General features: G+C 43.7%; 2 protein-coding genes across 3 annotated transcripts; both read left to right on the top strand.

The window, feature by feature from the left end:
* Positions 1–72,242: 72,242 nt before the first annotated feature.
* On the top strand, positions 72,243–87,943 carry LOC139543634 (keratin, type I cytoskeletal 18). Its single transcript, XM_071349919.1, has 11 exons — positions 72,243–72,314; positions 74,300–74,573; positions 74,793–74,918; positions 75,421–75,503; positions 76,004–76,160; positions 77,427–77,594; positions 77,872–77,997; positions 78,488–78,610; positions 78,708–78,802; positions 79,614–79,639; positions 87,338–87,943. The coding sequence occupies exons 2-11, from the start codon at positions 74,307–74,309 to the stop codon at positions 87,457–87,459; spliced, it is 1,293 nt and encodes a 430-aa protein (XP_071206020.1). The 5' UTR covers positions 72,243–72,314; positions 74,300–74,306; the 3' UTR covers positions 87,460–87,943.
* A 27,070-nt stretch (positions 87,944–115,013) lies between these two features.
* rc3h2 (ring finger and CCCH-type domains 2) lies at positions 115,014–138,371 on the top strand. 2 transcript variants are annotated; one of them, XM_071349916.1, is made up of 19 exons: positions 115,014–115,426; positions 122,903–123,225; positions 123,413–123,530; positions 124,915–125,148; positions 125,588–125,763; positions 127,460–127,660; positions 127,987–128,119; positions 128,477–128,595; positions 128,786–128,898; positions 129,213–129,476; positions 129,783–130,003; positions 130,320–130,726; positions 131,197–131,334; positions 131,891–132,049; positions 132,320–132,536; positions 133,164–133,248; positions 133,822–134,020; positions 134,393–134,517; positions 134,866–138,371. In XM_071349916.1, exons 2-19 carry the CDS (start codon positions 122,995–122,997, stop codon positions 135,002–135,004), a joined length of 3,279 nt encoding a protein of 1,092 aa, XP_071206017.1. In that variant the 5' UTR covers positions 115,014–115,426; positions 122,903–122,994; the 3' UTR covers positions 135,005–138,371. The 2 variants fall into 2 exon arrangements, with proteins under 2 accessions (XP_071206017.1, XP_071206018.1); XM_071349917.1 differs by lacking the exon at positions 115,014–115,426 and adding an exon at positions 120,435–120,803.
* The last annotated feature ends 2,928 nt before the right edge of the window (positions 138,372–141,299 follow it).

Genomic DNA, 141,299 nt, shown 5'->3' with positions numbered 1-141,299 from the left:
CATTTGTTCATGAACAAACATGCGTTTTATAAACTGTTTTATATTTACTGTAAACAAATGTAGCTTAGTTTGTATTTCAGTTTGTGTCCTTGAATAGCACTGTGCTGGTGATTTATATTTTTAAGTGTTTAACACCTTTCTTCATCAGGATCAGTAGAATGTGTTTTTAAAATCTGTGCATCTGTCTAAAGTGGGTGATGACATGATCTGTCTAAAGGTCTGCTATTTCTCCCCAGGGTGTTGTCTCACTGCTTAGCACTCCATGAGTTGTGGTACTGCATCCAAAATCAAATCAAGGTTTATTTATATAGCACATTTCAGACATGAATGCAACACAATGCGCATCACAAGAAAAAACGATAAAAAGAAATACATTAATATTGACTACACAAACATGAGGATAAAAACAAAGAATGACAAAAGCTGACAGACTAAAAAAGTCCCTATACAGTGCACTACTTTTGACCAGAGCCCTATGGCGTCTTCTGTACAATGGGTGGTTTTGTTAAGAGCATCGATGCTCGGTCTGAACATTACGGATTTGGAAGCGTAATCTTTCATATCAGCGAGAAATACTGTAAAAAAACATTCAATTGATGCACACATTGTTTGGGTTAGCGTTCCCACACGGCCATATCTCCACGTTGTGGCGCTTGTTTACAGAAGACAGACGGACCACCGAGGGACCACGTGCTAATTTTCTCGGAATATTTGTGTGTAACGGAAGAAGGCTGCCAGAAACGTGTTGTTACTGTAAAATGCTTTTGGCTACAACGGTGATAAAGCCGGTTAAAACAATGTCCAGCAAGTGTATATTTTGCATCTGAAATTAATTTGACGGGATATGAAAGTAGAGTGCTTTGATTCAAGAACCGTATCGCAATTGAATATCGATGTACGTTTAGATGGAGTATTTGGTTGTTTTGGCTGACAGAGCCAGTCTACCTCTGAAAATTAACAAAAGGTCCTTGGACCTTAAGGAATAACGGTAATGTTAGGCTCCTTAAGAGTACATCTTGGGCTAGGTGACCTGCACCCTGAGCCAATCACATGCAACCAGAGAAGATCAACGATGCCTACACTCTGTAATTTCTCTGTCTGCCCCTCGACCACAAAAATCACAGAGTAAGGCTAAAATAGCTGCATATTGGCGCTTCCTTACTCAACTCAATTTAACAAAACAACAATACAATAGGAAAGCGACCACGTATGCTTTACTAGATCAAGCATTTTTTTTAAAAATGAAATACAATTGTTTGTTTACTGATATGATATTGTTGTGACATTAAATAACACATTTACATGCAAATCTCCTAGATATTGGTGGGGCCCCACCTGCCGTACATGATGTATCGCCACTGACACACTAACCGCTAGAATACCTGCTGCCCGCATGCATGTGTGGTCCTGGTAACCTCTTACTACACCCCAGGGTATTGTTCATAAACTTTCAGGAGGATTTGTATTTGTCCATGTGATGAATTGAGTAATATTAGTTAATGAGTGGATTGGCTGTCTGGCAATTCTGGCAAATGCCAGATGGGCCGGACCATCTTTTAATGGGGTGGGCTAGCCTAATTTTTAAAATTCACAGCTCAAAAAAATAAAGGGAACACTAAAATAACACATCCTAGATCTGAATGAATGAAATATTCTTATTAAATACTTTTTTCTTTACATAGTTGAATGTGCTGACAACAAAATCACACAAAATTATCAATGGAAATCAAATTTATCAACCCACGGAGGTCTGGATTTGGAGTCACACTCAAAATTAAAGTGGAAAACCACACTACAGGCTGATCCAACTTTGATGTAATGTCCTTAAAACAAGTCAAAATGAGGATCAGTAGTGTGTGTGGCCTCCACGTGCCTGTATGACCTCCCTACAACGCCTGGGCATGCTCCTGGTGAGGTGGCAGATGGTCTCCTGAGGGATCTCCTCCCAGACCTGGCCTAAAGCATCCGCCAACTCCTGGACAGTCTGTGGTGCAACGTGGCGTTGGTGGATGGAGCGAGACATGATGTCCCAGATGTGCTCAATTGGATTCAGGTCTGGGGAACGGGCGGGCCAGTCCATAGCATCAATGCCTTCCTCTTGCAGGAACTGCTGACACACTCCAGCCACATGAGGTCTAGCATTGTCTTGCATTAGGAGGAACCCAGGGCCAACCGCACCAGCATATGGTCTCACAAGGGGTCTGAGGATCTCATCTCGGTACCTAATGGCAGTCAGGCTACCTCTGGCGAGCACATGGAGGGCTGTGCGGCCCCCCAAAGAAATGGCACCCCACACCATGACTGACCCACCGCCAAACCGGTTATGCTGGAGGATGTTGCAGGCAGCAGAACGTTCTCCACGGCGTCTCCAGACTCTGTCACGTCTGTCACATGTGCTCATGTGCTCAGTGTGAACCTGCTTTCATCTGTGAAGAGCACAGGGCGCCAGTGGCAAATTTGCCAATCTTGGTGTTCCCTGGCAAATGCCAAACGTCCTGCACGGTGTTGGGCTGTAAGCACAACCCCCACCTGTGGACGTCGGGCCCTCATACCACCCTCATGGAGTCTGTTTCTGACCATTTGAGCAGACACATGCACATTTGTGGCCTGCTGGAGGTCATTTTGCAGGGCTCTGGCAGTGCTCCTCCTTGCACAAAGGCGGAGGTAGCGGTCCTGCTGCTGGGTTGTTGCCCTCTTACGGCCTCCTCCACGTCTCCTGATGTACTGGCCTGTCTCCTGGTAGCGCCTCCATGCTCTGGACACTACGCTGACAGACACACCTTCTTGCCACAGCTCGCATTGATGTGCCATCCTGGATGAGCTGCACTACCTGAGCCACTTGTGTGGGTTGTAGACTCCGTCTCATGCTACCACTAGAGTGAAAGCACCGCCAGCATTCAAAAGTGACCAAAACATCAGCCAGGAAGCATAGGAACTGAGAAGTGGTCTGTGGTCACCACCTGCAGAACCACTCCTTTATTGGGGGTGTCTTGCTAATTGCCTATAATTTCCACCTGTTGTCTATTCCATTTACACAACAGCATGTGAAATTTATCGTCAATCAGTGTTGCTTCCTAAGTGGACAGTTTGATTTCACAGAAGTGTGATTGACTTGGAGTTACATTGTGTTGTTTAAGTGTTCCCTTTATTTTTTTGAGCAGTGTATATATTAAAACATTTATGAACATGGCCGGTAGCTCATGGTCCTGCTTTTTTGATACCTTTTGGGGGGGCCCCAGACCGAGTTTTAGAAACCCTGTACTTGACATTTATACAGTGCTTTTTACTAAGCACAAGTCATCATGTATTAGAATAAAGTTCAATTTGGGGACTGTCTATGTATTTTAATTGTTTTATCAATGTTTATTTTCTAGTGAATCTGTCACTTCAGCCCAGCGAGTGGGTTTATCAGCTGCAGTAACAAGTGACTCGTGTCGGATTGGATTACATAGCCACCGCCACTGAAGGCTGGAAAGTCCCGCCTATCTCCCGCTTAATTCATTCACTGAAAGGCCCATCACTTCTTGGCAGAAAGATACTGTCAAACAAAGCACAACGCTGGAAACCTATCAGCATCCACATAAACTAGACCCGCCTTCGTTCTTTCACAAACGTAGAAGGTTGTATATTGAATTCAATAGAAGAAAACGGGGGAGAGTGAGACTTCCAGTTCCTTAATGTAGCCAAAACATTAAGGAACTGGCAGTCCCTCTTTTTCCTTTAATTAAATTACACTGAACACAAAACTACCTCCATACTTCCATTCATTTGTATGGGTTACCTTTAGACGAGTCCCGCAAAACGAAGAACATCGTGTTTGTGAGAGTCTCCACTTTCTATTATACTGAACAAAAATCTAAATGCAACAATTTCAAAGATTTTATATAAGGAAATCAGTCAATTGAAATAAATTCATTAGGCCCTATGGATTTCACATTACAGGGAATACAGATATGCCTCTGTTGGTCACAGGTACCTTAAAAAAAAAGTAGGCGTGGATCAGAAAACCAATCAGTAACTGGTGTGACCACCATTTGCCTCATGCAGCGCGTCCTACCCAAAGAGTTGTTCTGGCTGTTGATTGTGGCTTGTGGAATTTTGTCCTACTCTTCAATGGCTGTGTGAAGTTGCTGTATGTTCGCGGGAACAGGAACACGCTGTCGTAAATGTTGATCCAGAGTATCCCAAACATGCTCAATGGGTGACATGTCTGGTGAGTATGCAGTCCATGGAAGAACTGGGACATTTTCATCTTCCAGGAATTGTGTACAGATCCTTGCGACATGGGCCTGTGCATTATCATGCTGAAACATGAGGCTGCGGATAAATAACACAACAATGGGCCTCAGGATCTCATCATGGTATCAAATTGTGCATTCAAATCCGACAAGCGTCAGAACCGGTGTAGTAAGATTCAATCTTAATCCTGTATTGACGCTTTGCTTGTTTGATGGTTCGTCTGAGGGCATAGCGGGATTTCTTATAAGTGTCCGGATTAGTGTCCCGCTGTTGCCTGTAATCCATGGTTTCTGGTTGGAATATGTATGTACGGTCACTGTGGGGATGACGTTGTCAATGCACTTATTGATGAAGCTGATGACTGAGGTGGTATACTCCTCAATGCCATTGGATGAATCCTGGATGATATTCCAGTCTGTGCTAGCAAAACAGTCCTGTAGCATAGCATCCTCATCATCTGACCACTTCTGTATTGAGCGAGTCACTGCTGCTACCTGCTTTAGTTTTTGCTTGTAAGCAGGAATCAGGAGGATAGAATTATGGTCAGATTTGACAAAATCCCAGCACAAGGTGCACCTGTGTAATAATCATGCTGTTTTATCAGCTGCTTGATATGCCATGCCTGTCAGGTGGATGGATTATCTTGAAAAATGAAAAATGCCACTAACAGGGATGTAAACAAATTTGTGCACCAAATCTAAGAGCAATACGATTTTTGTGCAGATGGAAAATGTCTGGGATATTTTATTTCAGCTCATGAAACATGGGACCAACACTTTACATATTGCGTTTAGATTTTTATTCAGTGAATATGTAGCCTAATATTTAAACACTTACATGTAGCTAAATTGGTAGGGGGGCAACACTTGACATGTACTAATTCAAAATAATTAGGTAGGCTTTTATAAGGTAATATATAGTTCATTCGGAAAGTATTTGGACCCCTTGACCTTTTCCACATTTTGTTATGTTACAGCCTTATTCTAAAATTGATTAAATTGTTTAGTTTTTTCCTCATCAATCTACACACAATACCCTATAATTACAAAGCGAAAAAGGTTTTTATAAATTTTTGCAAATGTATAAAAAAACAACTGACATTTACATAAGTGTTCAGAACCTTTACTCAGTACTTTGTTAAAGCACCTTTGGCAGCGATTACAGCCTTGAGTCTTCTTGTGTATGACGCTACAAGCTTGACACACCTGTATTTGGGGAGTTTCTCCTATTCTTCTCTGCAGATCCTCTCAAGCTCTGTCAGGTTGGATGGGGAGTGTTGCTGCACAGCTATTTTCAGGTCTCCAGAGATGTTTGATCGGGTTCAAGTCCGGGCTCTGGCTGGGCCATTCAAGGACATTCAGAGACTCCTGCATTGTCTTGGCTGTGTGCTTAGGGTCGTAGTCTTGTTGGAAGGTGAACCTTCGCCCCAGTCTGAGGTCCTCAGCGCTCTGTAACATGTTTTCATCAAGGTCCTCTCTGTACTTTGCTCCGTCAATCTTTCTCTCGATCCTGACTGGTCTCCCAGTCCCTGCCGCTGAAAAACATCCCCACAGCATGATGCTGCCACCACCATGCTTCACTTTAAAGATGGTGCCAGGTTTCGTCCAGACGTGACACTTGGCATTCAGGCCAAATAGTTGGTTTCATCAGACCAGAGAATCTTGTTTCTCATGGTCTGAGAGTCCTTTAGATGCCTTTTGGCAAACTCCAAGCAGACTGTCATGTGCCTTTTACTGAGGAGTGGCTTCCGTCTGGCCACTGCCATAAAGGCCTGATTGGTGGAGTGCTGCAAAGGTGATTGTCCTTCTGGAAGGTTCTCCCACCTCTACAGACTAACTCTGGAGCTCCTGAACCAATGCTCCCCCAATTGCTCAGTTTGGCCGAGCGGGCAGAGGCCACTCTGTTGCTGGGAACCTTCAATGCTGCATACATTTTTTGGTACCCTTCCCCAGATCTGTGCCTCGACACAGTCCTGTCTCAGAGCTCTACGGACAATTCCTTCAACCTCATGGCTTGGTTTTTGCTCTGACATGCGCTGTCAACTGTGGGACCTTATATACTGTAGACAGGTGTGTGCCTTTCCAAATCATGTCCAATCAATTTAATTTACCAGAGGTGGACTCCAATCAAGTTGTAGAAACATCTCAAGGATGATCAATGGAAACAGGATGCACCTGAGCTCAATTTCGAGTCTCATAGCAAAGGGTCTGAACACTTATGTAAATAAGGTATGTTTTTTATTTTTAATACATTTGCAAAAATGTCTAAACTGTTTTTGCTTTGTCATTATGGGGTATTGTGTGTAGATTGATGAGAACATAATAATTGAATCAATTTTAGAATAAGGCTGTAATGTAACAAAATGTGGAAAAAGTCAAGGGGTCTGAATACTTTCTGAATATACTTTATAAGCCAATGGTCATCTATAAGGCATTTATTCAGTGATTTTCTTTTTTGTCTTATAATAAATCATTTATAAGACATTTATAAATTGTTTCCATTTATTAATCATTAATTCCACATTATTGAACTATTTACTAATCATTAGTAAAGTTTTTTTGAAGTCCCTAATCTCAAGTGAGTGCTATTATTCTTTATAATTACTTTATAAGTGTTTTAAGTGACCAGTGTAATTTCTCACAAAAATATGGGCATGCTGTTGGTAGACATTCCTCCAGTACCTGGTAAAATAACAAACATACTACACAAGATGTTTAAGGAATTTTAAGTGAATATTTAGCTTACTAACATTTACAAATATGGGAGTAATGATTAATAAATGGTGAGCAACTGTAAATACCATCTAAATGGTTTATTATGGACCCTTTAAAATACAGTGTTACCCTAGGATGTTGCTGGACCCAGCACAGGCAGTGTGAAATGCCAGGGCTGGATTTTTATCCCAGTCTGCCCCTGTATTAGGTTTTGAATTACAGTACTGACAGAATAATTGGATGTTGGGTCCAAAACACAGAGGATAGAAAAATGGTTGTCTGTTGTTTGACACCTATTTGATTCAGTGTCAGTGGGGGTATACCTAGCTATTGAAAGATGAATGGTGTATGGATGGATACGGTGTATATGCGTGCATGTGTTACTCACATGACCACATGCATGTATGTGTGTGCTCGCGCACGCATGAACTGTGTGAGTGTGTGCGCAGTGTGTGTGTTTGAAGCGGGGGTTGGTTTGTGAGCCCAGCTGAGAGGTGCTGCAGATCCTCCAGGGCTGGCCCTGGCCTGTGTTTGTGTTGGCCCCAGGCCTTAATTACTCCTCCTGAGATACCGCTCATACAGCCCTGGGTTTTGAGTCCCAAAATGGCACCCCTTAAAAGTAGTGCACTGTGGAGGGAATAGGGTGCCATTGGGACACAGCCCTGGCCTCAGGGCTATTTATTGCTTCGCCGCACTGTTCCACCGTGGCGTGCGAGCTCCAAATTATTTTATTTCTCTTTCCTCTCCACGCTGGAGAGATGGAAAGAGCCCCACTGTCCTTAACGGCATTGTTTGTTGACTCTCCAGCCCATGATTCATCAAGAGCTAGAATCCCAAAAAGGTTGGGCCAAGAGAGAGTGCCTCTACATGTCCATATTCCACTTACTCTCTCCCTCCCTCTCCACGACTTCTATTATTTTACCTAACCGATATCGATGTAAGCAACAGACCTTTTGATCCTACGATGCCCCTACTTTATTTTCATGTCTACAAGTTAAAGCAAAGTCGTTTTTTTTTGCTGTCGTCTATCCTTATTAAAGGTCCAATGCAGCAGTTTTTATCTCAATATCAAATCATTTCTGGGTAACAATGATGTACCTTACTGTGATTGTTTTCAATTAAAATTGTAAAAAAATAAACAAAAATAGCTTCTTAGCAAAAAGCCATTTATCAAGCAATAATTTAGCTAAAACTGTTTGGGAGTGGTCGGAGTAGGGATGGGAAAACAGAACATTAGCTGTTATTGGCAGAGAGGTTTGAAACTTCGTTTCATATTGGTCTATTAACTCATTTCACCAGGCAGGCCAAAACTCCATCCCACCAAAACAGGCTGAAATGTCATGTCTTTTAAATCAGCTCTTATGCTAAAAGGGCATTATCAGTTTAACAATTTCACAGTATCATAGTGTGTAAATATATATAAAACACCGTTTTTGACTGCATTGAGCCTTTAACGTGTTCCCACGCACACATTTAGAATCAAAGCTCAGTGACAGAACTTTAGTTGGCAGTGCTACATGTTTGCTATATGATCCTTTTAGCCCAGTTGCCTCATACCCAATTTCCATGCATTTTTGTCCGATGTCATTTTAATGCAGTTCTGCGTGCGGTTTCCAAGAGGTATATGGAGGCATTCTTCTGCAGTACGTTAATCTAAACAGATTTACTTAAAAGGGACGCGTTACAACTGCAGCGCAGCCCGGCTCCTCCGGTGGTTCCTATCTGACTGCTGGCTCAGCCTGCTAGGGTTTCCTACGCATGTCAAGGTGGGTTAGTCTTTCCCTGCGTCTCTGCTGGCTGGGGCCTTGGTGGGCTATCAGTCACACTGTCGGACCCAGGCCACCTCCCTCCCAGCCTCCCTAACCCTGGCCGCCCTCACTGGGTGTCCACGTCACTTTCCCCTCTTTTCTTCCATCTCCCCTCTCCCCTTTTATCCTTCTCTCCCATCTTTGGTGGCACCCCGGAGGGTCTTTCTCTCCACTGCCACATTTGATCCTCTTCCCTTTGACCTGCAGCTAAACAAATAGACCGTTGATTTTCTCTTAATACTGCTCATTTTGCCCCCCTTGCCAGGGTAGACCTGAAGTGTCCGGATACATGTATCCCGAATCTGCCTGTTTTAGGATTCTTTGCCCTCAGCTCCCCCTCAGCGATCAAGCCACAAGTTCAACAAGTTGAGATGGAGGTATTTTTTCTGGAAACCACAGCAGGATAGTGTGGGATGCTAGAAATCCTGTTTACTGATGTGGCCCATGGGTTGGCAGCTGCTGTCGCCTGTTGGTAGAATTAACACACATCATCAGGCTGATATAGAAAAAAGTCCAGCACTGCTGTCACACACACACACACACACACACACACACACACACACACACACACACACACACACACACACACACACACACACACACACACACACACACACACACACACACACACACACACACACACACACACACACACACACACTGCATCCACGTTTGGCAGGGATGCGAGAGGATTTCGCGCCTCAGAAACACTGTCTGGAGTGGAAATGCATTCACACACCATCAGGTGCAATCTGCCACATTCTCTCCACTATGACATCACTTGTTATCCAGGAAGTTTGTAGAATAGAATGCAGACTGGTTGCAGATTATTTTGATGGCTGGAGTGTGTAGATGATTTTACAGCATGGACTTGTATTAGCCTCTGGGGAATTGCGCAGGTGTCATTTCAAATTCCAATATGGCATCCAAGGAACATAATGTGCAGGATTATCGCCATGTTATATCAGTCCGCCTACTACTCCACAGAAACACCTCACTGCTCTTTTATCAGTGCTGGAATCAACAGTGAAATCCCAACCAAGAAGTAGCACCACACAATTGAGAAGGTTACATGTTAAACGAATAGTTCACATGTCATTTTGTAATTGGGGTGAATTATCCCTTTTAAGATTTGTCAAATGTACTATCAAGCATCTTTCTATGGAGAAGGATACCTTTACATGTTCTGTTCTGCCTTCTGTTGTGAATATTGAATATCATACATTTCTATGCTCTTTCATATACTTTTCACCATTGCTTGAGTTTTCACACCACACCAGTCTGAACTCCACTGTGTAGCCTATGTCTGTGAAATATTACAGAGAGAGATCTTGTTGACAACAGTCACACCGTGTCACGGTGTTTCCTCTGTCAAGCTAGTATTTGCTGTGTTGTTGTTGTTCCGGTACTCAGTGAGAGAGAGACGGGCAAGGGCACTCGTCCACAGCCATCTGCAGCTCCAGCCTGCCCAACACACAGGCTGCATCCCAAATGGCACCCTATTCCCTATGCTACAAAAAGCAGTGCACTAAAATAGGGAATAGGGTGCCATTTGGAGTAGTGCACTAAAATAGGGAGCCATTTGGGGTGTATCCACAGACAAATAATCACAGCACTTCCACGTTTGCCTTGCCTGTTATTGTCCCGCCGTAGAGCCTGTACACAACCCAATTACCACGCCATTGCTTAATTGTGAACTGCCAGGCAGTTTGTGAGTCAAAACTAAAATAACTTTTTGCAAAGAAAAATAAACGGGATGGCGATTTTTCCTGCAAGGAAACCTTTAGTTTACTATATGACATGTTTCTTAATAGTGCTAAAGTGTTCTGTATTCTTTAAATAAACAAGGGTGAGTTTTGCATACTGGGGCATGAAAGAATGCAGGGTTTCGCTGCCCCTCACACACATGTCAGCAATTTGGCTGCCTTGTGTATTTTGGATGTAAAAAATAAACGCAGCATTTCAAAGTAAACGAAAGAAGGAAAGTCTTATCCGCCTGGCAGCTGTGCTCGGCACCAAATTGCTTTCAGCTGATGCACTGCAGCTCAAACTTGCTTGGGTAATGTCAAGTGATGCATTGCAATACTGAGAAAACAACACAGACAAAAAATAAATAAGGAGGCAAGAAACGGTGGAAAGTTCCTATGCTTATCCAGCCGAACCTCCTTACCCTATGCCCCACCCACCCACCCCTCCCCCCCACACACACACCCCAAACCCCCCCCACTCCACCTTCACTCTAGTCTTCCTCAGGTCTTCCTCAGGTCGCTAAAGAGGAGGATTATAGTACATAAAGATACAAATCCATCACCAGGTCGTCATTGTAAATACCAATTTCTTCTTAACCGACTCGCCTGGCTAAAGAAAAGTTCCTAAAAAAAACGTTGGTGAGCAATGATAAGATTTGGAACCCAACTCTTGCAAAAATCTACTTCTCATCAATCTTCTCATCCCAGCTTTTGCAGGGCTGAAAACATACAGAACAAATCTTAACACCTTAACTTTCTCTGTTATTCTCCGTAATTACCATTCAAGACCCCTGAATGTGAATGTATTACGTGACTTTTATACATGGCTACATAAGGGATGTGTGTATGACATCATGTTTTTTATCAATCTTGTAGGCGTATGTATTTGATTTCTCGACTGATATAATCATGCCTTTCTCTACTTTAACCGCAGTTAGTTCTCGTGCTACAAATCCCTGTCTAAGTGCACCTCAATGGGCTAAGATCCTTACTTTCAATGATATGAGTAGTTATTTAACTGCTTTTAAGTGCACCTTTCAGTGGCGGTGTGGAGTGTAGTTGATTTTTAATCACTCGAACAGCTTCAAGTCGGATAGTGTGTGCCATTTTTATAATGATTTGTATAAACTTGTATTAACTGTAGCCTTACTGTATAGCCTTATGAATAGTGTGTAAATAGTATTTTTGTTGTGTCTTGGTGTTTGTCCTATATACAGTATAACTCTTATTTTATTTTAAAATGTATTGTAATATATTATGTTGTTCTTGTCTATAACTGTTCTGTACTTCGTCATGTATTTGCTGCATGTGCAATAGCTCATGGGGATCCTAATAATTTTTTACGGTACTGTTTCCACTGGTGACTACTTGGCTGGTACTAAATTGTGCATACTAGTGCTTGTTTTAAGAAATCTCAAAGACACACAAGGGATTCATAAAGTATTGCTGTGTTCTTACAATCTCAATGTGTAATTTCTAAGAAAACATTTGATAATTTCTGTACCGTAACATCAAGTGCTACGCTGATATAAAAACAATTGGGGGGAGGGGGATACGTTTTACCCCTTTTTCTTCCCAATTTCGTGATATCCAATTGGTAGTTACAGTCTTGTCTCATTGCTGCAACTCCCGTACGGACTCGGGAGAGGCAAAGGTCGGGAGCCATGCGTCCTCCGAAACCCGCCAAGCCGCACTGCTTCTTGTCACACTGCTCGCTTAACCTGTAAGCCAGAGGAAACACGGTACACCTGGTGACCGTGTCAGTGTGCATGCGCCCAGCCCGCCACAGGAGTCGATAGAGCGCGATGGGACAAGGACATCCCAGCTGGCCAAACCCTCCCCTAACCCGGACGACGCTGGGCCAATTGTGCGCCGCCTCATGGGACTCAAAGGTCGCGGCCGGCTGCGACACCGCCAGGTATCGAACCCGGATCCGTAGTGCCTTAGACCGCTGTCCCACTCGGGAGGCCTGATATACATGTTTTGATTATGCCATTTTCAGTGAACAATAGTCTGTGGGAAGGCTTTCCATTTGGAAGTGTCTGCAGTGTGTCTTTCAAACTTACGGTCATAGTTCTGTCCAGCAAAACCCCCCGTCTGCTCTCTCCCAGTCACCAACACCCTGGCTAGGATGAACGAGCCACAGCAGAATCTAATGACATAAGATGCGTCTGTTACTTGAACTCTGTGAAGCATTTATTTGGGCTGCAATCTGAAGCTGGTAACTGATGGACTGTCATTTCTCTTTGCTTATTTGAGCTGCTCTTGCCATAATATGGACTTGGTCTTTTACCAAATAGGTCTATCTTCTGTATACCACCCCTACCTTGTCACAGCACAACTGATTGGCTCAAATGCATTAAGAAGGAAAGAAATTCCACAAATTAACTTTTAATAAGGCACACTTGTTAATTGAAATGTATTCCAGGTGACTACCTCATGAAGCTGGTTGAGAGAATGCCAAGAGTGTGCAAAGCTGTCAAGGCAAAGGGTGGCTACTTTGAAGAATCTCATATAACATATATTTTGATTTGTTTAACACTTCTTTGGTTACGACATGATGTCTTCACTATTATTCTACAATGCAAAACTGCTCCAGCTCCTTCAAGTTGGATGGGTTCCGCTGGTGTACAGCAATCTTTAAGTCATACCACAGATTCTCAATTGGATTGAGGTCTGGCCTTTGACTAGGCCATTCCAAGACATTTGAATGTTTCCCCTTAAACCACTCAAGTGTTGCTTTAGCAGTATGCTTAGGGTCATTGTCCTGCTGGAATGTGAACCTCCGTCCTATTCTCAAATCTCTGGAAGACTGAAACAGGTTTCCCTCAAGAATTTTCCTGTGTTTAGCACCTTCCATCATTCCTTCAATTCTGACCAGTTTCCCAGCCCCTGCCGATGAAAAACATCCCCACAGCATGATGCTGCCACCACCATGGTGGCAGCATCATGGTGATGGCATGGATCGTGTTCTCGGGGTGATGAGAGGTGTTGGGTTTGCGCCAGACATAGCGTTTTCCTTGATAGCCAAAAAGCTACATTTTAGTCTCCTCTGACCAGAGTACCTTCTTTCATATATTTGGGGAGTCTCCCACATGCCTTTTGGCGAACATCAAATTTGTTTGCTTATTTTTTTCTTTAAGCAATGGCTTTTTTCTGGACACTCTTCCGTAAAGCCCAGCTCTCTGGAAAGTACGGCTTAAAGTAGCCCTATGGACAGATACTCCAATCTCCCCTGTGGAGCTTTGCTGCTCCTTCAGGCTTATCTTTGGTCTCTTTGTTGCCTCTCTGATTAATGCCGTCCTTGTCTGGTCTGTGAGTTTTGGTGGGCGGCCCTCTCTTGGCAGGTTTGTTGTGGTGCCATATTCTCTAAATTTTTTAATAATGGATTTAATGGTGCTCCGTGGGATGTTCAAAGTTTTGGATATTTTTCTATAGCCCAACCCTGATCTGTACTTCTCCACAACTTTGTCCCTGACCTGTTTGGAGAGCTCCTTGGTCTTCATGGTGCCACTTGCTTGGTGATGCCCCTTGCTTAGTGGTGTTGCAGACTCTGGGGCCTTTCAGAACAGGTGTATATTTACTGAGATCATGTGATAGATCATGTGACATTTAGATTGCACACAGGTGGACTTTATTTAACTAATTATGTGACTTCTGAAGGTAATTGGTTGCACCAGATCTTATTTAGGGGCTTCATAGCAAAGGGGGTAAATATATGTGCACGCACAACTTTTCAGTTTTAATTGTTTTTGCATTTTTTGAGTCATTTTTTCCATTTCACTTCACCAATTTGGACTATTTTGTGTATGTCCATTGCATGAAATCCAAAGAAAGATCAATTTAAATTACAAGTTGTAATGCAACAAAATAGGTAAACGCCAAAGGAGATTAAAACTTTCTCAAGGCACTGTATGTGTATCTTCCATGTTTTTTGACATTATACAATGCATTCTGAGTGTCACGTAAATGTGTGTTAGACCAAAGATGTTATAATGAGGTGAAGGAATGGTTCATCTCTCGAGTAAACTTCCGGAGGTGAATGATCGTAGATGACACACACCTTCAACATGCATACTGCAAACAGACCAAACTAATCTTGTCTAATCGTATCTTTGGTTGACGTGAAAAAACAAACATGGCGAACGCGCACAAACTACCCATCGTTGGATTACTTTTATTTACTGAATTATTTAGATCAATGTTGAGTTCACCTGTGATGTGATGAATTATAAATAGTAATTGCTATTAGCTAATTCATATTGTGGTTTCTGTCAGCAGAGAGTTATCTAAATATGACCGCTTGTGTTACTTCAATCTTTCCTCAGTTAGCACTAGGACTAATGTAGCCTACATTTTCCAGGCTACATTTTCCATTGATTGTGTATGCTGTCGGTACTTCTGTGAATGTCTAAACATTGCATCCAAAAATAGACTGGTCACATCCAGGACATACAACTTTGTAAGGACTGTTTTTGTGCAAAATGGTTTTGTGAAAAAACAGTGTGGCTAGCTCAAATGCTGACCGTTACGTCAATCGAAACTGGACGTTGTAAATAAGCGTTCTATTCACACCGGTTTGAATGTACGCTGCAGGGACTACTGTAGAATGATCACTCCCGTTTGTTGGTCCATGTGAAAAGGTTAAAGTACATTTCCTGTAATTCTACACATTTTCCCATGACTTGGCTGGCTAGATTAAGTTAGGCGTCCCGTTAACGGGACAGTTGTAAATCATGCAGCGCTGTGTGTCACGATCGCAGATTTTAGAGAAACAACAAATGTCGGTATATATAAGTGTCTATATCGGCTGAAAGCTTAAATTCTTGTTAATATAACTGCACTGTTTAATTTACAGTAGCTATTACTGCAAAAACATGCCATGCTATTGTGTGAGGAGAGCTCCTAAGAACAAAACACTTTTTTCACCGCAATAGGTTTGATAAATTCACCTCTGAAGGTGAAATGTGTACTTACATTCTGAAATCTTGCTCTGATTTATCATCCAAACGGTCCCAGAGATAACATGAAGTGTCGTTTTGTTAGATAATATCCTTTCTCATATCCTAAAAAGGTCCATATAGCATGCAAGATCGATTTTGTATTTCCACTTGTTCAATTTGCAAAGAAAGGAATCTGTGAAAATCTAACCCTAAACGTTGTTTCAACCAGCGTTCGTATTTATTCCACAGAGATCCTAGAATGTAACCAGACTTCACTATATCATTAGGAGTGTATTATATCCTATAGGACACCATATTTGGTCAGAGAGCGACACCTTCATGGCGTGCCGATGACGCGCCGGTCTTCACTTGACTGACTGTAACTTTGTCAAATAGGCACCAATCGGGGTCAAACAAAGCTACCTAGATAGCCAATGAGCTGGGCTTTATGGGAGTATGTGGAAACCCCGTATCTATCGCAAAGTTTTGTCCGATTGACAGGTTCTCTTTTTTTGGTATGGGGCCGCTTAGCGGCCTGGTGCCCTAAGCAACCGCCTATGTCGCTTACGCCTGGAACCGGCCTTGGCTATATGTCTAAAGAAAGCTGTAACATTGCACTTCAATACGTATGGGATGAAGATTTAACATATTTTGGCGAATTAATTACGATTTGTGAGGAAGAAAAAGGCTACAGACAGATCATGCTTTCCATCTGATCCTGGAACCTCCGCTGCATACAGGTAGGCTGTATGATTCTGCTTGCTCTGGCATCAAGAGAAGTGACCATGTTATATATCCCTAGTTGATACTGACTTCTAACATGAATGACTTTCAGCTCAAAATGCAGGTGAATTTCTTTTTCCTTCTGTGTCGTGCAAATTCAAAATGCATCACCGTTATGGCTGTAATGACAGGCTTCATTTGCACAGCGATTGTGTGGGTGTGTTCGGCCGTGTTCAGCCTCAACACCCCTGTTCACATCGATGGGGCTGAAGTGGAGCGGGTCAAGAGCATCGGTGTCCACATCACTAAGGATCTATCATGGTCCAAACACACCAACACAAGTCATGAAGAGGGCACGGCAACGCCTACCCCATAATGACAAAGCAAAAACAGGTTTTTAGAAATGTTTGCTAATTTATAATTTAATAAAAACTGAAGTATCACATTTACATACAGTAAGTATTCAGACCCTTTACTCAGTACTTTGTTAAAGCACCTTTGGCTGCGATTACAGTCTCGAGTCTTCTTGGGTATGACGCTACAAGCTTGGCACACCTGTATTTTTGTAGGTTCTCCCATTCTTCTCTGCAGATCCTCTCAAGCTCTGTCAGGTTGGATGGGGAGCGTTGCTGCACAGCTATTTTCAGGTCTCTCCAGAGATGTTTGATCGCGTTCAAGTCCGGGCTCTGGCTGGGCCACTCAAGGACATTCAGAGACTTGTCTTGAAGCCACTCCTGCGTTGTCTTGCCTGTGTGCTTAGGGATGTTGTCCTGTTCGTAGGTGAACCTTCGCCCCAGTCTGAGGTCCTGAGTGCTCTGTAACAAGTTTTCAAGGATCTCTCTGTATTTTGCTCCGTTCATCTTTCCCTCAATCCTGACTAGTCTCCCAGTCCCTGCCACTGAAAAACATCCCCACAGCATGCTGCTGCCACCACCACCACCATGCATCACCGTAGGGATGTTGCCAGGTTTCCTCCAGACGTGACACTTGGTTTTTGCATGCACTGTCAACTGTGGGACCTTATATAGACAGGTGTGTGCCTTTCTAAATCAGGTCCAATCAATTGAATTTATGACAGGTGGACTCCAATCAAGTTGTAGAAACATCTCAAGGATGATCAATGGAAACAGGATGCACCTGAGCTCAATTTCGAGTCTCATAGCAAAGGGTCTGAATACTTATATAAGTAAGGTTGTAAAGGCAGTCATTGTTGTTCTCCCCCTTAGACGAGGAGGAGCATGGATAGGACCAAGATGCGGATTGAGGGAAATAAGCCATCTTTTAATGAAAACAGCAAACAAGACACTACAAAACTACAAAACAACAAACGTGACTAACCTTCAACCGTCCATGTGTGGACACAGGAACAAACACCCACAAAACCCCAGTGAAACCCTGGCTGCCTTAGTATGACTCTCAATTAGAGACAAACGATACACACCTGTCTCTAATTGAGAATCATACCAGGCCGAACACAAAAACCAACCTAGAAATACAAAACATAGACTGCCCACCCAAAACACACGCCCTGACCATAAACACATACAAAAACAACATAAAACAGGTCAGGACCGTTACAAAGGTATTTCAGTTTTTTTTTTTTTATACATTTGCAAACATAACTTGTTTTCGCTTTGTCATTATGGGGTATTGTGTGTAGATTGATGAGAAACGTTTTTATTTATTTAAATACATTTTCTTGCTCTCTGCATTGTTGGAAACATTTCACTGTTAGTCCACACCTGTTCTTTATGAAGCATGTGCCGAATAATATTTGATTTGATTTGATAAATGTTTGCACAGTAGCCTGTGCAAACATAATATTTTATATGCATAAAACGCATCATCAAAACGCATCATCCAAATGCAACGTTTGCCTATGCTTACACAGATTGACTTGAACAAATGTTTGTATATTTTAAGCCCTCAAACCCCAAATTAGGCCTACCTAATTTCAAAATATGCCATCACCGTCAATCGTGAATGATAATTCTTCTCGTTTTACGGGTGAAACGTCCGAGCCGCATCTGAGTGTCAACCATAACCATTTGATCTCACTCAGTTTCATGGGAATATGCATTTAGATCTTCTTGAGGGATGTGAGTAAATACTCTGAGCGGATTTCAGAGCAGATTATATTAACTACAGATTAGCCTTCCTGTACTGTTTCCATCCGAGCTATGGTGCGCTGTTATGTTTTGGCCACACCATGAGAAAGAAAATGTGACCATTCAACATAATCATCCTTAAGGGATATGAATACTTTCTATACGTATCCTTTAACATTTTAGTTGAAAAGTGGTGGAAACGTGTGCCAATTTACCGTTTTTCGCAAATGTTTTCATGCTTAGTACCAATAGATTACATTTAAACACTCTAAAAAAGTATATGGGTGTTCCCTGAAGTCCTCTGATTGCAATGATATAACATGATATTATGTGTTGCCTAAATTTTGTCCAATAGGAATGTATTATGTCCAGCAGAGAGACAGGTAACCCATTATGATGATACCTTTCAGTGTTTACACAAAGTGAGCCAACTACTACATAAAGATGTCTAGCTATAATGCCATTGCAGATTTAATAACCTATTATACTCTGAAAGAAACGTTTTCCTAAATGACCACCAACCAACTACATTCTATTTGGACATGATTCACATATCTTCATAAATAATTCATAAATAAATCAAATAATAAATAACATTCTTCATAAATAATAAATAACATTCTAAGTACAGGGAAGTAAGTACAGGGAATGTTTATTGTCACATTTCTTGAGATTGAAAAATACAGAATGTCTTATTTTATATCATTGTAATTGGTAGACTTTAAGGAACAACCATTTGACAGTGTTCAAATGTAAAATACTGAAAATGTTCACCACTTTACAAAACAAATATTTAAAGGATACATATGCACAGTATACAAAACATTAAGAACACCTGCTCTTTCCCTGACAGACTGACCAGCAGAATCCAGGTGAAAGCTATGATCCCTTATTGACGTCACTTGTTAAATAAACTTCATTCAGTGATGAACATGAAGGGGAGAAGGCAGGGTTTAAGGCTCAAAACAATTGAGGCATGGATTGTGTATGTGTACCATTCAGAGGGTGAATGGGAAAGACAAAAGATTCAAGTGCCTTTGAATGGAGTATGGTAGTAGGTGCTAAGCACACCCACTGCTGGGTTTTTCACGCTCAACAGTTTCCTGTGTATATCAAGAATGGTCCACCACCCAAAGTACATCCAGCCAACTTGACACAACTGTAGGAAGCATTGGAGTCAACATGGGCCAGCATCCCTGTGGACCGCTTTCGTCACCTTGTAGAGTCCATGCCCCGACAAAAGGAGGGGGGGGGGGGGGGTGCAATGCAATATCTGGAAGGTATTCCTAATGTTTGGTGTACTCTGTGTATATGGCATATTTGGGCAATTGTATTGTGTGCTCCAGACCCCCACAAACATTTGAAGCCGTCATTGGGCCAATTATTTATGGAGATATGGCCATTGCAAATCCTGTCCAATATGGCCCTATGAAGCTAGTTGGTGGTCATTTTGGAAAACTGAGTATAATCTGGGGTGTAGGGCTGCTGGAGCTTACTTAATGAATGATTAACATATCCCACATTTTATTGTTTCAGCCTGAATTCAAGATGGATTAAATTGATGTTTCTCTCTCACCCATCTACACACAATACCCCAGAATGACAAAGCGAAAACATGTTAAGACATTTTTGCAAAATTCTTGAAAATGAAATACAGAATGATCTCATTTACATAAGTATTCACACCCCTTTGCTACGACACTCCAAATTGAGCTCAGGTGCATCCAATTTATTTTGATCATCCTTTAGATGTCGCTACAACTTGATTTGAGTCCACCTGTGGCCAATTCAATTGTTTAGACATGATTGAAAAAGAAACACACCTGTCTATATAAGGTCCCACAGTTGACAGTGGATATCAGAGCAGAAACTATACCATGAAGTCCAAGAAACTGTTCGTAGAGATAGAATTGTGATGAGGCATATCTGGGGAAGGGTATAAAACCATATCTAGAGTGTTGAAGTTTTTCAAGAGCACAGTGGTCTCCATCATGGGAAATTGAAAAAATATGGAACTGACTCTGCCTAGAGCTGGCTGTCTGACCAAACTGAGCAACCGGGCAAGAAGCACCTTGGTCAGGGAAGTGACCAAGAAGCCAATGAGCACTACAGAGTTCCTTGGCTGAGGGGAGAACCTGCGAGAAGGACAACAGTCTCTTCAGTATTTCACCAATCTGGGCTTTATAGGAGAGTGGCCAGATGGAAGCCACTCCTGAGAAAAAGGCACATGACAGCACACCTGGAGTTTGCAAAAAGGCACGTGAAGATCTCCGAGCATAAGGCAGAAGATTCGGTGGTCTGATGAGACACAAAAATAACTCTTTGGCCTGAATGCCAAGCGCTATGTCTGGAGAAAACCAGGCCCAGCTCGGGTCTACCGAGTGGCGCAACGGTGTAACGTACTGAATCGCAGTGCTAGCTGTGTCACTACAGATTCTGGTTCGATTATAGGCTGTGTCGCAGCCGGCTGTGACCAGGAGACCCATGAGGCGGCACACAATTGGCCCAGCGTCATCCGGGTTAGGGGAGGGTTTGGCTGGCCCGGGATGTCCTTGTCCCATTGCGCTCTAGCAACTCCTGTGTCGGGCCAAGTGCATGCACGCTGACACGGTCGCCAGGTGTACGGTGTTTCCTCCGACACATTGGTGCGGTTGGCTTCCGGGTTAAGCGAGCATTGTGTCAAGAAGCAGTGTGGCAGGGAGGACGCATGGCTCTCGACCTTCGCCTCTCCCGAGTCTGTACGGGAGTTGCAGCGATGGGACAAGAGTGTAACTATCAATTAGATATCACAAAATTGGGGAGGAAAAAGGGGTAAAAAAAAAAAGAATGACATTTTAAAAATCAACCAGGCACAGCTCATCACCCACCATCCCTACCGTGAAGCATGGTGGTGGCAGCCTCATGCTATGGGGATGCTTTTCAGAGGCAGAGACTGGTAAGGATAGAGGGAACAATGAATGAAGCCAAATACAGGCAAATCCTTGATGAGAACCTGCTTCGGAGTGCAAATGATCTTAGACTGGGGGCCAAGATTTACGTTTCAACAGGACAATGAATCCCCAAATCCCCAAATCCAGATGTGCAAAGCTGACATATCTATGTAATCGCCTCCAAAGCTGCTTCTACAAAGTATTGACTCAGGGTGTGAGTCCTTATGTAAATGAGATATTTCTGTATTTCATTTACAATAGATATGCTAAAATGTCTAAAAACATGTTTTCACTTTGTCATTATGGAGTAATGTGTGTAGATGGGAGAGATTTTGTTTCTTTATTTTCTTTATCCATTTTGAATTCAGGCTGTAACACAACAAAATGTGGAATAAGTCAAGGGATGGTTTCTGAAGGCACTATGTGGCCTCTTTGGGCCATTGTTTGTGTTTTCTAGACCCTCTCAAACATTTAAAGTCATCATCGGGCTGTCTGCAGCAATTATTTATGGAGATTTGCCCATATGAATCGTGTCCAATACGGCCCCATGCAGCTGGTTGGCAGCTGTACAAAAACCCTCGGAGTGGAGCAGCATACTACTCAGATTAACTTGATCAACCAAGTTGATTTCACCTGTTGACTCTCTCAATGTCACACACTAAATATCAGGACTGCCCTGATAAGCTCATTCACACCTTTTAGTTTGTATTTCAATCCTGTCAAGCCATTTCTCGGTTTCTTTCCAGCTGTGTGCGTCCCAGTTAAGAGTACTCTTGTTTCCCATATTTTAGTTAAGTCATAACATTGAGATGTCATGTAATTTCCTTATTTTCCTTATTTCAGATATATTGGTTTAATAGATGAATCCTTAACACCTTTACCTTCTATGTAATGCAACCTGCTTATAATGTCTCTTTTGCAGAACCACACAACAATACAACTTTACCATATCCAACCACAAGTCCTCAATAAATAGGTGAACTTTGGCACTGTCTGTCGTCTTCTTGCTCTCTGACCCGAGGAGAGCACCCCTGGTTACATCTATCCAACCAGTTACCTATATTGGGTTTCTTTGCCTATTTTTCAGCAGCTATATTGGAAATTACTGCCAGGGGGGTAATGGACAAAATCTGCAATGGCACCTCCCGAGTGGCGCAGCAGTCTAAGGCATTGCATCTCTGTGCAAGAGGCGACACTACAGTCCCTGGTTCGAATCCAGGCTGAATCACATCCGGCCGTGATTGGGAGTCCCATAGGGCGGCGCACAATTGGCCCAGCATCGTCCGGGTTTGGCCGGGGTAGGCCGTCATTGTAAATAATAATTTGTTCTTAACTGGCTTGCCTAGTTAAAGGTTAAATAAAAAATAAATAAAGAAGATAACATTACAAAGTAATTTTTATATTGTCTGGAATGATTTTATCTTATTTTCTTCTAACAGGAAATCCGGATGGCCGGATTTCGGGGGAAATCCATTTAATAAAAATGGCCGCCCTGGTTGACTGACAGGCTTCCCAGACTGCCTCCAATCTTTAAAATCTTCCTTAAGGTATGTAGTATTAGTGACAGTGTTGTGTTTGAGATCACCTAAAGCGAGACCGATTCAAGACGGGAGCAAATCAAGTCCGAGTCAAGACCAAGACCGGAGGGGGGTCGAGACCGAGTCAAGACCGAGACCATGAGATGGACAATGGGTCCGAGACTGAGTCAAGCCCGAGAAAAGAAATACGCGAGTCGAGTTCAAGACCGTGATTGTAATTTTGTCAAATCACCACCATAATAAGAGTTAAAAATGTCCAGTATTTCAGTGTTCATGTTTCAGAACAACATATGGATTCTATAGACATTCAGAATGGTGAAAGAAATTCATGCTGAGGGCAATTAGAGCCACTACAAATGACAAATTATTACTAACCCAAACACAGTGGGGAACAATGAGGGCCTTCTATGCCTTCAGAGAAGGGCTAAGGATTTATAAAATAATAATAACAACAATAATAATATTATTCTTTTCAATGATATTCTGATTTAATCTCTTCAGTTTTTGTTGGAAAGGAAAGGGTTGAAAAGCGAAGAAAAGATCCAATCAGGATTTTACTTCGCTTGTCTCTGGGGAGCTCAATCTAGCTAGCTAAGTCATCCATTGGCTAGGCCATCAGAAGCTAGATAGAAGGCATCTGTCATTCAACTGTATTAGGGCAATGTTTTGGAGTGCCAGTGGAATCAACCAATCACATTTTGACTTGGGAGTAATGGGAGTCACACCCATTACAAGTCAAAATGTGATTGGTTGATTCCACTGTCACTCAATTTTTGTCTTAATACATTTGGGACGGTTTTTACAAAAAACGTATTGAAACTTCTGCCTTCTCAAAGGCCAACAGGTCATTGTGTAATAGCGAGAAGTCGTTTTCCCAGCTATCTTTTGTCATAAGCTAGTTTGCAGCGGCTGCAGCAGGTGTTATCGAAGAGGATGTTGTTGCTAATTTGTTAGCTTCTCCCTTTTCAAGAATAACTTTCAACAAGAAGTAACCTTTTCCTGCAGTGGGCTAAATCATGGTCACAGTGATTCTTGGTAGTTAAAAAAAAAATCTACTTTGAAACAAAAGTATACAACTTACACAAAAGGTTATGTGCTTAAAAAAAAGATACCTGTACTATGTCAGATGTATTCCATTTTTAGTTTGCATCCCAATATTACACTTTATATACATCACAGAAAACTGAAATATAACAAAACTGTTTGACATAGAAACACTGGATTTGGACCAAACTTTTTCATTACCTGGTTTGCATACCCGCTGTTGCCTTAGTTAGCATTTACTGGTAGATATCATACCTTGAAACGTCTTACCTACCTACCGGCTACCGATTCAATTTTTCTGTAAGCTGCTCCATGCCAAAACCAGTTGGGAGCTGATTGCTCTTGCTGCCTGCAGATGATATTCCGCTGAAACTAGGCTGTGTGCGATGACATGTGAATATATTTCATGTTCTTTGCGATTGTGTAGGCTACTTTGTGCATGATTTCATGATTGTACTACATCATTGAGAAGTCGTATACCTCCACTACACTACTTTGATACGCAACAGTGGGGATTAAGAAGTGAGTATATGCAATGCCCACTGAAAGAAAAGTGGGTATATGGCGGAGACCTGCAAATACCCTCCACTACACCACTGGCCCTTTGTGTTTTACAAAAAGTGCACTCTCCTACATGAGTGCTCTGGTATTACCGTTGCTGTCCTTTCAGCATCACAAACCTGTCACACACTGAAGGCCTACAGGTTCACCACTGTACTAACTAGAGGTCGACCGATTAATCGGAATGGACGATTAATTAGGGCCGATTTCAAGTTTTCATAACAATCGGTAATCGGCATTTTTGGACACCGATCATGGACGATTACATTGCACTCTACGAGGAGACTGCGTGGTAGGCTGACTACCTGTTATGCGAGTGCAGCAAGGAGCCTAGGTAAGGTGCTAGCTAGCATTAAACGTACCTTATAAAAAACAATCAATCTTAACATAATCATTAGTTAAACTAGTAATATCATCAACCATGTGTAGTTATCTAGCTTGTCCTGCGTTGCATATAATCGATGCGGTGCCTGTCAATTTATCATTGAATCATAGCCTACTTCGCCAAACGGGTGATTTAACAAGCGCATTCGCGAAAAAAGCACTGTCGTTGCACCAATGTGTACCTAAACATCTACGCCTTTCTGAAAATCAATACACAAGTATATATTTTTAAACCTGCATATTTAGTTAATATTGCCTGCTAACATGAATTTCTTTTAACTAGGGAAATTGTGTCACTTCTCTTGCGTTCATTGCACGCAGAGTCAGGGTATATGCAACAGTTTGGGCCGCCTGGCTCGTTGCGAACTAATTTGTCAGAAGTTTACGTAATTATGACATAACATTGAAGGTTGTGCAATGTAACAGGAATATTTAGACTTATGGATGCCACCCGTTGGATAAAATACGTAACGGTTCCATATTTCACTGAAAGAATAAACGTTTTGTTTTCGCAATGATAGTTTCTGGATTTGACCATATTAATGACCTAAGGCTCGTATTTCTGTGTGTTATTAAATTATAATTAAGTCTATGATTTGATAGAGCAGTCTGACTGAGCGGTGGTAGGCAGCAGCAGGCTCGTAAGCATTCATTCAAACAGCACTTTCGTGCGTTTGCCAGCAGCTCTTCACTGTGCTTCAAGCATTGAGCTGTTTATGACTTCAAGCCTATCAACTCCTGAGATTAGGCTGGTGTAACCGATGTGAAATGGCTAGCTAGTTAGCGGGGTGCGCGCTAATAGCATTTCAAACATCACTCGCTCTGAGACTTGGAGTAGTTGTTCCCCTTGCTCTGCAAGGGCCACGGCTTGTGTGGAACGATGGGTAACGATGCTTTGAGGGTGGCTGTTGTCGATGGTTCGAGCACAGGTAGGGGCGAGGAGAGGGACGGAAGCTATACTGTTACACTGGCAATACTAAAGTGCCTATAAGACCATCCAATAGTCAAAGGTATATGAAATGCAAATGGTATAGAGAGAAATAGTCCTATAATTCCTATAATAACTACAACCTAAAACTTCTTACCTGGGAATATTGAAGACTCATGTTAAAAGGAACCACCAGCTTTCATATGTTCTCAGGTTCTGAGCAAGGAACTTAAATGTTAGCTTTTTTACATGGCATATATTGCACTTTTACTTTCTTCTCCAACACTTTGTTTTTGCATTATTTAAACCAAATTGAACATGTTTCATTATTTATTTGAGGCTAAATTGATTTGATTGATGTATTATATTAAGTTAAAATAAAAGTGTTCATTCAGTATTGTTGTAATTGTCATTATTACAAATAAATACATTTTAAATAATCGGCCGATTAATCGGTATCGACTTTTTTTGGTCCTCGAAATATCGGTATCGGTATCGGCGATGAAAAATCATAATCGGTCGACCTCTAGTACTAACAAGTCTATAATAGATATAAAGGCTATTAATGTTTGATAGATATTAAGATATTAATGTTTCAAGAAAGGAGTTTATATACAGTTGAAGTCGGAAGTTTACATACACCTTAGCCAAATACATTTAAACTCTGTTTTTCACAATTCCTGACATTTAATCCTAGTAAAAATTCCCTGTCTTAGGTCAGTTAGGATCACCACTTTATTTTAAGAATGTGAAATGTCAGAATAAATAGTAGAGAGAATGATTTATTTCAGCTTTTATTTCTTCCATCACATTGCCAGTGGGTCAGAATTTTACATACACTCAATTAGTATTTGGTAGCATTGCCTTTAAATTGTTTACTTGGGTCAAACGTTTCGGGTAGTCTTCCACAATAAGTTGGGTGAATTTTGGCCTATTCCTCCTGACAGAGCTGGAGTAACTGAGTCAGGTTTGTAGTTCTCCTTGCTCGCACATGCTTTTTCAGTTCTGCCCACAAATTTTCTATGGGATTGAGGTCAGGGCTTTGTGATGGCCACTCCAATACCTTGACTTTGTTGTCCTTAAGCCATTTTGCCACAACTTTGAAAGCATGCTTGGCGTCATTGTCCATTTGGAAGACCCATTTGCGATGTCTTGAGATGTTGCTTCAATATATCCACATCATTTCCCTTCCTCATGATGCCATCTATTTTGTGAAGTGCACCAGTCCCTCCTGCAGCAAAGCACCCCCACAACATGATGCTGCCACCCCGTGCTTCACGGTTGGGATGGTGTTCTTCGGCTTGCAAGCTTCCCCCTTTTTCCTCCAAACATAACGATGGTCATTATGGCCAATAATTTTTGTTACGTCAGACCAGAGGATATTTCTCCAAAAAGTACGATCTTTGTCCCCATGTGCAGTTGCAAACCGTAGTCTGGCTTTTTTTCTGGCAGTTTTGGAGCAGTGGCTTCTTCCTTGCTGAGCGGCCTTTCAGGCTATGTAGGACTTGTTTTATTGTGGATATAGATACTTTTGTTCCTGTTTCCTCCAGCATCTTCACAATGTCCTTTGCTTTTGTTCTGGGATTGATTTGCACTTTTCGCACCTAAGTGCGTTCATCTCTTGGAGACAGAACGCGTCTTTTTCCTGAGCGGTATGACGGCTGCGTGGTCCCATGGTGTTTATATTTGCGTACTATTGTTTGTACAGATGAATGTGGTACCTTCAGGCGTTTGGAAATCACTCCCAAGGATGATCCAGACGTGTGGAGGTCTACAATTTTTTTTCTGAGGTCTTGGCTGATTTCTTTTGATTTTCCCATGATGTCAAGCAAAGAGGCACTGAGTTTGAAGATAGGCCTTGTAATACATCCACAGGTACACCTCCAATTGACTCAAATAATGTCGATTAGCCTATCAGAAGCTTCTAAAGCGATGACATAATTTTCTGGAATAAACAACCAAGCTGTTTAAAGGCACAGTCAACTTAGTGTATGTAAACTTCTGACCCACTGGAATTGTGATACAGTGAATTATAAAGGAAATAATCTGTCTGTAAACAATTGTTTGAAAAAAATACTTGTGTCATGCACAAAGTAGATGTCCTAACCGACTTGCGATTATCCATAATCATGGGTGAATCCACATTAATGTAGAAGTGTTCAGAAACATATTCTATTCTTTACAATAAAAGTGATTCCAAAATGATACAATACATTATTTACATTTTTAATTTCTATTGGACACAGCATAATCGGAAACAAAATCAAAACAAACTGAAAATGCATCCAAAAAGTGTGTACGGTCACGAGCTTGATGTAGTCATTACGTGCTAGAAATATGGGACCAAATACTAAACTTTTGACTAAATTAAATACACTGTAAGTGAATTTGTCCAAATACGAATGACACCTTCAAATGGGGGGACTAGATACATAAAGTGCTTTCAATTCTAAACGGTAAAACGTGTATGAAAATACCCTCAAATAAAAGAAAACATTCTGTACTGTCGCCTCAAATAAAACATTTGATCTCAAATCCAAAATGCTGGAGTAGAGAGACAAATAAAGGTGCTATCCTAGAATTTCTCAGATTTTCTTCGGTGTGGAAGCTCGGTGAAATGCAACCGCACTAGGCTGCATTCAAAACAAATCTCCCCCTCCTCCACATCCCATTTCCCCATAATGTGACAGAGACTCGGGCTTGTGCCATGTACTTTCAATTTTGGTCCACCAGCTTCAAACGGCAGTAAAAGTTATATTTTTTGTTATTGTAAATATATTTCACAGTGATTTAGATGGTACAATGATTCCCTACACTATTCAGTGCTTGTTTTCTCACATAAACTGAAAACAGTGCAGAATTTGAGCAACCAGGAAATTACAAAATTATTTATATATTGGCCACTTGAGCTGATTTCCACTAGATAACACAGCCACGAAGTCAAAACAGCTTTCCCATTTTGACAACAGATGCCGCTCCAGTGAGAGAAATCAGTAATACTGTGAAATAAGTAATACTGTTAAACACTATCATTTCCACTATTACTACAGATAGATTATGGACATTTTGTGAAATTACAATGCACTTTTAAGTTTTAGCTTCACTGTCCAAATAAATACGTAGGGGAGTGTACATGCAAAAAAGACAAACATATTGCACCTATTATACTCAAAGCTCATCACTAAGCTAAGGACCCTGGGACTAAACTCCTCCCTCTTCAACTGGATCCTGGACTTCCTGACGGGCCGCCCCCAGATGGTAAGGGTAGGTAACAACACCTCTGCCACGCTGATCCTCAACACGGGGGCCCCTCAGGGGTGCGTGCTCAGTCCCCTCCTGCACTCCCTGTTCACTCATGACTGCACGGCCAGGCACGACTCCAACACCATCATTAAGTTTGCCGATGACACAACATTGGTAGGCTTGATCACCGACAACTATGAGACAGCCTATAGGGAGGAGTTCAGAGAGCTGACTTTGTGGTGCAAGGACAACAACCTCTCCCTTAATGTGATCAAAACAAAGGAGATGATTGTGTACTAGAGGAAAAGGAGGACCGAGCACGCCTCCATTCTCATCGATGTGGCTGTAGTGGAGCAGGTTGAGGGGTTCAAGTTCCTTGGCGTCCACATCACCAACAAACAAACATGGTCCAAGCACACCAAGGCAGTCGTGAAAACTGTTGTCCTGATTGAAGAAGCAATAAAACGGGCCTTCTTTAGACTAGTTGAGTATCTGGAGCATCAGCATTTGTGGGTTCGATTACAGGCTCAAAATGGCCAGAAACAAAGAACTTTCTTCTGAAACTCGTCAGTCTGTTCTTTTTCTGAGAAATGAAGGCTATTCCATGCGAGAAATTGCTAAGAAACTGAAGATCTCGTACAATGCTCCCCTCACAGAACAGCGCAAACCGTCTCTAACCAGAATAGAAAGAGGAGTGGGAGGCCCTGGTGCACAACTGAACAAGAGGACAAGTACATTAGAGTGTCTAGTTTGAGAAACAGATGCCTCACAAGTCCTCAACCGGCAACTTCATTAAATAGTACCCGCAAAACACCAGTCTCAACGTCAACAGTGAAGAGGCGACTCTGGGATGCTGGCCTTCTAGGCAGAGTTCCTCTGTCTGTTTTCATCTGTGTTCTTTTGCCCATCTTTTCTTTTTATTGGCCAGTCTGAGATATAGCTTTTTCTTTGCAACTCTGCCTGGAAGGCCAGCTCCCGGAGTCGCCTCTTCACTGTCACACATTTAACTGTCACAGGCTGCCAGTTAAATTGCAAAAGGGTTTTCTAATGCCCAATTAGCCTTTTAAAATGATAAACTTGGATTAGCTAACACAACGTGCCATTGGAACACAGGAGTGATGGTTTCTGAAAATGGGCCTCTGTACGCCTATGTAGATATTTCATAAAAAATCTGCCATTTCCAGCTACAATAGTCATTTACAACATTAACAATGTCTACACTGTATTTATGATCAATTTGATGTTATTTTAATGGACAAAAAACAAGGACATTTCTAAGTGACCCCAAACTTTTGAACGGTAGTGTATATATTACCTCGGTTACCTCGACACTGGTGCCCCGATTATGTACTCGCTATTGTTATTATACTGCTGCTCTTTAATTATATGTTACTTTTATCTCTTACTTACTTTGTTGGTATTTTCTTAAAACTCCATTGTTGGTTAAGGACTTCGTTGTGAGGTCTACCTGTTGTATTCGGCGCATGTGACAAATAAGATTTGATTTGATTTTGTTGATAAGAATTACTCTAAAATGCTGAAGCGGAAATATGTCAGGGCCTCTTATGTGATGGTAGCCTGGTTCCAGGTCATATGACAATGACCATAGGAGTTGGCGAGACAGCACAAACAGATCTGGAACCAGGCTAATGTGATGGTGCTCTGTGTGTGTGTGAGTAACCAGGTGACCTGCGGTTCTATCCAGTGGCGTGGAACCCCTCCATTTGCGGACAGGGGAACACAACAGGTTCACTACCCTCTGTCACTCTGTTATTTTCTCTCCCAGCGTTGCTAGTGTGTTTACATTTTCCTTCAAAGAGAATCTGGAAGCGTTTCGCAGGCTCAGTTCGCTGGGAACTATCAGAACGATTCCTTTTTAAACTATTTTGATATTAACTCTGTGGAGAATTGGCCTGTGCCTGAGAATGCTGCTCCTTTGGGCCTGGGGGTTGGCCGAGCTGCTAGAAGAAAAAACAGACAGAGAAACAGGACGAGAGGACAGGATATTGGGATGGGCCCAGTGCTCCAGTCCACAGGCCTGCAGCTACAGGCCTGGGCTATGTCATGTGACCTGAAGATCAGGGCACCGCAGGACACTTTTACCCTTTTCACACTACTGAGCCGAGTTGGGCCAAGCTGAGCTGAAGCCTACTACACTTACCAGGGAATCATTGAATTATCCCCTTTACCCCAGTGTGCCGACCCAAACCATAATGTGCTGGCTGGGTTAGATTTCCTTTCACGTTGTTGTCCTTTTCAGTGCAGTTTCAGCAACTAACATATGGTGGATGTGTAACCAGGCCAGTGCAGTTCAGCTTGGCTCTGCTTGGTTTTGCAGAGTTCAGTAGTGTGAATTTGTATTTAATTTCTTTAAATAATTATCTATATTTTTTGGGGAACTCAGTTGGGGTCTGAACTTACTGTTAAGAGTTAGAATAATACAATACATTAGGTGCAATTTCTACATTTGGTTGTGCATCGGCAGTCACTCAATTAGCCCATGTCAGCAATTTTTTTTTAAGAATTGGTAAATTAGTCCAGTGGGCAGCTATCTAAATTTGTAGTAAGCATGGTCGAAATACCGACCGAGGTGGGGCCCATTGATCATCAGTTATCATATTAAAAACTGCAAACATTTGCCTCCACCTTATGGCAAAATGTGTAGACTTGCAGGAAATTATACAGAACAAAAATATATAAAAATGTCAATGAAGGAAATCAGTCTATTGAAATACATTTATTAGACACTAATCTATGGATTTCACATGACTGGGCAGGGGTGTGGCTAAGCCTGGGAGGGCTTAGACCCACCCACTTGGGAGCCAGGCCCACCTGCTGGGGAGCCAGGCCCAGCCAATCAGAATGAGTTTTTCCCCACAAAAGGGCTTTATTATAGACAGAAATACTCCTCAGTTTCATCAGCTGTCCGGGTGGCTGGTCTCAGACGATCCCGCAGGTGGAGGTCCTGGGCTGGCGTGGTTACACGTGGTCTGGGGTTGTGAGGCCGGTTGGACGTACTGCCAAATTCTCTAAAACGACGTTGGATGTGGCTTATGGTAGATAAATTAACATTAAATTCTCTGGCCACAGCTCTGGTGGACATATGTGGCATTGTGTTATGTGACAAAACTGCATATTTTAGAATGGCCTTTTATTTTCCCACAAGGTGCACCTGTGTAATGATCATGCTGTTTAATCAGCTTCTTGATATGCCACACCTGTCAGGTGGATGGATTATTTTCGCAAAGGAGAAATGTTCACTAACAGGGATGTAAACAAATTTCTGCACAAAATATGAGAGAAATAAGCTTTTTGTGTGAAATCAAAGATCTGGGATCTTTTATTTCAGGAAGAAATAGAGACCCGCACATTGTCAAAAAAACTGCAGCTTGAATGCAAAATAAAGATGTTTATTGAAACATCATGGTGCCCAAAGTATATATCATAGTGCAAGAAAGTGCATAAATAAAAACATAACACAAACGTTTCGGCCTTTCATCTTTTATTTCAGCTCATGAAACATGGGACCAACACTTGACATGTTGCGTTTATATTTTTGTTCAGTATAGTTTTAAAATGTCAAAATCTCACCCCAAAATGTGAAGAATTGCAGGAAATTAACTTTAAAACATTTTACCCCTCTCTTCACTGTCACGAGGGAGGCCACAAAAAAAAATGTTGCTCACAAGGTGGGCCAAAATATTTTGCTGTGTAACCAGTAGTTAGAAAAAAATCTCCCAGATAACAATTGTTTTCATGATAAGGCTTCACTGTACAATTGTTTCCAAGTGCCATAGAGCAGGGTTCCCCAACTGATGGCCGGTGGCCAAATTTGGCCTGCAGTTGATTTTATTTGGCCCCTCAAGTTTTCTGAGTACAATTAACTAATATATACAGTGGGGAGAACAAGTATTTGATACACTGCCGATTTTGCAGGTTTTCCTACTTACAAAGCATGTAGAGGTCTGTCATTTTTATCATAGGTACACTTCAACTGTGAGAGACGGAATCTAAAACAAAAATCCAGAAAATCACATTGTATGATTTTTAAGTAATTAATTAGCATTTTATTGCATGACATAAGTATTTGATACATCAGAAAAGCAGAACTTAATATTTAGTACAGAAACCTTTGTTTGCAATTACAGAGATCATACGTTTCCTGTAGTTCTTGACCAGGTTTGCACACACTGCAGCAGGGATTTTGGCCCACTCCTCCATACAGACCTTCTCCAGATCCTTCAGGTTTCGGGGCTGTCGCTGGGCAATACGGACTTTCAGCTCCCTCCAAAGACTTTCTATTGGGTTCAGGTCTGGAGACTGGCTAGGCCACTCCGGGACCTTGAGATGCTTCTTACGGAGCCACTCCTTAGTTGCCCTGGCTGTGTGTTGCGGGTCGTTGTCATGCTGGAAGACCCAGCCACGACCCATCTTCAATGCTCTTACTGAGGGAAGGAGGTTGTTGGCCAAGATCTCGCGATACATGGCCCCATCCATCCTCCCCTCAATACGGTGCAGTCGTCCTGTCCCCTTTGCAGAAAAGCATCCCCAAAGAATGATGTTTCCACCTCCATGCTTCACGATTGGGATGGTGTTCTTGGGGCTGTACTCATCCTTCTTCTTCCTCCAAACACGGCGAGTGGAGTTTAGACCAAAAAGCTCTATTTTTGTCTCATCAGACCACATGACCTTCTCCCATTCCTCCTCTGGATCATCCAGATGGTCATTGGCAAACTTCAGACGGGCCTGGACATGCGCTGGCTTGAGCAGGGGGACCTTGCGTGCGCTGCAGTATTTTAATCCATGACGGCGTAATGTGTTACTAATGGTTTTCTTTGAGACTGTGGTCCCAGCTCTCTTCAGGTCATTGACCAGGTCCTGCCGTGTAGTTCTGGGCTGATCCCTCACCTTCCTCATGATCATTGATGCCCCACGAGGTGAGATCTTGCATGGAGCCCCAGACCGAGGGTGATTGACCGTCATCTTGAACTTCTTCCATTTTCTAATAATTGCGCCAACAGTTGTTGCCTTCTCACCAAGCTGCTTGCCTATTGTCCTGTAGCCCATCCCAGCCTTGTGCAGGTCTACAATTTTATCCCTGATGTCCTTACACAGCTTTCTGGTCTTGGCCATTGTGGAGAGGTTGGAGTCTGTTTGATTGAGTGTGTGGACAGGTGTCTTTTATACAGGTAACGAGTTCAAACAGGTGCAGTTAATACAGGTAATGCGTGGAGAACAGGAGGGCTTCTTAAAGAAAAACTAACAGGTCTGTGAGAGCCGGAATTCTTACTGGTTGGTAGGTGATCAAATACTTATGTCATGCAATAAAATGCAAATTAATTACTTAAAAATCATACAATGTGATTTTCTGGATTTTTGTTTTAGATTCCGCCTCTCACAGTTGAAGTGTACCTATGATAAAAATTACAGACCTCTACATGCTTTGTAAGTAGGAAAACCTGCAAAATCGGCAGTGTATCAAATACTTGTTCTCCCCACTGTATATATGAGGTAGTCACCTGGAATGCATTTCAATTAACAGGTGTGCCTTGTTCAAAGTTAATTTGTGGAATTTCTTCCCTTTAAGGTGTTTTTAAAAAATCAGTTGTGTTGTGACAAGGTCGAGGTGGTATACAGAAGATAGCCCTATTTGGTAAAAGACCAAGTCCATGTTACGGCAAGAACAGCTCAAATAAGCAAAGAGAAACGACAGTCAATTACTTTAAAGACATGAAGGTCAGTCAATCCGGAACATTTCAAGAACTTTGAAAGTTGCTTCAAGTGCAGTCGCAAAAACCATCAAGCGCTATGATGAAACTGGCTCTCATGAGGACCGCCACAGGAAAGGAAGACCTGGAGTTACCTCTGCTGCAGAGGATAAGTTCATTAGAGTTACCAGCCTCAGTCCAAATATATTTTTCACAGAGTTCAAGTAACAGACACATCTCAACATCAACTGTTCAGAGGAGACTGCATGAATCAGGCCTTCATGGTCAAATTGCTGCAAAGAAACCACTACTAAAGGACACCAATAAGAAGAAAAATAAATATTGTGAGAGATCTCCACCTAATAACAAAGAAGGTTTTAGAGAACAAATATTCACTCATATCATCAATTATGCTATTTAGGCCTATATAGCATTTTCAAAGTCATCAACATTTATTGTTTCAATTCAACCCTGGATTCAACTAGAAATAGACAATACAGAGGCCTAGGGTTTCAAGCTCTGGGTGATTTCAAATGTAAAGATATTCAGTGATATTGAATTGTGTTTGGTTGTCAGCAGAACCAAATATCAACATTTGAAGGAGATTTATCTTCTGTTTGAATAGTTTCACCTGTGCTACCGACTTAGTCTGGCTTTAATTCCAGTTTGTTATAAATTAATAATTGACATGTTCACGTCTCCAGCACAACCAAAAATCTAAATTACAGAATAGGACTAAATCAAACTTTTTTTTAAAGTGCATTTCAAGTTTGATTTGATTTAGACCTATCCTTTAACTTAGATTTTTGGTTGAGATGGAGACGTGAATCCAACATATCAATTTGTAGACTGGAATTAAAGCCAGACTAAGGTCTGGATTCAATCAGTATCGTGGAAGATTTGCATTTAAAGGTAAAGGTAATTTCAGATATGCAGCGTTTACCGTGAATATAGTTTCAGCGAACATGGAAACATTGCCTTTAAATTTAAATTGAGCTACTGTACTTGCAATACAGATTGAATCCAGCCCTAAGTCAATGGCACAGATGGAATTATCCAAGCAGAAGACACATCTCCTTCAAATGTTGATATTTGGTTGACAACCAAAACATAATTGTAATACAGTTTTGTATTAGAATAAATAGTGTATGTTACAAACTAATGTAACATTTGTTACAGGCTTTGGTTTATCCATTTATGTTTTGAGGTTGGACTTTAGCACGTATAGCTCGTTAGCACGTACCGATTGGTGTCACCCTCGTCAGTCAGTATCTCTTACACCTGTGCTAGTTGCCATCTCATTAGTGGGAAGGTGTTTCACCTGTGTTGGCCCAGGTGCTATTTAGGGGTAGCTGGCCCAGTGCTCCAGTGGAGCTTGAGAGATGTTGCGGGAGAGCTACACTTTGTCAGCGGTGTTGTGAGTTCAAGCTCAACCTGTTTAGGTTTGAAAGAAGCCTGAGTGTTGGTGATTCTCCTATTTGTTTTGCTCCATTTTCTTTTTTTACTCTCTTTCCTAAATTGTTGTGGGTTTTTCTTTTAGTTTGTCTTTTCGGAGGCAAATCTAGTGGGCATACACGGTGGTCTTTTAGAAACCCTTACTAGTGGCTTTGCCAACTTTCGGTGGGTACCCACCTGGCTGCATTTCAGAAACCCTTTTGAACCCCTTTCTGTTCTGTTTGGTTGTCAGTGATTTTCTTTGTTCGTTCCCTTTGTTGTGAGCAATTTCTTTTTTGTGAGAATGTAACACATTCAACCTTAAGAAAATGTGTAACACTTCCATGGCCACATTTAGGCTACTGTAACAATACATGTGTAATCATACAAAGCGTGCATATTCAAATTAGCATGCATAGGTTGTCGCAGAATCCCGATATGGCATTAATCCGTTCGACCATGTATTTTAATGTAATCTCAACTGCAATCCAGGTCATTTAGTTCTGCTATTAGATGAAGCACAGTGATAACACATTAATCTGTTGTATAAAGAAACAATATCTGACGTATTCCCATTTTGGATTTTGATGTGGTTTTAGATGGTTGAAAGCAGTGACATTTGGGTGGTTTTTCCATTGGAATTTGGTTGTGCTTTTAGATGGTTGAAAGCATAGTGATAACACATTGGAAATACAAGTACATTATGGCTGTCTTTTTGAGTGGGTGAATATATAATGAACAAAATTATCAACGCAACATATAAAGTATTGTACCCCAATTTCATGAGCTAAAATAAATGATTTCAGAAATTTGTTTACATCCCTCTTCGTGAACATTTCTCCTTTGCCAAGATAATCCATCCACCTGACAGGTGTGGCATATCAAAAAGCTGATTAAACAGCGTGATCATTACACAGGTGCACCTTGTGCTGGGGACAATAAAAGGCCACTCTAAAATGTGCAGTTTTGTCACACAACACAATGCCACAGATGTTTTAAGGGATTGTGCAATTGGCCTGCTGACTGCAGGAATGTCATCCAGAGATGTTGCCAGAGAATTGAATGTACATTTTCACCGCCAACGTTTTAGAGAATTTGGCAGTACGTCCAACCCGCCTCACATCCGCAGACCAGGTGTCACCATGCCAGCCCAGGGCCTCCACATCCGGCTTCTTCACCTTCTGGATCGTCTGAGATCCAGCCACCCGGACAGCTGATAAAACTGAAGAGTATTTCTGTCTGTAATAAAGCCCTTTTGTGGGGAAAAACTCCTGGTTGGCTGCGCCCCTGCCCAGTCATGTGAAATCCATAGATTAGGTTGCAATGAATTTATTTAAATTGACTGATTTACTAATATGAACTGTAACTCAGTAAAGTCGTTGAAATGTTTGCGTTTACATTTTGGTTCAGTATAAGACGTAATCACCATGTCTCAACCAAATATTATCCAATTATCCAACTATCCACGTCGAAATCATGTGGCGTGTCCAATGGGTCTCTTTTTTAGTTAAAGTCTGTTCTTTCAGGAAAGAGGCAGTTAGCCAGGTAATCTAGTACTGTGTTATCTCAATGGAGTTTCTGTTCTGTGGCTTTGTGTTTGCAATAGCACTGCTATAGCTGTGGGGGGTTATGGCTTGTAGCAGGCACTTCGTCAAGGGTTAAAGGTCATGAAATTAGGGGGGAGAAACTTTGACCTCTGTTTAATAAGAGGTGATTTGAGTCTCATTCTGCCACACGCTTGGGGGGTGTAGACTAGCAACTCTAAAGTGACACTTCCCCTCCCCTTAACCTCCCTATAACCACTGCACCTTTTCAACCCTATAACCCAGGCCTGTGTCTCAAATGGCACCCTATTCCCTATATAGTGCACTACGTTTGACCAGACCATTGCACTGTATTAGGCAGGGTTTCTTAGAATAGGGTGCCATTTGAGACACAAGCAGGTCCTGGTGACCTATTAGCCAAATGTGTTTATTCTATGAGGTTGCTATTACCCCTAGTATGATACCCAGCTCTGGGAACTAATGGCTCCACAAATGTCCTTCTGCTATACGCTTTTGTGAAATAATTGATCTCATATGAGTGTACTGGCACGTGTTTCCTCCTCCTGCATTTTAGAAGGTGATATCATGCTGTGGTCGGAGTGTTCTTGTGATACCGTGATTGCTTCCGGAATCGGAAGACGGTGGTAGATTCCGCAAAGCATTACAGCATTAAATTATGTGCAAACATACACTACACATCAAAACATGGTGTTATCGCTAGCCTATCACAAACTACCCCTGGACGTGAGCCACCTAAACAATAGCATTCTACAATCCTGTGGTTTTTTGTCATTTATATTACACAACCAGGAAATTGGACTATATTAGACATGGTAAGATCACATCTTTTCTAGATAAAACTCAATGAGAGTGTGGTTTGTTGGCAATTCCAAGCATTTCCAGGGGTGAGCAAGGTTTTCATGTACTGTAGTACTAGTACTCAACAGAACAAGCCCTTCTGTCTATTTGGCTGGTCCTAAAGTAAAGTAAAGGACTATACTAACAGTGCAGTTAAGTGCGTCTGGATTTTTCGCTCTTAGTGCTACTAATGTAGCTACATGTCAAGTTAAACTACACAGCACAGGACTGCTGTGACCTTGCTCTGCTCATATACCCCGACTCTGAGAGGGAGCCTCAGCCTTTACTGACTGCATTAACCTAACTAACTGCTCCCCTTTTTTCTTTCCCCATTTTGACAAATTTGCGTTTCCAGGAAGCGACTGAGGTCAGCCCTACATCGCCATCTGTTGCTACTTACGTCTCTGAGTCAAGACGCTGGCGAGGCAGGGACTAGCTGCTTAGCTTTGTGTGGGTTGCCCGGGCAACTGAGCCCCGCAATCAGATCTGAATGGCAGTCTTCAAAGATCCCCAGGTCACATGACTGTTTGTTGTAGGCCTCGGGAACTTTGGAACCTCAGAATGTTCAGGGAAACTTTTTAGGAGTTACCTGAGTAATGCTGTCGAGACGTTGTCGGTTACTGGCTGACGAGCCTTTTAAGGCTTCAACTACCAATCACTCACATCCCTGTGTTTTAAACTGTCACTGTCCATTACCTTTCAGACTAGTCTCTTTTGGCAAAGACAGCCTGCATTCATGACCAAACATGGAGTTGCCTGCCATCATCAGCAAACTTCATCAATGAAAAAGGAAACAGAAATTTGTCTCATAACTATGGGAATTTGAAAAGACATTGAGTACCCAAGATGAAATAAGCCAGACATGGTCAGGGAACTTTCTGGGAATGTTTTCTCCAGCCCAAACCAACAGGAACCAGTCTTCACAGCCAAGTCTCAAAGCCAGACAGACTCTCAGGTTAACGGCTCTTGGCCGAAGAGACCTTACAGAGAATCTGAGTCTGTACAGCGGTGTAGTGGAATGTAGAGAACCTTGTGGTTCAGACAGGTCATTGGGAGGAGAGGAATTGGATGGAACATGGAAGCTATGGAACTGTTGGATTAGCGCAAATTGGCATAATTTCTTTCCTTGAAGTTCAAGCCTTGGAGATCATCTTTAATTGGAAACGGATAGAATATACTGTATCATAAGCCTTCAAAAACCACAGCTCCATAGTACAATAACCTCCTAGGTTTACTGTGCTGGCTGGGAATAGTGCAATATTGTGGCCTTGCAGTGGTCCCAAATGTAACTTTATAATAGTCAGTGATGCTGTCCATGTTGGCCACATAGCGCCCAAGTCAACCTCAGTTTATACAATCCGATATATGTCAAAGTAACTGAATCCACACACACACACACACACACACACACACACACACACACACACACACACACACACACACACACACACACACACACACACACACACACACACACACACACACACACACACACACACACACACACACACACACACACAGAGACAGATAAAAGGCCAGTTGTTATATCGTTGAATCAGAGTTACAATCAGAAACATCCTCCATGGGACGACAAAGCAGACATGTTCTTGAATACTACAGAGGCATACAGTATTAGGCACTGCAGTATGTGCAGCCATTTTTGGAATCATACAGTGTTTATAACCTCTTATCTATGGAGTGAATGTGATTATAGCCTACAATACATTGGATCGAACCCCATGGTTCAGAGGGATTCAGCCTACAATGAACTGAACGCCATGGTCTCCTTCGGGATGCTAATATCCAACCTTGCACTTTGATGGACTTCCAGAGGCCTGTTGTGTTAACAGGCCAGGCGTATTGTACAGGAAGACCACCCCATAAAATATTTCTCTCCCAAAACTTAACCAGATGTGTAATGACCCTCTCCTCAGTGCTCGGTGCGGATAGTGTAATTATTTTCACCTGTCCTGATACAGTCTCCGGTGTCTGAGGCTAAATGCTAATATGAGCAGCAACCCTGTCGGTCGGCCCGGTCGACCACGGACCTCACCTGGTCTACAGAGCACACACACATGCATGCACATACATACACTTATGTTATAAGTGTGGTTCTTGGACCTGAGCTATGGTACATCTCACTGGCAGCAAGGCAAGGTCCAACGTGGGGTCTTTCTCTCTCACACACTTCACATACATTTTTTTCTTCGTCTGACCTGTCATTGTTTTTTATACAAGTGTTAGGTTCTATTCCCTTAGGCCTACATGCGCCTCACCACACCTCGCCTCTCTAACTTCCCCTCACAACCCCCTCTACCCTCCCTCACACACTCATTGCTACCTTACAGCTGTTGTTTTGAATTAGTGAAATAGCTGCTGTCAAATGAAATAATCCTTTTCCACTGCCACCCACTGTGCTGGGCGAGAATGACAAGTAGGTAGTCGGGGTGTGTCAGTGGGAGGGGCCTAGGGCTAGCTGGTTGCCACAGGTACAGTGGTGGACTCGACAGGCGCTCTCATTCACGTCCAGGTATTGCGACACAGCTGGGATACTGTTCACACACATTTCGGTAATGCTTGTTTCTCACGGACAAGGAATGTCATAAATTCCCACTTTTTCTGGAATTCACTTTTCCTCTCGTCTGGAGGGAGTCTTTTCAAACACCCTCTTTTCCCTCCTCTTATTGTGGAGTTCTGACAGCTGCGAGTCTGGTTAGTCCCAATGACACAGACACAACTGAAGTGGATGGGAGGGGATGGTCATGGTGTTTTTGATTTATATAGAGAGTTGTTATACGTGTGCAGTGGCAAGGGGACCACACACACACAGAATCACCCAAAATCCCCTCATAAGTATACACTGAGTGTACAAAACATTAGGAACACTTTCCAAATATTGAGTTGCATCCCCTTTTGCCCTAAGAACAGCCTCAATTCGTCGGGCATGGACAAGGTGGCGAAAGCATTCCATATGGATGCTGGCCCATGTTGACTACAATGCCTCCCACGGTTATGTCAATTTGGCTGGATGTCCTTTGGGTGGTGGACCGTTCTTGATACACACGGGAAACTGAGTGTGAAAAACCCAGCAGCGTTGCAGTTCTTGACACAGTCAAACTGGTGCGCCTGGCACCGACTACCATACCCTGTTGAAAGGCACTTAAATATTTTGTCTTGCCCCATTCACCCTCTCAATGGGCACACATACACAATCCATGTCTCAATTGTATCAAGGCTTAAAAATCCTTATTTAACGTGTGTCCCCTTCATCTACACGGACTGCGGTGGATTTAACATCAATAAGGGATCATAGCTTTCACCTGGTCTGACTAGGTCATGGAATGTTTTGTACACTCAGTGTATTCAATAATTTAAAGGATAACTCAAGCCCAATTTCAGCCTTTGCCCAACACCTTCAAAGTTTCTAAAAATGCTTTCAGGTGAGAAGTTGTTGGTGGGGGGGAACTGCTCATAAATATTAATTTTGGGCGTGGGGGAACATAGTTGTACCTGATCCCAACATTTTCTCACTAAAGCATACTTACCGGAAGTCCACTGGAACGCTCTGATAATGAAATGGCATGCATCGCGATCAAATACGACTCTGAATATTTAGCTCACAGTGGTAATGCACCGTGTTTCTGATGTCTATTGCCGCTTGCGGTTTAAATTCGAATCCCCCATGGAGCGTCAGTAATCAGTCATAGCAGTTGGTGACAAATTTTTTTTTTGTTGACATGACCACCAATATCTATTTCTTGTTACAATGGATGTAGCTATGGATATAAACATATACTCCTAATAGCTGTAACGAATCTCGTCCTCGTCTGATGAGGAATATGAAAGATCGGACCAAAATGCAGCGTGGTACGTGTCCATGTTAAATTTATTAAACTGAACACTGAAATACAAAATAACAAAGGTGAAAAAAACGAAACAGTCCTATCAGGTGACACAACACAAAACAGGAAACAACTACCCACAAACACAGGTGGGAACAGGCTACCTAAGTATGGTTCTCAATCAGAGACAACGATTGACAGCTGCCTCTGATTGGGAACCATACCAGGCCAAACACAGAAATACAAAACATAGAACAAAACATAGAATGCCCACCCCAACTCACGCCCTGACCAAACCAAAATAGAGACATAAAAAAGGAACTAAGGTCAGAACGTGACAATAGCCTACATGTTTTTTTCTTCGTAAAAGCACATACTGTAGATGTGTATGAAACGGTAAGCAAAAACGTAGAATTTGGTCATATGCGGAAATGTGCCTTACTGCCTTTTGAATTTTGTGTAAGGTCAGTTGTCTAGTCAAGGAAGCATCATGCAAAATATATTGGCACACGCCACTTACCAAGACCACTAAGCCTTGAGGTGGTACCACCCAGTACATCTAGAAGGGAGTGTATTTCATACTGAACCCCTCCCTTGAGATGACCTAGTGCCACAACATCACGATTTCAATGGTAGAGTTGAACCACTAGTGCCAAAAATAGCTAGATTTACTACTAAAAGACCAAAATGTCACTTTTGCAACGAACTGTCAAAATGAACTGCCCAACTGCCAGAATTGATGTGTTTCACTATAACTAAGCCTAAAACATTTTTGAGGGAGAATTATGAACTTTTTTTTTTTCATGAAAGTTACTCTTGAAATAGCCCTTATAAATCACAACAGACAAGTTCATCAAACAGACTACTGTATTGTAAACTGTAGGGCCCACACGTGTGCCGTTCACACAGTAAACATCACGCATGCTGCTCCTCAATTCCTTCTACAATAAACATTTGCGTTCACATAAATCAAAAATAATCTAACTTAAGTGGCTTCTTTCATCAGCTACAACCGATAATGAGAGACAAGTCCTTCCTGTCCACAGAAAGACACAGCATTTATAAACCCTCCCGTCACAAAATCTGACTTTAGTGGGCATCGACCTCAGTGCCTCAACTCCGACCATACACCTAATTAGTATCTTAATAGTTTTTCATGCAGCCTGCCTGCTTTCCTGCTGGCCTCCAATCGCTACCGTGAGCATTCTCCCTCTCTGTTGATGTCTGTATTGTTTACTTTGACTTCTTTCTCAGAGGCCACCGGTTGAGGCCCCGGTGGCTACAGTACGGTGACGTGGAACAAGGGCATGATTTAGAGGATGATTGAGGGCCCTGGCTCCCGTTGATGGTTTCCAGAGGGGAGCCATGATTAAACTGTAGCCAGGCTGGTTGAGGCTGAAAAGTACAGCAGGAGGACTGTGTCAGGACTACTATGGAGGGCTTGTAGGAGTGCTGATCTAGAATCAGATCCCCCCCCCACACATGTATCCTTATTCATTGTGTTCTAAAAACAAAACTGATTCTTAATCAGCACTCCTGCTCTTAGACTGTAGTACCCTGGCTTGTTGAGTGGTACAGGAGGAGGGCAGGGTGGAAGACTATAGTAGACTATAGGGGACGTACCAGGGAGACTATAGACAGATGTGTTGTTTAGCAACAAAGCCGATGCGTGCACAACTTTGGGGCAAAACAGACGGGGATGGCTTAGATATAAGAATCATATCATATTGACAACATGTAAACTATATTTAGTCGACAAAGGTTTATTGAAAACATAAATACATTTGCACAATATGCGCTCGTTGAAATCCATCTATACATGCGGTAAAGAGGTCAAAGTTAAGCGCAAGGATGACGTCATTGACGGCCATGAAAAAAATCTGATCTAACAAAATGGATATTCGTAAAATCTGTCATGATTTATGTAGTCTAACAGGCCCACAATGTGGTTACTAAAATCTGATTTGGATATACACTGCACAAAAATATAAACGCAACATGTAAATGGTTCTTCCCATGTTTCATGAGCTGAAATAAGATTCCAGAAATGTTCCATACGCACAAAAAGCTTATTTCTCTCATATTTTGTGTACAAATTTGATTACATCCCTGTTAGTGAGCATTACTCCTTTGCCAAGATAATCCATCTACCTGACAGGTGTGGCACATCGAGCTGATTAAACAGCATGATCATTACACAGGTGTACCTTGTGCCGGGGACAATAAAAGGCCACTCTAAAATGTGCAGTTTTGTCACACAACACAATGTCACAGATGTCTCAAGTTTTGAGGGAGTGTGCAATTAGCATGCTGACTGCAAGCATGTCCACCAGAGCTGTTGCCAGATAATTTAATGTTCATTTCTCTACCATAAGCCGCCTCCATCGTCATTTTAGAGAATTTGGCAGTACGTCCAACTGGCTTCACAACTGCAGACCACGTGTATAGTGTCGTGTGGGTGAGCGGTTTTCTGATGTCATCGTTGTGAAAAGAGTGCCCCATGGTGGCGGTGGGGTTATGGTATGGGCGGGCATAAGCTACGGACAACGAACACAATTGCATTTTATCTATGGCAAATTTGAATGCATAGAGATACCATGACAAAATCCTGAGGCCCATTGTTGTGCCATTCATACACCGCCATCACCTCATGTTTCAGCATGATAATGCACAGCCCCATGACGGAAGGATCTGTACACAATTACCGGAAGCTGAAAATGTCCCAGTTCTTCCATGGCCTGCATACTTGCCAGACATCTCCCCCATTGAGCATGTTTGGGATACTCTGGATCAACGTTTACGACAGCGTGTTCCTGTTCCGGCCAATATCCAACAACTTCGCACAGCCGTTAAAGAGAAGTGGGACAACATACCACAAGCCACAACCAAATCTGATCAAATCTTTTGCAAAGGAGATGTGTCACGCCGCAAGAGGCAAATGGTGGTCACACGAGATACTGACTGGTTTTCTGACCCTACCTTTTTTTAAGGTATCTTTTTAAGGTATTTAAGGTATCTATGGGGAGGCAGGTAGCCTAGTGGTTAGAGCGTTGGGCCAGTAACCGAAAGGTTGCTCGATCGAATCCCCGAGCTGACAAGGTAAAAATCTGTCGTTCTGCCCCTGAACAAGGCAGTTAACCCACTAGGCTGTCATTGTAAATAAGAATGTGTTCTTAACTGACTTGCCTAGGTAAATAAAGGCAAAAAAATATTTTAAGTATCTGTTTTCCCAGTCATGTGAAATCCATAGATTAAGGCCTAATGAATTTATTTAAATTGACTGATTTCCTCATATGAACTGTAACAAGGGTAGAATCTTTGAAATTGTTGCATGTGGTGTTTTATATTTTTGTTCAGCATATTTCATTGTTTTCGCTGCATAATAATTTGAAGTTGTCTTTTTCAGGATTAGAAAAAACCTCTGTTAAATGCTAACTCCCTTTTGTACAACCTGGTAGCACAGCTAGCCATATTGAAACCGGTGGTGGTGGTTGAAGCTGTTCTTATGTGTAATGCAGTTGATTGGTTGCTAACATGAACACGGTGGTGTAAAGTACTTTAATAAAAATACTTTAAAGGACTACTTAAGTAGTTTATTGGGGTATCTGTACCTTACTATTTATATTTTTGACAACTTTTACTTCACTCCATTCCTAAAGAAAATAATGTACTTTCTCTGACACCCAAAAGTACTTGTTACATTTTGAATTCTTAGCAGGGCAGGAAAATGGTCCACGCACTTTTCAAGAGAACATCCCTGGTCATCCCTACTGTCTCTGATCTGGCAGACTCACTAAACACACATGCTTTATTTGTAAATTATGTCTGAGTGTTGGAGTGTGACCCTGGCTATCCGTAAATAAATAAAAAACTGAAAATGGTGTAGTCTGGTTTGCTTAAAGCTGCAATATGTAACTTTTTGGGCAACGCAACCAAATTCATAAGAAAAGTGAGTTCTAGATCTACCATTCTTATTGAAAGCAAGTCTAAGAAGCAGTAGATCTGTTTTATGTGCACTATTTCTATGCTTTCCAGTCATATGTTTTGTTTTTGCGTCTTTTACATTCGGTTTGTACACCAGCTTTAAACAGTTGAAAATACAATATTTTTGGTTATGGGAAATACAGTATATTTTCCTGCAGTTTAGATGGTACGATCATTCTCTACACCAGGGTTCCCCAACTGGCGGCCCACGGGCTGAATGTGGCCCAAAGGTGGTTTTATTTGGCCCCCCAAGTTTTCTGAGCAAAAAAAAAGATATATAATAATATTTTGTTGTGTGGAATCTGCATTGTTGGACATAAAAGACTGTAAAACACCAGGAAATCAGCTCCACGTGATTTTAATTTAAGAAATCTGTTACCAAGTATTTCCACGAATAATAGAGAGACATGTGATCGTACACAAATGTAAGCAAGGTTTGAAATTATTATGTTTTAGTCAGACATATCTGTTTGAACTGAATCTAGCTGATGCTCTGTCTACACTATTGTCACGGCCGTCGTCGGAAGGAGACCAAGGTGCAGCGTGGTGAGCGTACATTTTCTTTTATTAGTAAAATGTCGCCAACAAAACAAGAAATAACAAAAACGACCGTGAAGCTACAAGGGCTGTAGTGCCCCTAACCAAGACAACTACCCACAAACACCAAAGGAAAAAAGGCTGCCTAAGTATTAGTCAGATCAGAGATAACGATAGACAGCTGTCCCTGATTGAGAACCATACCCTGCCAAAACATAGAAATACAAAACATAGAAATAACCAAAATAGAGAATAAAAGCCTCTCTATGGCCAGGGCGTAACAGTACCCCCCCCAAAGGTGCGGACTCCGGCCGCAAAACCTGACTCTAAACGGGAGGGTCCGGGTGGGCTTCCTTTACGGCGGTGGCTCTGGTGCGGGACATAGACCCCCCTCCGCCTCTGGCTCCCCCCACTTTGGTGGCGCCTCTGGTGCGGGGACCCTCGCCGCCGACCCCGGACTGGGGACCCTCGTTGTGGGCCCCGGACTGGGGACCCCCGTTGCGGGCCCCGGACTGGGGACAACCGTTGCGGGCCCCGGACTGGGAACCCTCGTTGCGGGCCCCGGACTGGGAACCCTCGTTGCGGGCCCTGGACTGGGAACCCTCGTTGCGGGCCCTGGACTGGGAACCCTCGTTGCGGGCCCCGGACTGGGGACCGTCGTTGCGGGCCCCGGACTGGGGACCGTCGCTGGAGGCCCCCGACTGGCCCGTGGAGCAGGCACAGGACTCAACAGGCTGGGGAGACCTACTGGAGGCCTGGTCCTTGGATGAGGCACAGGATGAACCAGGCAGGGGAGACCTACTAGAGTCCTGGTCCTTGGAGGAGGCACAGCATGAACCAGGCTGGGGAGACCTACTGGAGGCCTGGTCCTTGGAGGAGGCACAGGATGAACCGGGCTGTGGGGGAGCACTGGAGATCTGGTGCGTATCCCTGGCACCACTCTTCCAGGCTGAATACCCACTTTAGCTCGGCACCTCCAGAGCGCAGGCACAGGTCGAACCGGGTTGTGGGGGAGCACTGGAGATCTGGTGCTTATCCTTTGCACCGCTCCTCTTGGCTGAATGCCCACTTTAGCCCGGCACGTACAGAGCGCAGGCATAGGACGAACCGGGCTGTCACAAGGCATCGGAGACACAGTGCGCAGAGCCGGCGCAAGACTCACCGGGCTGTGGAGGCGCCCTGGAAGTCTGGAGCGTAGAGCTGGCACAAGACGTGCAGGGGTGGGGAGGCGCACAGGAGGCCTGGTGCGTGGGGCTGGCACAGTCTTCACCAGATGGCTAGCACGCACCTCAGGACGAGTATGGAGAGCTGACTCAGGTGACATTAACCTGAGGACACGCTCCGTAGGGTGAATGTCGTGCCTCATGCACCAACACACCAGCTCTCTCCTAACTCTCTCCTCCAATCTCCCCATCAACTCCTTAACTGTCTCTGCTTCCTACCTCGGCTCCGACGACCGTCCCGTGTGCCCCCCAATTTTTTTGGGGGGGGCTGCCTCTCCTGACCACGCTGCTTGGTCCTTTGGTGGTGGGTAGTTCTGTCATGGCCGTCGCCGGAAGGAGACCAAGGTGCAGCGTGGTAAGCGTACATTTTATTTTATTAGTAAAATGTCGCCAACAAAACAAGAAATAACAAACATGACCGTGAAGCTACAAGGGCTATAGTGCCCCTAACCAAGACAACTACCCACAAACACCAAAGGAAAAAAGGCGGCCTAAGTATTAGTCAGATCAGAGACAACGATAGACAGCTGTCCCTGATTGAGAACCATACCCGGCCAAAACATAGAAATACAAAACATAGAAATAAAGAAACTAGAATGCCCACCCTAGTCACACCCTGGCCTAACCAAAATAGAGAATAAAAGCCTCTCTATGGCCAGGGCGTGACAACTATACTTATTTTGTCACATGAACTGAAATTAGGCAAACTATTCGAATTTTAGCAGCCAGGAAATGGCGGACCGATTTCTGCATAATGCACCTTTAATATAAGGAATTTTAAATTAGTTACACTTTTATTTTTACTTTTGATACTTAAGTATATTTAAAACCAAATACTTTGAGTTTTACTCAAGTAGTATTTTAATAGGTGACTTTCACTTTTTCTTGAGTAATTTTCTATTAAGGTATCTTTACCTTTACTCAAGTATGACAATTGGGTACTTTTTCCACCGCTGCATGAACATACTGGGGTTGACATCCAAGCATATACTCCAACAACTTCATCTCAGCAGTGATAGCAGTCAGTGACTCTTTTTTAAATGAGTAAGTCACCAGCTATCTACAGTATCTTATCTCATTCGGAGAAGCATCCTCCACCTACATGTTTTATAAGTCACTTCTCCTGTCCTGTGCTATGTTTTCTCTCCGGCCGCCCCCCTGCTCCCCTGCCCTTTGACGGGGCTGAAGACAAGTCCATCCAGGGCAGGCCTCCTCCTTCAATACAGGTTTCCTCTTCAGAGACAATGGGGGGGCAGTGGGGAACGGAGGGGGGACACCTCCAGGGTCGCTCGCTGGGGCAGATTTATGAGGGAGGAAATGTGGGGCCGGGTGTCAGAGGAGAGGGAACAATAGAGGATTCACAGCGCGCCCCGCGTCCCCTGGTCTGTAGCTTACACTCCTGAAAACTCCTCTCTTCCTCTCCTACCGCCGGGCCCGCCGGGAGGGAACTCCCTTCCTGACCTGCTGCAGTGTTGGCAGAAACAGAAAAGACCGGTCTACATCCCCCTGTTCAGCGGGCAGAGGGAGCGGAAGGTGTTTCACCTCTGACGTAGGCCTGAGGTCCAGACTACCCAGCAGACTACCCAGCACACGCCTGCATGTCATCAGACTCTGAGACATAGCTTGAGCAGCCTCCCTCCACATTGTGGAGCCTCCAGAGCAGAGGCAGAGCTTGTGTCCCAAAGGGCACCCTATTCCCTACATAGGGCACGACTTTTGACCAGAGCTCTGGCCCATGGGTTTGTGGTGCAGAGCACGCCCCCAGCCGCAGCCCACTCTGGGGTTGCTGTTGGCAGGCAGAGGATAGGGGAGTTAGCTGCCCCACTGCCCTCTCCTCTCCTTCATCAGACTGAATGTCAGCTACAGGCTTCCCCTTTCTCTCAAATGTCTTATGGTCAGCGAGAGGCATTTAGACCAGACCTGACTGGACGTATAAGGAAGGCAAGAAAAGAGGAGGGGTCTTTCTTGCCAAGGGGAGAGTCAACATGGACACATGCTACATGTGTATATATAGGCTCCTACAGGAGCATTGAGCAGCCACCAGCAGATCAGCAAGACATGGGCTTTGTAAAGCACAGCCAAAGGTTTTTAAATAGACCACAGGTGTTCAAGACATAATAGAAATCAACATCCTATTATGGAGATTATGTTGGTACAGTGGACTACTTCACCCAATCTAATTGTAAGGAGAGATGCTGGCCTTTACCCTCCTTGCCCTCTGGCACCTCCCAACAACAGAGGGTAGAATGTCCCTCTCTCACTCCTGAGACAATAGCCTTGAGTGCCAGCTTTCACTCAAACCTTTCCTTTTTTTCCATCATATTTCCTTTGTGCTATGAGGCAATTGTTGTATTGGTTTAAGAAAAATAGTAGGCCATGCACATCATAGGCCTAATAACATTCTCCGTTGCTCCCCCGCAGCGCAGCAAGAAGATAAAGGTGTCTATGTAAATGTATGAGATGATGTTGTTTCATTAAGTTTGTCTCCCCTTCTCCTTTCACGATGCGGTAAGAACCATTCAGCAACATAAAGCGGGCCTAAATATAGTGTTTAGAGTTATTACACCACGCGCGGCCTGGCTGGTAATTGAAACTTTTCATTTTGCTGTTTTAATGTCATGTGTCTCCGGGGGTGATTGGCAGGCTCGAGTGGCCGCATATGAAATGGCTCCCGCGTTAATGAATAGAACGCTGATTGCAGGATTTCGGAGCCGCCAAATTACCGTGCTGCCACCCTGACGTGCAATTACCAGACCCCTCGGGCTCGTGCATATTCATCGTTGCTGTTTTGCATATTGATCAGCAACTTTAAAGTGCTGAAATGTACGGTGAACGAACCGTTGAGTGAAAAAAAAAGAGAATCATCTTACCTTTTCTGTCTGAAGGTGAAGGTGTGGGCTGACATGCGCTTGGCCCTCACAGCCTATCCACTGTGGTGCAGGATATTGTCAAACAAACTATTTTTTAAAGCAATACTTGCCGATTGGAGGTGTTTTATTCCATTCACATAATTTCTTCCCAAATAAATTGAAATCTTATTGTCAATCTTTTTCCAATAAGCTGGCCAAAAACAATATTTAAATTCTGTCATCCATTGACCAAGTAGGTCTACTAGCCCTTTATATTTACATAATAATTATAATTATAAGAGGAAGAAGAATACTGCTAATGAAAATAACTTCTGTTTTAATGAAGCTTTTTCTCCTGTTGCTCACTGCTAGTCCTGTTAAAATAGTATCATACTTCATTATTCTATTCTATTACACAATAAAATCATTTCTATCGTTTTAATTTGACATACAACACACACACACACACACACACACACACACACACACACACACACACACACACGCATTCTCTGTCATTGTTTGTTGTTTTACCGAGCTGTTCTGTGGTCACTCAAATAGTAGTCCATCTTTCTATTCAAGTGATGATTGCAATACTTATTTTATACAACTTTTAGGCGTACTACTGAGAATTAAGCCCTAAAGCAAAGTCCTTCAAGTACATTCAGTACATGAAAAAGAGATGTAATATGGATATAAAAATGCTACCTTCAACAACAATGGAAAAATGCATATCCGCCAAAGCTTAATGTTGCCAAATCAAGTAAAGCTGAGCAATACTGGTTTTATGCCTGCCTTTCAAAACAAACAGACTACAATCACATTATCGCTGGATCAGATGAGAATATGATTATTGTCTTGTGTTTCGCTGCTCAAACAATAGCTCTCAGTCGCACCCAATATTTACTGAGAGTTTTTCGAAAGAACATTTTTAAGGAATTCAATGTCGCTGTATCTCAGAAGTTTTGACTATGGGACATATACAATTAAGGGGTCTGAGGAACAAACATTTTGTTCTTTGTCCTATTGTTACATTTGTACTACTTTGTGTTTTTGTATTTGTAGGCTACTATACTTGTATCATACTTGTTGTGAGAACGCTTTAGAAGGCTTGTTGTTATAATTAACTAATGATTGCTCATTGTTCTTGCAGAACTCATGTATGCTGTGTTTTTTGTATTAGCAATCAACTGTACATGTTGCTGTGATGTATTTTGATAATCAAGGCCACTTTAGAACATGGTCACTTTTTATATCTTGCTAAATATAATATATGTATACATTAGCGCACACCTATGCCAATCTTTATTGCCAGTAATAAATGATGCATACAAGTAAACTAATATGCATGTTATTCCAGTTTTGTTTAAAAGTTTGTAATTAGTGAATTGAGTAATCCACATGAGGGATATTATGACTGTTGATTAGAGTTGTTTATTTATTTGTTATTGTTTATTTGTTTTGAACATGCCAATAGATTTTGTACACAAGACATATTGTTTGATGTATTAACAGCCAAAGGTAATTTCCAATACCTCCTTTAATCCTCATTGCTATTGTTGGTTTGTACCTGTTGGAAGTGTTGTGTTACTGCCTGTTTCTCTCACTGTCAATTAAGAGTTTCTTTCCAAAACGCTATATATCAATTTTCAGAAATGTTTGTAAATTAGCGTTTATTGTTTAAATAACTTATGAAAGAGATTGGTGTGGTTTTTTTGACTATCTAATCATGGCGTGAGGTTGTTCAATGTTTCAAAATCTATCACTTGATGGTTTCATTTCAGAGGGACAAATAATCAGGGTTTTTTTTTGTTGCAAAAGGCTATACAGGAGGAACCACTGTATATCTGCATCACTCAGATAAATAAGTAGTACAGCTAGGTTTTACACAGTCAATTGTACGAAATAACTACACAAATGATAACTGTACAAATGTTTTTATTGAAATGAATCAATACAGTAATATGAGATCTGTATGTAGCAATCATTGGTGAAAACACAAATGTGGAAAAATTGGTGGGTATAGCGTTTTGGAAATAAACTCTTCAGATATCGAAGAATAAAGGTGCTTGTGTTAAAATAAGACACAATACTTGTTAAGTTCCACTTCCTTCTTAGTGACAGTAGGGATCCCGAGTGGCGCAGCGGTCTAAGGCACTGCATCTCAGTGCAAGAGGTGTCCCTGGTTTGAATCCAGGCTGTATCACATCCGGCCATGATTGGGTGTCCCATAGGGCGGCGCACAATTGGCCCAGCGTCGATCGTGTTTGGCACACACCACAAACACCCTCACTCACTTTTCCTCATATGGTCACAAACTACATTTACATTTAAAACTACACTCTAAATGTTACCAACTCCACTGATAAAAATCTCCACACACATTTGAAGCTGTCTGACATGTTCCACAAACACAAAAGCAACCTGTACTCAGGGGGAAAAATACAATAAAGACCCCAAACTGAATGAAAAGAAAGAGCGAGGCAAAGGAGGGCAGGTGCTGACCTCCTGAGTTGTTCACATCTGTCTGTATCTGCTTGCAATTTCTCCACCAGAGATCTTTATCATTGATTCGTCAGTGTACTGAAATCCACCCGCCAGCCCATTCTGAACCTCCACCTCAACCCTCAACAGCCCAACTGGAAGCCAATCAAAGGCCAGAAAAGTGTGTGTGTGTGTGTGTGTGTGTGTGTGTGTGTGTGTGTGTGTGCGTCATGCATCTTGGAACACTTGTGTTCTAGATTCTAGATCTTCTCTGGATATCACCGGAGTAATTGTGTTGAGTGGTCACTGTGCATTTTGGAACGCAAAACAGAAAACACCCCGAGGGCAAGTCTGTGTCGTCGGTCGGTCAGTCTGTCTGTCTGCCCATCTGTCCCAACAACAGGGCATAGAGCCCAGCACAGCTGGTATGGGCAAACAGGAAACAATCACTTAGCAACAGAAAAACAGCCTCTTGAAGTGCCAGTTAAGCTGATTTGTTGTCCCTTTCTGTTGGCACTGTGGTTTGTGAGTGACACCTTGCTTTTACACAATGTATATAGCCCTTTCATATTCAAGAAGTCTAATCCCTGTTTTAATATCAATTAAATAAGCTACACTTCGATACATTTAGAACTTGTGTACCAAATCCACATGTTAGTAACCCAAACCTCTGTGTACACTCCATCCTTCTTTATTTTGACAGTGAAGCTATAATGTGTACAGTTGGCTCTACACTACAGCATTCTGGATTTGAGATCAAACGATTCATATGAGGCGGCAGTACATAATGTCACCTTTTATTTGAGGGTATTTTCATACATATCTGTTTTACCGTTTAGAAATGAAAGCACTTTATGTATCTAGTCCCCCTATTTAAAGATTTTGGACAAATTCACTTAGTGTAATTATTAAGTAGTAAAAAGTGTAGTATTTGGTCCCATATTCCTAGCACGCAATGACTACATCACGCTTGTGACTCTACACATGGATTTATTTGCAGTTGGTTTTTTGCTTGTGTGTGTTTCAGATTATGTTTTGCCCAGTAGTAACTGAATGGTGAATAATGTATTGTATCATTTTGGAGTCACTTTTATTGTAAATAAGAATAGAAGATGTTTCTCTACACTTCTATATTCATTTGGATGCTACCGTGATTATCATGAATGAATCATCATATGTGAGAAAGAGGAACAAAGATCATATTGCCCAAAAAATGCTAACCTCCCCTATTATTGGTAATGGCGAGAGGTTAGCATTAGTAATGGTGAGAGGTTAGCATTAGTAATGGTGAGGAGGGGAGGGGAGGCTTTGTTCTTTTAACTTTCTGATTCATCATTATTCACAATTCATAATCATGGTATCATCCACAATATGGTCCAAATACTGGAGAAAAAAACATGTTTTACAATGGTGGGACTAGATAGATAAAGTTATTTTATTTCTAAACTGTAAACAGCTATGTGTGAAAATACCCTCAAATAAAAGGTGACATTCTGTACTGTCGCCTTGCTTCGTATGAAACATTTGATCTCAAATCCAAAATGCTGGAGTATAGAGACAAACGTACACATTTTTGCTTCACTGTCCAAATAAATACAGAGGGGAGTGTATATTTTGCTGTAGGGGTCTATTTAGGGAGGTGTCCCTCTGCTGGTATAATCACTATGACAGGGGCGAGGAAGGGTCAAGTGGTGTCAGGGGCTGCATCCTGACATTGCATTAACCCTAATCATTTACTTATTGATTTAACAGCAACTTGAATCCATGTTGACTGACTCCTCTCAGTTCACATGGGTGAGTATGGACATGGTTTGTTTGTGTGTGTGTGTTGGGGGGGAAGGGGGAGTAACTGGTTACAAAATCAGCTTTCCTTATTTTGTAACCAGTTATCAGCTTTAAAAAAAAGTTGATATTTTGCGGTGGAAAGACATCATACTAGTGGTAAGATAGAGTTCTGAGATTCTGCATCTAGACATTAGTAGTAACGACGCAATGACAGCACATTGGTACGAAGTTTGCTACTGCCCTCTTTTGGAGATGTGATGTAGTCTTGAAGATCTGGCTCATGCGATATCCTCCTTCAAACCATTCCATAGTCTTTGTCACTAGCCTGAAACTACCATCTTTCCCATATAGAGCAAGTGTATGCCACGTTACAAAGACTTCAATATTTCTTTTATATTTTGTGTTCTTCCTCTCTCTTTATCAGACTTACAATATAAACACAGTGATACACAGAACTTGTACTAACCATCATATGCCACAGGGTGGCAATAATTCCTTACAGATAATGAAGAAGTCTCAGAACTTCTGTCATTGGATTGTGCTGGGATGGTGGCGAAGCAAAAGCCACGTACGTTCACTGATAGTCAAATCATAAACGATGAGCCAGATTCAATGGATGGTGTATTTCTTATCTCTCCTTTTCAAAATGATGGCAACCTCAAAATGATGGCAACCTCATTTTTTGCCATTTTTGAACATTTGATGTAAATGGCTTCTAACATTTCAAAGCTGTTCCCAAAGACTTTAGCATATATTATTATAAGGATGATTGACACATGCATCTTACCACTGAACCTAAATACAGGTTCAGGCCAAATACAACATGTGAATGGTTCACCTCCTTTGCACAGTGTAGAATGATGATTACAGTAGGATGCAAAACACTCACCAATGACCTCACGGAAGTGTTCGGTATAAAAGACAAAGAGAAGTTAATGACAGGAGATTATTTGTTCTACTATCAGGGCCGGACTGCCACATCTGGGGCCCCGGGGCATCTACCTTTGGCTGTCATGCCAAATAATGTCCCTCTGCCAAATAGGGTCCCCCTCTACGTCACAATGGGATTTGATAAACTATTAGCGTCCGTTGCTTTATTAATGGTGTGATGACCTAATGATTAGAATTTTGGAGATTGCTACAGCCTAAATGACGTTCTTTTCATCATCATGCAAGCAAGGCTGATTTCCGCAAAATTTCGCTGTTTTAAACAAGTTTTGTTTAGCTAATAAAATGAAAACATTAATTCGAAAAACTTTTTGGTACCTTGTTAACGTTACATGAAACCCATGTCGGAAATGGCAAAGAAAACGTGTCATCTGCTTGACATATTAAAGTTTCTTACCTTACAGATCAGGAAGTCAGCTAATTTCCACTCCATTCATATGCAAATCCGTTTGACTCATACACTGGCTTGTCTGGCTGTCATGTTTTTATTTTAACCTGCCCTTCCCTTGTCTACACTGAAATAATATCATTTCAGTGGTCCTCTAAACTCAGCAAAAAAAGAAACGTCCTCTCACTGTCAACTGCGTTTATTTTCAGCAAACTTAACATGTGTAAATATTTGTATGAACATAACAAGATTCAACAACTGAGACATAAACTGATCAAGTTCCACAGACATGTGACTAACAGAAATGGAATAATGTGTCTCTGAACAAAGGGGGAGTCAAAATCAAAAGTAACAGTCAGTATCTGGTGTGGCCACCAGCTGCATTAAGTACTGCAGTGCATCTCCTCCTCATGGACTGCACCAGATTTGCCAGTTCTTGCTGTGAGATGTTACCCCACTCTTCCACCAAGGCACCTGCAAGTTCCCGGACATTTCTGGGGGGAATGGCCCTAACAGGTCCCAGACGTGCCCAATGGGATTGAGATCCGGGCTCTTCGCTGGCCATGGCAGGACACGGACATTCCTGTCTTGCAGGAAATCACGCGCAGAACGAGCAGTATGGCTGGTGGCATTGTCATGCTGGAGGGTCATGTCAGGATGAACCTGCGGGAAGAGTACCACATGAGGGAGTAGGAATTCTTCCCTGTAATGCACAGCGTTGAGATTGCCTGCAATGACAACAAGCTCAGTCTGATGATGCTGTGACACACTGCCCCAGACCATGACGGACCCTCCACCTCCAAATCGACACCGCTCCAGAGCACAGGCCTCGGTGTAACGCTCATTCCTTCGACGATAAACGCAAATCCGACCATCACCCCTGGTGAGACAAAACCGCGACTCGTCAGTGAAGAGCACTTTTTGCCAGTCCTGTCTGGTCCAGCGACAGTGGATTTGTGCCCATAGGCAACGTTGTTGCCGGTGATGTCTGGTGAGGACCTGCCTTACAACAGGCCTACAAGCCCTCAGTCCAGCCTCTCTCAGCCTATTGCGGACAGTCTGAGCACTAATGGAGGGATTGTGCATTCCTGGTGTAACTCGGGCAGTTGTTGTTGCCATCCTGTACCTGTCCCGCAGGTGTGATGTTCGGATATCCCGATCCTGTGCAGATGTTGTTACACGTGGTCTGCCACTGCGAGGACGATCAGCTGTCCGTCCTGTCTCCCTGTAGCGCTGTCTTGGCGTCTCACAGTACGGACATTGCAATTTATTGCCCTGGCCACATCTGCAGTCCTCATGCCTTCCTGCAGCATGCCTAAGGCACGTTCACACAGATGAGCAGGGACCCTGGGCATTTTTCTTTTGGTGTTTTTCAGAATCAGTAGAAAGGCCTCTTTAGTGTTCTAAGTTTTCATAACTGTGACCTTAATTGCCTACCGTCTGTAAGCTGTTAGTGTCTTAACGACCGTTCCACTGGTGCATGTTCATTAATTGTTTATGGTTCATTGAACAAGCATGGGAAACAGTATTTAAACCCTTTACAATGAAGATCTGAAGTTATTTGGATTTTTACGAATTATCTTTAAAGACAGGGTCCTGAAAAAGGGACGTTTCTTTTTTTGCTGAGTTTATTATGATAAAAAATGTTTTATCTTGCATAGCTCACCCTTGTAGGTCCTAGGTTACAACAAGGAATAATGTGGAACAAATAAATACCATCAAATGATACTGTTGCGACTTTGTACTTAAGGTAGTCAAGCGCAGGAGAGCAGAGATGTCAAAGTAGCCTTTAACTTCTCTGGGATGTCCCACCTAACCAACAGCCAGTGAAATTGCAGGGCGCCAATTTCAAAACAACAGAAATCTCATAATTAAAATTCCTCAAACATATTAGTGTTATACACCATTTTAAAGATAAACTTCTTGTAAATCCAACCACAGTGTCTGATTTCAAAAAGGCTTTACGGCGAAAGCACACCTTGCGATTATGTTAGGTCAGCGCCAACTCACAGAAAAACATACAGCCATTTTCCAAAGAAGGAGAGGTGTCACAAAACTCTGAAATAGCGTTAAGATTAATCACTAACCTTTGATGATCTTCACAGGATGACACTCCCAGGACTCCATGTTAGACAATAAATGTGTGTTTTGTTCGATAAAGTTCAACTTTATGTCCAAAAACCTCATTTGAAATTGGTGAGTTATGTTCAGAAATGCATTGTCTCAAACAAACATCCAGTGAAAGTGCAGAGAGCCACATCAAATTACAGAAATACTCATCACAAACATTGATAAAAGATACAAGTGTTAAACACACAATTAAAGATAAACTTCTCCTTAATGCAACTGCTGTGTCAGATTTCAAAAAGGCTTTACGGCGAAAGCACACCTTGCGATTATGTTAGGTCCGCGCCAAGTCACAGAAAAACATACAGCCATTTTCCAAAGAAGGAGAGGTGTCACAAAACTCAGAAATAGCGTTATAAATATTCACTTACCTTTGATGATCTTCATCGGAATGTACTCCCAGGAATCCCAGTTCCACAATAAATGTTTGTTTTGTTCGATAAAGTCCATAATTTATGTCCAAATACCTCCTTTTTGTTCACACGTTTAGCCCAGTAATCCAAATGCACAGTGTGCGAGCAATTAGTTCAGACGAAAAGTCAAAAATGTTATATTACAGTTCGTAGAAACATGTCAAACGATGTATAGAATCAATCTTTAGGATGTTTTTATCATAAATCTTCAATAATGTTTCAACCGGACAATTCCTTTGTCTTTAGAAATGAAAAGGAACAGAGCTCGCTCTCACGGCTGCACGCCTGACTTATCTCATGGCATTCTGCCAGACCTCTTGACTTGCGTCACTCCTTCCTGCGCGACCGCTACGAGGTAACCTAGGAACCAGCATAGCAACGGACGCTTTGGTTAATTTGTAATTCGGTCAGAATATTGCAAATTCTAGCAACAGCCCTAGCAACATACATTAGAACTCATCAAATCCAATTGTGACGTAGAGGGGGACACTATTTGGCCGGGGGACATTATTTGGCATGACAGTCCCCCCCAGGGATTTTTTTGTTTGTTGGGAAAACGGCTAACTTCCTGCAGTTCTACAAATTTTGTCATGGTTTGTCATGTCACATTTTCAGTTTTATAGCTCATCTCATGCTATTTTACACATGAGGCTGAGCAAAAATGTGCTGATTTCAAGCTAATTTCCTGCAATTCTACACATTTTACAATGGGGCAGACAATAGCCAAAGCTGATTTGGTGCTGGATGCAAAAGACAAAACAGGAAAAAGTCACACTCCCCGTCAGATGCAAATTAAGTTTAAATATAGCTGAGTTTTTGGTCAGTTGACCTTCATCAGAGCATATCTCCACAAACAATAGCGGGACAGGTAATGCCACCTAGTGAGCTAGAGGTAATTGCAGACACCTGTGGTGATCTCAAATACCCAAAAGGGCCACTAGATGTCATAATATCAGATAGAAATACAGGATAGAAAAGAACATGTTATAGATGTATTTCTACTAGAACAAAACACATGTACACAGGGAATGTGGCGTTAGTAGAAGGAACCCATACTCTCAAAAAGAGAGCAATAAAGGAAAAAACAAAAGAAAGAAAAGGAAAAAAATACAACACTATATACTATATCTAGAAAACAGCTAGATAGAGGTAAAGGTAACCTGGGAAATGTGAGGCCACAAGGGCCGTCATGAATACAGGACATCCTAATACCAGGGTGTGTTAGTGAAGCTACAATGGGGAATTACAACATGACCCTCATATCAAACAAGTCCTAAAGGCTATAGGGTGCCTAAAGGATGAATATAGAAGAGTTCTCTCTCGCAGAGTTTACGGTCGTTGCCGCCTCCTCTTGGTGACACTTCCACCTTCTCAATGCCATGGAATTGTAGAGAAGACACACTGTGAGAGCACTGGACAAAGTGGCAAGCAACAGGGTCATTTTCCTCCTTGCGTCTTATAGAGCTCTTAAGTTTGCTTATTCTCTGTTTCAAGCATCTGGATTTCTTGCCCACAAACACAGAGTAGGATGTAAATCCATTTTTTTGTGTTGCATGTGATCACACCTTTAACACTGTACAGTCTTGGCCAAAAGTTTTGAGAATGACACAAATATTAATTTCCACAAAGTTTGCTGCTTCAGTGTCTTTAGATATTTTTGTCAGATGTTACTATGGAATACTGAAGTATAATTACAAGCATTTCATAAGTGTCAAAGGCTTTTATTGACAATGACATGAAGTTGATGCAAAGAGTCAATATTTGCAGTGTTGACTCTTCTTTTTCAAGACATCTGCAATCCGCCCTGGCATGCTGTCAATTAACTTCTGGGCCACATCCTGACTTATGGCAGCCCATTCTTGCATAATCAATGCTTGGAGTTTGTCAGAATTTGTGGTTTTTTGTTTGTCCACCCGCCTCTTGAGGATTGACCACAAGTTCTCGATGGGATTAAGGTCTGGGGAGTTTCCGGGCCATGGACCCAAAATATCAATGTTTTGTTCCCCGAGTCACTTAGTTATCACTTTTGCCTTATGGCAAGGTGCTCCATCATGCTGGAAAAGGCATTGTTCGTCACCAAACTGTTCCTGGATGGTTGGGAGAAGTTGCTCTCGGAGGATGTGTTGGTACCATTCTTTATTCATGGCTGTGTTCTTAGGCAAAATTGTGAGTGAGCCCACTCCCTTGGCTGAGAAGCAACCCCACACATGAATGGTCTCAGGATGCTTTACTGTTGGCATGACACAGGACTGATGATAGCGCTCACCTTGTCTTCTCCGGACAAGCTTTTTTCCAGATGCCCCAAACAATTGGAAAGGGGATTCATCAGAGAAAATGACTTTACCCCAGTCCTCAGCAGTCTAATCCCTGTACCTTTTGCAGAATATCAGTCTGTCCCTGATGTTTTTCCTGGAGAGAAGTGGCTTATTTGCTGCTCTTCTTGACACCAGGCCATCCTCCAAAAGTATTCGCCTCACTATGCGTGCAGATGCACTCACACCTGCCTGCTGCCATTCCTGAGCCAGCTCTGTATTGCTGGTGCCCCGATCCCGCAGCTGAATCAACTTTAGGAGACAGCCCTGGCGCTTGCTGGACTTTCTTGGGTGCCCTGAAGCCTTCTTCACAACAATTGAACCGCTCTCCTTGAAGTTCTTGATGATCCGATAAATGGTTGATTTAGGTGCAATCTTACTGGCAGCAATATCCTTGCCTGTGAAGCCCTTTTTGTGCGAGGCAATGATGACGGCACGTGTTTCCTTGCAGGTAACCATGGCTGACAGAGGAAGAACAATGATTCCAAGCACCACCCTCCTTTTGAAGCTTCCAGTCTGTAATTCGAACTCAATCAGCATGACAGAGTAATCTCCAGCCTTGTCCTCGTCAACACTCAGCTGATGTCAGCTGGTCCTTTTGTGGCAGGGCTGAAATGCAGTGGAAATGTTTTGGGGGGATTCAGTTCATTTGCATGGCAAAGAGGGACTTTGCAATTCATTGCAATTCATCTGATCACTCTTCATAACATTCTGGAGTATATGCAAATTGCCATCATACAAACTGAGGCAGCAGACTGTGAAAATTAATATTTGTGTCATTCTCAAAACCTTTGGCCACGACTGTATATTTTTCCAGACCTATGGTGTCTGTGTTGCTGGACTGAGCACAATTGCCACAGGGTAGTTTCCATCTCTCAGGGGAGTAAGAAGTTGTTTTTTTTGCAACTGTGTTGAGGCTGCCTTGGACTAGTCTACTGCGAATATTGGGACCCCATTTGTAGACGAATAGGGGGGAGGGTCCTTGAATTCCTGACTGAGTGTTGGGTCTGAGGTGAGCATGTGCCAATGTTTCATCACTGTTTTTAATCATCAAATCAAATCAAATTGATTTATATAGCCCTTCGTACATCAGCTGATATCTCAAAGTGCTGTACAGAAACCCAGCCTAAAACCCCAAACAGCAAGCAATGCAGGTGTAGAAGCACGTTGGCTAGGAAAAACTCCCTAGAAAGGCCAAAACCTATGAAGAAACCTAGAGAGGAACCAGGCTATGAGGGGTGGCAAGTCCTCTTCTGGCTGTGCCGGGTGGAGATTATAACAGAACATGGCCAAGATGTTCAAATGTTCATAAATGACCAGCATGGACAAATAATAATAATCACAGTAGTTGTTGAGGGTGCAACAAGTTAGCACTTCAGGAGTAAATGTCAGTTGGCTTTTCATAGCTGATCATTAAGAGTATCTCTACCGCTCCTGCTGTCTCTAGAGAGTTGAAAACTGCAGGTCTGGGACAGGTAGCACGTCCGGTGAACAGGTCAGGGTTCCATAGCGCAGGCAGAACAGTTCAAACTGGAGCAGCAGCACAGCCAGGTGGACTGGGGACAGCAAGGAGTCATCATGCCAGGTAGTCCTGAAGCATGGTCCTAGGGCTCAGGTCCTGCGAGAGAGAGAAAGAAAGAAAGAGAGAATTAGAGAGAGCATACTTAAATTCACACAGGACACCGGATAAGACAGGAGAAGTACTCCAGATATAACAGACTGACCCTAGCCCCCCGACACATAAACTACTGCAGCATAAATACTGGAGGCTGAGACAGGAGGGGTCAGGAGACACTGTGGCCCCATCCAATGATACCCCCGGACAGGGCCAAACAGGCAGGATATAACCCCACCCACTTTGGCAAAGCACAGCCCCCACACCACTAGAGGGATATCTTCAACCACCAACTTACCATCCTGAGACAAGGCCGAGTATAGCCCACAAAGATCTCCGCCACGGCACAACCCAAGGGGGGGCGCAAACCCAGACAGGAAGATCACGTCAGTGACTCAACCCACTCAAGTGACGCACCCCTCCTAGGGACGGCATGGAAGAGCACCAGTAAGCCAGTGACTCAGCCCCTGTAATAGGGTTAGAGGCAGAGAATCCCAGTGGAGGGGAACCGGCCAGGCAGAGACACCAAGGGCGGTTCGTTGCTCCAGAGCCTTTCCGTTCACCTTCACACTCCTGGGCCAGACTACACTCAATCATATGACCTACTGAAGAGATGAGTGTTCAGTAAAGACTTAAAGGTTGAGACCGAGGCTGCGTCTCTCACATGGGTAGGCAGACCATTCCATAAAAATGGAGCTCTATAGGAGAAAGCCCTGCCTCCAGCTGTTTGCTTAGAAATTCTAGGGACAATTAGGAGGCCTGCGTCTTGTGACCGTAGCGTACGTGTAGGTATATACGGCAAGACCAAATCGGAAAGATAGGTAGGAGCAAGCCCATGTAATGCCCTGTAGGTTAGCAGTAAAACCTTGAAATCAGCCCTTGCCTTAACAGGAAGCCAGTGTAGGGAGGCTAGCACTGGAGTAATATGATACAATTTTTTGGTTCTAGTAAGGATTCTAGCAGCCGTATTTAGCACTAACTGAAGTTTATTTAGTGCTTTATCCGGGTAGCCGGAAAGTAGAGCATTGCAGTAGTCTAATCTAGAAGTAACAAAAGCATGGATTCATTTTTCTGCATCATTTTTGGACAGAAAGTTGTTACGTAGATCATAAAGGCTTTGAGGGTGAATGTAGTAATGCAAGTAACAGAACTCCTTAGAAGTTTTAACACTTATTTTTGTATATGCTGGCGAGGTTTCGAGTGGTGATAAGTTCCCTATTAGCAACCCCTATTCACATGTCCAATAAATTGACCCGCTTATGGTCATATTCAATAGAGAACTTCAGGTCAGTGTTCATACTGCTCTAAAAGGAAGTGAATTCATGGAGTTTTTGTTCAGTGCCAATCCACACACAAAGAATATCATCAGTTTACCTGAACCATTTGAGCATCTTGGAGAAGTAAGGGTTCCTGGTTTACTCACAGATAATCTTGTGCTCAAAATAGCCCAAATATAAATTAGCATAATTAGGGGCAAAGGTGAAGCCCATAGCAACTCCACTGATTTGAAGGAAAAAGCATTTTTTCAAAGGCAAAGTAATTGATCTTGACAACTTGAGAAGCCAGTTCACAGATGAATTCACTAGGTGGGGACATTTCACTGTCACATTCCTGTAGGTAATATATTCCAGTGCGTCTAGCCTTTTTCATGAGAGACATTCGTGCAGAGCAGGGGTACTCAACTCTTAACCTACGAGGTCCGAAGCCTGCTGGTTTTCTGTTCTACCTGATAATTAATTGCACACACCTTTTGTCCCAGGTCTAAATCAGTCCCTGATTAGCTGAGAACAATGAAAGAATGCAGTGGAACTGGCTTCAAGGTCCAGAGTTGAGTTTGAGGGGTGTAGAGGCTCTCTAGATCAAATGTAGCCAATATGATGTTGTTAGGGAGATTAGACAGTTCTGATATTTTGTTAATCACATCTGTAGAACCGTTGACGAATGCTGTGAGTTTTTGCACAATGAAAGAATCAGCAAAGTTGGAGTGTCTCTAGAAGAGAGTCAATACTGGCAACGATGGTTCTGCCCTTAGGTTAGCATAGGCTCTTATGGATCTTAGGTAGTCTATAGAAAACAGGTATGACAGGGATTTTCCAATAAAGGTAGTTAAAGTCATGCATAGAGATCCCGTTCTGATCAAGATCAAATGTCAGATAGTTGGTTATCTTGGTCTGGGAGTGTCTTTAGCAATTGCTGAATGGACAGATCGAAGTTGAAAACATCCTGTTCCACAATTCTACAGAAGATGTGAATGGAAGGATTCGATACTTGATGCATAAATACAGTGCATTCGGAAAGTATTCAGACCCCTTCCCTTTTCAACATTTTGCTACATTAGAGCCTCGTTCTAAAATGTATAAAATATATTTTTTCTCATCAATCTACACGCAATACCCCATAATGACAAAGCAACAACAGGTTTTAGACATTTTTGCAAATGTATTAAAAATAAAAAACTGTACTGTAAGTATTCAGACCATTTGCTATGAGACTCGAAATTGAGCTCAGGTGTATCCTGTTTCCATTGATCATCCTTGAGGTGTTCCTACAACTTGATTGGAGTCCACCTGTGGTAAATTCAATTGATTGGACATGATTTGGAAAGGAACACACGTGTCTATATAAGGTCCCACAGTTGACAGTGCATGTCAGAGCTAAAACCAAGAAATGAGGTCGAAAGAACTGTCCGTAGAGCTCCGAGACATGATTGTGTCGAGGCACACAGTGGCCTCCATCATTCTTAAATTGAAGAAGTTTGGAACCAACAAGACTCTTCCTAGAGCTGCCACCCGGCCAAACTGAGCAATCAGGGGAGAAGGGCCTTGGTCAGGGAGGTGACCAAGAACCCAATGGTCACTCTGACAGAGCTCCAGAGTTCCTAATCTTCCAGAAGGACAACCATCTATGCAGCACTCCACCAATCAGGGCTTTATGGTAGAGGCCAGACGGAGGCCTCTCCTCAGTAAAAGGCACAAGCTAGGCACCTAAAGGACTCAAGATTATCTGGTCTGGTCAAGATTCTCTGGTCTGATGAAACCAAGAATGAACTCTTTGGCTTGAATGCCAAGCGTCACGTCTTGAGGAAACCTGGCACCATCCCTGAGGTGAAACATGGTGGTGGCAGCATCATGCTGTAGGGATGGTTTTCAGCGGCAGGGACAGGCAGACTAGTCAGGATCGAGGGAAAGATGAATGGCGCAAAGTACAGAGAGATACTTGATGAAAACCTGCTCCAGAGCGCTCAGGACCTCAGACTAGGGCGAAGGTTCACCTTCCAACAGGACAATAACACTAAGCACACAGCCAAGACAATGCAAGAGTGGCTTCGGGACAAGTCTCTGAATGTCCTTGAGTGGCCCAGCCAGAGCCCGAACTTGATCCCGATCTAACATCTCTGGAGAGACCTGAAAATAGCTGTGAAGTGACGCTCCCCATCCAACCTGACCGAGCTTGAGATGATCTGCAGAGAAGAATGGGAGAAACAGGCCTCCCGGGTGGCACAGTGGTCTAAGGCACTGCATCGCAGTGCTAGCTGTGCCACCAGAGCCACCAGGGATATCCTTGTCTCATCGCGCACTAGCGACTCCTGTGGCGGGCCGGGCGCAGTACACGCTGACCAGGTCACTAGGTGTACGGTGTTTCCTCCAACACATTGGTGCGGCTGCCTTCCGGGTTGGATGCGCGCTGTGTTAAGAAGCAGTGCGGATTGGTTTGGTTGTGTTTCGGAGGACGCATGGCTCTCGACCTTCGCCTCTCCGTGCGGGAGTTGTAGTGATGAGACAAGATAGTAACTACTAACAATTGAATACCACGAAATTGGGGAGAAAAAGGGGGTAAAAAATACTAATACATTTTTTAAATAAAATAAAATACAAAAGAATGGGAGAAACTCCCCAAATGAAGGTGTGCCAAGCTACACAAGAAGACACGAGGCTGTAATCGCTGCTAAAGGTGCTTCAACAAAGTACTGAGTAAAGGGTCTGTATACTGATATAAATGTGATATTTCATTTTTTTTTTAATTATACACTTTCATAAATGTATAAAACCATGTTTTTACCTTGTCATTATGGGGTATTTTGTGTTGAGTGGAACCAAAACAATTTAATCAATTTTAGAATAAGGCTGTAAAGTAACAAAATGTGGAAAAAGTAAAGGGGTCTAAATACTTTCCGAATGCACTGTATACTCTTGGGTTTGAACCAGTGGCGACCCATCAGTCAGGGCAGGTGGGGCTTTGAGCAAAAAAAGTAATAGCCATTTTTTTTGGCTTTCCTGTTTTGAATGTTACTTTGGAAACAATATAAAGAAAAAATATATGTCATTGAGTTAATAAAGCCGCATACAAACATGGTCTCTTTTTTGTTTTCTTGAGTAAGGCAGCTCCAAAATGCAGGTATTTCAGCCTAGCTCAGTGCTTTCTGTGGTGGTGGGGCAAGCCAGCAGAAAATACGGAGCATTGCGGCGTGATTCACTCAGTGTTTTGTCACTCATGGGGACACTACATCACCAAGTCTAAGGGTAGAGCTAGAAAATGTTAGCCCCTTGGGTGCAGCCATAGGGTTACATTAAAAGTGCCCATCCAAGAAGGCTCAATGTCATTGGCCACAGATAAAATTACATCAAATCACGTTATATGTACAGTAGCTTTGATTGGACTGATCATGTCAACGTCATACTTTCAAAATCTTAGCTAGCAGTCATCATCGTGCATCAAATCAACAATCTACTGGCAAATCATTTTTAATCCTTGCCATATGAAGAGAAATAATGAAGAGAAATTGTAGATAAAACGTATCGGTGGTCATCGGCCATTGGACATATACATTACACAAGTTGGAAATCACAAATTCAACAATGAGTGGTTTGGAAGGAATCAGTGACAGTGGCTAATTGCAAGCATTGCAAAGCAATCACTAGCCTGCTATTCAGTGGAGTGGCTGTGTGGTCCCAACTCTGGGATTAAAGAGCTCTTTTCCAAATTTAAAATGATAAACATTCAACATTGGCCATGCTGTCAATGAAGCATGATTGGTGCCGCGCTCAAACAACTGTTAACTCGGAACTGCGGAAACTTGACTTCAGTGAGTTCAAGACAACTGGGAAGTCAAGAATAAATGAGCGCCGACTGGGAAAATGCATTTTGAACGGTCATCCAACTCAGATTTGTAAATCCGGCCTCTTTCTAGAGCTACGACATGAAGATCCATGACGTCATCATGATTCAAACTTGTTTTTTACAAGTTCCCAGTTGTTTTGAAAGCACCATAAATCCAGAGAATGCCAGACTTTGATGACAAAATTTGCCCACGAAGGACCACCACACCACCTTCCTGTTCAAGTGAGCACAACACAGCAAGGTGAGTCCAAAAATGTATTGTATGCTGTTGCATAAAGGATGTAATGTGCCGGGGAGATATGTATACTGTAGCTAAGAAAGTAATACTAAGTGTATGTTGTGTAGTAAGATGTTAGTAGCCCATGTGCATCACCCTAATAATTTGCTCTATTTACCTCTTTTAATTTTGCCTACTGTTCTGACATGGTGGTGCACATGTAGCCTATAACCTGTTTTAGAGAAATGTAATCATCGAATATTGTAAGAGCTTTCATTGTCTGCTTATATGCCTCCTTTATTTATCCTACAGTTCTGACTTGGTGTACAGGGAGAACACTGTAAGAACGGCCCATGTCCTGAATTCTGTCACTGTACATTTCAAGAGTGCTAAACAAATAGTTATATTGACAACATCCGTCCTAGCTCGCTTATTAATGTCTTAAAACTTCTTATGGCTGCGATCCCGTTAACGGGATCGATATGACAACAGCCAGTGAAAGTGCAGGGTGCCAAATTCAAACAACAGAAATCTCATAATTAAAATTCCTCAAACATACAAGTATTTTAAACCATTTTAAAGGTAATCTTGTTGTTAATCCCACCACAGTGTCCGATTTCAAAAAGGCTTTACAGAGAAAGCACCATAAACGATTATGTTAGGTCACCGCCAAATCACAGAAAAACACAGCCATTTTTCCAGCCAAAGACAGGACTCACAAAAAGCAGAAATATAGATAAAATTAATCACTAACCTTTGATGATCTTCATCAGATGACACTCATAGGACTTCATGTTACACAATACATGTATGTTTTGTTCGGTAAAGTTCATATTTATATCAAAAAATGTCAGTATACATTGGCGCGTTATGTTCAGTAGTTCCAAAAACATCCGGTGATTTTGCAGAGCAACATCAATTTCCAGAAATACTCATAATAAACGTTGATCAAAGATACAAGTGTTATACATGGAATTTTAGATCCACTTCTCCTTAATGCAACCGCTGTGTCAGATTTCAAAAAAGCTTTACGGAAAAAGCAAACCATGTAATAATCTGAGGTCGGCGCTCAGAGCCCAATCAAGACAAAAAGATATCCGCCATATTGTGCAGTCAACAGAAGTCAGAAATAACATTATAAATATTCACTTACCTTTGATGATCTTCATCAGAATGCACTCCCCGGAATCCCAGTTCCACAATAAATGTTTGATTTGTTCGATCATGTCCATCATTTATGTCCAAATAGCTACTTTTGTTAGCGCGTTTGGTAAACCAATCAAGCGCGTTCACTAGTTGCAGACGAAATGTCAAAAAGTTCCGTTACAGTCCGTAGAAACATGTCAAACGATGTATAGAATCAATCTTTAGGATGTTTTTAACATAAATCTTCAATAATGTTCCAACCGGAGAATTCCTTTGTCTTCAGAAAAGCAAGTGGAACGGGAGCTACCTCTCATGTGAATGCGCGTGACCAGCTCGTGGCTGCTGGCAGACCTCTGACTCATTCCCCTCTCATTCAGCCTCCCTTTACAGTAGAAGCCTGGGAGAGACAGGGGAAGGACAGTTTTACAGCGGGAAGACAGACCAACACGAAGACCAGGAAACCCACACTCTCTCTCTGACTCTCTCTCTCTCTCTCTCTCTCTCTCTCTCTCTCTCTCTCTCTCTCTCTCTTTCTCTCTCTCTCTTTCTCTCTCTCTCTCTCTCTCTCTCTCTCTCTCTCTCTCTCTCTCTCTCTCTCTCTCTCTCTCTCTCTCTCATTGTTGTATTTTTTTGCATTGGTAGACAACATTTTTTAAATTGTATTAAATGGATCAGTACCTTTAGATGCTCATGGGAGTGTGACTTTGGGTGAGTACGTTGATAAGAAATGAGGGAATGCCTAACCACCAAATAATGACGACTAACCAACCAGCCAATCACACGCCTCAATAACTCCTCAGAATCAACAGCCAAACACCTTCTGCACGCTTAAGAATTGACGTAACACACATTAGAACTCCTTAGAATGTACATAGCCTTCTGTTGTTTGATTAGACCAATTCCCTTTCCTTCTTTCAACACATTGTTGAATATTTGATGTTACTCTCCTGAGTGAAGTTCCGGTTACCTGCCTACCCACTGGAGAGAACACAAGAGGTATGTGGCAGGGTCTACAGTCAATCACGGATTACAAAAAGAAAACCAGCCCCGTCGCGGACCAGGATGTCTTGCTCCCAGACAGGCTAAACAACTTTTTTGCCCGCTTTGAGGACAATACAGTGCCACTGACACGGCCCCCTACCAAAACCTGCGGGCTCTCCTTCACTGCAGCCGAGGTGAGTAAAACATTTAAACGTGTTAACCCTCGCAAGGCTGCAGGCCCAGACGGCATTCCCAGCCGCGTCCTCAGAGCATGCGCAGACCAGCTGGCTGGTGTGTTTACGGACATATTCAATCAATCCTTATCCCAGTCTGCTGTTCCCACATGCTTCAAGAGGGCCACCATTGTTCCTGTTCCCAAGAAAGCTAAGGTAACTGAGCTAAACGACTACCGCCCCGTAGCACTCACTTCCGTCATCATGAAGTGCTTTGAGAGACTAGTCAAGGACCATATCACCTCCACCCTACCGGACACCCTAGACCCACTCCAATTTGCTTACCGACCCAATAGGTCCACAGACGACGCAATCGCAACCACACTGCACACTGCCCTAACCCATCTGGACAAGAGGAATACCCATGTGAGAATGCTGTTCATCGATTACAGCTCAGCATTTAACACCATAGTACCCTCCAAACTCGTCATCAAGCTCGAGACCCTGGGTCTCGACCCCGCCCTGTGCAACTGGGTCCTGGACTTCCTGACGGGCCGCCCCCAGGTGGTGAGGGTAGGTAACAACATCTCCACCCCGCTGATCCTCAACACTGGGGCCCCACAAGGGTGCGTTCTGAGCCCTCTCCTGTACTCCCTGTTCACCCACGACTGCGTGGCCATGCACGCCTCCAACTCAATCATCAAGTTTGCGGATGACACTACAGTGGTAGGCTTGATTACCAACAACGACGAGACGGCCTACAGGGAGGAGGTGAGGGCCCTCGGAGTGTGGTGTCAGGAAAATAACCTCACACTCAACGTCAACAAAACAAAGGAGATGATTGTGGACTTCAGGAAACAGCAGAGGGAGCACCCCCCTATCCACATCTGCCTGTTCACCCCGCTATCATCCAGAAGGCGAGGTCAGTACAGGTGCATCAAAGCAGGGACCGAGAGACTGAAAAACAGCTTCTATCTCAAGGCCATCAGACTGTTAAACAGCCACCACTAACATTTAGCGGCTGCTGCCAACATACTGACTCAACTCCAGCCACTTTAAAAATGGGAATTGATGGAAATTATGTAAAAATGTACCACTAGCCACTTTAAACAATGCCACTTAATATAATGTTTACATACCCTACATTACCCATCTCATATGTATATACTGTACTCTATATCATCTACTGCATCTTGCCATCTTTATGTAATACATGTACCACTAGCCACTTTAAACTATGCCACTTTATGTTTACATACCCTACAGTACTCATCTCATATGTATATACCGTACTCTATACCATCTACTGCATCTGCCATGCCGTTCTGTACCACCACTCATTCATATATCTTTATGTACATATTCTTTATCCCTTTACACTTGTGTGTGTGTGTAAGGTAGTAGTTGTGGAATTGTTAGGTTAGATTACTTGTTGGTTATTACTGCATTGTCGGAACTAGAAGCACAAGCATTTCGCTACACTCGCATTAACATCTGCTAACCATGTGTATGTGACTAATAAAATTTGATTTGATTTGATTTGATTTGAGAGAAGGACTTCATGTCTTATAGAGGCTCCACCTACTTTACACGTTACGTGGCCCCTCCCCCTTTCTCATCTCCATATAAATTCAGCTGTAGCATCAGTCTCAAGGTAGACAGCATTCTCCAGGATCCCGCTCTCCCTCTTTCTCTCACTGAAGAGAACATAATCCAGGTAAGTGTTTCAATTGAATTGCGTCTTACTGAACACACTAATCAAATATCTAAAAGATGAAAGATACATACGTTTGTGTGAATAACAAATTATATTTCATTTTGAAAACTGTAAATGTGTAATGACAAAAAAATTTAAAAATTAAACTAAGTTATAATATTTCAATGATCCATCTTAGTTTTTTTTGCCCCTCTAGATATATTTGATGTACTGTTATCACTTTGTTTCTATACGTTTCTCTACTCATCACAACAAAGGAATGTTTTACTTTTTATAATGTTTAGTCCTGGTGATGGTGGGAGAAACTCAGAGTATTATGTGACAGAGAGGACAGAGAGCGGTTCATGAGCCCACTAATCCCTATTGAACAGCCCAGTGGCTGTGTAGAATGTCTGTTTGGCACTAAACAATACTAGGCAACTACTCAGTTACTAGGTAGGGCTCTGTTTTAGACAGAGACTCCACATAACTCTGCCCTCGTGTTAGTTCTTGTTTTTGTGATTTCTCTTATTGGTTATTGACAAAGACCTAAAAATATAGGAATATATTATGAACAAGAACAATCATAATAGTAATGTAAGATATGATGCTTTTCTTCACAGTTCTTGGGAAGCTCTTCCGATAGAGGATTAGTCATTTACATGTTGATGATTGTACACTGAACTTGGATAACGTAATGCTTGAGTGGAGCTCAGACAGTTTAGTAGTTATAACGGCCGGCCTGTCACCTTGAACCCCAATGGGCAGCTGGGTAACCAGTCAACCATTGACATTTTTTATCAGTCTGTGGTTGACTTTTAGTTTGAATAGACAACAATGGTGGGCTCATTCAAAATGGCCCACAGGCTGCGTGTTCTTTTGGCTCCTGCATGGGTGAAAATTACCATTTTGGACCCTAGCCAAAGGTTTGTGTGCCTAAAATAATTATTTGCATGTTGTACGAATAAATAATTGACTCAAAGCTTTCACAAGTCACCTTGACTAATTTTGTCCTCAAATACAGTAATGACAATTTCCATACCCATCAGATCAGAGATGTTCTGGAGGCCACATCCAGTGGTGGATTTAGGCATAGGCGACATGGGCAGGGCGGCACGGGGCGCACGCTCAAAAATAAATAAATAAATGCAAAAAAAATATTCAGAATGGTGACATTTGCGCCATCGGTTTTCCATCTCTCATTTGCACGTCACGTCAACGATAGCATGTCACCGTGTGGGACTGTGGGTCAATTAACCTTGTCGGAGTGGGCACCCTGATTGTAGTTTGTGAGCTAGGCAGGCTAATGCCTGGGAAGGTCTCCCACTCAGAAGTACGAGATGGGGAAGGGGGCGGGGGTAGGTTGACCTCCCCACTGGAAGCCAGAGGTAGGGGAGGCGGGGGAATCTATCGAATAGCGCACCTCTAACTTTGTACAGTACTAATGCAATTAGTAATGCAATTAGTTGTGCTATTTAGTTTGTGTGTTTCTTGTTTGAAGTGCAACAGTGTAATAATCATGTTCTCTTCTTTATAAGTGTGTTATTCTTTTTGTGTATTTGTGTGATATAGGATTTCTGCAATTTAGTTTTATTCGTGTGTTTTTTGTTAGTAATAGTGTAATAATTCGATTCTCTTTTTAATTTTTATTTATATACTACAATTTGTTTCTATTTGTCTTTGTTACGTCTTATTTTTATATATATTTGTGTATTTCTATAGTTTTACATTTCTATAGTTTTTACAGTTAGTGCAGAATGGTGCTTGTTTTGTTGTTGTTGGGGGATGCGCTGAAGGGGGGTTCGCCCAGGGAGCCATACAAGCTAGAACCGCCACTGGCCACATCTGTCATGTTTTTTAAGTCTAGCCTACATCTCAGACTGAATGATATCGTGAAAAACCAAATCCTCTTCAGTTTAATACCAAGTTCACGTTTTATAATGTTATTAGCATATACTGTATGTGTTTCAACAAGGTCTTCTTCCTCTTTGTCATCTCTCACACAGAGCCGGCATGTCTTCCAGTTTCTCTTTGCGGAGCTTCTCTGTGGGCCGCCAACCCTCCTTCTCTAGTCTATCTCTGAGAGACAGTGGCCGTGCCCACTCCAGAGCCGCTGTGTCCTTTGCCTCCGCCAGCCCCCTGACCCGCTCTGCATCCGTCAGCCACGACATGAACGGCCAGCCCGTCACCTTGAACCTCAATGGGCAGCTGGGTAACCATACCAACGAGAAGGAGGCCATGCAAGGCCTCAACAACCGCTTGGCCACTTACCTGGACAAGGTAGGCGGAAGGTAGCCTCGAGGTTAGAAAAGCTGGTTAGCATCCGAAGGGTTGTTGGTTCAAATCCCAGATCCGCTGGAAATCTGGTGGGAAGTGAGCCTGCAACCAGAGAGTTACTGGTATCAGTATACTAGATGCCATTTCCTGCCGTTGTGCCCTTGAGCAAGACACTTGCAGGTACTAAAAGATGATGGACAATAAACTTCTTGTTGTTCTAAGGTGCGCTCACTGGAGAAGTCCAATTCAGATCTGGAGCTGAGGATCAAGCAGAAAATGATTGAGCGCATCCCTAAAGGCCACGACTTCGAAACCGTGATGGCCCAGGCCCACCAGGTGGAACAGGAGGTGGGTTCCCAACGTCCCTACTTTCCCATGATCCCTTTTGCTCACCCCATGTGACTTCCCATGCCCTTATCTTACCTCTTGCAGCATGTACAACAAGGACACACTGTGTCTATGTATGAGTCATGATATGGATTTACACATTGTTAACATAGCCTGGATTAGTCACATGGCACATACACGTGTGGCCATACACGTACGTGTTTAACGTTAGCGGAAATGTTACCTTTTAGTTAACCTGCGCTAGACCGACACAGCAGACTGTGGGTTAAAGGTTAGTCAGACTAAGGCCACGTATGGAGTGTGTTACCCAAATTCTCTAGGAAGTTTCTTGAGTCAGTGTTTCTTGAGTCAGTGTTTCTTGAGTCAGTGTTTCTGGAGTCAGTGTTTCTGTCAGTGAGGGGAAATGCACCTTAGAGGTGACATTGAAAGTATGCGCGACGATAGAAACGTTCAACTGTGAAATCGTATGTAAAAGTTGAATGCTGACCACGTCTTTTCTCAGGTGAGGTGGAAGACACTGGAGAACGCTCGCCTCATGCTGGAGATTGACAACGCTAAACTTGCAGCTGACGACTTCAGGATTAAGTGAGCGTGGAGGCTGGCGCCGTGCACCTCTCTGTTTGTCATGTCTTTGCATCTTTGCTTCTGGTGTTCAGTACGTCTGTAGCTCTGTTTAATTTCAGGCGAAGGCTGCAACGGGTAAAGCGCTTGAAGCAGGCCTGCAGGTGTATGTTTAGGCAAAGGCCAGTGTGTACTGTATGTGTCTTTTGTAGTCTACAGGACATGTTGACTGGCACCACGCAAACACCACTTAGTAGACAAACATTTGGGAACTTACATGCGTGACTGCGTGTGTGCCAGTGTGTGCTTGTGCATATGTGTATGCAACTGCGATTAGTCCTGTGACTGCACTCCCTTCCTCCCTCCTTCCCGCCCTCCTTCACCCCACCCCTTCTTTCAAGTTTACATGTTATCCTCCTGTTTGTAATGAATTTGTTAAAGTCTTAGTCACCCAAGCTCTCACACTCTCTCACTTCACAATCTCTCACTTCGCAATCTCTCCCAATCTCTTCCCTCCCTCCCAGGTGGGAGACAGAGATGTGCATGTCCCAGTCTGTGGAGAGGGACTGCTTGGCCCTGAAGAAGGCCAAGGTGGACCATGAGCAGATCATCATGTCCCAGAGAGGAGACCTGGACAGCCTGAAGGAAGAGCTCTACTTTCTGAAGAAGAACCATGAGGAGGTGAGAGGAGATAGCTCCGTAGATCAGGACTTTATTTATCCAAAAGCATGAAAGTAACAAAGTAAGAGGACAACTCCCCTAAGGATGATGATATCCCAGCAGACAAAACTAGTTGAAGTTATGTAATCACTATGTAATTTCAACTCGTTTTGCACATTGAGATAGTGGGGCCAGGTGTTCATCCTTAGGCCAGGTCATAACGCTATCACTTGAACCCGGAGTTTTCCCTGGTCTCCTGGTATGAGGAGGTATTTCTGCCTGAAGAGAGACAAGGATGTCCTCTGTCACCATTCCTCTTCTAGCTGGCCATTAGCTGGATAATCACGAAGACCACAGAATAGAATAAGTGGTCTGAGAGGGGAAGCAATGAAGGAGGAGAATAGAGTGGTCCTCTGTTCCTTTCTGCACCGGTGGTGATATCACTCTGCATCCCCTGGGAAGCTGGGATGCCATGGGAAGCTTGGAACCTGCTCGGAGTCTGAAACCCAACACAGGAGGCCCCTTTGTGTTAAGCAACTTGAAGCCAGAGAGTAACCCAGGTCTTAGATTTTTTACTCAAGTCTCCATAGAGGCCCCTCTGATAACATCTTTGCTCACTGGTTGCTCTGCTGTGAATAGGCACACTTCAGACCTGTGTGAAGACATAAGTCACCTTGTACTACTTGTCTGTGGCGAGGGGTAGAATGGTGTGTGTGTGTGTGTGTGCATGTGCGCGTGCAGTGCGGCGCATGCAAGTGTGTGTAGGCTCAACCCTTCCTGTTTCCCTATGGTGTGTGTGCTTTAAGTCGACGACTGGCACCAGAAGTGCTGGGTGTGTTTGGAAAGCAGGGTGTGGTGTGTGGTGCCAATGCAGTGGTACCATATGTTCTATCTATTAGGCTGTACGTGACACACAGAGAAAGGGCATAGTGGGAGGGAACAGGGATCAAGGCACACACTAGGCGTAACATGAGTTCAACTCCATCAAGTATTTATGGAGAGGATGTTAATAAAGTAGAGGGTCTCGCCTTCTCTCTTGTGGGGTGTAGATTTCACTGGAGAACACACACTTTGGAGGACTAATAAACAAACAGAGAATATTCCTAGAAATCATGCAAACGATGACATAGAGGAAAAACACGGGGGGGTAAATATGTTAGAAAGTGAAACACAAATAAAACACGGATGCCTAAGAGTTTCTATTTCCTGTCTTGCTTGCTCTTTGGGGGTCCTATAGGCCAGGTTACTGTGAAGTACTGATGTAATTGATTGATTGTCTCTCTGAAGGACGTGGAGTCTATGAAGGGCCACGTTGCTGATCAGACTGTGAACGTGGAGGTGGACTCAGGCCGTGGTGGACCTGAACTGGGCACAGTTATGTCAGAGCTCAGGACTCAGTACGAGGGCATCGTCAAGAAGAACAAGGACCAGGCTGAGGAGTGGTACCTCAAGAAGGTCAGTGGGGGACTGGCTTGTTGGGTGCATCACCATGCCAGAAACCAGCCACTAGTGTCTCTCAGAGCTGATTATTTGTAACTTGAGATGACTAGAATTTTCATGCAAATCTCCCATTGACATTGCATGTGTATCTCAAGTTGCGTATCATAGATATTATATCCAGGTGAACCCAGGTATTTGAACGCAGGTCTGGTATCTAGTAACATGGCCTACAGCGTTCAGGAACGGAGATGTGGTGTGTTCAGGAACGTGTGTGGTGTGTGGTGTGTTACAGCTGGACACGGTGCAGAACGAGGTGAAGGAGTCTAACGAGGCTCTGAGGGGAGCTCAGAGTGAGCTGGTAGAGAGACGACGCTTCCTACAGACCCTGGAGGTAGAGCTGGAGAGTCTGTACAAACAGGTAGGAACTAGGGACCTTTCACCTGGGAGTTGTGTTGTACTGGGGAACTTAGAATACGGTGTCACCTTAAGATACAGCTGGAAAGTCTGCACAAACAGGTAGGAACCTTTCATCTGGGGGGGTTGTGTTTCACTGGGGAACTTAAATATACCATGCCACTCCAATCTACAGTTTGAGAGCCTGTATAAGTAGGTGACACATAGCAAGAAGGAACCTTGCCTCTATGGGTTATGTTCCACTGGGGAACTTAAAAAATACAATGGCACTCAAAGATACAGTATCACTAAGATCTCACCCTTTGTTCCCACCCATGTTAACCTTAATGTTGACAGCAAATATCACTCACTTCCCCTGACCTTGTGTGGGAGAAGAATTTGTGTTACATAAAGATCCCCGAACTGCAGTAGCTCTCTAACAGTCATATTCAGAGGTCAACAAAGACCTTAGTTGAACAATGTGCACGTGGATGTTAACAACATCTCCCCCTCAGGTGGCAGCTCTGGAGGGTAACCTCAGTGAGACAGGTCAGAAGTACAGCCTGGAGATGGTGCGTCTGCAGACCATGCTTTCCCAGCTGGAGGAGGACCTGTCTCAGCTGCGTCTGGACATGCAGGTACTTACTGGTAGCCCAGCGGCTAAGGAGGTGGACCTGTATATATTTATGTTGTTTACTAAAACAAAAGGACCAATTATATTGTGTTTTATTGCAGCGCAACAAGAATGACTACGAACAGCTGCTCCGCATCAAGCAGAACCTGGAGTTGGAGATCGCAACCTACAGAAGACTACTGGAGGGAGAGGAGACGTGAGTCACCGTGATAGTATATGCCATTTAGCAGACGCTTTTATCCAAAACGACTTGCAGTTATGGGTGGATACATTTTTTACATATAGGTGGTCCTGGGAATCGAACCCAGTATCGTGGAGTTGCAAGAGACCCATGCTCTACCAACTGAGCGACAGAACATGACTATGCTACAGTAAGAAGTCATTAAGGGATGCTTAGTGAGTACTGTATATCCAGGCTGTAGCGTGGGCGCTGGGAGTCGGGAAGCAAGTTCAGGGAGTGCATCAATGAATAAACAAAACAAGAAACACGAACAACGCACAGACAGGAAACAGAAACAGAAACAATGACACCTGGGGAAGGAACCAAAGGGAGTGACATATATAGGGCAGGTAATCAAGGAGGTGATGGAGTCCAGGTGAGTCTGATGACGCGCAGGTGCGCGTAACGTTGGTGACAGGTGTGTCGCAGGACGCCAACCAAAGGGACGATCCCGGGGATCAGCCTGGCGAACCGGCTGAGGCTCAAGAGCCTGATGAGCCAGCTGAGACCTCCCCGGTTGCCTCTGTCGAGGCACGGGAACCTGTTCACCAGCTGAGGCGTGGGAGCCTATCGAGCCAGCTGAGGGAGGGAGCACACGTGAACACAGGCTAGTTCTCCTCTCAAAGGACTACATTATCTGCTTTGTTGAGTTGAGTCTAACAGAGAATTGCTCTTTCCTGGTAAACCAGCCAATTGATGACCATACATGGTAACATCTTCTGCCTGTTTCAGCCCAAGTAATTATTCACTTTTTAACTCTGACCTTCTTTTTCCTTTATTCATTCAGGATTAAAGAAGTTCCCCCACCAAAAAGTGAGTATCATCAGTATATTAACTTCACATTGCTACACTCTCACTTCTTAATTGACACAGGCTAACCTAAGCAAACATCAAAGCTTGGCATTACTCACTCAGCACACAGCAACACATTGATTGGTTGATTTCAGCTGTGACTGTTCACCTGGATGGAGAGACTTTCTTTATCAGTGTGACATGAGGGAATTCCATCCATGGCGTGTGATAAGAATACTATTAATTCATGAATACGTCATTTCATTCTCACAGAGAGAGACTTCAATTCACCTTAACCTCTCAAATGGACTGCATGGACCCACCCTGGTCACGCACTCAATCTTTTGTTTTTCTTCCCTCCTTCCTCTGCCGTTTTTTAAAAACTTTATTTTATTTTATTTAACCTTTATTTAACTAGGCAAGTCAGTTAAGAACAAATTCTCAGGGTTAAGAATTTGTCCATCTCTAATTTGTCCTTCTCCAATTTGTCCTTCTCCAATTTGTCCTTCTCCATCTCTATATATATATATTACTTGTGTTTTATATGGGCATATACAGTGCATTCGGACGAAAAGTATTAGGACCCCTTGACTTTTTCCACATTTTGTTACGTTAAAGCCTTATTCTAAAATTTATTAAATCGTTTTTTCCCCTCGTCAATCTACACACAATACCCCATAATGACAAAGCAAAAACTGTTTTTTAGACATTTTTGCTAATGTATGAAAAATAAAAACAGAAACACCTAATTTACATAAGTATTCAGAACCTTTGCTATGAGACTTGAAATTGAGCTCGGATGCATCGTGTTTCAATTGATCATCCTTGAAATGTTTTACAACTTGATTGGAGTCCACCTGTGGTAAATTTAATTGGTTGGACATAATTTGGAAAGCCACACACCTGTCTATATAAGGTCCCACAGTTGACAGTGCATACCAGAGCAATGAGGTCGAAGGAATTGTCCGTAGAGCTCCGAGACAGGATTGTGCAGAGGCACAGTTCTGGGGAAGGTTACCAAAATACTTCTGCAGCATTGAAGGTCCCAAAGAACACAGTGGCTTCCATCATTCTTAAATAGAAGATGTTTGGAACCACTAAGACTCTTCCTAGAGATGGCCGCCCGGCAATACTGAGCAATCGTGGGAGAAGGGTCTTTCTCAGGAAGGTGACCAAGAACTCGATGGTCACTCTGACAGAGCTCCAGACTACCTCTGTGGCGATGGGAGAACCTTCCTGAAGGACAACCATCTTTGTAGCACTCCCCCAATCGGGAGTTATACTCCCAAGTGACACCTACGGTCTAAGGCATTGCAGTGCTTGAGGTGTCACTACACACCCTGGTTCATTCCCAGGCTGTGTCACAACCGGCCGTGATCGGGAGTCCCATAGGGCGGCGCACAATTGGCCCAGTATTGTCCGGGTTCGGGGAGGGTTTGGCCGGGGGGGTAGGCCGTCATTGTAAATAAGAATTTGTTCTTACCTGACTTGCTTAGTTAAGTAAATAAAATAATATAAAAATCGGGCAATTATGGTAGAGTGGCCAGACGGAAGCCACTCCTCAGTAAAAGGCTTACCCTGAAAGTAGTCCAAGGGCCAAGAGAAACTGTAATTCATGATTCAGAGTTGTTTAAATAGCCGCTATTAACTTGAGGGGATTTGGCCACAAACATTGAACTTTGACTAATTGGGTCAGAGTCGTGTGTATAGGTGGCAGGGAAGTCAGGCGCAGGAGAATCAAACTGAGTGTAATGGAGTTATTTAATAACAATGAACGAAACATACTCCAAACACTAAATGTAACAAATACCAAAAATGGGTACGAGGACCCGTCGCGCACCAATACAAAAATATATACAACACTGAAATACAAACAATCTCTGACAAAGACATGAGGGGAAACAGAGGGTTAAATACACAACAGGTAATGAATAGGATTGAAACCAGGTGTGTAGGAAGACAAGACAAAACCAATGAAAAATGGATCAATGATGGCTAGAAGACCGGTGACGTCGACCGCCGAGCACCGCCCGAACAAGGAGAGGCTTCGACTTCGGTAGAAGTCGTGACAAATTGCCCCCATCACCCCATAGTTTTTTTGTTAGCCATCTGACGATAAGGTGTAAAAAGGTGAACTATCCCTTTAACATCCTCAATTTATTAATTGAAATTGACCCCGACCCTGTTATGTTGTATTCATTTTTAATGGGACACTGCAAGATTTCGAGATTTAGGTTGTTTTTCTACTTTTCTACCCAGAGTCAGTTGAACTCATGAAAACGATTTTTATGTCTCTGCAGTTTGGAGATGATTGAAGTTAGCATATCGTTAGCTTAGCACAATTGCTGAAAGTCTGCTGGTATAGTTGCCAGCAGATCACAACGTTGTATCTGTCTCAATGGTTCTGCCCATGTGCACACAGACACCATAATGAGATACATACAACGCTGCAATTTCTATGCGACTACCAGACAGAGAAAGCTGGACAGGGAATGAGGACTTGGATAGAATCTCGTTGCTTATGATTATCAGTCAAATTAACACATTTGTAAAATATCGATTACTACGTATAGCTTTGTAAGACTATAAATGAACAACCACTTTGGAGTCGTTAGAAGGTCTATGAGAGGAGCTGGCTACTGTGGGAGACTTCAATAATCTCCGAACTGCATGGAAAGACATAAAAATGGTTTCCATGAGTTCGTCTGACTCTGGGTAAGTAGAAAAACTATCGAAATGTCGAAATCTCACAGTATCCCTTTATTAAACCATGTCTGTGTCTGGAATAATATTCACCATTCTTTCTGCCATGAGTCACTTATAAGTCATATTATTTTTAAAACAATATCATGACGATACCCTCACACTGTCAAAATGCCCATTTGCGGTCGATGAACAAAAACCTACTCACCAATTACTGCGGTCACTTATTTTTTCTCCCCATCTTCTCCCGTTTTAGCTTTGCCACCAACAATTGTTCAAATGAAATAAGTTAAATGTGTCAAATAATTATCCAAAGTCATAAGGACACAGCCAGATATTTAAATTTGAGTTAAGTCTGAAGATGACTCTGGCTTAGCTGTACAATGCTACAAATAATACATACAGTACTTGTCAAGAGTTTGGACACACCTACTGATTCAAGGGTTTTTCTTTATTTTGACAAATTTCTACATTATAGAATAATAGTGAAGACATCAAAACTATGAAATAACACATATGGAATCATGTAGTAACCAAAAAAGTGCTAAACAAATCAAAATATATTTTATATTTGAGATTCTACAATGTAGCCACCCTTTGTCTTGATGACATCTCAAATAAGCAAAGAGAAACGACAGTCCATCATTACTTTTAAGACATGAAGGTCAGTCAATGTGGAACATTTTAAGAACTTTGAAAGTTTCTTCAAGTGCAGTTGCAAAAACCATCAAGCGCTATGATGAAACTGGCTCTCATGCTGACCGTCACAGGAAGGAAGAACCAGAGTTACCTCTGCTGCAGAAGATAAGTTCATTAGAGTTACCAGTCTCAGAAATCAGCAATTAACTGCACACCAGATTGCACATCACAGAGTTCAAGTAAGAGACACAATATCAACTGTTCAGAGGAGAATGTGAATCAGGCCTTCATGGTCGAATTGCTGCAAAGAAACCACTACTAAAGGACACCAATAAGAAGAAGAGACTTGATTGGGCCAATAAACATTAGACTGGTGGAAATCTGTACTTTGGTCTGATTAATCCAAATTTTATATTTTTGGTTCCAACCTACGTGTCTTTGTGAGATGCAGAGTAGGTGAACAGATGATCCCTGCATGTGTGGTTCCCACCGTGAAGCATGGAGGAGGTGTGATATGGTGTGGGGGGGCTTTGGTGGTGACACTGTCAGTGATTTATTGAGAATTCAAGGCACACTTAACCAGCATGGCTCCCACAGCATTATGTAGCGATACACCATCCCATCTGGTTTGCGCTTAGTGGGACTATCATTTATTTTTCAACAGGACAATGACCCAACACACCTCCAGGCTTTGTAAGGGCTATTTGACCAAGAAGGAGAGTGATGGTGCTGCATCAGATGACCTGGCCTCCACAATCACCCGACCTCAACCCAATTGAGATGGTTTGGGATGAGTTGGACTGCAGAGTGAAGGAAAAGCAGCCAACAAGTGCTCAGCATATGTGGGAAATCCTTCAAGACTGTTGAAAAAGCATTCCAGGTGACTACCTCATGAAGCTGGTTGAGAAAATGCAAAGCTGTCATCAAGGCAAAGGGTGGCTACTTTGAAGAATCTTAAATATAATATATTTTGATTTGTTTAACACTTTTTGCGTTATTACATGATTCTATATGTGTTATTTCATAGTTTTGATGTCTTTGATGTCTTTCTACAATGTAGAAAATAGTAAAAATAATGAAAAACCCTTGAATGAATAGGTGTGTCCTAACTTTTGACTGGGACTGTACATATAGCGATTGTTCCATAGAATTAGAATGGACATTCCCAACCCGAAACAGTGTTGGTTTGAGTGAACATTAAGTAGCCTCTTTTCACAGGCGATGTATCTCGGACACAACACTTGTTATCCTTATATGTGCATTCTGAGTTGGAGACCCCCCAAAAATGACTCAATGTGATTGGATCTTCTTCGAACTTGGAGACTCAATTCTATTGAGCCTGAGAAAGCTACTTCCTCACCCCCAAGGCTGAGCCCCTCCTAGCCATGATCTCAACAAATGGAGCTGCTCTTCCTCCTGGGGAAGGCCTGCCCACTCCAAGACCTCTCCATCATGGTTGACAACTCCGCCAAACAGACCTTCTTTGGGCCAGTAAAACTTCGAGCCTGGGTGAATTTCGATCTGCAAAACATCAATATTTCACTCAGATGCTGTAAAAAACTATAAAGTGCTGTAACTAAGTACAGTAACATAATACATCCTCTGTATTTAAATAGTCATGCTAACTAATATGTTGACTTGAATTAAAAAAATATACCTTCTCAGCATTTATCTTAACCTCAGATGATATAAAAGTTAACAATCATGTACTATGTTTCAATAAAAAAGGAATACACGGGCCTCCCGGGTGGCGCAGTGGTCTAAGGCACTGCATCGCAGTGCTAGACTCTGGGTTCGAGCCCAGGCTCTGTCGCAGCCGGCCGCGACTGGGAGGCCCATGGGGCGGCGCACAATTGACCCAGCATCGTCCGGGTTAGGGAGGGTTTGGCAGGGTTTGGCAGGGATATCCTTGTCTCATCGCGTACTAGTGACTCCTGTGGCGGGCCGGGCGCAGTGCATGCTGACCAGGTCGCTAGGTGTACGGTGTTTCCTCCCACACATTGGTGCGGCTGGCTTCCGGGTTGGATGCGATCTGTGTCAAGAAGCAGTGCGGTTGGGTTGTGTTTCGGAGGACGCATGTCTCTCGACCTTCGCCTCTCCCGAGTCCATAAATTGGGGAGAAAAAAACGGTTATACACATACACTATATATACAAAAGTATGTGGACACTGCTTCAAATTAGTGGATTTTGCTATTTCAGCCACACCTGTTGCTGACAGGTGTATAAAAGCGAGCACACAGTCGTGCAATCCCATAGACTAACATTGGCGTTATGGCCTTAATGAAGAGCTCAGTCAGTTTGTCAAATTTCTGCCCTACTAGAGCTGACCCGGTCAACTGTAAGTGCTGTTATTGTGAAGTGGAAACGTCTAGGATCAACAATGGTTCAGCCGCGAAGTGGTAGGCCTCACAAGCTCACAGAACGGGATCACCGAGTACTAAAGTGCGTAAAAATCTCCTTTCCTCAGTTGCAACACTCACTGCCTCTGGAAGCAATGTCAGCACAAGAACTGTTCGTCGGGAGCTTCATGAAATGGGTTTCCATGGCCGAGCAGCCACACAGAGGCGTAAGATCACCATGCTCAATGCCAAGCATCGGCTGTAGTGGTGTAAAGCTCACCGCCATTGGACTCGAGCTGTGGAAACACGTTCCCTGAATCACGCTTCACCATCTGGCATTCCGACGGTCAAATCTGGGTTTGGCGGATGCCAGGTGAACGCTACTTGCCTCAATCCATAATGCCAACGAAAGTTTGTTGGAGGAGGAATGATGTGGGGCATTTTTCATGGTTCGGGCTAGGCCCCTTAGTTCCAGTGAAGGGAAATCTTAACGCTACAGCATACGATGACATTCTAGACGATTCTGTGCTTCCAACTTTGTGGCAACAGTTTGGGGAAGGCCCTTTCCTGTTTCAACATGACAATGACCCCACGCACAAAGCGAGCCAGGCCTAATTGCCCAACATCAGCGCCCAACCTCACTAATGGTCTTGTGGCTGAATGGAATGAAGTCTCCACAGCAATGTTCCAACAGTTAGTGGAAAGCCTTCCCAGAAGAATGGAGGCTGTTATAGCAGCAAAGGGGGGACGAACTCCATATTAATGTCCATGATTTGGGAATGAGATGTTCGATGAGCAGGTGTCCACATACTTTTGGTAGTGTGGTGGATAAGGCCATATATGGTCAAATATTACTTTAACGTATGGGACTGCTAAACTAACTCAAGATCAGCGTTTAGAGGCAACTTTACCATACTCTGAGCGGTTACGCAAGGAAACGTCCCTAGGCTAGCGTGTGTAGATACTGTTGGTGACTTGTATAGAGTGAAGGTAAGGTACTCCAGGCCAAGTTGCTCGCTGACAACAGCAAACTGCTATTTACACCAGACATTCAAAGCAGGGTCAGCGGCGTTCCCTTATGTCAGAATCAAATGTACAACTTTGATTCTGTGCTGCTTCCACCACCCTGGCATCAACAGTTTTTACCCCCAGGCCATAAGACTGGTTACCCAGACTATTTGCATTGTGTGACCCCCCCCCCCCCCCCAACCCCTATTTTAGGCTGCTTCTACTCTCTGTCTATCATATATGCATAGTCACTTTAACTATACATTCATGTACATACTACCTCAATTGGCCCGACCAACCAGTGCTCCCGCACATTGGCTAACCAGGCTATCTGCATTGTGTCCCACCACCCGCCAACCCCTCTTTTAACGCTACTGCTACTCTCTGTTCATCATATATGCATAGTCACTTTAACCATACCTACATGTACATACTACCTCAATAAGCCTGACTAACCGGTGTCTGTATATAGCCTTGCTACTGCTTTTTTCAAATGTCTTTTTACTGTTGTTTTATTTCTTTACTTACACACACACACACACACAAATACCTTTTTTTGGTTGGTTAGAGCCTGTAAGTAAGCATTTCACTGTAAGGTCTACACCTGTTGTATTCGGCGCACGTGACAAATCAACTTTGATTTGGTTTGATTTGAAGTCAAGAGCCGTGGCGACAGACTAACGGCAGTTTGTTTCATAAACCTGCAACCAAAGCAAACGCCCAAAACACATCTGTCCCTAGCAACCACAGTAGGTGCAAATATACTGTAAGCCGCAATGTCGTAACCACGTCTCAATGTAAGCCTGTGACTCACTCAATCCCTTCGGTAACACTTTATCTGATCGACTGTGGACTCCGTAACTCATTCGTAAGCAGTAGGTAAGTCAACAACGGAAAGTTAGCCTGTTCATAGGCTGTGTTACAAACCAGAGCCTGTGTCACAGTGTTAGTGTGACCCTGTGACATTCGGTAACCCATCCCCTTCTTCTTCTTCTTCTTCTTCATCCCCTACCTCTCATTGCGTTGCAGAAGAGCCAGAGGTGTGGACCAGGAAGATAGTGAAGGTGGTGACACAGACCATGATCAACGGCAAGGTGGTGGATGAATCCAGCGAGGTGGAGCAGATAGAGGAAGAAGTGAAGAAGAAGTGAGATGGACATAATCGTCTTCATCCTCCTCATCACACCTGAGAAGCCTCCGTCAGACACAAGGGGCCAGCCAACCCACTGGCCATAAAGGGCTCACACTAACATGGCCTGTCTGCTTTTATTCCCATCAGAGTCTTAGTCTTCTCTGTTTCTCTCTGGAGTATCCTGCATTACCTCATTCACATGTCTGGAGATAACGAGATGTACTGTAAGTGAATGGGATGTCTGCCACAGCATCCATTTTAAGAAGTCTCTCAGTTGTCCAATGAAACACCCTCAGTTGTGTCCCCTCCTCTATCATGGTTGTTGTTTAATTAAAGGTTTTGCTTTGTGCATGAAACTATGTATTTCGAGATTTAGGGAACAAGTTGTCCATACAGTAGATCTCTTTCATTTGAGTTGCATTTCTTCTGTTTTGTTTTCCCGACATGCGTCTGTTTTGTATTCTATAAACTTCTGTAAGGACTGAAATAAAGGTTAGTCGTCATTTTATCTTTTTTTGTTTTACCTCAAATACAGCGCACACATTCAGTAACTATCTAACGCACTTCAAGAGTAAAAAATTAATAAATACTCACAACATACTTAAAACACATTCTTTGTATAAAACGATGAAGCTACCCTGTCTACTACAGAGCATGAGCATAATGGCATGTCAGTGCAGATCAGTACGCCTGTTCATATGCGTGTGTGATGACTGCTGTGTAGGTAGGCATGTAGTCTACAACAATGCTAGGTTAGCTAGGTTACCTTGGTGTCTGACAACTCAGACACATCAGACACGTAGGGTGTTATTTATGGGTTTGGACTGTCTATTTCACAAATCTGAGATGTTTTACAAAAGGATTGACTGACAGACAGGCAGACAGATGACTTTTACTAAGTTCACAACCTCCACCAACTGAAAGTCAACTGAGTCAAAAGACTGTGTAAAGCTGAAACACATTGTACAGAATGTAAATCATCATGGTCTCCGGCGTCACTTGCTGTTGCTACACAGACATAATGACATAACCATTACCTGCAAAACCCATTATGCTGTCACCTTGGCATCAGTTACTGATGGTTATTTAATCTGTGAAAAGCAAACAGTGGAAATGGGTGTAAATATGTGGTGGGAGAATGCAATGTGCTATGTAAGTGTGTGTATTTGTATAAGTATTTGCAGTAAGTGTTTGGATTGTGTTGCTGTTTCTGTCCGGGTCTGTGCGGTTCTGTTGTTTGCGTCGCGGTATGTGGGTTGGGTCTGTGTGTCCCTCCCTGCCAGTCTGCACATATGCTTGTATGGTCATGTATGTGTTTCTTCAAAGGCATACAACAAGTCGGGGGAGGGTTCCCAGTCAGACATTAAGCCCTTCTTGGGGGGTGACTGTCTCTGCAGACACTAATCACTGTCACAATGAACAGTTACTGGAAATATGAGTGTGTCTGCTAGGTCTCTTTCCTGCACAGCACCATTCTCAACCAGCCACATCCCCACAAGCTGAGGAGACCAGGGTGTGTATGTGTGTGTGGGGGGTCTTTCCCCCCGACACACCCTCTAAGCTCCCTGAAGACACACGTGAGAAGAGGGGGCTGACGGATGAGGGTGGATGCCACACTATGGGTCCAAAGTCTCTCCTTCTGTCCTTAGTAACGGACACTTTCAGAGATCTGTCATACTCTTTTATTGGCATGGCTCGAGCTGAGTTAAGACTGGGAGACGGAGACTAGTGTGTCATGTCAGCTAGACATACTGTAGTACAGTATAGATTCCGCCCTACTCTCATCCATAAGTCTATGAAACCATCTCACACAGACAGACGGACAGGTGTGTACCCGGAAGGCATTATAAACATGTACATGCTACCTGGCTGTGTCACACACACCTGTCCTGGAAAGACGCCTGATGCATCAAGACAAAGCCGGTGGGACCTTATTGATGAAACAGATGAAGCCCTGTGTAATGACTGTGTACTACTATGTTTGGTAATGCCTCTAATTATCGTTATGGTGCGGTTGAACAACACATGAGAGTTAAGTTGCTCTGTCTGTCCGTCCTTCCGTCCGTCTGTCTGTCTGTCTGCCACAGTGGGATTTCACCATGGGTCAGGAGAACTATTGTTGTTTTATCAGTAGTTCCAGTCAACAAATTATAGTTATATAATATGACAAATATCATTAAGATTCTTAATCTACAAGTCCCATCTCCCATGTGAAAGGGAAATAATTACAATAGCTAGGGCTGTTACTGTGACCATATTACCGCCAGACCGGAGGTCACGAGTCATGATGGCAGTCAAATTCCACATGACCGTTTAGTCATGGTAGCTAGGCTTCTCCAAGCTCTGATGCTGCTGATGGTCATTTGTAGCCTACCAAACTGGCTAACTGCCTGGTACTCAGCACTCCATTGTTCTCTAATCACTCTGACATCAATGCAAATGTCATTGAAAATCGAATCAAACACTACATGAGAGCCCATGTTGCACAACATTTCTATAGGCTATGGAAAACAGTTTCGATGGCCTCTACTAAAAAGAGGGGGCTCCCATCAGCTTCTATAGGCTAGGCCTACAATATTTATTTCTCAACTTTCCTAATATTAACCACATTGCTTCTCTTTACAACACGAGTATAGCCTACCTGGGTGGCATGAAAATATACCACGGGGAAAACGTGCTCCTTTTGCTATTTAAGTGTATAGATGACATGTATGTTTCAAGACAGATGCATGATAATGGTCCAATCTAAATCATAACAAATTTCACACATATATTATTTAGTATATGTAAAGACAAGATTAAATCAAGAATAGTCTGATGGGTGACCATATTAGCCTATCACGTATGAATGATATATTATCACTTGTGAATGATGCCCAGTTAGTCTGCAGTAAGGCAAGAAACAGCACTTTCTTTGCTACTTTTTAAAATCATAGTCGCACACCTCATGTAGCCTCGCCCATAGGCCTATATGTTTTGATACGGTTTGTATCACATCAAAAGTGGCCAAATAACCTCTTAAAATGAAGCACATCAATTTGCTTTACAATGGCATCCATACGCAGTTTCAAGTTTGGGGAAGATCATTTGCACCATAAAAATGCACCTCTGAGAATGGTGTTCTCCCACTAATTGATTGCATTTTGGAACATTTGCGCTTATAGCCTACTGCCGTGTGTGAATTGCTGCGCTTGTAATGTTAAGAGATAGGGTAATAAGCAAAACTTTCTGATCTGTTGCATAAGCCTCATTGCGAAATTAAAACAGTTTTTTGATGCTAGTGGTTGTATTAGTTTGGGACCTATCGCATCCCACAACTGTCCCAGACAGTGTTTGGAATATTTATTTCTTGCACAGAATAGAATAGGTCAACCTTTGTACTATGGGGGGATAGTAGATTGACATAGGCTAGTTACTTTTGCTGTTCGTTAGGCCTACTTATCTTGTTTGCTGACGAAAAGTAATTGTGGGCAGTTCTTCCAACATCTTCAATATGCGCCTCGGAATTGGATATGGTTGCGTGCAGTTGCGTCCCCGATGTCTGTCTTCACTTGAAGCCCATGAGAAGGACCCGATCATGTGATGGGCATTGGCTAATAGAAATGTAGCTATATGAGAGAGCAGTGTGAGTGAGATGTGCACTGGCCGCAAAAGGCATGGATTTTTTTAGGGGGCATTCCGGCCACACAAAGGGGATGCCGCTGGGCAATTTGAGGCATTATCAAGTGCTTGTCAAATTGTGAATGAGAAACTGATGAAGTGTGTACAGCCTGCGCAAAAAAAAAGCAGCGCTCATGCCTTTCATGAGACTTTTAGAGTCATCAATAGAGTCGCATCATGCAGCCTTCGAATGTATTAAAAATCTAAATATATAGCCCAATGTTTGTATCACAACTAAAGTTGCATAAATAACTCTAAATTAAGAATATAGGAGGACCTTTTTCTTTGTTAACCGCTCAACACAGAACAGCTGAATGTGCGCACTCCTTCAAATGATTTGGATAAAATATCCTTTCTATTTCATTCAGCTATGATCAACTGTATTCTTCATACTGTAAAATTATTTATAATAATGCCACAGAATTCTAAGCAAATCTTGTCTGCTAAATGAACTAGTGTAGCCCACAGCAATATGGCATAGCCAGATCAGGGCCTAACTTAAGGACAACTCAGAGTATGCTATTCTGTTCTTCTGAAATAGACTACATTTTCTTCATATCATGTTTCTTTAGAACTGTCTAAAATAAATAATGGATTTATTGTGATGGTGTAGGCTATATTACATGGATTTATTAGACTTTTTAAAATGTAGCTGTTCCAAAGTTCTGTATCAACGGCTTGTAGGCTATGCGTGGAAGCCAGGAGATGCTAAATGTGTCAGTGGAGGCTCCTCAGAGGAGGAAGAGGAGGGCCATCCTCCTCAGTGAATTTCATTCAAATAAAAATAGTAAAACCTTGAGAAAGTTATCCTTCTTAGATAAAACTATACTAAATATATTCACGTCACCAAATAATTGATTAAAACACACTGTTTTGCAATGAAGGTCTACAGTAGCCTCAACAGCACTCTGTAGGGTAGCACCACGGTGTAGTCGGAGGACAGCTAGCTTCTGTCCTCCTCTGGGTACATTGACTTCAATAGAAAACCATAGACTTACACAGTAATTATGACAACTTCCGGAGGACGTCCTTCAACCTATCAGAGCTCTTGCAGCATGAACGGACATGTTGTCCACCCAGTCAAAGGATCAGAGAATGAATCTAGTACTGAAAGCATAAGCTAGCTAGCACTGCAGTGTATAACATGTGGTGAGTAGTTGACTCAGAGAGAAGGAAAGACAATAGTTGAACAGTTTTCAACAAATTGATTTCTTCAAAAATGAAGGAGAAGCAAGAGAGCGAGAGAGAGATTGTCTTTTTTTTCACTTACTTGCAGCTGTCTAGTTTAGTTACTCAAACACCCGGCTCAAACAGAGGAATACTATGTTAGCTAGCTGGCTATGACTATCCAACACAACGCTGGAACTCTTACCAAGTCAAGGTAAGCTTTTGATTTGATTAATTTATTGCCAGTGACTGGGGCCCTCCGTTGTAACTGCTTACTGACTATACAATGTAATGTTACTCCATGATTGTAGCGGGTTTACTAACACATTAGCTATATTAGCTATGTTGACTAGGATGTTACTTTAGCTAATATGGAGGCAACAATGTAGGCTGTGTGTAGCAGTTATGACATGGTTTGGCTTGGAAAAGGTTTTTACGCCTTGTCACATACAGCTGATATGTTGTTCATTGAAGTCCACAAATGAAAGTGAAAAGGTGAGAGGAGGAGAGTGCATTCTGTTGAAAAACTTTTCTTAGACGGAAGCAAACGAAACGGGGATAAAAAGACCTGAATTTGTCCAATAGGAACTCTCGTTTTCAACTGTTGGACTATTGATTACACCCTAGATAAGCTAAATACAGGCAAGAGTCTGCAAGGCGGCATTGAATGTGTCACTGTCTGTCCATATGTCACTGTCTGCCATCCCAAATTTTTCTCTCGACCTGTGTGCACCTACATTGTAAACTTTCATTCAAAGGCTAGGTTGTAGCAATCTCATGATGGGTATAAGGTAAATTTGAGTATCATGTAGTTACCTAAACCTTTCGAGGTTACATTGAACTGGGTGAATGAAATATGAAAGACAGTCATCCAACATGCTGTAATAGAAATAAGGCCATGCTCATGAACAAAAAAATAATCCTCCCTCAACATAAACGCCACTGATATCAGTAGTGATGAAAGAATAAAATCGACTAGAGCAGCCTTTCTTAAAGTATGGGTCGCGACGGACCTGTTAATGGTGGGTCGCAATGTGTCAGAGTAAATGTATAATTATTTCATTAATTACTGGAATTGATTTGGCCAAGTGCATCTGCGCTCTCTGTTCAGTGCGCTCTCTGTTCAGTGCGATCTCTGCTTAGCAGCTATGGGGGGTGATTCATGCCAGAATTAACCCTTGTGAAGCTACTGTGGTGGCATTTTCCTGTATTACCAAATGAGGAGAGTTACAAACTACACACCAGTCAGAGTTATACTTAAACTTCATCTTTAATAAGCTTTAAGCTTTAGCCTTTGACTTTCAACAATTCACTATCTATAAGGAACCACTGAGAGTGACTACAGAAAAATACAAAGATCTTTTATAGCCAAGATACACCCCTCTCAACTTACATGACAAACCACAGATCTTAGGAACTCTTCACAAAGGGACTTTTACTTGAGATAGGAGTATCCCTTAGCCAGATAGCATTCGCTATAAATTATCGCTCAGTTTGGTCTCTAAAACGAGGTTCTAATCTCGTTCCTGGTACTTCATAGTACGAAAACATTACCTCATCCAAGGCATAACTCAATTATCAACTCTACTCCCATCTCAAGTAAATCCCCTCTTGACCCCACTCCTGGACAAGCTCACTGAGGGGAGTGAGCCTCTAGGTCATACACTATCCCAGGATAAGCAAACAGACATTGTGGAGACAAGTAATTGGTTCCCCATTAATCACGCCATCCCTTCACATGGTTTAAGAATAGGTAAAGACACATTCACATATGAAGACAATGTTCCATTCTGTCCTCTTCCCTTTCTGAAATTCTGCATAGCACCAGGGACATGTGAAAGACAAGCCTGACCTCTCCCCTCTCTGGGCCCCAAGTGACTGAGCCCTAGCTGAGGGAAAAGTGCAACTGCCAACACTATAGTCCAAATGGATACATTCTAATGACAAGTATCTCACATAAGCATATTATATAAATAAAACATCTTATTTATCTATGTTACCCAAGTAATTCTGATTCATCCGCCACACTACTGATACCGCTCACCAAGTCACCTAACGTCTTCCTAGTGCCATAAAATAACGTCATGAATTAATATGGACTGTCAATGGAGACAAGTTTATTTCTAAGGCGTCAAACTGCCGACGCGTTCACGTCACGTGACACGTACACATCATATAGACGTAGTGTTCACGTGGTGTTCACATTGCGTAACGTGTCACTGACACGTCACGTGTCAGTTTGCGTGTAAGTTTATTATGAATGATCTTACCATGAACGCCTTAATAACCTTTCTGACGCAGGCGTTCCGCTAGCGATCCACCACAACAACATCTGGTGAAATTGCAGAGCGCGAAATTCAAATTACAGAAATAGTCATATTTAACATTCATGAAATTACAAGTGTCATACATCAAAATAAAGCTTAAAAACGTCTGCATGTGTGACATGTTAGTTTAACTGTCTGTTTAGTTCATCAATTTCATTTGTCGATTTAGCTAAAATAGGCCTATCACCTCAATGCAAAAAAAATATTAGGCTAGTTGATATTGCAGCCACCATTATTGTGTAGATATTCCTATTTCTCGCATCAATACAAACACAAGGGCTTCTTGGTAGCCTAGTGGTTAGAGCGTTGGGCCAGTAACTGAAAGGTTGCTAGATTGAATCCCAAAGCTGACAAGATCAACTTTTTTTGTCATTTTGCCCGAGCAAGACAATTAACCCACTGTTCCCCAAGCGATGAATATGGGGATTTTGATTAAGGCAGCCCCCCACACCTCTCTGATTCAGAGGGGTTGGGTTAAATGCGGAAGACACATATCAGTTGATTACATTCAGTTGTACAACTGACTAGGTATCCCCCTTTCCTTTTCTTTGTTGGAGGTAGTCTAGGTCTCTAGTGGCGCATTCAAAACAACTCGGAAGTCGGCAATCTCTGACTTCCGACTTCAGTGCGTTCAAGACAACTGGGAACTCTGAAATAAATGAGCTCAGACTGGGATTTTTGTTTTGTTTTGAACAGTCATCCAACTCGGAATCTCTGGCATCTTTCTCTGACCTGAAAATCACTTATGTCATGATTTCACCTCGTTTTCCCCCCACTTCCCAGAGTACCGGATTAACAGACACAATCACTGTCACCATGCAATCCTTCATCTATACATTTCTGTGGAGATGTCTTATGGTTAAAAGCAGGGTTCAAATTGAGGGGGTATGTGAGGATATAGGCTTTGTTATAGAGACGTGCAGAAAGCATATGCTACCACTTGTTAGCCATAGGAAAAGCAACGATCCAGATTTTATAAAGCGGTCTAGGCTATAACAATGATAAACTCCATGATTATTTCCTCGGTCTACTAGCCTACCGAAGGTCTTGCATAGCCTAAATATCACAGGATTATTAAATGCTCTGCAATGTAGAGCTATGCCTAATGAAAAATGCCCCCAAATTTGAATCGGTATGGGTCTATGCATCGACCAAACACCTTAACAGATAAAAACATGTATTATTCAGGAGAATCCCATTGAATCAGGCTATTCATTTCAGTGCAGTTGCGTTTTTACGTATATGCTTAGACTAAACGGAACCGAAAACACTCGAGCCTGTTTTGATCACAGATCATGATGTAGTCTGAACATTTAAGCTCTTTGTCATTGATTTAGCCCACAATTGCCTACAGATTTGATACACATGAAGACCTATATTTAATCTGGAATTGACAAACAAAAGCCTGACTAGGATTACGACTTTCCCCCACGTCATATTTATTACCAATTAAGCTAAATGTATTCCTATTAATTTGCATAGGCTAACCATTGCGATTAATGCTTTTTATGAATAAACAGGCATCAGGGTAAACATAATATCGTTTCAATGCCTCCCACACACACATTAATGTTACTTACCTTACAGATCACAAAGTGAGCTAATTTCCACTCCATTCATATGCAAATACATTTGATTCATACACTGGCTTGTCTGGCTGGCATGTTTTCATTTTAAACAGGAATTCCCTTATCTACACAAAACATTTTAGTCCTCAATTATGATTATTTTTAAATCATAGCTCATTAGTACACCCTTGTGGTTGAATATATATCTATTGTATGTCTTATGATACAATGAATAATGTTGAATTAATAAATACCATCAAGGCATACGTTACAATTTACAATACCAAACACCTTATGAAACAGCTGTGAAAACAGCTGTGAAAACAAATCTAGCAATATTTTTTATTTAAATACATAACCATTGATATTTGTTTGGCACATGTGTGTCAATTTACTTTCAGATTTTTTGGGATGCTCCCATGGCAATCATAGACTGAAATACAGAATTCTGGTGTGTGGAATAGAGAGGAGGTGGGTATTGTGTGGATGGGAGGTTCTGCCTGTCACTTGTTTTTCAACAGGTAGTCAGTCTTGGAAGGTGGACTCGAAGAGGAAAACTGCAAAGTCCAGGCGCTGCTGGCAAATGAAAGATACACTGGTTCTTAATGCAACCGCTGTGTTAGATTTTTTAAAATAATTTTACCATAACAAACAGCTTGCGTTATTGCGAGACAGCGCTCGCCAAAACGGCAGAGAATAGGAATAACATTTTCCACAGAAATACGAAATAACATCATAAATTGTTCTTACTTTTGCTGAGCTTCCATCAGAATGATACCCCCGGACAGGGCCATACAGGCAGGATACTAGCACATCAAATTACGTTATTGTTCACTAGCCTACACTGCTATCGACACAGGAAAAAATATTGCCTACGTGCTTTCGACAATACGTTATCAACAAAAAAGTATTATTTTCAAATAAACCGAATTTGCCTTAACACAGTAGGCCTAAATATTTTAGAACGATATCACAACTTAAATATAGCCTACTTACTCCTCAATTGGATCAAGGACATCTTGGTAATTATTTTCTTCGTCTCTAATGAAACTATCTGGGGCAGACACTCGAAAACTGCTTCTGCCACTTGTAAAAAAACAAAAACAAATTAATGAATGTCTGTGTCGCCGCCGAGCTCTCAAATACTGTGCCAGTCTCTCACTCTATGAACGGTCACTGCTATCAGGATTCCTTGGGATGTCCTTACCCTGAACCCTAAACTAACACTAAACTTTATCCTTTTATACATTTATACTTGATTGCTTCTGGTCAGCGGGGTGGTGGCACTGGGATCCTCATCTCTCCCAAGTGGACATTCTCTCTTTCTCCCCTGACCCATCTGTCTATCGCCTCCTTTGAATTCCATGCTGTCACAGTTACCAGCCCTTTCAAGCTTAACATCCTTATCATTTATCGCCCTCCAGGTTCCCTTGGAGAGTTCATCAATGAGCTTGACGCCTTGATAAGTTCCTTTCCTGAGGATGGCTCACCTCTCACAGTTCTGGGTGACTTTAACCTCCCCACGTCTACCTTTGACTCATTCCTCTCTGCCTCCTTCTTTCCACTCCTCTCCTCTTTTGACCTCACCCTCTCACCTTCCCCCCCTACTCACAAGGCAGGCAATACGCTTGACCTCATCTTTACTAGATGCTGTTCTTCCACTAATCTCATTGCAACTCCCCTCCAAGTCTCCGACCACTACCTTGTATCCTTTTCCCTCTCGCTCTCATCCAACACTTCCCACACTGCCCCTACTCGGATGGTATCGCGCCGTCCCAACCTTCGCTCTCTCTCCCCCGCTACTCTCTCCTCTTCCAACCTATCATCTCTTCCCTCTGCTCAAACCTTCTCCAACCTATCTCCTGATTCTGCCTCCTCAACCCTCCTCTCCTCCCTTTCTGCATCCTTTGACTCTCTATGTCCCCTATCCTCCAGGCCGGCTCGGTCCTCCCCTCCTGCTCCGTGGCTCGACGACTCATTGCGAGCTCACAGAACAGGGCTCCGGGCAGCCGAGCGGAAATGGAGGATCTCGCGTCTTGTGACGGCCGGCCGCCCAACAACCTGCCCGCTTGACCCTATCCCCTCCTCTCTTCTCCAGACCATTTCCGGAGACCTTCTCCCTTACCTCACCTCGCTCATCAACTCATCCTTGACCGCTGGCTACGTCCCTTCCGTCTTCAAGAGAGCGAGAGTTGCACCCCTTCTGAAAAAACCTACACTCGATCCCTCCGATGTCAACAACTACAGACCAGTATCCCTTCTTTCTTTTCTCTCCAAAACTCTTGAACGTGCCGTCCTTGGCCAGCTCTCCTGCTATCTCTCTCAGAATGACCTTCTTGATCCAAATCAGTCAGGTTTCAAGACTAGTCATTCAACTGAGACTGCTCTTCTCTGTGTCACGGAGGCGCTCCGCACTGCTAAAGCTAAAACTCTCTCCTCTGCTCTCATCCTTCTAGACCTATCGGCTGCCTTTGATACTGTGAACCATCAGATCCTCCTCTCCACCCTCTCCGAGTTGGGCATCTCCGGCGCGGCCCACGCTTGGATCGCGTCCTACCTGACAGGTCGCTCCTACCAGGTGGCGTGGCGAGAATCTGTCTCCGCACCACGTGCTCTCACCACTGGTGTCCCCCAGGGCTCTGTTCTAGGCCCTCTCCTATTCTCGCTATACACCAAGTCACTTGGCTCTGTCATATCCTCACATGGTCTCTCCTATCATTGCTATGCAGACGACACACAATTCATCTTCTCCTTTCCCCCTTCTGATAACCAGGTGGCGAATCGCATCTCTGCATGTCTGGCAGACATATCAGTGTGGATGACGGATCACCACCTCAAGCTGAACCTCGGCAAGACGGAGCTGCTCCTCCTCCCGGGGAAGGACTGCCCGTTCCATGATCTCGCCATCACGGTTGACAACTCCATTGTGTCCTCCTCCCAGAGTGCTAAGAACCTTGGCGTGATCCTGGACAACACCCTGTCGTTCTCAACTAACATCAAGGCGGTGACCCGTTCCTGTAGGTTCATGCTCTACAACATTCGCAGAGTACGACCCTGCCTCACACAGGAAGCGGCGCAGGTCCTAATCCAGGCACTTGTCATCTCCCGTCTGGATTACTGCAACTCGCTGTTGGCTGGGCTCCCTGCCTGTGCCATTAAACCCCTACAACTCATCCAGAACGCCGCAGCCCGTCTGGTGTTCAACCTTCCCAAGTTCTCTCACGTCACCCCGCTCCTCCGCTCTCTCCACTGGCTTCCAGTTGAAGCTCGCATCCGCTACAAGACCATGGTGCTTGCCTACGGAGCTGTGAGGGGAACGGCACCTCCGTACCTTCAGGCTCTGATCAGGCCCTACACCCAAACAAGGGCACTGCGTTCATCCACCTCTGGCCTGCTCACCTCCCTACCTCTGAGGAAGTACAGTTCCCGCTCAGCCCAGTCAAAACTGTTCGCTGCTCTGGCACCCCAATGGTGGAACAAACTCCCTCACGACGCCAGGTCAGCGGAGTCAATCACCACCTTCCGGAGACACCTGAAACCCCACCTCTTTAAGGAATACCTAGTGTAACAGTATAACTTTATGGCGTCCCCTCGCCCCGACCCGGGCGCGAACCAGGGACCCTCTGCACACATCAACAACGGTCGCCCACGAAGCATCGTTACCCATCGCTCCACAAATGCCGCGGCCCTTGCAGAGCAAGGGGAAACCCTACTTAAGTCTCAGAGCAAGTGACGTAACTGATTGAAATGCTAGTAGCGCATACCCGCTAACTAGCTAGCCATTTCACATCCGTTACACTCACCCACCTTTCAACCTCCTCCTTTTCCGCAGCAACCAGTGATCCGGGTCAACAGCATCAATGTAACAGTATAACTTTATGGCGTCCCCTCGCCCCGACCCGGGCGCGAACCAGGGACCCTCTGCACACATCAACAACGGTCGCCCACGAAGCATCGTTACCCATCGCTCCACAAAGGCCGCGGCCCTTGCAGAGCAAGGGGAAACCCTACTTAAGTCTCAGAGCAAGTGACGTAACTGATTGAAATGCTAGTAGCGCGTACCCGCTAACTAGCTAGCCATTTCACATCCGTTACACTAGGATAGGATAAAGTAATCCTTCTACCCCCCCCCCCCCCCTTAAAAGAGTTAGATGCACTATTGTAAAGTGGTTGTTCCACTGGATATCATAAGGTGAATGCACCAATTTGTAAGTCGCTCTGGATAAGAGCGTCTGCTAAATGACTTAAATGTAAATGTAAATGATAGAGATAGGGACATCCCAAGGATACCGAATAGCACAGACCTTCTGGGAAAGTCAATGAACTGCTCTATTAGACTGAAGGGACATCCCAAGGATCCCGAATAGCACCTATGAACTCTGAAAGCCGGGGACAACCAACTCTTATTGGTTGTCTGATGTGGAACTGGTAACAACAGTCTGTGATTGGCTAACAACATGTAGATCTGTATACAGCGAGATAAGATAACATACCATGCCCTGAGGTGTTGAGGGAAAGACAGATTATCTATAGGCTGGGTATCATCTTTTCTAGGCGATTAGCGATAACAGGAAATACACAAGCCGTAGGCTACACTATAGTTCAAGGTGGCTATGTCGAAAGGTCTGCTTGCACGGGAAAAAGTGTACATTTCTAACATTTATGGTTGAGATTGAATTCATATAAATATAAACTAGGCACATTATGACTTTCATTAACACGCGATGCAGGTGTCACGCAGAAGTTAGTAAGGCGTTGGTATCATGTCATGGTAATCAAGTCATGTCAGGTGGTACGGTTGCCCAGTCTTATATATGTCCCTTATCACCCCCCATAGCAGCGGTCTCTGCTCAGTCTGGCAGCAGCGCGAGTGTGAGAGGGAGATGCCCGTGTGCTTCGCGGTATACCGGATATTTTTTCTGTAGTTTTCTTGAAGATCACTCCGCGACACACACGATGCAGCGCTGTCGTTGAGCAGCAGATGATGCGCTGTCTGCGACTGACTTGTCATTCCCACTCGCAATCACCGCTGTCATCAAATGGACTCATGCTAGCAACAAGTTCTGACTGAACTCAATTGTCATGAAACCCATGTACAGCGATGAGTTTCTCTCTCTTTCATACAAACTTATAACGAGGCGCGACCACAATGTGTTTTGTGCGGGGAAGTGCTTAGTAATGAGTCTCTCCAAACGAACGAATTAATAAAACGACGTGTCCTGACCAAACATCCACAGCATGATGGTACACCCAGGGATTTCTTTGAGAACAGGGCAGAATGCTTCAGGAAACAGAGCTTCGACAGTGGAAAAGGAAGTCAGATAGCAAGGCATTGTTGTCAATAATAACAGGTGATGATTACAATAAATAAGGGAGTACTACCTAACTCATCGTAGTAGATGTGAGTTTCTCTATCAAACAATCCGCTGGCCTTGTACACAGCTAATAGCTAACATTCGACAAAGCAAGCTAGCTACTGATAGTGCAACCCTAGTAACAGTAACGTTACAGATGAAGATGAAAAATGAGCAGGCCTACTGTACATCTTACTGTGGAAAGTATTGTTTAAAACTAGTCTAGGTTGGAACTGTTGCTGTTAAAATATGTTTTATTCTTAACTGGAATAAACTGATTGAAGCAAGATGCTTTTTGAGGCAAACACACTCGCACAGTTCTCGGTTGCTCATCTGCAGCAGGAAGCGGTCTCCTGCCTGACTGAGAAAGCAGTAGATGTTCTGGTCCAGTTTGGTACCACATACCAATGCGAGTCAGGGTTCTCAACTCTGGCGTACTTAAAAAACAAGTACAGAAACAGTTTCAAGGCTGAGCATGACCTCAGTGTTACACTGTCAAAAACGGAGCCCAGAATGTACATGCTTGTTGAAAACTTCAACCAGCCACACACCTCTCATTAGGACTGTGTGTGTGTGTGTGTGTGTGTCTGGTCTACATCTGTGTGATGTGATCAATCAGTTTATTCCAGTTCAGAATAAAACATATGTATTGTATTTTAACAGCAACAGTTCCAACCTAGACTTTCTTTCAACAATAATTTCTACAGTAAGATGTACAGTAGGCCTGATCAATTTTCATCTGTACTGTTACTTAGAGTTGCACTGTCAAACACTGAGCCTGTGTGTGTGTTCTGTTGTACATCCGTGTGATGTGATCAATCAGTTTATTCCGATTCAGAATGAAAAGGATTTATTGTATTTTAACAGCAACAGTTCCAACCTAGACAGATGTGTAAGAGTGTTTTTAATGGGGGGAAATAAACATGAATAGATATTTATATGGATATTTAATGTCATTGTTATTTGTTTTTGTCTCTATTGCATTTGTTTTAGGCATAAGGGCAATAAAATGTGCCGATATGTATTTATTGTTGCATATTTTCCTGAGCTTGGGTCCCAGGAAAACACAGAATTTCTCATTTGGGTCCCAGGCTGAACACGTTTAATAACCCCTGCAACTAGAGGAAAACTGGCTGGTCCGGCCAGCTGTTGTGTGTAGGCTACTCTCTGTTTTATGATTAGTTTGCGAGATTGAAAACATTAGCAAAATATTTGCAATACAACACTTCCTAACATCCTCGCAACAGTTGTTTAAAGGTTGTTTTTGTGAATAAAATGTTTGATATATTTCCTTAAACTTCCCACGTTGCGTGTTTATTGCTATCGGTGTGTTCAAAGCCATTTTGAGACTTTAATGTCTACCAATGGCATGTCGATCAGTTTGTAAGAAATGACACCGGTCATGAAAAATATTTATCAAGTGTGTAAAGTATAAATATCCCTCACTTTCGATTAGGAACTGCAAAAATACTTTAAAAATGATTAGTAAATGGTTTATTCAAATATTAAACATCGAGTGATCTTATGAATCATTCATGCATTAATTAAAAGTTGTTTATACATGTGTGAATAGCTAGCATCCTAACATTTACAAATGTGGGAGTAATGATAAATAAATGATGAGCAAACTGTTTGGAAATGCCTTATAAATGGTGTATTACTGAACGTTATTATAAAGTGTTACCCAATACCTTAATAGTGAATTATATTAAATAGTTTTTTTTGTGTGTGAAATGTTACTTTATAAAGAAATTACATGAAGTGCATACACCATAAAGCTATGCCATCTTATCATCTTGCCTACTGTCAACTTTCCCACACTGGCCAACTGCCATGTGCCAATGCCGTCATGTCTCTTGAGGTTATGGATTATGGTCCAAACTGAGCACTAACATCACCAAAAAAATTGCATTTGAGTGACCAAAACATCACCCATACAATTTTTTCCCCCATTCAAATGATCAGACTTGAAAAAATGTACTTTGTTTCTCATCTCTAACTGTCACTCCTGCTCCCGCTCTTCCCCCCTGGCGCAGGCTCCCCCGCATTGCGCACTTCCACCATCATCATTACGTATACCAGCCTTCCCCCCGTCACGCGCATCAGCGATTATTGGACTCACCTGGACTCAATCACATCTGTCATTACTTTCCCTATATCTGTCTGGGTCCCCGCTCTGTTCCCTGCTTCAGCATTAATTGTAGTTTGTCGTTGTTTACCCGTGTGCTGACGCTGTTCCTGTTTTGTTACCTGTCTGTTCCTGAGTAAATGTTTGACTCCACGTACCTGCTTCTCATCTCCGGCGTCGGTCCTTACACTAACTATCATTAAGGCTGAAGGACAGGCTAGGTGGGCACAGCAACATCCAATCCTATCATACTTCACATCGTGGGTTCACAAATTATGTGTTTTTGTTCAATGGTTTGCTTGTGTGTGTGCAGAGAGAGTCTGAGGAAGGGAGTGTCTGTTAATCACTCAGGGATAAATAGAGAGGCAGAGCTCAGAGTTTGTCAGAAGGCTGACCTGACAGGGTCACGCACAGGACCAAGCAGGAGAAGGACCGCAGCATTTTTACCCTTTATTACAAATGGACGAACACAAAGATACTCGATACTGTTATCAAGACCAAAACTCTTCTTGCTGAAAGGTGTCACTCTTCTTGCTGAAAGGTGTCGCTATTCTAACGGCTTTCGTTGGTGGAAGGAGAGGAGGACCAAAATGCAGCATGGCACGTATCCATAATATCATTTAATCGAGAATGAATACAAAAGAGCAAGAGAATAAATGAAAACCGAAACAGTCCCTTATGGTACTAACACACACACTAACAGGAAACAATCACCCACAAAACACAATGAAAAACAGGCTACCTAAAGATGGCTCCCAATCAGAGACAACGACTGACACCTGCCTCTGATTGAGAACCATACTAGGCCAAACACATAGAAATATACCATACAGAACAAAACATAGAAAAACAACATAGAATGCCCACCCCAACTCACGCCTTGACCAAACTAAAATAAAGACATAAAAAAGGAACTAAGGTCAGAACGTGACAGCTATCGACATCTATTTACATAACACTGTACCTCTTCTTATTGATTTAATCAGTTACAGTATTTTTGAACTTACTGGTGATCATCTCCATCTCTCACTTCAAGCAGCTCATCACTCCACCAACCTGCTCATCCTCTCTCTGGCTGTGGAAGATCTCCTGGTGGGGCGGATTGTGATACCAGTAATGACAGTAGCAATAATGGAATCATCCTGGGTTTTTGGGAAATATTCCTGTGAATGTCTTCTCTACATCAGTTATGTAATTCTTCATCTCTGGGCAATTTGGTCTTGATATCTAGTGACCGCTATGTTGCTGTGTGCTATCCCTTGTTGTACCACTCAAAAATAACAATATCAATAATTATACTACTAGTGGGTCTAATCCTGAATGCTGATTGGTTAAAACCACATTCCAACCAGTGTCTATTCCACAAGTTATCACTGGCTAAATCTATGACGTTAAAATGCCTATTTACTTTATTCCATCTGGCAGCAGAATCAACTGTCTCATCAGCCAAGCCAGGCAATTTATAACCTTGATCTCCACTATAAGAAGCATTTAGACATTATCTCACATTTTCTTTTAGACTAACATTTAGTTTTCAACAGCGGAGATTTGTATAAACCTTGCTGTCTGTCTCTCCGACGTTTGCCACATTGTTTCAATATTCAAATTCGATCTCCAGCTGTCCCATAGTAATTAATGTGTCGGGAGGCGGGACGAGACAGGCAGGCAGCGTGGCAGCTTCTCAGCCAGTCAAAATCATGAATCAGCTGCCATCATTTTTATGGATATACTGTATACAAAGAAATGTCAAATGAAGTGCAGCTTGTTCCAGCTTCAGTTTGAAGTGATTGTTGTAGCTGTGTTGTTGGCTAGCTCCTCTGAACAACAGTGTCCTGACGAGTGAGCACGTTTTCTATGCCAGGCGAAATCGCGCCTCATTAGCTCATTGTTATGGATGTATCTGAAAATGTCACAAAAGAAACTGCTTAAACAAATGCAAATGCAGCTACTGTTGTTACTCTGGCTGCACTGTTTGACGTGACTAAGTTAACCGTAGCTGGCTGGCTAGCAAGCAAGGGATAAGAACCTTGACAGCCAGTATGGCTAAGGGACCAATACTGGCTGGCATTTAGGACAAACGACTGGGTCTCGTCCAAAAGACTGAACGACTGGGTCGCGTCTCTGGCAACCAAACCGATAGAACGAACGACCAGCCGGCTTGGGAAGCAACCATAGATTTGAGTCGGGACTATATCTTGTGGAAGGATGAAATAGTATGAATACATTCATCAAAAATAAAGTTTTGAATATGTTGGTAACCCGTTGTATAAAAGTGATAATGCTCTCGAAGCTGGTGTTTGGAGGATATATTGCCATGGTTTGCCGGCTCTCGACTTCGTCTCGGGCCTAACAACACCCGTGCCAATATATCCTCCAAATACCGGCATCTCGGGCATTATCACTTAATTATGTGTTGATTGTCTATTACCTTGTGGTGTTGTATCGTATACAGTGCTGCTATTGTAAATGACTCTGCAAATGTACAGGTACCCAGGAGGTGTTTTAAATAATGTTTTATTGTTGAAGGACTTAACTGGAGGAGCATCATTGACTTTGTAATTACAATGGTCGTTCCGTGCTCTTATTATAACGCTTTATTTTCAAAAGCGGCTGGCACCAAGTCTGGTCTTAAAATTGTACGGCCAAATAAGTCTGAGAGAAGAGCAGCAAAAACTCTAGGTATTGTTGTTTTCGAACTATCTTGTTGGACCCCCCCCCAAAAAAAAAAAATTATACATTTTTCGTTCTCCAATCATCACCTGACATCTTTCTGCCATTTGTTAATTCCTTTATTAATCCAATACTTTATGTTTTCTTTTATCCATGGTTCAAAGTGACAGCTAGACATAATTTTACTCTGAAGTTGAAGCTTTCATAGTTCCTACCTTTTTATTCCTAAATTTGACATACACAGGGTTGATATTGTTATGTTAAACTACAGTATATTGTTGATGTAATTGCTTATTTCTTGTAACAATACATTGGCATTACTTATCTCAGTTAACTGTTGTCATCGTAGATACATGTGGTGTTGATTCAGAATGTGGTGTTGATTCAGAACGTGGTGTTGATTCAGAATGTGGTGTTGATTCAGAATGTGGTGTTGATTCAGAATGTGGTGTTGATTCAGAATGTGGTGTTGATTCAGAATGTGGTGTTGTTACAGAATGATTTGGCAGGCAGAGGTCACCAAATAATTATTTTTTCCTTCATAATTTCTCAGCATCAAAATGATACGTTCAACTTGAGTTGATTCACACAGGTACTTTGTTTTCGATGATCAAACCCTCTGATAATTCCATGATAAAAAGTATTCGAGCAGTACATTTTGAGGACAAAGTTGAATCTAACTCAATGGTTAGTAATTGATGGCTATCTGTAAAGAATTACATTTTTTATTTTTTATTTATGTTCTTTTATAATGGAATCACCTACATTTGGTTAAACAGCACTGAACTAGACGTCACACTTCTTGGTCAGGCAAGGAGTGAAAGCACTGGGATATTGATGTTCATTAACCAATACTTGACACAGATGTGGTGTAGCAGGAAGAGTGGTGTACCGTTACCCAAGAGGTTGTGAGTTCAAATCCCAGGTGTAGACTGATGAAAAATAAATACTGTATAAATGAACATGCACAATGTCATCATGTATGTCAAATATGTATGTTGAACACACTGTGCAGTGTGTGAGTAGCACTAACCTTGCCAACAGACAAAGAGCTATGAGTGTGTCATCAGTAAGGCAGGGTAACAGTAGGAAGTTGTGATGTGTAATGAAACTATATTTTTGGGGAGGAGCATTTCTAGAACGTGTCTAGAACATTCATATCTTAGATTCTGAGAACATGGCAACCATGTTCTGTGTATGTTTGGTGGGACGTTGATGGAATATTCTCCTAACCCCCCTGGAAACATGAATGTTCTTTCAACATCCGATGAAACGTGTCTAGAAAATGAATATTGTATATTCTGAGAACATGGCAACCACGTTCTGGGTGTGTTCTGTTTTACATTAAGGGAATGTTCAAACATGCTAGAAGGTTCTCCGAAAGTTTTTGCTAACATAGATAGAATGTTCCCCTAACTAATGGAAAACTGGACACTCAAACAGGGGTAACATTACAAAAACGTTCTCTCTCCCTAGAATTGTTAGCTGGGTCAGTGTGTCTCTCTCTCTCTCTTCTTGTGATGGCAGACATTGGCCGTGGTCGATAGCATCAAAACCGTGATGTATCATGGTTAAATTGTGACCGACTGACTGATCTACACATAATAATGAGTAGTTATGTATGTTGCATGTTGATTTGTAGATTAGTCAGTCTCGCCTTGCCTTTAAAGTCGGCTGCAATGTTGAACGCGCCTATGTCAGCAGACAGTTGATCAGTGGCTTGCCTCAGATGTCTTTCTTGTACAGTATGTGTGGACTGCTCTCTAGTGGTGAAACCTTTATGTGACAGCTGATAAATAATACAACTGTTACTCCTACAACTTTAGTAATGTCATTGTAACGTCCTGACCAGAGTTATTATGTGTTTTGCTTGTTTAGTGTTGGTCAGGACGTGAGCTGGGTGGGAATTCTATGTTGTGTGTCTAGTTTGTCTGTTTCTGTGTCCAGCCTAATATGGTTCTCAATCAGAGACAGCTGGTAATCGTTGTCCCTGATTGAGAATCATATATAGGAGGCTTGTTTGGTGTTGGGATTTTGTGGGTGATTGTTTCCTGTCTCTGTGTTTGTGTTCTGCACCAGATAGGACTGTCTCGGCTTTCACGGTTGTTGTTTTTGTATTGTTGTAAGTGTTCACCGTTTGTTGTCAAATTAAACATGTTGAACACTAACCGCGCTGCATTTTGGTCCTCTCCTTCATCCCAGGAAGAAAGTCGTTACAGTCATCGTGTTCCAGTGCTTGACTTGGACTGAAATACGTGCTGTTCCTGTACTCATTTTGGATGCCTGTTCACTCTTCGAAAAAAAAAACGTTCTTTGGTGTTCTATATATCTATTTTTTTTTTATTGAACATTTATTTAACCAGGTAAAACCCATTTAGGTTAGAAACCTCTTTTGCGACCTGGCAAGAAGGCAAAACAGGGAAATAGCAGCGTGTCCATAAAACATTACAGAAAAATACAGAATACACACAAAAGACAAAGTGTCTCAAGTTAAAGATACAATTGAAGATTAGAAACAACTGCAGTTGTCACAAACAGTGTTGTCGATCAGAGTCTTAAAAACAGGCAAAGACACTAACTCCTCTAACTTTAAAATCTTCTGAAACATGTTCCAGGATGAAGGGGCATTGTGTGAAAAATATTTCTTCCCCCATCTCAGTTCTAGCCTTGGGAACAGACAAGTACAGCAGCAACTGTGAACGAAGACTGTATTGAGTGACTAATCTGGTCAGTAACGAACGGATACAAAGGGAGTTGTCCCATCAATGCTTTGTACAGAAAAGTGTACCAGTGCTTTAGCCTCCTGGTGGAGAGAGAGGTTCATTGCACCATAGCATACAGATCACAGTGATGGGTAAGTGATCTAGCATTGGTAATGAATCTTAAAGCACCGTGATACTACACTGTGTCCAGAGTCTTCAAGGTACTTGCCGAGGCCTGCGTATAGACAATATCACCATATTCCAGCACTGATAAAAAAGTGCTTTGAACAAGATATTTTCTGACTAACATTAAAAAGCGAGATTAGTTCCCGTAATAGAAACCCAATTTCAACTTCAGTTACTTGGTCAAGGTATCAATGTGCTGTTTAAAATTAAACGTTTCATCTAACCAAATCCCAAGATACTTATAGGAGGTGACCCTATCAATTTGCTGGCTTGTTATAGTTCAAATCTGCAAGTGACTCCATCTGTTATCTTTCAGGGAAGAGAAAACCATAAACTTTTCCTTTCATTAAGCACAAGCTTCAATTGGAAAAGCTGCCTTTGAATAAAATCAAAGGCCAACTGTAAGTCCTGAAAAGCCTTCTCAATATTAGAATAAATAATTGTGTCATCAGCATACAGATGGAGATTTGCAGAGTCAACAGTCTTCCCTATATAATTTATATACAGTGTAAAAAGGATCGGACCTAATTTTGAGCCCTGGGGAACTCCTTTTGTAAGCCTTCGAAACTCAGATTTCATACCATACTGAGCTACACACTGTGTTCTCAGAAAGGTAGTTTTGGAACCAATCCAATGCATCAACACTTAAACCAACCTTTTTTAGTCTATACAACAGCAGAGCATGGTCAACACTGTCGAAGGCCTTCGATAAGTCAATAAAAAGTGAAATACAGTGATGTTTCTTGTCCTGAGCATCTAGAGTATCACCTACAACCTTACTTACAGCAGTAATTGTACTGTGAGTTCACCAGGTTTTCCAAAACTTTTGCCAGTGCAGACAGTTTAGATATGGGACGATAGTTATCCAACTGGGACGGATTAAAAAATCTTTTACAAAAATATGATCTCAACATGTAAAGTGTTGGTCCCATGTTTCATGAGCTGCAATAAAAGATCCCAGAAATGTTCCACACGAACAAAAATATTATTTCTCTCAAATTGTGTGCACAAATTTGTTTACATCCATGTTAGTGAGCATTTCTCCTTTGCCAAGATAATCTATCCACCGGACAGGTGTGCCATATCAAGAAGCTGATTAAACAGCATGATCATTACACAGGTGCACCTTGTGCTGGGGACAATAAAAGGCCACTCTGAAATGTGCAGTTTTGTCACACAGCACAATGCCACAGATGTCTCTAGTTTTGGGGGAGCTTGAAATTGGCATGCTAACTGCAGGAATGTCCACCAGAGCTGTTGCCAGAGAATTGAATATTAATTTCTCTACCATAAGCTCCAACATCGTTTTAGAGAAATTGGCAGTACGTCCAACCAGCCTCACAACCGCAGACCACGTGTAACCACGCCAGCCCAGGACCTCCACATCCGTCTTTTTCTCCTGCGCTATCGTCTGAGACCAGCCACCTGGACAGCTGATGAAACTGTGGGTTCGCATAACCAAAGAATTTCTGCACAAACTGTCAGAAACCATCTCAGGGAAGCTCATCTGCGTACTCGTCGTTCTCACCAAGGTCTTGACCTGACTGCAGTTCGGCGTCGTAACTGACTTCAGTGGGAAAATGCTCACCTTTGATGGCCACTGGCACGCTGGAGAAGTGTGCGCTTCGCAGATGAATCCCAGTTTCAACTGTACCGGGCAGATGGCAGACATGGCGTCGTGTGGGTGAGCGGTTTGTTGATGTCAAAGTTGTGAACAGAGTGCCCCATGGTGGCGGTGGGGTTATGGTATGAGCAGGCATAAGCTACGGACAACAAACACAATTGCATTTTCTCAATGGCATTTTGAATGCACAGAGATACCGTGACGAGATCCTGAGGCCCATTGTTGTGCCATTCATCCGCCACCATCACCAGCATGTTTGGGAAACTCTCGATCGACGTGTACGACAGCATGTCCCAGTTCCCGCCAATATCCAGCCACTTTGCACAGACATTGACGAGGAGTGGGACAACATTCCACAGGCTACAATCAACAGCCTGATCACCTCTATGCGAAGGAGATTTGTCACACTGCATGAGGCAAATGGTGGTCACACCAGATACCGACTGGTTTTCTGATCCACGCCCCTATCTTTTCTGTGACCAACAGATGCATATCTGTATTCCCAGTTATGTGAAATCCATAGATTAGGACCTAATTCATTTATTTCAATTGACTGATTTCCTTATATGAACTGTAATTCAGTAAAATCTTTGAAATTGTTGCATGTTGAATTTATATTTTTGTTCAGTGTATATACCCAGTGAAGACAAAGAACCTTGAGGGTTTCATCACTATTTCAGTGTAATGGGGATTTTAGAAAACAACAGCTAACAAAAGCTAACCTAGTCACATCAAACTCTGAAATGAGAGCTAACATTTCGTTTGAATTTGTTTTTGCTTTTTTGCATTGATATTTATAGCCATGTTAATGATGCGGCTGCATGATTTTGCCTGGGCATGAAAATGGCTAGCTGACGTCCGACACCGTTAGCTCTCTCTAGCAGGGGGAAGATCAAATTCCTAATTTGCAACATTGTTGCCGAGGTCTGAGTGTCAAACGGCAAGGTTCATACAAACCTGTGCTGTTGCAAACGAAATGCTTGCTCGAAGCAGGGGGAAATAATGTGTTTAATAAAAGCATACACACTTAGACAAAAACCACGTGCCATTCCAGCATGACCACGCAAGAGGACGGCGGTTAAAACCAACTTCCTCCTCTCAATAAGCACGTTATTTTTCAATGTAAATAAAACAGTTTGGAAAGCAAATGCCTAATGCTGAAAAGAGATTGCTAATCTGTCTGTAGAACCAATAGAAACCATTTTTTTCTCAGCAACTCCCAATCTTGAGTGAACAGTAGCATTGTTTTTCAAAGTAGCTTATCTTGAGATAGGCACATTTTTTACCTTTATTTAACTAGGCAAATGAGTTAAGAACAAATTCTTATTTACAACAACAACAGCCTAGGAACAGTGGGTTACCTGCCTTGTTCAGGGGCAGAACAACCGATTTTCACCTTGTCAGCTCGGGGATTCAATCTAGCAACCTCGTGGTTACTAGTCCAACACTCTAACCACTGGCTACCTGCCGCCCCAAGTAGGCTATTGCCACAAGGAGTGCATCGGCCATCACCGGTGAGTAGCCTATAGCCATAGCCACTGGAAGGTTTATTTAGTAGCCTACTGTAGCCTATAATATACAGTAGGCCTATATACACTGAGTGTACAAAACATTAGTAACACCTGCTCTTTCCATGACATAGACTGACCAGGTGAATCCAGGTGAAGGCTATGATCCCTCATTGATGCCAGTGTAGATGAAGAGGAAGATACAGGTTAAATAAGGATTTTTAAGCCTTGAGACAATTGAGACTTGGATTGTGTATGTGTGCCATTCAGAAGATGAACAGGCTAGACAGAATATTTATGTGCCCTTTAACGGGGTATGGTGGTATGTGCCAGGTGCACCGGTTTGTGTCAAGAACCGCAACGCTGCTGGGTTTTTCATGCTCAACCGTTTTCCGTGTGTATCAAGACTGGTCCACCACCCAAAGGACATTCAGCAAACTTGACACAAATGTGGGAAGCATTGGAATCAACATAGGCCAGCATCCCAGTGTAATGCTTTCGACACCTTGTAGTCCATGCCCCGACGATTTGAGGCTGTTCGGATGGCAAAAGGGGGTGCAACACAATATTATGAAGGTGTTCCTAATGTTTATACACTCAGTGTATAGTATTGTGCTTGTGCACAGAGTCAGTGCAGATAGTCCGGGTAACCATTAATTAACTATTTAACTGTCTTATGGCTTGGGAGTAGAAGCTGTCTCAGAGCCTGTTGGTCCAACAGCCGATGTTCTGGACCTGTTTGCTGGACGGTAGCAGAGTGAACAGTCTATGGATTGAGTCGCTGGAGTCTTTGGCAATTTTTCAGCCCTTCCTCGACACCGCCTGATATAGAAGTCCTGGATGGCAGGGACTTTGGCCCCAGTGATGTACAAGGATGTCCGCACCACCCTCCGTAGGGCTTTTCGGTCGAGGGTGGTGCATTTGCCATACCAAGCGGTGATGCAGCCGGTCAAGATGCTCTTGATGGTGAAGCTGTATAACTTTTTGAGGATACGAGGGCCCATGCCAAATCTTTTCAACCTCCGAGACGGGAGTGATGCTGTCATGCCCTCTTTACGACTGTGCGGGTGTATGTAGACCATGTTAAGTCCTTAGTGATGTGGATGCCAAGGAACTTGAAGCTCTCGACCCGCTCAACCACAGCCCCAATGATGCGGATGGGGGCGTGCACTCCCCTCTTTTCATTGCAGCCCATGATCACCTCCTTTGTCTAACTGACGCTGAGGGAGAGGTTGTTGTCATGGCACCACACTGCCAAGGGGGGGTGGGGGGGGGGGGGGGGGTGTTGAGGGTCAGCGTGGTGGAGATGTTGTTTTGGATATGGTTTTCATTTTACTACTTGACTTGCAAACCACATAATGATATATTCTTATGCTGGTTGACAAATCAGACGTTGCACACGTTAGGTCAGTTTACCAATGTGCCGTTACCTGTCTATATGAACATTGCGTAATTCTCATTGATTAAATGTGTGTCTGTTTAAAGTTTTTTGACTGCATATTGCCTTGTAGACTTTTATAGATGGCCACAAGGTGGCACCTGCAGTATTTGGATGATGGGAATTTCCTCTTTCTGACATTTCACTTGGAATGAAGCGCTTACCTATAGACAAAGGGAACCTCCAAGACACATAATCCTGGATGAATATTTGTGAGCGTAGGAATGGAATGTATGAATCAATATTCATATATGTGTAAGTGACTGCTCTATAATATGTTGGTATCTTTGTGTGTTGGTATGTAGGCTATTTGTTCTGCATGAGTAAGATATAGAGAGCGAGGGAGAAAGTCATTGTATGCCCCAGTTACAGTATATGGTCCGACTGCATCTGTGTGCCTCACTGAGCATCAATACTATATGAGTGGATTCTCCAGCATGTCTGAGAGGGTTTCTTGCTCTTTCTCTCCCTCTCCCCTCCCTTCTTTCTCTCTCTCAGTCACTCTCTTCTCTTTCTCTTTTATCCCTGTGCTCCAGAAATGTCCAACACACTCAGCTCAGTGCAACCCAACACTTCTCTCATCCTCAGGGTCCCCTCAGTGAGGGGACACAGAGTGACTGTAAAAGGGAGTAGTGCGTGTGCGCGTGTGTGTGTGTGTGTGCGTGTGTGTATGTGTAAAGTACTGTTTAAGACCCTTTCATTATGAATGAGGAATGGAGGAGAGGGGAGCATCGGGCCTTTCGTTCTCCATCCTCTGAACCACGTTTCTGCCATTTCTACAGCACTACTACAATCAGTGCCAAAGCCTAGGTCCCAGTAAGAGCTAAATCACTCAAGATGCTCATTAGGGTTGTTACAGGTAGATTAATTATTCTATTCATTACTCTATTCATTATTCTATTCTGTTATTACACAGTAGCTTAATAGCGGATATATTACAGAATGATAGAACATTCTGGATACACTGCACTTTTTATTTCTCTTCAAGTTAAGTGGCTTATCTTGCATTAGATTATACTATTAGACAAATGAGATTAAAACTTAGGCAAGTGGAGACACTGAGACGGTCAATTCGATAGGGGGTTGCCATTATAGGGCCAAAACATGCTTGGAGTATTGCGTCTGACGGTCTTATCGCATCCTCTGTCTCTTTAAAAACGATGCAGCCCACGCCTCGAAAAGCGGCTTGTTCCGGCTTTGCCCCTTTACGTCTTTATCCTTGCCCATAACATGAAAATAGTACCACATACGCACAACCATTATAAACAAGGTTTCGAGGTGAAATTGGAATATATATTATTGTGTACAGCTCGTTTTACCACAAAACACTCTCCTGTTGATCAAGACGCGCCTGCCCAAGGCACGCAGTTCAAAAACTGGAAGCGGAGTGATACAGTAGGCTACACGATCGTTCTACCCAGTTGTCAAACCGAGGGAGCGTACCTTTGAGCGAACATGTCGCATAGGCTGGGAATGAATAGAGAAATTGGAGCAAATAGCAGTAAATTGATGTGCTGAAATGATGTTTTAAATACGGGGTCTATATTATTGGTTCGATTGCCGTGGTTCCATTGCAACTGATGAAGATCTTTTCCGTTTGCTCTCTTGGACGATAAAAATATGATTATTATAGTACTCCGTTACAGTGCCTAAGGTAAGTGACAGAGAGAGGCGCGACTTTCAGCTCGTTGTCCCAATTATGATTTTTAGAAGTGTTGCATGCTGCCAAACCGTTTGTGGCACCTGATGATGGTCGAGTCCATACACAGTTATAGTAGTTGGCAACTGTTCACATTCCTACTTAATATCTGCAGGCAGATCATTTATTATGGGGTACCATTATTACATTTAGGAGCCATGCACGATTTCATCATGATAGGTCTATTTCAATATATTTTTTTGCATATAGGCCTATATACAGTCAGGAATGGAAACCTACTAAGAACAATTTGTCTTCAAAATTTGCATTGTCAAAATTGTCAAAATTGCCATTAGACCTAGCCTATTATTACATTAGGCTCCTTTGCACAGAGGCATCAGTGTAACAGATCATGTTAGACACTGTTACACAAAGAGGCTGTTCAATGAAGTTGCATAACAAAATGCACCTTCCAAGAACTACTGTGGCACCTACATCCGTGTACAGTTTGATCTCTCAGGAGTGACATGTGCCAGCGCCACCCACTGCCAACGTAGCCTATCTATGCCAGAATGAATACACAAAAGGCCTTTTGAAATCAATACATCCTGATGTACAGCCTATAATGTGCCCCAGGCCTACTATCACTAGGCCGACAATTGTAAAGTTGCACTTCTAGTTGGATCCATAGAGTGCTGCAGTTATCTTATTTTTAAAGATGATCATTTCAAATGGTTAATTTAATATAATACTCTTATATTAACACTGAGATATGGAATGTGTTTGAAAGTCCCTCTCCAAATGAAGTTGTGAAATAGTGACCTCTGAATCTGAAATCCAAAACTGATAAACAGCGAGAGGAAATTAACAGTGATGTTATTCTTTAAAACACAGGAAAAGGAAACCAAGTCAAATAAAATCCAACGTTATTTGTCACTTGCTTTGTGAACGACAGGGGACTAACAGTGAAATGCTGACATGCGGGTCCTTTTTCAACAACGAAAGATTTAAAAAAAAAAAAAAAAAAAAAAATTGAAATAGTGACACAAGGAATAAATACACAGTGAATAACAAATAACAGCGAAGAGTAAAAATATCATGGCTATATACAGGGAACACCAGTGCTGAGTCAATGTGCAGCGGTATGAGTAGTTGAGGTAGATATGTACATATAGGCAGGTAGGGATAAAGTGACTAGGCAACAGGATAGATAATAGACATGTTTGTTGTTGTTTTTTATCGACAAACACTATGTTTTGAAAAGGACTTGATTGATTCTATTTCTCTGATGACTGGTTCAGAGCAAAGACCAAGCTATATCATCCAGGGGAATATAGTGTTGAACTCATTAAGGGGGTAGTGATTGAATAGGGATTAGGTTTGTGGCGGTCTTGTTTCATGACTCAAACAGACGTTAACGACTATGACTCATTTTATTGAAGCACACTCGCACTATTCCGTATTCCATATTCCGTATTCTGTATTTCATTGCCCGCCACAGAGATGTTTGTGTGAAATCTCAGCCCTGTCACCGGTTGTAATGTACTGTATTGTACTGTACTCTGAGGGCCTGGTTGGTAGAGGGATGGGGAGACTGGTGTCCTAAGGCCATGTCTGGAACAGCAGGGTTTACTTGTGCAGGACAAGCCCAGCTGTCCTCTTTACAAGAGAATAGCTCCCTTCAAAACACACAGGCATTCGCACACGAGCGCACGCACACACACACACACACACACACACACACACACACACACACACACACACACACACACACACACACACACACACACACACACACGAATGCACATGTGCACACACACACACACACACACACACACACACACACACACACACACACACACACACACACACACACACACACACACACACACACACACACACACACACACACATACTCTCTCTCTCTCTCTCTTACCTGAACACACACACTTACAAAAGTTCTGCTCAGTCCCCTCCAACAGCGCTACTATAGTCTAGAACCAGTGGTGTAAAGTATTTAAGTAAAAATACTTTAAAGTACTACTTAAGTCATTTTGGGGGGGTATCTGTACTTTACTTTACTATTTATACTTTTGACTACTTTTTACATTCCTTAAGAAAATATTGTACTTTTTACTCCATACATTTTCCTTGACACCCAAAAGTACTTGTTACATTTTGAATGCTTAGCAGGACAGGACAATAGTCAAATTCACGCACCGAATATCCCTGGTCATCCCTACTGCCTCTGATCTGGAGGACTCACTAAACACAAGTTTGTAAATGATGTCTGAGTGTTGGAGTGTGCCCCTTGCTTTCCTTAAGTTAAAAAAAGAACAAGAAAATGGTGCTGGTTTTCTTACTATAAGGAATTTGAAATGATTTATAATTTTTTTAACCAAACACTTTTAGACTTACTCAAGTAGTATTTTACTGGGTGACCTTTACTTTTACTTGAGTCATTTTCTATGAAGGTATCTCTTTAATTTTACTCAAGTATGACAGTTGGGTACTTTTTACACCACTGTCTAGAACAGTTTTTCACATCCAGGTGTACTAGGACGCCTTTGGGCACCTGGCCTGTCCACAGGGGGTACCTGGCCTGTCCACAGGGGGTACCTGGCCTGTCCACAGGGGGTACCTGGCCTGTCCACAGGGGGTACCTGGCCTGTCCACAGGGGGTACCTGGCCTGTCCACAGGGGGTACCTGGCCTGTCCACAGGGGGTACCTGGCCTATCCACAAGGGGTACCTGGCCTGTCCACAGGGGGTACCTGGCCTGTCCACAGGGGGTACCTGGCCTATCCACAGGGGTTACCTGGCCTGTCCACAGGGGGTACCTGGCCTGTCCACAGGGGGCACCTGGCCTATCCACAGGGGGTACCTGGCCTGTCCACAGGGGGTACCTGGCCTGTCCACAGGGGGTACCTGGCCTGTCCACAGGGGGTACCTGGCCTGTCCACAGGGGGTACCTGGCCTGTCCACAGGGGGTACCTGGCCTGTCCACAGGGGGTACCTGGCCTGTCCACAGGGGGTACCTGGCCTGTCCACAGGGGGTACCTGGCCTATCCACAGGGGGTACCTGGCCTGTCCACATGGGGTACCTGGCCTGTCCACAGGGGGTACCTGGCCTATCCACAGGGGTTACCTGGCCTGTCCACAGGGGGTACCTGGCCTGTCCACAGGGGGCACCTGGCCTATCCACAGGGGGTACCTGGCCTGTCCACAGGGGGTACCTGGCCTGTCCACAGGGGGTACCTGGCCTGTCCACAGGGGGTACCTGGTCTGTCCACAGGGGGTACCTGGCCTATCCACAGGGGGTACCTGGCCTATCCACAGGGGGTACCTGGCCTGTCCACAGGGGGCACCTGGCCTGTCCACAGGGAGTACCTGGCCTGTCCACAGGGGGCACCTGGCCTGTCCACAGGGGGCACCTGGCCTATCCACAGGGGGTACCTGGCCTATCCACAGGGGGTACCTGGCCTGTCCACAGGGGGTACCTGGCCCGTCCACAGGGGGAACCTGGCCTATACACAGGGGGTACCTGGCCTATCCACAGGGGGTACCTGGCCTATCCACAGGGGGTACCTGGCCTATCCACAGGGGGTACCTGGCCTGTCCACAGGGGGTACCTGGTCTGTCCACAGGGGGTACCTGGCCTGTCCACAGGGGGTACCTGGTCCGTCCACAGGGGGTACCTGGCCTATCCACAGGGGGTACCTGGCCTATCCACAGGGGGTACCTGGCCTGTCCACAGGGGGTACCTGGCCTGTCCACAGGGGGTACCTGGCCTGTCCACAGGGGGCACCTGGCCTGTCCACAGGGGGCACCTGGCCTATCCACAGGGGGTACCTGGCCTATCCACAGGGGGTACCTGGCCTGTCCACAGGGGGTACCTGGCCCGTCCACAGGGGGAACCTGGCCTATATACAGTGGGTACCTGGCCTATCCACAGGGGGTACCTGGCCTATCCACAGGGGGTACCTGGCCTATCCACAGGAGGTACCTGGCCTATCCACAGGGGTTACCTGGCCTATCCACAGGGGGTACCTGGCCTGTCCACAGGGGTTACCTGGCCTATCCACAGGGGGTACCTGGCCTGTCCACAGGGGGCACCTGGCCTGTCCACAGGGGGCACCTGGCCTATCCACAGGGGGTACCTGGCCTATCCACAGGGGGTACCTGGCCTGTCCACAGGGGGTACCTGGCCCGTCCACAGGGGGAACCTGGCCTATATACAGTGGGTACCTGGCCTATCCACAGGGGGTACCTGGCCTATCCACAGGGGGTACCTGGCCTATCCACAGGAGGTACCTGGCCTATCCACAGGGGTTACCTGGCCTATCCACAGGGGGTACCTGGCCTGTCCACAGGGGTTACCTGGCCTATCCACAGGGGGTACCTGGCCTGTCCACAGGGGGTACTTGAGAAGACTCATGAGAATATAGGCTTATTGGTCAAATGCACGAGGGGTTACTTCAGGGGTACTCCGGGCAGATCAGAATTCAGTTGGTGGTACAGTAACCGTAAAAAGGTTGAGGACCGCTGGTCTAGAACACGTTGTTCTAACTCTGGGGTCGCGATGCTGTAATCTCAAGCACCAGTCCGTCAGGATCAACCTTCAAGTCGCACATGTCTTCACTGCTCCTAGCATTCCAAGGGTTCAGGTTCCTGGAGGGCGGTAGAGGAGTAGGGGCGGGGACCAACCGGCTGGCTAACATGAGGGCCTGTCCATCAGCGGACTGCATGATGTCCATTTAGAATAACAGGCAGTCCTTTAGATTATAGAACACATGCTGTTCTCTTGAGGCATGTTGGGTATGTTGGGTAGAACTCTACAGGCGGCATGCGAGGACTGACTGGGGCATATGTGTGAGGAGAACCAAATGTGAGGGGCCAAATGTGTAGAGACAAATGTGTACAGCTAAATGTTACATTGTATCTTTTTGTGGAAGACGTTGTGTGTGGGGGGGGGGGGGGGGATTACCGATTATATGAGACTGTATATCACAAGGAGACGGTTAACATGATCGGGGGGCACCACGAAAAACAGGATGTCTCTATAGTGTACAGTCCGGAACAGGTGGTTTCAACGTGACACTGACTCACTCACAGTGGTTCAAATGATATTTATGGTTTCCCGCCCAGTGACTTCACCGCATCTAACTTAAGCGCGAAAAAACTTCCCCCGGTAGCCTTTACACGTTTTGTTGTCACATGCATTTTCATTTTGGTCCGTGAGGCAGTGACCGAGCTCAACTGTTGTGCGTGAAGCTCGTGGCGTTAATATTCAGGATCAGCGCCCTCGCGGAAACATGACACGCAAGATCAGCACGGAGCTGTCCACGCGGCAGAGGCAATGTGGACACATCGCTCCCTTGGAAGCTTGGATGGTGCGTAATTTTGCGGGGAAAGTAGTTGAATGCGCAAATAAAACCAAGTGGTTTTATTTACTTGAATAAGTTACTTGCGTTTTATTCTGCAGAGTATATCAATGCAAAACTGTCCAAGTGTTTATCCTATTTAGAAGCTTGAAGAGCTTGATATTTTAGTAGCCTAGTTAGAATTGTAGGTAAGCGTGTCATTTTATGCAACGTTTCATTTTTTAATTGAAAACTTTCCTCACAGAAACCTGTACTTCAGGGTCAATATGCATGGCGACTCCCTCTGTCTCTGCACAATGATTGATTGTGAACAGCAGTGCGTTCTTCTATTGCATAACCTGTATAGAGCCAGCTCTAAACCAGCCTGATGCAACTTCTTCATGCCATGAATGGGGTGAGGGGTGGGGATGGTGGTGCAGTTGGTTCCAACTAGCAGCTGCCTGTCTGTCTGTCTGTCGATGCAGCTGTTGCATGCAGGGAAGTTAAGTCGTGGCTCCCGGTGCTGTTGCTGCTTGGATATGGTACGGTTGAATTATTTCCCTCTAATCTGGGACTGATTTAGACCTGGGAAATCAGGTGGGTGGAATTAATGATCAGGTAGAACAGAAAACCAGGGTAAGATTTGAAGACCCCTGATCTAAAGGCTTGCAGACTTGCTTATCGGCCAGATCATCAGGAGAGATTGACTGCATCATTGCTGGTCTTTGAAAGAAGTATTGACGTGCTGAAAGTACTACATCAAAAAAAAAGAAAATCCATACAAACCCTACAAGACATGCAATCAGGGGTCTCTTTACTGTCCCCAAGTTGAGAACAGAGGCTTGGTGATGCACAGTACGGTAAAGAGCACTGGCTTTATTCATGGGATTCTCTTCCACCTCAGGTAACTCAGGCAAGCAATAAAATCACTTTACCAAAAAAAAAAAAAGATAAAACAACACCTCAAGGAACAAAGAGGACTGTGAAGAGACACACACACACACACTCTACACACACACCCACACATTGTTCTTAGAATTATTCATTCATTTCTTTTTCTTTGTTTTCTCATCCTTCTTCTTGTGGTCATGTTGTTCTTTGTTCGTGGTGTTATTTGTTGTCGTTGTGTGGACCCCAGGAAGAATAGCTGCTGCTTCTTCAACGGCTAATGGGGATCCGAATAAAAATACAAAATCATCACCTGTAGTGATTATGCTGAACCAACTGGCTGTCTGAGCATGTTCTCTCCATCTCTGTGTCTCCCTCTGTGGCCATCCTGTCGCTGTCTTGAATTTCACTCAGAGTATTTATAATCCTGTGCTCTGTGACGGCGTGCAGAGAGAGAGAGAGAGGGTGTGTGTGTAAATCTGACCTTGTACTCAGTCGGTGTATAAATCAGACTGATAGGACAATGCCAGGGCAGGTCACCTCCAGGGTCAGTAGCCAGCCAAAGAAGGCCTCTCCACCCTAACCCAGGAGGAGGCGTGATGGACTGGCAGGGAGGGGATCAGAGAGAGGGTGGGGCTGGGGCGGGAAAAAAGGGTGGGGTTAAGGGTGTTTTACCGACTGGGGTTCAAATCTCGGGTCTCCTGTTTTCCCGAAGACTGTGTTAGCCCACTGAGCTAAAAACCCTATGCATTAGACCAGGGAGCTAACGCAGTCTTCAGGTCTCGGGACAAGGTATCTCATCATGCGAGCGTGATGACCACCTCCCTTACAAATGGCAGTGGGTAGTGGAGGAGAGGGGTGTTTGTTCACAGGCAGGGGGGATAGAAGGGAGGGAAATAGAGGGGGGAGAAAGAAAGCGTGGAGAGACTGCCACCCACCACTCTCCTTTCTCTTCCAAGATTCTGATTGTGAAACGGCTAAGGCGTCTTTAGCCACTGGGTGCCAGATGTATTGCGCATTTCACTCGAGCAGTTTGCACCTGTGGTTTTTGGAAGGCAATAAAAGACAAAAAAACGAAACTAAAACATGACAGGCCAGTTTCCCAGACACAGATTAAAAGCCTAGTGCAGGACTAAAAACCTTGCTCAATGGAGAATACATGGAGTGCATGGTCTCTCTGGTGATGACCGGTTTGCTGCTGACCTGCACTCTGACCTACTTTCTCTCTTCTTCTCTACCAGTTGTCATTGAGCTGTCGGGGCGTGGTGGCATGCGATCCCCCTGAGTGAGACACCACCCTCCAGAGGTGACAGCAGGCAGGACAGGCAGCAGGATGCCAGTGCAGGCAGCCCAATGGACAGAGTTCCTATCCTGCCCCATTTGCTACAATGAGTTTGACAGCAATGGCCACAAGCCCATCAGTCTGGGCTGCTCGCACACCGTGTGTAAGACCTGTCTGCACAAGCTGCACCGCAAGGCCTGCCCCTTCGACCAGACAGCCATCAGCACTGACATCGACCTCCTGCCTGTCAATTGTGCCCTGCTACAGCTGGTGGGAGCTCAGGTGGGTACAGCACGTGTTGTTGTTGCTGCTGTTCTTCTTCTTCTGATGATGATGACGACGATGACGACGATAATGATGATAGTGACGATAACAACAATGACGACAATGATAATGATGATAACAATGACAATGATGATAATGGTGATGATGATGATGACTTGTTGTTGTGTTTGTGGTATGTTCCCAGGTCCTGGAGTCCCAGCCTGTGACTCTGAGCAGTGCTGTGGAGGTAGGGCACTATGAGGTGTGCAGGGTGTGTGTGGAGGAGCTGGCTCTCTATCTCAAACCCATCAGTGGAGGCAAAGGTACCAGAGCACAGAGCTGTGTTGATAAATGCATGCGTGTGTGTGGCGTGTGTGTCTGTGTGTGTGTGTGTGTGTGTGTGTGTGTGTGTGTGTGTGTGTGTGTGTGTGTGTGTGTGTGTGTGTGTGTGTGTGTGTGTGTGTGTGTGTGTGTGTGTGTGTGTGTGTGTGTGTGTGTGTGTGTGCGTGCGTGCGTGCGTGCGTGCGTGCGTGCGTGCGTGCGTGTGTGTGTAGAGGAACACAGCATTTCCTGTTATTCTCAGGGTCTGAGTTGAATGTGGTGGGAACGTTTGCGTCAGAGCATGTAAAAGCAGCGACAATCAGGCTTCAACCCGGGAAACCTATCCACTCTGTAAGGCGATAAGGAACCTGGGCCCCCCACACCAACACAAAGCCAGAAGCCACACATTATATCAAAAGGAAATGTAATGAGCCGTGTCGAAGTAGTTACATTAGTTTCATAGGAATCATTGAATTAGATGACAAGATTAGATTAGACAAGAAAAAAGTTAACAGCCAAAATGTTTTTTTGTTTTTTTAAAGTTAAACTAATAATATCACTTTCTCCTCCACCACTTTGTCCCTTGGCTCCCCTGCATGTCAATTCATATCCAGCATATACTTGATTACGTCTCATTCACAGATACACAGCATATTGTAGACTAGATGATCTGTAGCAATTATTGCAGGACGGAGGATGGGGAATCCCTCTCCTAGGACCCATAAAGTGGTGTGTGTGACGGGCAGGGACCCTTGAGTGCTTTTAAAAGCCAATTGTCGTGCCGAAGTGGTCTGTTTATTGGGTGTAATTCACCTGGAAAGCTCTCTGTGGCGAGCTGAGCGGTGCAGTTAAACCGCTCGGCAGCTTCTGTCAACTGTTTTTGTGATGATCACAGAAATAGAGAGGTTACTGAGGTCATCCAGCCCTGCACTTTTATTGACTCACTGTAATAAAGTGTTTTAAGACACTGTTTTCATCACTCTGGCCTGCTATGAGACATTTACTAGAGAAATATAGTGTTTTTCTGTTGCGGGGGGGGGGGCAACGTACAGTTTCTCTGTCCCCATACAGACTCATTTTAGACTATAATTAACCTGTCGCTCTGGTAAACAATAACTGAGTGTGGCAGGGAGCTGTCTCTGTGGTAATATTTAAGTAGCCTGGTCCCAGATCTGTTTGGGCTGCCAATAGGAGTTGCGTTTCTGTATAGCACTTTGTGACATCGGCTGATGTAAAAAGGGCTTTATAAATACATTTGATTGATTGATTGATTAATTGATTGATTGATTGGCAAGGCAACACAAACAGATCAAGGACCAGGCTAGTATTTCAGTGTGTGCAGGACCTGTCTTCTGACCTTTGACCTCCCCTCTCTCCACCATGCAGGTGTGGTGACCCTCAGTCCGAGCGCGCTCAGTCGACCCATGCAGAGGAAGCTGGTGACACTGGTCAACTGCCAGCTGGTGGAAGAGGAGGGGCGGGTACGTGCGGTGAGGGCGGGCCGGTCGCTAGGGGAACGTACCGTCACAGAGCTCATCCTGCAGCACCAGAACCCACAGCAGCTCTCTGCCAACCTGTGGGCCGCCGTCAGGGCACGGGGATGCCAGTTCCTGGGGCCTGGTGGGTGGTGACCGGATAACACACCTGTCAATCATACCAACTGATGGTGATAGGAGAGTACACCTGTCAATCACATGATGAACTGATGTGTTTTGTGAATAAGTGATAGCCGTAAGGTTTGCTGTGGGCTGTTGAACCTCATAGAGTCTGGCGTCTTATGATGATTACTCATAGGGCAGATTCTGAGTGGGGGGGAACTCTGTTCCTCACACATGATCTGAGTTTTGAGTTTCAAGTCTGAAGACACCAATGGAATTGCCAGGTAGAACTCCCACCCTGGCCTTCGGGATTCTAATCTCCCCATCCCGTTTTACTGTAGTGACATTAGGCTGAGGTATCAGGCGTTGTGTACTAGTGTGTACGAGCAGAGCTCGTGCGTTTGAGTACTACAGTACTACGCCATTTGTGTATAATGAAAGCCGTCTGTATCGTCATTCAGCGATGCAGGAGGACGCTCTGAAGCTGGTGCTGCTGGCCCTAGAGGACGGCTCAGCCTTGTCCAGGAAGGTACTGGTGCTGTTTGTGGTCCAGAAACTGGAAGCTAGGTTCCCTCAGGCCTCCAAGACCTCCATCGGACACGTGGTCCAGCTGCTCTACAGAGCCTCCTGCTTTAAGGTAAGACATATTTCTATTGTGTTGTATATGATGTTGTACATTGGTGGGCAATGTTTGCTCTCACGTGCACGTATGATGCACTCGCGCACGCACGCATGCGCACACACACACACAGACACACACACACACACACACACACACACACACACACACACACACACACACAGATAGATACACACCCAGGGGTAATAGAAAGGACATTGATTCATCGGTTTCACCAAAGTGCTCTAAAATGATCACTTGATCTTACTTACCACACTGCTATAGATATCAATACACACTATGCTGTACCACCAATCCCATTTGATTAATGAACCACTCTTACTGAAGAGCGACTCCGTCTGCCATCTTCTGCCCCCTGGCACTTATGATGCCCAGCAGTGGAAAAAGCTTCAGAGTGTCACTTACCATGTGCACAGATGGTGTTGCTGAATCTCTCCTGGAGATCTAACAATCTGATCTTTGGTTTAGATGTGTATAGCCAATTGTGGCAAATTAGCTGAGAACGGAAACACGTACAACTCAAAATGGTCCTCTACACACTCAATAAATATCTGAAAACTCCAAGTGATGGAACGAAACAGTCTGCTGGTGACAAGGAAGTGTGTGTGTGTGTGTGTGTGTGTGTGTGTGTGTGTGTGTGTGTGTGTGTGTGTGTGTGTGTGTGTGTGTGTGTGTGTGTGTGTGTGTGTGTGTGTGTGTGTGTGTGTGTGTGTGTTTGCGTGCGTGTGTGTGTGTGTGTGTGTGCGACAGACAGACACAGACAGTCACACAGACAGACACGGACAGTCACACAGACACAGACAGTCATACAGACAGACACACAGACAGACAAACACAGACAGATACAGTCAGACAGACAGAAACAGAAAGTCAGACAGACACAGACAGTCAGACAGACAGACACAGAGTGTCAGAAAGACATAGACAGGCAGACAGACAGACAGGCAGGAAAACAGACAGACAGACAAACAGGCAGACACAGACAGTCATACAGACAGACACAGACAGTCAGACAGACAGACATACAGACACAGACAGTCAGACAGACAGGCAGACAGGCAGACAAACAGGCAGACACAGACAGACATACAGACACATACAGACAGTCAGACAGACACAGACAGTCAGACAGACAGACACAGACAGTCAGACAGACAAGGACAGACAGACTAACTAACAGACAGTCAGACAGACACAGACAGTCAGACAGACTCAGACAGTCATACAGACAGACACAGACAGGCAGACAGACAGACAGAGGCAGACAGACAGACACAGGCAGTCAGACAGGCAGACACAGACAGTCAGACAGACAGATAGACACAGACAGTCAGATAGACAGACACAGGTCTGTTTTAGCGGCAAAGGTTCTAAGATAGAGATACACACACAGATTTATTAACATCCTCACACACTTTTTGATTTCTGGCGTCTTATGATGATTACTCATAGGGCAGATTCTGAGTGGGGGGAACTCTGTTTCTCACACATGATCTGAGTTTTGAGTTTCGAGTCTGAGGACACCACGCAAATGTCTGCCAGTCAAATGAGAGGGACGCAGTGACATCTAGGCTGGCCGGATGTTTATCTCTGAGCAATATCACAGTCTCGTAATTGTATGACCTCCCCCTCTCCTCTCCTCTCCCATCCTCTCCTCCGCCCCCCTCCCCCTCCCCGTCCCTCCCCCTCCCAGGTGACCAAGCGTGACGAGGACTCGTCGCTGATGCAGCTAAAGGAGGAGTTCCGTACCTACGAGGCTCTGCGCCGCGAGCACGACGCCCAGATCGTACACATCGCCATGGAGGCGGGGCTCCGTATCTCACCTGAGCAGTGGTCCTCCCTGCTCTACGGCGACCTCATCCACAAGTCACACATGCAGTCTATCATTGATAAGGTATAGCTCCCTGCGTCCCCATCACTGTATCACTTCGCTCATCGTACCAATCAGGCATCGCTACAGTGCTACACAGACCTCCGCTCGTCACTTAGGAGATTCCAGATCAGTAGTTGATGAGGCACTGGAGAGCCTCCTGACTCATGTGCTAACTAATACCTCATTCAGTCAGTGGTTGACAAGGCAACCATCTCTGTCATCCCAACATTTTACCGTCATTACTCTGACACGCTGCACTTGCTTACTCACTGTGAGCTACTCTAAATGGCCGTACGCCTGCTGTACACATCCCTATGCATCCCTTTTTCTCTCTCTCTCTCCCCCAGCTCCAGTCCCCAGAGTCCTTTGCTAAGAGTGTCCAGGAGCTGACGATAGTCCTACAGAGAACAGGAGACCCTGCGAACCTAAACAGCCTCAGACCACATCTGGAACTACTGGCTAACATCGACCACAACCCAGGTAGATAGAGTACGATCACGCCCCAACTTTGAGGTCAGGGCCCCCGAGGGAACCCAGCAGCTTCCCCCAGGCAGCTGACTTCAGGTTTAGACCGTCACAAATGATAGTACTGGACACAAGAGGTAATATGGTAATACATTATTGATGCATTGTACATTGTACATTATTGATGCATTGGACTCCCTTGACTTGTTGATGTGTCTAGACACGGGGCTGTGCGACAGGTGTGTACTGTACGTCTGCTGTACATGTGGGTTGTGGGTTTGTTTCGATGCTGCAGACACTATGACCACCCAGTATTGTTTCGAAAGCAACTAGATGAGGGTTGTTGATGTCTGACCTGGGTGTTGTGTGTAGACGCGGCGTCTCCGTCGTGGGACGAGCTGGAGAGCGTGATGCTGGCGGTGAAGGTGATGGTCGATGGTCTGGTGGAGTTTATACAGAACTTCAGTAAGAAGAGCCACGAGACACCGCAGGTACGGGAGCTGACAGCCCGCGCACGCATACACGCACACACACACGCACCTCCCTTTAATGTAATAACACCTGTGGAATACGCAAACAAAATACACCGGTTGAATAATACCACGGTGCGTTTGACTAACTCTCTGGTTTACTGTTGTGAGTGACATGCTGTCTGTTTTTGTCTGTCCCCTCCCCATGCAGCCGCAGCCCAACAGCAAGTATAAGACCAGTATGTGTCGAGACCTCCGGCAGCAGGGTGGCTGTCCGCGAGGATCCAACTGCACCTTCGCACACACACAGGACGAGCTAGAGAAGTGAGAGGGAGAACACCGCCACGCTCATTTGCATACGATGAGACATAGACCTCTCTGTTCTTGTCAAGGCTTTCCTGTGAACAAGTGTTGAAACGAACGACACTCTTTTTTTCCCTCTCCCCTCTCTCACTCCCTCTCTCTCCCTCTCTCTCTCCCTCTCTCTCACTCCCTCTCTCTCCCTCTCTCTCTCTCCCTCTCTCTCACTCCCCCTCTCTCCCTCTTTCTCTCTCCCTCGCTCTCTTGCTCTCGCTCTCTCTCGCTCTCGCTCTCTCTCGCTCTCTCTCTTTTTCGCCCCCCCCCCCCCCCACTCCAAGGTACAGAATGAGAAACAAGAAGATCAGTGGCGTGGGCCGGCCCTTCCCCCTAGCCCAGGGGAGTATGGGTAGTGAGGGGGGCGACTCAGGAGAGGAGGCCTGCGCTGGGGGACTGGTGGGGTCGGGGTCTGTAACAGAGGGGTCCACACAGCTCATCCCCAGGGGAGGCAACATGATGGAGGAGATGAAGAGGGAGAGGTCCGTTGTTAACGGATCCAACGGACTCACAGGCTCCAGCGGCTCCTCATCTGGCTCTATGGAACAGTAAGGCACTTTAATGCTTTCACTTACTGACTGTGGCTTCGTCTACTGACTGTGGTTTCGCCTACTGACTGTGGTTTCACCTACTTTCACCTACTGTGTATTGTTATTCATGATGATGATGACTCATCACTGAATGAGTATTAAACGTTCAAGCTGAAAGTGGAATGTTTCAGCTGGCTTTAATGTGTCATCTGGATTTAGCGAGACCTGTTGTATTTCTAGTCTGACATCCTCTCTCTCTCTCTCTCTCTCTCTCTCTCTCTCTCTCTCTCTCTCTCTCTCTCTCTCTCTCTCTCTCTCTATCAGGAAGTCGGTTTCTCCTCCAAAGACGCCTGTCAACCACTCCTCAGCTCCTTCTCCCCATGGTCCGGGGTCTAGGGTAGAGTGTGGCTCTGGTCATCCCAAACAAGGGCACTTCCTAATGAGAGGACCCCCTCACCAGCCTCCTCCCCACCAGCCTCAGTCCTCTGAACTGTACTACCAGGACCCCCGGCCTCCCTACGACACACAACCCTACCAGCCAGCCAGTGAGTAGAGCCATGGCACCACATTTCAGAGACAGTGTTTATATCATTTCATGAACAGAGGCAATAGCAGAGGTAACTCTGTTACTCTGCCTGGTAAGCTAAACTGCTCATTTGCATTGCCATTCTATTCACTCTGATCACTCTTTCACTCTATCCAACCTTTTTATTGTTGCTTTTTAATGGACGCAACATAGAAGTGATTCAATCTTTCATTGGTTCCTGGGCCTTTTTGTATACTCTTTCGCCATTGAAATACTGTTTGAAACAGCCGTTTCTAGACTCACTTGATGTCCTCTCCCCCTCCCTGCTCCTCTAGGTAACTACTACACCGCTACAATGCACCACCACAAACCCTGCATGGCCCGCTTCCTGCGGTCCAGCCACGTCCTCGAGTCCTCTCTGCCGCCTTCCATGGCCCCTCCCTACTCCGAGCAGCACGCCTCCTTCCCCCCACCACGGGAGCGCTCGGGTCCTTCTCCCTACGGCCCCCCGCCGGCCCCCCAGTACGGGCCCCTGGCCCCGGCCCATGGTGGCTACGCCCCCCTGTATGACAGTCGGCGTATGTGGAGGCCCCAGCTGTACCACCGCGAGGACGCCAGGAGTAACTCGCTGCCTCCAGAGGTGCTGCACTCTTCTGTGTACCAGCCCCCCCTCCGAGAGAGATATGCCTCCCTGGACAGTCCCTACTGCTCGGCGGGGGAGCACAGAGCAGCGCTGCACAGGGTACGGGTGCAGTATATCCGCCTCCGCATGCGCGCTCCTTAACACGACTGGCTTTGTCATGTCTTTCCCTTGTCCTCCTGCCTCTCCTCCCACTCAGCTCAGCAAACTCATTCTCACCCACATCTTCTCTTCCACCTCCTCCGCTTCCCCTCCTCGTTGCCCTCCTCCTCCTCCTCCTCCTCCCCTCTTCCTCCTGTTCGATCGACTTTTGAAGGCTATGATTAATGTTGTTGTAGGTGTTTATTGTACATGGGGGAACTCTCACCCAATCCTAACCCTTTTACCTCTTTCCTTCTCTCCCCCTCTCTCTCTTTTTCTCTCTTTTTTTCTCTCTCTCTCTCTCTCTCTCTCTCTCTCTCTCTCTCTCTCTCTCTCTCTCTCTCTCTCTCTCTCTCTCTCTCTCTCTCTCTCTCTCTCTCTCTCTCTCTCTCTCTCTCTCTCTCTCTCTCTCACTTTCTCTCACTCTCCAGGACTCTTATGGGCGTGTTCCTCTTGGATACGAGGATCTGTTCAAGCGGAAACAGGAGCAATGGGCACACCATCACCACGGCAACATGAACAGGCCCTCCCAGTCCTCCCCCGTCTTCACCGTAGACTTTGGTGCAGAGGTACGTAGGCCTGCACGCACGCAGAGTGTGTTAGTGCATACATTATGAGCACGAGAGAGAAAGAGCGAGAGAGAGAGGCATAGAATGACAGTTTGTGCATAGAACAAGTGTAAATGGCATACTGTAATCAGTTTTATCCACTCCTATGCCCCATGAAATTAAAGTCTAGAAATGCTCACATATACAGTCCTCTATGTGTTGTTTGTGTGGGTTTTGATTCTGACCCAAAATATGTGTTGAATACAAAGCTATTTTAGAGTGTGACTGTTGCTGGGCAACTGGTAGCTAAAGCATAGATAGTCACATTATGTTTGTGGGAGTCCTCTGAGGGAGACAAAAGCAAGGATATTAATCAAATACAGCATCAACCTTCCACTTCATTTTGTGACTTTCTCGCCTCCTCTCATCCCTCCTTATTCTCTCTCTCTCTCTCTCTCTCTCTCTCTCTCTCTCTCTCTCTCTCTCTCTCTCTCTCTCTCTCTCTCTCTCTCTCTCTCTCTCTCTCTCTCTCTCTCTCTCTCTCTCCCCCCTCCCTCCCCTCCTCTCTCTCTATCAGCATGACAGTGGAGGTGATCAGTGTATGAACTGTAAGTACCGGGGTGAGGAGCGTCTGGCCCACTACTCTCCCTGGTCCTGTGGAACCATCAGTACCTGCATCAGCCCCTTTGAACCAGAGCATCACAACGCCTCAGCTCACTCCTGCTCCGAACACTCAGTGAGTCTACCCACACACACACGTTTGTATAAAACAAAACATATATCAACTCATATATCAACCACACACCCTCTTAGAAACACAACTCTATATCAACTCCGACTCATATTAATATGCCCTAAGGAACATGACAACACGATAAACACATTTGAGTGGGTACTGTACATCATGATGACTCATTGTCTCTACATTGAAGTATGGCTTGGACAAGTAATCAAATAGAAGTGCAACTTCCAATGACTTCACTCTATAAAATGCTGTGTCTTCCAGGAAGTAGATAATGGTGAAAGGAAGCGGTGGCTCCACACATTTGAGCCGTACCGTCGTCTGAAAGACGAGGATCCCATCATCCCATTTGGAGAGGGACCCATCATCTCTAAATGGGGGGCTATCTCCCGCGCCTCCCGTACAGGGTACCACACCACTGACCCCGTCCAGGCCACAGCCTGCCAGGGAAGCAACAGCACCACCCCCATCAACTTCAGAGGTGAGGAGGGGATAGTGGTGGCTAGGCTTTAGCTTAGCGGGTTAATACACTGTATTAACAGGGAACTTGGGTTCAAACCTTTCGGTTACAGCGGGGGGAAAGGGTTCTAACATGTAGAAGTGAAATGTTGCCCCTAATGTTGACTTCTTGTCAATTCTGCTATACCATTTGACTTGTAATCACTCTGACGGTGTGTACTGGGTGGAACCGACAGCTGTGCTGAAATGACAGCAGTAGGTATGAATTAAGAGAGCTACTCCGTGTTAAAACCGTCAATCATTTAGAATTATTGTTCATTTGCAAGGTAACGAATGTGGAACATTCTGTTTAGAAATAAATATCTTCAGCCTCAGAGAGGTGCAGAGTTCGCTCGGGCCGGCCACTGTGCTAGCACCGAGCAGAAACGTGTTAACGTGTGGAGGGATTATAGTGTGAATATGAATGAAAGTTGTCTTTCATCTCCAGGCCCTGAATGCACCCAGGCTCTCTGCAGGCTCAGTGGAGCCCGGTTCACTGCAGTCAGCGCTCCCATGTATTAACTTCAGCAATAGTGTGAAGGGCGGGGAAATGCACTGTTATAGATTGTTCACTGTTACTATTCTAAATCTATGGTTGTTTATATTCCAGATTATGGTCCACACATCGGTCACGGTGACTACAGGTGGAGCTCCCGTGGGTCTGACTCGTCCAGCCACTCTAGTTTCCTAGAGAGGTACAGTATAGACTCTGCACCGTACTATACTTTACTGTACTATACGACATACCATATCTCATCACCCCCTTTTCTCTCTTTCCCTTAAACAAAGGCATTGTCCTGTTTTTTATTTATTTCTTTATTTTTTGGGGGGGGTTCGTTTTACTTCGATGTCCTCCTGTATGTTTGCAGCGGAGCGTCCGCTTGCTCGCCGTGACTGTGTAGGAGGTGTTGTTTTCAACCCTCTCCTCCTCCTCTCCTCTCCTCTCCTCTCCTCATTGTGCTGCAGTCGGTTCCTTTTCTCTCTCCTTAGACTAAAAATAGAGCGGTTCTCTAAGCTCTCTGCTTGTTTGCTGCCTGTTCACGTTCTGACTTACAGTCTCTGTATTTATGATTGGAGTGGGGAATCTAGTCCTCTGTACTCCACAAGTCTCTCTCTTTGCTGTCAGTACATCAGCTATTTACATCGTTTCACTCAGAAGGCACATGAAATAACATTACAGTATAAAGGCACTGTTTTACGGTCACTTTGAATATCTGAAGCAGCACATACAGTGAAGATATTGTAAATGATTTCCTGTGTGTCCACAGTGACCAGCTGGGAGTGTGTGAGCTTTCTGCCCATGAGCGGTCCTTCAGCAGTGGAGAGAAGGCTGGTGCAGGGGACCTGCTGCAGACTGACTACTGTAAGGACACGACAGAGAGCGAACCGGACAGAGACATTGAGCTGGAGCTGTCTGTACTAGACATGGAGGACGTTGACCTGCAGGACAACAGTCAACAATCTGAGGTGCAGGGTAGTCGTTATGGCTGCGTTGACACAGGCATTCCAATTCTGATCTTTTTTCCACTAATTGGTCTTTTGACCAATCACATCATATATTATCACATCAGATCTTTTTCAGAGCTGATCGCATTGGTCAAGAGACAAAGAACTGACAGAATTGGGCTGCCTGTGTAAACGCAGCCAATGTCCTCTTAATAATGTGTCTCATTAATTGATTGATTGGTTGATTCATCATTTGTCTCTGTCCTCCTAAGGGAGGATCTGTGTGGGAACTGTAATGTGGTGCAATGGTACAGCATGGGCTTGAGTGATGTCATCTCTGTGTGCCTGTTCTTCTATTACATCACTGACTGACTTTTTATCTGGATACCCTAGGAGTCCCTTGAGCTAAGGGACCCCCATCTCCTCACCCCTCCCAGCAGTGAACCCCAAATGAGCCAGACAGACAAGCTGTCCACTGACAAGATGGATGCTCACCTGCTGAAGAAGATGGCCTTCAGGTGAGCTGGGTCAACTACTATCCTCGCCTCAACCAGTGTCTGGCAACCCGAGACTAGTAAACACTAAACACACCAGTAGCAAGGCTGAATATTGATGTGGTCCTTACCTCATCTAGGACAATCAATTCAATTCAATAAACTTTATTTATCCCCAAGGGGCAATTATCTTTGGCAAGCATGGTCATAACGTGGTCATACACACATCACGTACACGTGGGTGAGAACTTGACCTAGAATAAACATGTGCTCCCGTACTGCAGCTTCTCTGTTACTGTCAAGGAATATAAAAGAGATCTCTTCTATGTCTTGTTCACTGATCGGAGCCCATACTGTACCTCTGTGTTCCAGGAAGTCTCTCTCCCCTGGCGGTCTGGGCTCAGGAGGCCTCAGTGTGGGGAAGCTGATGATGAGAACCGGCCCTCCAAGGCTTGGGGACATGGGCCCTCGCCCCAACACAGGCCCTGAGATGCTGCTCAACGGCAGTTGAGAGGGCAGAGACACCCCACCGCTACAAAGCTCCTACAGCTGCTGTCACAGTAACATCTTAGGGTCGTACAGGCCTGTATCATCAGACACCGATCAGGTCTCCCCCCCCCCCCCCTAATATCACTAGTAAAAAGGGTACATGCTGTACAGTATGCTCCTTCAGACGACAGCGAGTGTCGTTTTCCAACGTGACAAAGAGAGACTTCTGGTTTCGACACAAACACCAATAGGCTCCATCGTATTTCCTCTTTTCTCACCCGGCAGGGTTTTCAATCAATTTGTTTCTTGTTTTTTGTTGTTGTTATTGGTTTTGATCATATGTTTGTTTGTGTGACCTGCTCGCTCTCCACTGCCTTCAGGGATGGTGATGATGGTGTTTAAAATGCTTCATATGGCATCCAATGGTCTTCTATTCATTAGTTCTACAATGTTTACAAGGTGACGAAGGTGCTCGGCACTATTGGGTGTGAAGGCTATCAGTATCTGTTGATATTGGATGATAACAATAACAATACAATACTATGTATCTGTAGTCATAGGAATGATATTTGCATGTCGAAAATTCCAAGTCTTTACTTTCAAAAGGATAGTGCTAATTGGACAGGGTTTTTAGGTCAGGAAAGATGTTTTTTTTGTTTTTTAAAGGAACAGGAAGAAGACTGTGTTACCCTGTGTGCAGTGTCATTTGTTGGTCTCAAGCATTTCATAGACGAAATTCAAGATGATGACGATCACTCAGATATCTCACCGATGTCACCGCAGTCACGTGTGTGCACAATTGTGGCCTTTCTTTTTTTTTGTTGCTGTTTGTAAAATATCCTCTTATATTTAGGCCTAGCCATCGGGTTCATTCATGGAAAACACCAAGAAGTCTAACATGTATCAGCAATCCTAAATATGATCGACAGATGCCACCGTCATTTATTGCTATAGTCTGAGCGGCTGCGTCCAGTGATTTGAATCGTACTTATCTACCGTACTGTATATGAAATAACACATCATACTGACATTTATCTGTGCCCTGGAATCTCATGACATATCAGCTCTTTTTAGTTCTGTGCACCAAACTCATAACCTGGGTTTACTATAACAGAGGATCAGCAAATCACCGGGTGAATCTAGTGTTCCTTTTTATGCTGTCTTTGTTTTGTCTCTGTTCTAACTTTTTACAAAATGTGTTTCGTTTTTTGTTTTCTTTGAAGCATTGCTAACTTCCGTGAAGTTGTTTGTCGAAATATTTTGTATCAGGATCTCTGTTTTGTTTTGTTTTTGGTTGTCGTTTTTCTTTTAAAGAAATGAAACCAATTCATCAGTCTGTCTCTATGTTCGTGTTTCGATCAGAGTTTTTCCTGCTGGTCAACTGTCAAACCGATACAGTCCGTCCTTGTTTTGTGACCGCTATAATTGTTCATGCATTGGCCTAAAAGGGTCAGTGTTATTTTACTGCAGTTTTGTGCACTGAACGTTCTGTTTGCTGTCTTCTCCTGCCTGTGGGGGTGAAGAGATTTGGGTGACGCTAAGTGTTACAGCACTTAGGAAAACTCTCCTATTTATAATAGGGTTTATTTTTTTACGGTCTGAAAGGAGGCAGACAGGCCTAGTGAGTGAGACACAACTTGACCAGTGCTTCCTGACCCTTAAGGACTGCCCTACAAACATACAGGCATACAGTATATTCCCTCTCTCACAAGGACTGTCGATGGTCAATACTTTATAAGCCTACTGTAAGCATTACTCGCCTAATATATTTCTGTTGTTTGTTCCCCTTTTCCTGTATAAGACTTTGACTCAAGAAGTCTTCTTAGTGCCATATTATGTACAACCAATCACTTGAGTTCCTCGTGTTCTCAACAGGGCCCTTTGGTGGGCACACATAGGAGGTCTGGCCCCAAAGGAGACATGGCAGCGGCGTCTCTTAAGGTTTAGAACTGGTCAAGCAGAAGGGTAGTATAGTGTTGTGATTATAGGCTGCTCTGCCTCCTGTAGTTCAGGTTTGTTCCAGCAGGGAGTACTAGAGCCCAGTCTCTGCAGCCCTCAGGGAGGAGTTCTATAGCTAAGCTACTGATCTGACCGCATCTTCAGCACTGAATATGATGGGTGATGAGCGCAAGTGTTTACATGAACAATCTTGTTTAATGTAACTTTTCACCACATAAATGTGTTCAAGGAGTGATTTATCATTTTGCTATGATGTTTATTTTCTTTGTTTTTATTCAATACCAATATGTGTATAATAACCCTGGTGGGAAGGGGTTGGGTACAATAAGAACATTACTGGGAGTTATGTAGATAGAATGCATCCCCTGTGTGTTCCAGTGCCTGTCTAATGAGGCACTGGTGTAAGGATCTGATCGCACCACACTTCCCACCCCATCACTGCCAGATGTTCTTAGTACCCACTATTCAGCCAGTGTAACCCTACACCCCCAGGTCATGCATGCTAGTCCCTCTTGTTGTCATGGCGAAGGAGGAATGATTCTGTAGTTGTGATACAACACACCCAGAGCTGTAAGTGTTCTTCACATGCCCACTGTGTGGCCACGCCAAGTATTGTAGTCTGCCTGCAGCATTTTACTGTTTAACGCTTTTGAAATGCTTTATTATTGATTATGATCAATTTATTATTACGATTACTTACTTACTACCATCATTGGTTGTGTTGTAGTATTTTTCTCTGGATGTAGTATTTTTTGCTTCAGTAGAATTTTGAAAATTTGCTGAATAGTTAACAAAGTTAGCAGAGAATGGTTTAATGTAAGCCGGGAAACATTTGCCTATTTGTTAATTGTGCAACTATGATGAAACTGATGTTTGAATATTTATGTCTGTATTAGACATTTTCTTTGCAAATCTATTGTTCGATTGAAATTGAAATGAAATTAAAGATGGTACACACATCCATCATTATTTTCTACAGGTGGCACCATCGTTAGATGGACTTACTGCTCATTTACAACAATATGTAATCAGATTTCAATAAATATTGTTATAGAGGGACAAATAAATGTTCAGAAAGAGGGAACTCTTGAGACAACCTAAAAATGTCCACGTACATGAATAATATGTATTCCATTTATTTCATTTGAAATATCACTTTGTGAAAGGTTTTCTTTCGCTTATCTAATGGCATTGCAAAGGCAGGGTTTAGTTTGATCTGCTGTACATACAGTATGTGTTCAGATGTGACCAGCCAACTGCCTGACCTGTTGATTCTCTTTGTTTCCTGTTTGCTCTTTCACTGTCAGCGTGGCCAAGCAGAATACTCTGATACTATTTGGATGAATCAGTATTACCTGTGAAATCAGAGGGAGATTTCAGTACCTGAAACATTGCATGCTAAAATAAATGAAAAAACCAAACTAATAATGTGACTGTGTCCTGTTTCAACTGATTTGGGATCAACATCAAGTGCAAGTGTGAATGACACTGTGTCTCCATCTTGCGGTCTTTGGTGGGCTGTGACCAGAGCCATATAGTGATATACACCATGTCTAAATATAGTGGGCTGTGACTATTCAGTTTCATGTGCTGCAGTTACCTAATACCTATCCTACTCACTTTCCCTCCAGCTCTAGTTAAACAGAATATGTCAGAGGTAGATATAAACTTTTCTGACATAACATTTCACACTCTTTAGTCCAGGAACATGATGAAACGAGCCTTGACATTTTGGTGTTGCAAAACCTGTCACTCCCTGATCTGTTTCACCTGTCTATGTGCTTGTCTCCACCCCCCTCCAGGTGTCGCCCATCTTCCCAACTATTTATCTGTTGCCAGTTCGTTTTGTCTCATCAAGCCTACCAGCTTGTTTTTCCGTACTCTTGTTTTTCTTGTCCCTGTTTGTCTAGTCCTCCCGGTTCCGACCTTTTCTGCCTGCCAAGACCCTGAGCCCGTCTACCATACCATTCTGCCTGCCCTGACCTCGAGCCTGTCTGCCGTCCTGCACCCATCTGACTCTGACCTGGTTTACGAACTTCTGCCTGTCCTCGACCTGCCCCTTGCCTGCCCCTTGTCTATTATTCAATATCAGACTCGAACCATCTGCCTCCTGTGTCTGCATTTGGGTCTCATCCCCTGTCGTGATAAAAACCTGCATTTTGATTCTGATGTTTTCTCAGGGTTATGGGACCAGTGGGGAGTTCCACAGATATGCAACAGGAACCATATGTTCATCATCCACCTTTTCTGGTGAAACCCTGATCTTTAGCACATTTTCAGGTCAGGTTCACTAGTATGACAACCCCACCACTCTTGTCAAGTGGGCGCAACAGTGTCTCTACTTTCTTAGGCGGCTGAAGAAATTCAGGTGAAGATGGCCCAGTACATCACCATGCTCCCACCCATCCAGAATATCTACTCAAAACGGTGCCTGAGGAAGGCCAGCTGCATCATCAGGGACCACATACACCCCAGCCGAGAGTTGTTCATTCCCTTACCGCCGCGCAGACGTATCGGAGCATGAGGTCTGATACCAACAGGGTCAGAGACAGTTTCTATCTACAAGCCATCAGTCTGCTGAACACTTGAACTGGACTGACCACCTGCTCTGATTCTCCACACTAGCACACATGCACTCACTCATGCACACAGCCACACAGACATACACACACACACACACACACCTGTATCTTTGTATTTTGTATTTTTTTAACCTGTATTTTTTTTCAATTTAAAGTTTTAGTAAGTTTTCTTGTTTTTCAAATCAACAAAGAAAACACATTCCACATTCACAGATGTGGCAACCATAAATAATATAATAAAATATAAAACAAATCAAACAACAAATTTGCAGCAGCACTATCTGTGATCATGTTAGCTACGTCCAGCTTTAGCTGAGACAACGAGCAGATAATTTACAGCACCTTAACACAACATATATAGACACTCATTTCCCAAATCACATCATTCACCCTGTCCAATTTGAAATATAGTTGAGATCAGAGTCTATCAAACCTGGGCAATCCACATTTTAAATGTAGGAGAAGAATTAGAAGCCCACAGTAGGAGAATACATTTCTTAGCAAGGTAAGTACAGTCATAAACACATTTTCTCTGTCGGGATCAAGAACAAAGTCCTGCTGGGCATTAAGAAGATAGAGACACAGGGTCATACCAAACTCTACATCTAGTATGTTCCGTGCAACAGTATGTATAGATTGCCAAAATCTGGTAATCTCTCTACAACTCCAAAATACATGCACATAGGTTCCACTTTCAGAGGTACATCTTTTACAATCAGGAGAAATGTATGTATTCATTCTATGGAGTCTCACTGCGGTGTAATACAATTTGTACAAAAAATGTGTAATTAGATTCATTTTTACATTGGTAGAGGGGCAGTATACCCTGTCGCAAACATCCACCCAAAACTCATCACTGATAGTCAGATTAAGGTCCTTTTCCCAAATTATTTTCAAAGGAATAAAGAAGGAGCCCACACTCTCAGAAAGGAGTCTATGGATGTAGGAGATTTTGCCTTTAATGAATTGTGCTGTAAGCAAGAAGGGTCTCGACTTCATTCAGATTCATTCTAAACCTCCTCTTGGAAGTGAAGGAGGAAATTACATGTCTAATTTGAAGAAATATTTCAAGAAATGTATCTTGGTACATTGAATTCACTGCAGAGGTCTTGAAAGGATTTCAGTGTAGTTGTGTTCTGATGAAACAGGTCTGAAAAGGTCCTGATCCCTAGTGTATGCCAAACATTAAAGTTAGCACGGCTCAGGGCTTTTGGCAAGTCTGGGTTGCATACTATAGGCGAGTGAGGGGAGGAAATGCCAAGGTATTTCTTACAGTCCTTCCACGCTAGTAGGGTGTTGTAAATCACAAAAGTTTTGGCTATGTTGCCCACTTCCCTAAAGTTATTAATAAATATAATTGAGCTTGGGGGCAATGAACCACAGGATTGGCCCTCTATCCGAATCCACATTGAGTCTTGTCTGTTTGTGATCCATGTTAGCATATTGCGGATTTGGGCAAACCAGTAGTAGAATTGAAGCCAGGGAAGGGCAAGACCGCCCATAGATTCAGTTCTCGATAGAGTGGAGAACTTGATCCTAGGTTTTTTATTGCTCCATATACATTTGGTGATGCTTTGGTTAGTTGTTTTGAAAAAAGAAACTGGGAGATAGCATGGGAGCATCTGAAATAAATAGTTCGATCTAGGGTGGATGTTCATACGGATAACATTGATTCTTCCGATTAAGCTAATTGGGAGGGAGATCCAGGTTCGAAGATCATTCTTGATTCGATCCAGGAGAGGGAGATCATTTTCCTTGAAAAGGCAATTCCGATCT

This window comes from Salvelinus alpinus, chromosome 18 (genome assembly GCF_045679555.1).
Source record: "Salvelinus alpinus chromosome 18, SLU_Salpinus.1, whole genome shotgun sequence".
In the NCBI taxonomy this organism is placed as follows: domain Eukaryota; kingdom Metazoa; phylum Chordata; class Actinopteri; order Salmoniformes; family Salmonidae; genus Salvelinus; species Salvelinus alpinus.
Note: the sequence above shows the minus strand (reverse complement) of the source record. Positions and strands in the feature narration are given on the sequence as shown.

Bases quoted from the DNA above. Each gene is read 5' to 3' on its own strand.
- LOC139543634 (XM_071349919.1), top strand. From the start codon at position 74,307: ATGTCTTCCAGTTTCTCTTTGCGGAGCTTCTCTGTGGGCCGCCAACCC. The intron at 78,611-78,707 runs GTACTTACTGGT...GTTTTATTGCAG, and splicing joins AGCTGCGTCTGGACATGCAG to CGCAACAAGAATGACTACGA. The intron at 79,640-87,337 runs GTGAGTATCATC...ATTGCGTTGCAG, and splicing joins AGAAGTTCCCCCACCAAAAA to AAGAGCCAGAGGTGTGGACC.
- rc3h2 (XM_071349916.1), top strand. From the start codon at position 122,995: ATGCCAGTGCAGGCAGCCCAATGGACAGAGTTCCTATCCTGCCCCATT. The intron at 129,477-129,782 runs GTAAGGCACTTT...TCTCTCTATCAG, and splicing joins TCATCTGGCTCTATGGAACA to GAAGTCGGTTTCTCCTCCAA. The intron at 132,537-133,163 runs GTGAGGAGGGGA...TTTATATTCCAG, and splicing joins CACCCCCATCAACTTCAGAG to ATTATGGTCCACACATCGGT.